Consider the following 144,179-nt stretch of genomic DNA (forward strand, 5'->3'; position numbering starts at 1 on the left):
TCTTAAGGGGTGAAGGGTTAAGTCTGGTTAATGAGGCTCTGGTATGGCTCTACAATGGTCCTCTTTATAATCTTTGTTTCTTCACCACGCTGACTGTTTCTCTCTCTTCCGAGACGCGCATTTTGCATTGAGCAATAGTAGCTTTGTCTAATGCCCTCTCTGAATAGGAAGAAAAGACAGGCATTTTTATTTGGCCTAACTTTGACGGGCCGATAGGTGCATTGCAGCTTAGCAACATACGTTAACGTTAACATTGAACAGAGGCACTCAGCCACATAACAGCTCCCCTAATTATTTTAATGGATAGTGCATAAATGAAAATAGACTACTCGAGAAAAAAAACACAAAAGATTTTACATAAATATGGCCCTCAACCCTGAACATTCTATTTTTTATCCTATGTGGTTGAATGGCTTTGTATGGCAGACATGCATTTATTTTGTGTGTACTTTTATTAATAATATTCTTACTGTATATTACACATTATGTGAAGATAAAGTATAGAATAAATCTTTACTGACATACAGAGTACGAATCAGAGCAAAGAAATGAAGACTCTGGGGCATAACCTGAATTTCGAATAACTCTCACAATGCATCGTAATTAGGATTGAGCGTACCGAACTTTAGGATTTTTGGACCCCGGACAAGAACCCAAACATTTCCGTAAAAGTTCGGGTTCGTGTTCTGTGTTCTGCGCTTTCTTGGCGCTTTTTGAAAGGCTGCACAGCAGCCAATCAACAAGCGTCATACTACTTGCCCCAAGAGGCCATCACAGCCATGCCTATTAATGGCATGGCTGTGATTGGCCAGAGCAGCATGTGACTCAGGCTCTATATAAGCTTGAGTCACGTAGCGCTGCATGTCACTCTGCTGTTACAAGTGTAGGGAGAGGATGCTGCTGGACTTGTGATTTCAGGGAGAGAATAGGAGAGAATCTAACTCAGAGATCTACACACAAATAGTTGTGTGGGTGCAGGGCACTATCGTTTTACCCTGCCCTGAGCTCATTGACCAAAAAATACTAACTTTTAGAATTCTGTTAGTTAGGTGGGTGGCGGCGGCGGCCATTTTATGCATGCTCAGTGCACCAGCACTGCATCTGAGCTTTTGGGACATTGCAAATCACCATTTTTTTGGGGCAAACTACAACATCTGGATTAGTCAGTGTGCAATTTAAGGTAGAAATACACCCATCATTTTCTGGGGTTTTAAAAACACACAATTTTTTTCCAAAAACGGTATTTTCCAGATCTGGAAGTGTTAAATTCAAGTTTAATATATACAGCTTGCATATTCTGTTAGCAAAAAAAGACTTTTTTGGCAATCTACAACATCTGTATAAGGCCTCATGCACACGACAGTATTTTTTCACGGTCCGCAAAACGGGGTTCCGTTGTTCCGTGATCCGTTTTTTTTTCCGTGTGTCTTCCTTGATTTTTGGAGGATCACCAGACATGAAAAGTGAAAAAAAAATCTAAGTCAAGTTTGCCTTGAAAATGATAGGAAAAAAACGGACACGTATCACGGACGTGGATGACAATCTTGTGTGCCTCTGTGTTTTTTCACGGACCCATTGACTTGAATGGGTCCGCGAACCGTTGTCCGTGAAAAAAATAGGACAGGTCATATTTTTTTCACGGACTGGAAACACAGATCACAGACGCGGATGACAAACGGTGCATTTTCCGAGTTTTCAACGGACCCATTAAAAGTCAATGGGTCCACAGAAAATCACGTAAAACGGAACAACGGACACGGAACCCAACAACGGTCTTGTGCATGAGGCCTTAGGCCACTTTCACACTACCGTATGGCTATTTTTAGTGTTTTGCGATCCGTTTTTCACGGATCCGTTGTTCCGTTTTTTTTTTGTTTCCGTTGTGTTTCCGTTTCCATTCCGTTTTTCCGTTCCGTTTTTCCGTATGGCATATACAGTATACAGTAATTACATAGAAAAAATTGGGCTTGGCATAACATTTTCAATAGATGGTTCCGCAAAAACGGAACGGATACGGAAGACATACGGATGCATTTCCGTATGTGTTCCGTTTTTTTTGCGGACCCATTGACTTGAATGGAGCCACGGAATGTGATTTGCGGGCAATAATAGGACATGTTCTATCTTTCAACGGAACAGAAAAACGGAAATACGGAAACGGAATGCATACGGACTACATTTGGTTTGTTTTGGGGAACCATTGAAATGAATGGCTCCGTATACGGAACGCAAAAAACGGCCCGCAAAACGGAAATAAAAAACGGTAGTGTGAAAGAGGCCTTAGTCAGTGTGCAATTTAAGGTAAAAATACACCCATCATTTTCTGGGGATTTAAAAACACACAATTTTTTTTCAAAAAACAGTATTTTCCAGATCTGCAAGTGTTAAATTCAAGTTTAATATATACAGATTTCATATTCTGTTACCAAAAAAAGACTTTTTTGTCAATCTACAATACAACATCTGGATTAGTCAGTGTGCAATTTAAGGTAGAAATACACCCATCATTTTCTGGGGTTTGAAAAACACACTTTTTTTTCTTCAAAAAACAGTATTTTCCAGATCTGCAAGTGTTACATTCAAGTTTAATATATACAGCTTTCATATTCTGTTAGCAAAAAAATACTTTTTGGGCAATCTACAACATCTGTATCCGTCAGTGTGCAATTTAAGGTAGAAATACACCCATCATTTTCTGGGGTTTGAAAAACACACTCTTTTGACAAAAAACACTATTTTCAGGGCTTGCAGCATCAGCACGTGTGAAATTGCTGGCTTATATACTGCTGTAAAATTCAGTTTTTAAACGAACACTCATTTGGGCACAAAAAATTTAGTTGGCAGCCTTTGATGCAGATGTCATTGTGAGATACACCCTTAATACATTTGGGTTACATTCAGAGATTTTAAATACCGCCATTTGTTGCACCAATATTGAATTCAGGCCTACACTGGTTCAGGCCCTGTGAGATACCCCCTCTACATACAGGGGTTTGAATTAGGCATTTGAAATACAGCCAATTGAAATACAGACTTTTTGTGCAAAGATATATTTACTTCAGGCCTACAGAGGTTCAGGCCCTCTGAGATACCACCTCTACATACAGGGGTTTGAATTAGGCATTTGAAATACAGCCAATTGAAATACAGCCTTTTTGTGCAAAGATATATTTACTTCAGGCCTACACAGGTTCAGGCCCTCTGAGATACCACCTCTACAAGGGGTTTGAATTTGGCATTTGAAATACAGCCATTTGAAATGCAGCCATTTTGTGCAAAGATATATTTACTTCAGGCCTACACAGGTTCAGACCGTGTGAGATATCCCCCTATACATACAGGGGTTTGAATCAGGCATTTGAAATACAGCCATTTGGAATACAGCCTTTTTGTGCAAAGATATATTTACTTCAGGCCTACAGAGGTTCAGGCCCTCTGAGATACCACCTCTACATACAGGGGTTTGAATTTGGCATTTGAAATACAGCCATTTGAAATACAGCCATTTTGTGCAAAGATATATTTACTTAAGGCCTACACTGGTTCAGACCGTGTGAGATACCCTTCTACATACAGGGGTTTGAATCAGGCATTTGAAATACAGCCATTTGAAATACAGCCATTTTGTACAAAGATATATTTACTGCAGGCCTACACTGGTTCAGGCGATGTGAGATACTACCTTTACATATAGGAGTTTGAATTAGGCATTTGAAATACAGCCATTTCGTGCAAAGATATATTTACTTCAGGCCTACAGAGGTTCAGGTCCACTGAGATACCACCTCTACATACAGGGGTTTGAATTAGGCATTTGAAATACAGCCATTTGAAATACAGTCTTTTTGTGCAAAGATATATATTTACTTCAGGCCTACAGAGGTTCAGGCCCTCTGAGATACCACCTCTACATACAGGGGTTTGAATTAGGCATTTGAAATGCAGCCATTTTAAATACAGCCATTTTGTGCAAAGATATATTTACTTCAGGCTTATAGAGGTTCAGGCCCTCTGAGATACCACCTCTACATACAGGGGTTTGAATTAGGCATTTGAAATACAGCCATTTAAAATACAGCCATTTTGTGCAAAGATATATTTACTTCAGGCCTACAGAGGTTCAGACCGTGTGAGATACCCTTCTACATACAGGGGTTTGAAGCAGCCATTTGAAATACAGCCATTTTGGGGGGAAAAATCTTTTATTGAGGCCTAGTATGGTTCAGGCCGTGTGAGATACACCCTTTACATACTGTCGTTCTATTCTACTATTAATTAAACACCCATTTAGGGCAAGATCCTAAATTTAAAAAATATGAGGAGAGTGTCAAATAAGGGACGTGGCCCAGGTCGTGGTGCTGCTGGTGGAGCTCCTGTTGCAGGGAGAGGACGTGGTCGATCTGTGCCAGCTACACGCACAAGTGAAACCCCTCCCTCAGGTGCGAGTAGGCGACAAAACCTACAGCGGTATTTGGTCGGGCCTAATGCTGCTCTACGAATGGTGAGGCCTGAACAAGTGCAGGCGATAGTAGATTGGGTTGCTGATAGTGGATCCAGTTCCTTCACATTGTCTCCCACCCAGTCTCCTGCTGAAAAACCACAGTTGGCACCTGCAGCCGATGTCCATCAGTCTTTCACCTATCCCTGCCCCAGAAGTGGAAGAAATTGAGTGCACCGATGCCCAACCACTTATCTTTCAAGATGAGTACATGGGAGGACCATCACAGCACTTCTCGGATGATGACGAAACACAGGTGCCAACTGCTGGGGCTTTCAAAAGTGTGCAAACCGACAAGGAAGGCAGGGGTGAAGACTGGGTGGAAGATGATGTGGAGGACGATGAGGTCTTCGACCCCACATGGAATCAAGGTCATGCGAGTGACCTATGTAGTTTGGAGGAAGAGGCGGTGGTCGCACAGAGCCACCAGCACAGCAGAAGAGGGAGCAGGGTGCAAAAGCGGAGCGGCCGTCCTCTAGACAGTATGCCTCCTACTGCCCACCGCAGCAAGGGACCGAGCACACCAAAGCCAGCTCCAAGGAGTTCCCTGGCGTGGCAGTTCTTCAGACAATGTACTGACGACAAGACACGAGTGGTTTGCACGCTGTGCAATCAGAGCCTGAAGCGAGGCATAAACGTTCTCAACCTGCATGACCAGGCATTTAAGTGCAAAGCATGAGCTGCAGTGGAGTAGACACCTCAAAAACCAAGAAAGGTATCTGGCTCCTTCTGCCTCCTCTTCTGCTGCAGTCGCGGCCTCTTCTTCCACCTCTGGAGTGACAGTGCCACCTGGCACCCCGCAAACAGAGGATCTGCCAGCAACACCAACACCTGGGTCACCAAGCATCTCCACAATGTCCCACGGAAGCGTTCAGCTCACCATATCCCAAACGCTGGAGAGGAAGAGGAAGTACCCCCCTACCCACCCGCGATCCCTAGCCCTGAATGCCAGCATTTCTAAATTACTGGCATTTGAAATGCTGTCATTCCGTCTGGTGGAGACGGATAGTTTTAAATGCCTTATGGCAGTGGCTGTCCCGCAGTACGTCGTGCCCAGCCGCCACTACTTTTCAGGGCGAGCCATCCCTTCCCTGCACAACCAAGTAGGGGACAAAATCAGGTGTGCACTGCGCAACGCCATCTGTGGCAAGGTGCACCTCACTACGGATACGTGGACCAGTAAGTACGGTCAGGGCCATTATATCTCCATAACAGCACACTGGGTAAATGCAGTGGCGGCTGGGCCTGAGGCGGATAGCAGTTTGGCGCATGTCGTTCCACCACCGAGGATTGCAGGGCGCTTCAGTTTGCCTCCTGTTGCTTCCTTCTCGTACTCTGCTTCCTCATCCTCTACCAGCATCTCATCCGGTCAGCGTAACACCTTCACCACCAACTTCAGCACAACCAGGGGTAATCGACAGCAGGCAGTTTTAAAACGTATCTGTTTGTGGGACAAACCCCACACCGCGCAGAAGCTGTGGACGGGCCTTGAACAACAGAACGATGAGTGGTTTGTACCAGTCAGCCTCAAGCCCAGCCTGGTGGTGTGCGATAATGGGCAAAATCTTGTAGCAGCTCTGGGACTAGCCGGTTTGACGCACATCCCTTGCCTGGCGCATGTGCTGAATTTGGTGTTGCAGAGATTCCTTAAAAATTACCCCGACATGTCAGAGCTGCTGCATAAAGTGCGGGCTGTCTGTGCGCGCTTTAGGCATTCTCACCCTGCTGCTGCTCGCCTGTCAGCGCTGCAGCGTAACTTCGGCCTTCCCGCTCACCGCCTCATATGCGACGTGCCCACAAGGTGGAAATCCACCTTGCACATGCTGGCCAGACTGTGCGAGCAGCAGCAGGCGATAGTGGAGTTTCAGCTGCAGCACGCACGGGTGAGTCGCTCAGCGGAACAGCACCACTTCACCACCAATGACTGGACCTCCATGCGAGACCTGTGTTCCTTGTTGCGCTGTTTCGAGTACTCCACCAACATGGCCAGTGCCGATAACGCCGTTCTCAGCGTTACTATCCCACTTCTATGCCTCCTTGAAAAAACGCTCCTGGCGATGATGGAAGAGGATGTGTGGCACAGGAGGAGGAGGAGGAGGAGGAGGAGGAAGAGGGATCATTTCGTAGGGTTTCCGGCCAGTCATTCCCAAGTGGCTCCGAGGGTGGGTTCCTGCACCCACAAATCCAAAGTACACAATTGTCCAGCCAGACACAGTTCTGGAGGATGAGGAGGTGGAGGATGAGGAGGAGGAGATGGAGGAGGAACCATGTTCACAGCAGGGTGGCACCCAGACCAGCTCATGGACATCACTGGTGCGTGGATGGGGGAATACATAGGACACAGATGATACACCTCCCACAGAGGACAGCTTTTTGTTGCCTCTGGGCAGCCTGGCACACATGAGCGATTACATGCTGAAGTGTCTCCGCAACTACCGCCGATTTGCCCACATTCTAACTTGTGCTGATTACTGGGTGGCCACGCTGCTGGATCCCCGTTACAAGGACAACGTACCGTCCTTAATTCCCTTACTGGAGCGTGATTGTAAGATGCGCGAGTACAAGCGCACGCTGGTAGACGTGCTGCTGGTGGCATTCCCACTTGACAGCGGGGGCACAGTGGAAGCACAAGGCGAAGGCAGAGGACGAGGAAGAGGTCGCCAACGCAGCTGGGGCACTGCCAGCACCTCAGAATGCAGGATTAGCATGGCTGACATGTGGAAAAGCTTTGTCAGCACGCCACAACAACCAGCACCACCAGCTGATATGGAACGTCTTAGCAGGAGGCAGCATTTCACCAACATGGTGGAGCAGTATGTGTGCACACGCCTACACGTACTGAATGACGGGTCTGCCCCCTTCAACTTCTGGGTCTCCAAATTGGGCACATGGCATGAGCTTTCCCTTTACGCCTTGGAGATGCTGGCCTGCTTTGCAGCCAGTATATTATCTGAACGTGTGTTTAGCACGGCAGGGGGTGTCACCACAGACAAGTGCAGCCGCCTGTCCACAGCCAATGTGAACAAGCTCACGTTCATTAAAATGAACCAGGCATGGATACCTCAGGACTTGTCCGTACCTTGTGCAGAATAGACATGTATACCGGCACTAAGCAGCCATTGTTATACTGCAGCGCAATTGCTCATATTTGTATTTTGGATATTTCACTTTTCTTTTGGAGTGTACCTTAATTTTACAAAATTAAATTAAAACCAAAAACCTGTGTTGGCTATCTCGTCCTCCTCCACCGCCGCTTCCACCTACACCGCTACGTCCACCGCCTCCTCAAACTCCTACTCCATATGTAACTCCACCTCATAAATCCATAATTTTTTTTGTACGTGTTTTATTTTATATCATTTCACTACTTTGTCATTTACATTTTCTGGTGGAATTCACCAATTTTTGGGTGTATAGTACCACTGCTCTACCTAGTAGGCCGGTTAAAAAAATAAAATAAAATTATCATTAACATTTTCTGGTGAAATTAACCAATTTTTGGGTGTATAGTACCACTGCTATACCTAGTAGACCGGTTAACAAAAAATATATATTTGTCAGTTACATTTGCAGTTGAAATTCAACAATTTTTTGGTGTGAAGTACTACTGCTATACCTAGTAGACAGGTTAAACAATAAAAAAATTGGTCTCTTACATTTTATGGTGAAATTCACTAATTTTTGGGTGTGATGTACCACTGCTCTACCTAGTAGGCAGGTTAAAAAAATAAAATAAAATTATCATTAACATGTTCTGGTGAAATTAACCAATTTTTGGGTGTATAGTACCACTGCTATACCTAGTAGGCCGGTTAAAAAATAAAAATAAATTGTCATTAACATTTTCTGGTTACATTCACCAATTTTTGGGTGTATAGTACCACTGCTATACCTATTAGGCCGGTTAACAAAAAATATATATTTTTCAGTTACATTTTCAGTTGAAATTCAACAATTTTTGGGTGTACCACTGCTATTACCTAGTAGACATGTTAAACAATAAAAAAAAATTGTCTCTTACATTTTATGGTGAAATTCACTAATTTATGGGTGTGATGTACCACTGCTATACCTAGTAGACCAGTAAAAAAAAAAAAACATTTGTCAGTTACATTTTAGGGTCAAATTCACCAATTTTTGGGTGCAATATACCCCTCCTCTACCTAGTTGACAGCTTAATAAATTTCAATAATTTTTTACTTTTTCGGGTGACAATAAACAATTGTTTTCTGTCATAGACCCCTGCTCTACCAAGTAGACAGGTTAATTAATTTCTGTAATTTTTCTGTTACATTCTTGGGTTGACATTATACAATTTTAGACGTGAATAAACCCCTGCTCTGCATAGGTGACAGGGAATAAAATTTCTGAAGTGCTTCTTTAATTGATGCGTGCCACCTCCTTTGATTCGATGCTTAAACTTAAACAAGTTGTACCACATTTAAGCTTCAATACTTTGTCCCACATTTCCGCTATACTCTTTTGGCCAACATTTGCGCCTCAATAGCTTTTCCCACAATTCTGCTTGACTCTTTTGGCCCACATTTGGGCTTCTGTAATTTGTCTCACATTTGCGCCTCAATAACCTTTCCCACATTTCTTCTTGATCCCAAATTTTTTAAATAAATTTATCTCCCTTAAATTTGGGTTCTTTTTCTCATGCTCCCTCTCCGCCACCCGTAATCACCATGGTAGGCGCATAAAAGAACATCGAAAGTTGATAGAGCAGATATCAAATTGGATCGCGAACATCATGGGAACGTGCGACATGGTGGGGCAGTAAGTATGCACACGCCTACACGAACTAACTGACAGGGGTCAGCCCCTGCAACTTCTGGGTCTCCAAATTGGGCACATGGCCTGAGCTTGCCCTTTACACCTTGGAGGTGCTGGCCTGCCCTGCAGCCGGTGTATTGTCTGAACGTGTGTTTAGCATGACTGGAAGGTTATAGTTCCCAATGTTTTGGGGTGTACCCTAATTTAAAAAAATAAAAATAAATTTAAAACCAAAAAGCAGTGTAGGCTACCTCCTCCTCCTCCACCGCCACTTCCACCTACACCGCCACATCCACCGCCTCCTCAACCTCCTTCGCCATATGGACCTGGTCCTCCTAGATCAAGATTATCATTTTTTATTTTTACGTATTTTATGTTATTTTAAGTCATTTCCCTATCCACATTTGTTTGCAGAGCACTTGCCATGCTCTTAACCACATTTTGACGCCATTTGCAGCCCTCTAGCCCTTTCCATGACATTTTTACAGCCATTTTAGTGCTCAAAAGTTCGGGTCCCCATTGACTTCAATGGGATTCGGGTTCGGGGTCAAGTTCGGTTCAAGTTTCCGAAGTTCGGCCGAACCCGTCGAACCCGAACATCCAGGTGTCCGCTCAACTCTAATCGTAATCATTTCAGCAAAACCTAATGCAAATGTGTATAAAATTAAGGACTGTCAGGTGACCTCCTGCGACAAATATTGGTAGTCCTATGAGTTTGACTGATGAGCCCACAAGTCAATTTGTTAAATTTCTGATCTGCCCGATCTGCCTGTCAACTGTATGAAGTAATAGTGTCTAGGAATAACAGTGGCTCAGCCAGGAAGTACTGTAGCATGCCATACAATGTTACATAGTAGGCCTGGCAAGTGCTGAATTATGCGATGAATAAAAATCACCTTTCTACTGTTGCTTCACTCACTACAGAGTTTCAAACTGCCTCTGGAAGTGACATCAGTACAAGAATTGTGCGTCAGGAGATTCAAGAAATTCATTGCTGCAATGGTCAAGCAGTTGCACACAAGCTGAAGATCATCAAGCCTAATTCTAAGCATCAACCACACTAGTCTGAAGCACAATGCTAAACATCAACTAGGGTAGAGTAAAGCACAATGCCAAGCAACAACTAGAGTAGTGTAAAGCTCAATGCTAAGCATCAACAAGAGTAGTGAAAAGCACAATGCCAAGCGTTAACTTGAGTAGGGTAAAGCACATTACCAACCATAAACTAGAGTAGGGTAAATTACAATGCTAAGCATCAACTAGAGTAGTTTAAAGCACAATGCTAAGCATCAACGAGAGTAGTGTAAATCACAATGCCAAGCATCAACAAGAGTAGGGTAAAGCACAATGCTAAGCATCAACTAGAGTAGTGTAAAGCACAATGCCAAGCATCAACTAGAGTAGTGTAAAGCACAATGCCAAGCATCAACTAGAGTAGGGTATTACCAACCATCAACTAGAGTAGGGTAAAGCACAATGCCAAGCATCAACTAGAGTAGTGTAAAGCACAATGCCAAGCATCAACTAGAGTAGGGTATTACCAACCATCAACTAGAGTATGGTAAAGCACAATGCCAAGCATCAACTAGAGTAGTGTAAAGCACAATGCCAAGCATTAACTAAAGTAGGGTAAAGCATAATGCCAAGCATCAACTAAAGTAGGGTAAAGCACAATGCCAAGCATCAACTAGAGTAGGGTATTACCAACCATCAACTAGAGTATGGTAAAGCACAATGCCAAGCATCAACTAGAGTAGTGTAAAGCACAATGCCAAGCATTAACTAAAGTAGGGTAAAGCATAATGCCAAGCATCAACTAAAGTAGGGTAAAGCACAATGCCAAGCATCAACTAGAGTAGTGTAAAGCACAATGCCAATCATCAACTACAGTAGGGTAAAGCACAATGCCAAGCATTAACTAGAGTAGTGTAAAGCACAATGCCAAGCATCAACTAGAGTAGGGTATTACCAACCATCAACTACAGTAGGGTAAAGCACAATGCCAAACATCAACTAGAGTAGTGAAAAGGACAATGCCAAGCATCAACTAAAGTAGTGTAAAGCACAATTTCAAGCATCAACTAGAGTAGGGTAAAGCACAATGCCAAGCATTAACTAAAGTAGGGTAAAGCACAATGCCAAGCATTAACTAGAGTAGTGTAAAGCACAATGCCAAGCATCAACTAGAGTAGGGTAAAGCACAATGCCAAGCATTAACTAGAGTAGGGTAAAGCACAATGCCAAGCATCAACAAGACTAGTGTAAAGCACAATGCCAAGCATCAACTAGAGTAGGGTAAAGCACATTACCAACCATCAACTAGAGTAGGGTAAAGCACAATTCCAAGCATCAACTAGAGTAGTGTAAAGCACTGGACACTAGAGTAGCGAAAACTCTGAAGTGATAAATAATGTTCACTACATGGCAGTTTGATGGATGTTTTTAGGTTTTGCAGATGCCAGGAGAACAATACCTACTGGAATGCAAAGTGCCTAATGAAATATTTTACAAATAAGGTATATTGTTATGGGATTGTTATTCAGGTTATGGGCTAGGCCCTTTATTTCCAGTAAAGGGTAACGTTGATGCTACAGCTGGAAAACACATTTTAGACAATTATAGGATTCCAACAACATGGGCAAGGCTGTTTTCTGCTCCAGCATGGCTTTGCGTTTATGCACAAAGCAAGAACAATAAAAAGAAAGGTGTGATGAGTTTTGTGTGGAGGAACTCAAGTGGCCTGAACAAAGCCCTGACTAGAGATGAGCGAATTTTTTAAAAATTTTATTTGGCTGGTTCGCCAAATTTAAAAAAAAAATTTGGTTCAATCCGAATTTATTCGCGGCGAATCGTGTTAAAAAACGGCTATTTCCTGGCTGCAGAGAGCCTTTATCGTGGTGTAGAACACTGTGCCTTGCAGTAACACGCATAGAGAGTCTGCTGTGGTAGTGAAATAATACTGTGAGTCAGTATGACATGCAGATGACAGGCGTTGCTCTTAGAATCACTGCACACTTCACTTATTTTGGGCAGTCACGGGGTCAAAACTGACCAAATAACTCAAGTATGAACTCAGCCTTACAGGTCGATGTTAGCGCCAAGAAGGAGCGCACTACTTTTACACCGCTGAACGGCAAATAGGCCCTTATTTTTTTCCACTTATACATGCCAAAGAAGGCTTTAGAACATATAACTGCACCTCTGAACAGCAAATATATTTAACTTTTGCCACTAATACACAGCAAACGGGGCTTTAGAACATATAACTGCACCGCTGAACGGCAAATATATTTTTATTTTGCCACTAATACACAGCAAAAGGGACTTTAGAACATATACTGTAACTGCACCACTGAACGGCAAATATATTTTACTTTTGCCATTAATATACGCCAAAAAGGGCTTTAGAACATATAACTGCACCTCTGAACGACAAATATATTTAACTTTTGCCACTAATACACAGCAAACGGGGCTTTAGAACATATAACTGCACCGCTGAACGGCAAATATATTTTTATTTTGCCACTAATACACAGCAAAAGGGACTTTAGAACATATACTGTAACTGCACCACTGAACGGCAAATATATTTTACTTTTGCCACTAATATACGCCAAAAAGGGCTTTAGAACATATAACTGCACCTCTGAACGGCAAATATATTTAACTTTTGCCACTAATGCACAGCAAACGGGGCTTTAGAACATATAACTGCACCGCTGAACGGCAAATATATTTTTATTTTGCCACTAATACACAGCAAAAGGGACATTAGAACATATACTGTAACTGCACCGCTGAACGGCAAATATATTTGTAACGGATCTCCTGGCACCCCGACTGGGTACCTCCATTGATGGATGCTCTTAGTGCTTCCCGAGGACTCCAAGCACTCCACTTGACACTGTAAGCACTGCCGAGTGCTGACCCCACGAACCGCCGCAGCTTGGTTGGGATCTCGCCATATTCTACCCACCCTGGACCTACGACAAGGCTTCCAGGTTCCAGCGGGTGAACCTCTCTTCCTTCAGAGAGCGATGCAGGAACAAGCTCTTAAAATAGCTCAGGGATTATAGCCAGGGGAGTATACAGCGTATAGCATTCCCCAGTGTAGATGCAGCCTTTTCCCCACACACATGAGATGAGGCTCTATGTTGAGGGTAAAACAGGAACTCTTTAATGGGGCTACATCTCAGCCTTTTATGCAGGTCTTCCAGCAAGGGACACTCCCCCTGGGGACCTTGTGGAAGACTGACACAGTTTATACATCAGCCAATCACATGCATTTACAGTATGGAAACACTCACAGCAATTGTATACAAAGCCCTCCTCTGCCTGTGATACAATTACCAATCACAATGGGCTCTGCCTGTGATACAATTAACAAACACAATGGTCTAACCTAATCACTCACAGGCAGAAAACACACATTTTTCCCAAAACATAGAAAACACCTCAAAACCCCACATATCCCCATAAATTATACATCCCTGGATAGCTCTGATCTGGGCGAACAACATATCCAAAAATCACCCAGATCCAAGCAGGGGTTCCCGAATTCCATGGAAGTCACATTTGACCGACCGCAAGCATGGCTTTCCTGCCCAAAACAGTTACACAGATTTAGGCTGTGCGGCCAGTCTATCTTCTCCTTCCAGAATGTACAAATTGCACAAATGGATCAGTTTGTGCATACTTTCGTTGAAAGAGTCTTGTTCGGTAGATCCCATTTGCCGAAATAGTAAAAAGACACGAACAAGCATTTTTACTGAGGGGTAACAAAGTTTCAGTATATGGGCCATAATCCTAAGGCAAAAGGCTGGCAAACAGGCCCCTCCAAAACCCAGTGGCAAGGTTACTTTCGCCACAATATTTTTATTTTGCCACTAATGCACAACAAATAGGGCTTTAGAACATATAACTGCACCGCTGAACGTCAAATATATTTTTCTTTTGCCACTAATACACGCCAAAATTTTCATTTTCGCACTTCACCACACAACAGCTAATAAGCCCTTTTTTTCCCACTAATACAAGCCCAAAAATGCTTTAGAGCATATAACTGCACCACACAAGGGCAAATAAGACGTAGAAATATTTCCTTCTAATAAACCCTGTTAATGGCTGTATCAAACAGCACTTTCACCTCAATAACAAGAACAGTTTTCTGGAATTACAGAGCAGTATAATGGCAATTTGGATCCCCAGTCAGTCCAGCAAGGTATAATAGGATTGTTCCTATTACCCAGGCTGTAACCTCCCCTACTGAATCCTGTTCTACATAAATGCTGTGGAATGATTCCTCCCTATCCTTTCCCTACACCTTGAATAATCTTTCCCTACACTTGTAAATTGTTTTTTTAGCACAATGAAGTCTTTGCTAGCACTGTCCCTAGCGCCTGCTGGCATCTCTCCCTGCACTAAGTACACTTGAAAATGGCAGAATCCAAGATGGCTGAGGCTATTTATAGGGCTGTGACATCACAGGGCTGGCTGGCTGCTGATTGGCTGCATGCATGGCATTATGGGTGATCTCGCCTTCCCAGAGTTCCTTGCTCCATGTCCTCACACATGCAGCAGCCATTTTAGGAAAAAATGTGATTCGTTACCACGAAGCGCAAGGAAATTCGGAATAGCCAGATCCTCTTGTCTATTCTGATGTCTCAAATGTTCTTTTGGCTGAATAGACAGAAATTCCCACAGACACACTCCAAAATCCTGTGGAAGGTTTTCCCATTAGAGTGAATAGCCACAAAAGAGGTTGAACTCCATATTAATGCCCACAGTTTTAGAGTAGGATGTCCAGGCTTATATGGGCATGATGGCCAGGTATCATTTGATCATATAGTGCATATTTTAAAAAGAATTGTCAAATGACATTCCCGTCCTCTCACTGTGCAAGGATCCACAAGACAGGTTTTTTCATTTGAACGGAACTACTTTACAGCTACCTGAAAGACAGGAGCACTGCTGTGCAGAATAAAAGCCAGAAGGGCCTAAGTTCTTAAATATTATTTAAGAACTTAAATATAATTTGAAATATATGTTATATTAAATTGTTGTATTCAATTCAGTATTCTCTTCAAAGAAACCTAGAGAAAGACCAGCCATGCGTTCATGAGGACTGATTGTATTATCCAAGTCTTTAGTCACAGCTATTATATTCGCCATTATTGTGTCTACATCTTCCAATTTTATTCCTCCATTTTCAGAACATTTGTTTTTCTATACCTGGACTCGAATTTTACAGTGGGGCAAAAAAGTATTTAGTCAGCCACCAATTGTGCAAGTTTCCCCACTTAAAAAGATGAGAGAGGCCTGTAATTTTCATCATAGGTATACCTCAACTATGAGAGACATAATGAGAAAAAAAAATCCAGAAAATCACATTGTCTGATTTTTTAAGAATTTATTTGCAAATTATGGTGGAAAATAAGTATTTGGTCCATAACAAAAGTTCATCTCAATACTTTGTTATATACCCTTTGTTGGCAATGACAGAGGTCAAATGTTTTCTGTAAGGGCTCTTTCACACTTGCGTTGTCCGGATCCGTCGTGTACTCCATTTACACGCCGGATCCGGAAAAACGTGTAAGAACGCATTATTTTTTCTTTCCGGATGCGTCTTTCCGGCTTTTTTGGTAAGAGACTGATCCGGAAATCCTGAAGCCAACATCAACGTTTTTTTTCCGGATCCGTCGCAGGGATCCGGTATGGGGCCGGATCTGTGCGACGGATCCGGAAAAAAAACGTTGATGTTGGCTTCAGGATTTCCGGATCAGTCTCTTTTCGTGCCAGCCAAGTCCTTCCTACTTCCTGGCGTAGGCGCAAATGCAACTTCCGGATCCTTCGTTGCGTCGTAACAACTGAAGATGTTAGGACGGATCCGGAATAATACATTTCAATGGACTATTATTCCGGATCCGTCGATGCGGCAAGTGTCCTGGATTTTTGACCAGGGCAAATAGCGCAGCATGCTGCTGTATTTTTTCCGGCCAAAAAACGTTCCGGTCCTGAACTGAAGACATCCTGATGCATCCTGAACGGATTTCTCTCCATTCAGAATGCATGGGGATAATCCTGATCAGGATTTTTCCGGCATAGAGCCCCGGCGATGGAACTCTATGCCGGAAAACACAAGCGCAAGTGTGAAAGAGCCCTTAGTCTTCACAAGGTTTTCACACACTGTTGCTGGTATTTTGGCCCATTCCTCAATGCAGATCTCCTCTAGAGCAGTTTTGGGGCTGTCGTTGGGCAACACAGACTTTCAACTCCCTCCAACGGTTTTCTATGGGGTTGAGATCTGGAGACTGGCTAGGCCACTCCAGGACCTTAAAATGCTTCTTACGAAGCCACTCCTTCGTTGCCCGGGTGGTGTGTTTGGGATCATTGACATACTGAATAGTGTTGAGCGCGAATATTCGAATTGCGAATTTTTTTCTCGAATATCGCAATTTCGAGATTTCGCGAATATTTAGAATATCGTTCTATATATTCGCGAAATCGAATATTCTTTTTTTTTCTTTTTTTTTTATTATATTTTTTTCTTTCCCACTTCCCTAAAGTTGTTCTTACCTGTCCTTTGGATTCCTGGCTTCCTGGCTGCTCCAGTCAGTGGCGTTTTCAACTTACTGCTATATTCCATATTAGCTAAATTACAATCTAATCTATATGTGTATTTTATGAAATTTCGCAATAGTCGCAATTGCGATGCGAGTAATATAACACAAAATATTCGCATGAAGATTTCAACTTAGCACTGCTATACTCCATATTCTAGCCTAATATGGAATATAGCTGTGCTAAGTTAGCACTGCTATATTCCATATTAGGCTAGAATATGGAGTATAGCAGTGCTAAGTTGAAATCTTCATGCGAATATTTCGTGTTATATTAGTCGCATCGCAATTTCGACTTTTTCAAATGTTCTTAATATTGCTCTAACTTCGTCTTTTAGAAATTTCGTAATATTGCTCTAACTTCGTCTCTTAGAATATTACGAATATTCTAAAAGACGAAGTTAGAGCAATATTACGAAATTTCGTAAAATACACATATAGATTGTAATTTAGTGCTATAATCCCTTTTTTTTCCTGTAATTTTTTTTTGCCTCTTCTGAACTTAAGTTTTGTAAAATATGTACACTATTAAAAATTATTACTATAGCAGTATATTAGCTTAAATACAATCTATGTGTATTTTACGAAATTTCGTAATATTGCCCTAACTTCGTCTTTTAGAATATTACGAATATTCTAAAAGACGAAGTTAGAGGAATATTAAGAACATTTGCAAAAGTCGAAATTGCGATGCGAGTAATATAACACGAAATAGTCGCATGAAGATTTCAACTTAGCACAGCTATATTCCATATTCTAGCCTAATATGGAATATAGCAGTGCTAACTTAGCACAGCTATATTCCATATTAGGCTAGAATATGGAATATAGCAGTGCTAAGTTTAAATCTTCATGCGACTATTTCGTGTTATATTACTCGCATCGCAATTTCGACTTTTGCAAATGTTCTTAATATTGCTCTAACTTCGTCTTTTAGAATATTCGTAATATTCTAAGAGACGAAGTTAGAGCAATATTACGAAATTTCGTAAAATACACATATTAGCCTAGCCATAGTCATTAGCATAGGAACGTTGCCTTATACTATCAAGATAAATTTTCGCAATATGCGAAAAAATAATTTCGCGATAATTGGAATAATTGCGAATATTCGATTTCGACGAATATAACACGAATATTTATGCGAATATTCGCGAAATATCGCGAAATCGAATATGGCACCTCCCGCTCATTACTAATACTGAAAGACCCAGCCACGTTTCATCTTCAATGCCCTTGCTGATGGAAGGAGGTTTTCACTCAAAATCTCACGATACATGGCCCCATTCATTCTTTCCTTTATACGGATCAGTCGTCCTGGTCCCTTTGCAGAAAAACAGCCCCAAAGCATGATATTTCCACCGACATTATTCACAGTAGGTATGGTGTTCTTTGGATGCAACTCAGCATTTTTTCTCCTCCAAACATGACGAGTTGAGTTTTTACCAAAAAGTACTACTGTGGTTTCATCTGACTATATGACAAATTCCCAATCCTCTTCTGGATCATCCAAATGCTCTCTAGCAAACTTCAGACGGGCCCGGACATGTACTGGCTTAAGCAGGGGGACACGTCTGGCACTGCAGGATTTGAGTCCCTGGCGGGTAGTGTGTTACTGATGGTAGCCTTTGTTACTTTGGTCCCAGCTCTCTGCAGGTCATTTACTAGGTCCCCCCATGTGGTTCTGGGATTTTTGCTCACCGTTCTTGTGATCATTTTGACCCCACGGGGTGAGATCTTGCGTGGAACCCCAGATCGAGGGAGATTATCAGTGGTCCTGTATGTCTTCCATTTTCTAATAATTGCTCCCACAGTTGACTTCTTCATACCAAGCTGCTTGCCTATTGCAGATTCGGTCTTCCCAGCCTGGTGCAGGTCTACAATTTTGTTTCTGGTGTCCTTCGACAGCTCTTTGGTCTTGGCCATATTGGAGTTTGAAGTGTGACTGTTTGAGGTTGTGGACAGGTGTCTTTTATACTGATAACAAGTAGTGATGAGCGACAGGGGCAATATTCGAATTTGCGATATTTCGCAAATATTTGGGCGAATATTCGTCATATATTCACAAATTCGAGAATTCGTGATCTCCAGTCATTATTTTCTTGATTGCGAAAATCGGCAATCGGAAAATTTGCAATAAAAATGTGCGATACGAAAATTTGCGATCAACACTACTCCTAAAGTCAAAGATATTTCAGCTTTCTCATTGACCCACAAGCAAGAAGCAGTGAGGGATCATGGGTACTGATGAAAAAAAATGTAGAATATTCGCGATTACGAAGATATTGCACTATATTCTAGATATTCGCAAATTCTCGAAGTGCCAATATTCGCGATAGAAATTAGCGATTTGAATATTTGCTATCAACACCAATAACAAGTTCAATTGCCAATAACAAGTGCCATTAATACAGGTAACTAGTGGAGGACAGAGGAGCCTCTTAAAGAAGAAGTTACAGGTCTGTGAGAGCCAGAAATCTTGCTTGTTTGTAGGTGACCAAATACTTCTTTTACCAAGGAATTTACCAATTAATTCATTAGAATTGTATTCTATGTATTCTTTCCCCCCATTCTGTCTCTTATAGTTGAAGTGTACCTATGATGAAAATTACAGGCCTCTCTCATCTTTTTAAGTGGGAGAACTTGCACAATTGGTGGCTGACTAAATATTTTTTTGCCCCACTGTATATTCTGAGAGAGGCAACATTGTATTGTTCTTCTTGTTCTTCTTTTCTATTTTTGCTGCCTGTCAGTGTCTTTTCTTTTTCTCCTCAGCCTTTGGTGCTTTAAAGGGCAATCCAATTTTGAACAACTCTGGTTTTCATGTATAGTGGCTGCTGACCTCACACTAATCTTAATTACTAATACTGCAAAAAGAACCTCTGCCATTAGCTAACCCTGATCCTGAACCATGATAGTCAGGTTAGCTACTTTCATACTAGCATTTTTTGCAGATCCGTCATGGATCTGCAAAAACGCTTCCATTACAATAATACAACTGCATGCATCCGTCATGAACGGATCCGTCATGAACTCTATTGAAAGTCAAGGGGGGACGGATCCGTTTTCTATTGTGTCAGAGAAAACGGATCCGTCCCCATTGACTTACATTGTGTGTCAGGACGGATCCGTCTTGCTTCGCATCCCAGGACGGACAGAAAAACGCTGCAGGCAGAGTTTTGGTGTCCGCCTCCAGAGCAAAATGGTGACTGAACGGAGGCAAACTGATGCATTCTGAGCGGATCCTTTTCCATTCAGAATACATTGGGACAAAACTGATCCGTCTTGGACCGCTTGTGAGAACCCATGATGGATCTCAGAAACGGAAAGCCAAAACGCGAGTGTGAAATTAACCTCAACAGTCCACTCATGCTACAAGCTCTTCTGTTTACTATGGATGGCTTTGAAGTAAGGTTGGGTTTACAGGTAAATGTATGCCAATATCCAAGTGGATCTTCTACTGGTAAATGGATCTTACCATTGTTTTAGATGTCAAAATATCAAATTTGATTATGTCTACTATCCAACATTCTAGGTCAGTTCATAGTAAAAGTCACTTTATGTAAATGCATTCTAAAGCTAGCCACTGACATTAGCTTAACTCTGGTGGAACCCTACCATTTAGGTGGGATTGACAAATGGTATAAAGGAGTTGGTCACTTTCTGGTTACTGCTAGAGTTGAGCGAACCCGAACTGTAAAGTTAGTTCGGGTTCGTATCGAACTTTAGGTTTTTCGGCACCCGGACCCGAACATTTACGTAAAAGTTTGGGTTTGGTGTTCGGCGATTTTTATGGCGCTTATTGAAAGGCTACAAAGCAGCCCATCAACAAGCGTCATACTACTTGCCGCAAAAGGCCATCACAGCCATGCCTACTATTAGCATGGCTGTGATTGGCCAACTGCAGCATGTGACCCAGCCTCAATTTAAGCTGGAGTCACTTAGCGTCGCCCGTCACTCTGCTCGGATTAGTGTAGGGAGAGGCTGCAGCTGCTGTGAGGGAGAGATCAGGGAGCGATCTTATCAAGAACTGGTTTATGTACTCAGCGATCTACAGAAAAAGTGCACAATTTTTTTAAGCCTGCCCTGAGCCAACTACTGCTGAAAACAAACTTTTTTTTCTTTATTTCATCAATATCAATACCTGATTAGCAGCCATTTTATGCAACGATAGTGCACCAGCATAGGCTATCTGCAAGTCCAGAAATACAGCTTTGGCATACTGAGGTGAAAAAACCCTCTAATATACTGCACATCTGGGATTAGACAAGCATAAGTGACTGTCACATTTTAGGCCATAAATACGGCTTTTTGGTTACTGGGGTGAAAAAAGCATCTAATATACTGCACATCTAGGATTAGACATGCATAAGTGACTGTCACATTTAGGCCAGAAATACGGCTTTTTGGTTACTGGGGTGATAAAAGCCTCTGATATACTGCACATCTAGGATTAGACGTGCATAAGTGACTGTTACCTTTAGGCCATAAATACGGCTTTTTGGTTACTGGGGTGAAAAAAGCCTCTGATATACTGCACATCTAGGATTAGACGTGCATAAGTGACTGTCACATTTAGGCCAGAAATACGGCTTTTTGGTTACTGGGGTGAAAAAAACCCTCTGGTATACTGCACATCTGGGATAAGACGTGCATAAGTGAGTGTTACATTAGGCCACAAATACCGCTGTCATATAGAGTTTTAAAAAAAATAATAGAGTGCAATACCCTACATCAGGGTTTATATTGGCTGTTAATTATTTTTAACATACTTAACCACTTTTTACTTTGCTTTGTGAAAGCTAACTATGAGGCAAACATCTAATAAGGGACGCGGTCATGGTCGTGGTGGTGGTGGTGTTGGTGGAGCCTCTGGTGCAGGGAGAGGACGTGGCCGTTCTGCCACAGCTACACGTCCTACTGAACCTACAACCTCAGGTCCCAGTAGCCGCCAGAATCTACAGCGATATTTGGTCGGGCCTAATGCCGTTCTAAGGATGGTAAGGCCTGAGCAAGTACAGGCTCTAGTCAATTGGGTGGCCGACAGTGGATCCAGCACGTTCACATTATCTCCCACCCAGTCTTCTGCAGAAAGCGCACAGGTGGTGCCTTATACCCATGCCCATCAGTCTGTCACATCACCCCCGTGCATATCGGGGAACCTGGCTGAGCCTCAAGTCATGCAGCAGTCTCTTATGCTGTTTGAAAACTCTGCTGGCAGGGTTTCCCAAGGGCATCCACCTAGCCCTTCCCCAGGGGTGGAAGACATAGAATGCACTGACGCACAACCACTTATGTTTCCTGATGAGGACATGGGAATACCACCTCAGCACGTCTCTGATGACGAAACACAGGTGCCAACTGCTGCGTCTTTCTGCAGTGTGCAGACCGAAAAGGAGGCCAGGAAAGAAGACTGGGTGGAAGACGATGCAGGGGACGATGAGGTCCTAGACCCCACATGGAATGAAGGTCGTGCCACTGACTTTCAGAGTTCGGAGGAAGAGGCAGTGTTGAGACCGAGCCAACAGCGTAGCAAAAGCGGGAGCAGGGTGCAAAAGCAGAGCAGCCGTCGCCAAAACAACTACTGGCCACCGTCAACAGGGACCGAGCACACCAAAGGCAGCTTTAAGAAGTTCCCTGGCATCCACTTCTTCACACAATGTGCTGACGACAAGACCCGAGTGGTTGGCACGCTGTGTCATCAGAGCCTGAAGCGAGGCATTAACGTTCTGAACCTTAGCACAACCTGCATGACCAGGCATCTACATGCGAGACACGGGCTGCAGTGGAGTAAGCACCTTCAAAACCAAGAAAGTGCTCAGGCCCCCCCTGCTCCCTCTTCTGCTGCTGCCTCGGCCTCTTCCTTCGCCTTTGGAGGAACGTTGGCACCTGCCGCCCAGCAAACAGAGGATGTGCCACCAACAACACCACCTCCGTCACCAAGCATCTCCACCATGTCACACGGAAGCGTTCAGCTCTCCATCTCACAAACCTTTGAGAGAAAGCGTAAATTCCCACCTAGCCACCCTCGATCCCTGGCCCTGAATGCCAGCATTTCTAAACTGCTGGCCTTTGAAATGCTGTCATTCAGGCTGGTGGTGACGGACAGCTTCAAACAGCTCATGTCGCTTGTTGTCCCACAGTATGTCATTACCAGCCGCCACTACTTCTCCAGGAGAGCCGTGCCCTCCCTGCACAACCAAGTATCGGATAAAATCAAGTGTGCACTGCGCAACGCCATCTGTGGCAAGGTCCACCTAACCACAGATACATGGACCAGTAAGCACGGCCAGGGACGCTATATCTCCCTAACTGCACACTGGGTAAATGTAGTGGCGGCTGGGCCCCAGGCGGAGAGCTCTTTGGCGCATGTCCTTCCGCCGCCAAGGATCGCAGGGCATCATTCTTTGCCTCCTGTTGTTACCTTCTCTTCCTACTCGGCTTCCTCCTCTTCTTCTACCACCTCCTCATACGGTCAGCGACAGACCTTCACCACCAACTTCAGCACAGCCAGGGGTAAAGGTCAGCAGGCCATTCTGAAACTGATGTGTTTGGGTGACAGGCCCCACACCGCGCAGGAGTTGTGGCGGGGTATAGAACAACAGACCGACGAGTGGTTGCTGCCAGTGAGCCTCAAGCCCGGCCTGGTGGTGTGCGATAATGGGCGAAATCTCGTTGCAGCCTGGGACTAGCCGGTTTGACGCACATCCCTTGCCTGGCGCATGTGCTGAATTTGGTGGTGCAAAAATTCATTCACAATTACCCCGACATGTCTGAGCTGCTGCATAAAGTGCGGGCCATCTGTGCACGCTTTCAGCGTTCTCACCCTGCTGCTGCTCGCCTGTCAGCGCTGCAGCTTAACTTCGGCCTTGCCGCCCACCGCCTCATATGCGATGTGTCCACCAGGTGGAACTCCACCTTGCACATGCTGGAGAGACTGTGCGAGCAGCAGCAGGCCATAGTGGAGTTTCAGCTGCAGCACGCACGGGTGAGTCGCACTGCGGAACAGCACCACTTCACCACCAATGACTGGGCCTCCATGAGAGACCTGTGTGCCTGTTGCGCTGTTTCGAGTACTCCACCAACATGGCCAGTGGCGATGACGCCGTTATCAGCGTTACAATACCACTTCTATGTCTCCTTGAGAAAACACTTAGGGCGATGATGGAAGAGGATGTGGCCCAGGACGAGGAGGAGGAAGAGGGGTCATCTCTAACACTTTCAGGCCAGTCTTTTAGAAGTGGCTCAGAAAGAGGATTTTTGCAACAGCAGAGGCCAGGTACAAATTTGGCCAGCCAGGGCCCACTACTGGAGGACGAGGAGGATAAGGAGGAGGATGGGGATGAAGCATGTTCACAGCGGGGTGGCATCCAACGCAGCTCGGGCCCATCACTGGTACGTGGCTGGGGGGATACAGAGGACGCAGACGATACGCCTCCCACAGAGGACAGGTTGTCCTTACCTCTGGGCAGCCTGGCACACATGAGCGACTACATGTTGCAGTGCCTGCGCAACAACTGCAGAGTTGCCCACATTTTAACGTGTGCTGACTACTGGGTAGCCCCCCTGCTGGATCCCCGTTACAAAAACAATGTGCCATGCTTAATTCCCTCACTGGAGCGTGATCGGAAGATGCGCGACTACAGGCGCACGCTGGTAGACGCGCTCCTGAGAGCATTCCCGACTGATGCCGGGGGACAAGTGGAAGCACAAGGCGAAGGCAGGGGAGGAGGAAGAGGTCGCCAACGCAGCTGTGTCAGCGCCAGCACCTCAGAAGGCAGGGTTAGCATGGCCGACATGTGGAAAAGCTTTGTCACGTCGCCGCAACAACCAGCCCCAACTGCTGATATGGAGTGTGTTAGCAGGAGGCAGCATTTGAACAACATGGTGGAACAGTACCTGTGCACACGTCTACACATACTGACTGATGGTTCTGCCCCATTCAACTTCTGGGTCTCCAAATTGTCCACATGGCCAGAGCTTGCCCTGTATGCCTTGGAGGTGCTGGCCTGCCCTGCAGCCAGTGTACTCTCTGAATGTGTATTTAGCACGGCAGGAGGCGTCATTACAGACAGACGCAGCCGCCTGTCCACAGCCAACGTGGACAAGCTCACGTTCATTAAAATGAACCAGGCTTGGATCCCACAAGACTTGTCTGTACCTTGTGCAGAATAGACATTTATACCACCATCAAACATACATTCTTGTACTCAAGTCAAATGCATTGATTCTTTGTTTTATTTATTTTTTATTTGTCCCAATATTTTGGGGGCTACCTACCCAATAAAAAAAAATAAAAAAAAACACTGTTGGCTACCTGTTCCTCCTCCATTGCTGCCTCCACGTACAACACCACATTAACCTCCTCCTCAACCTCCGACTCCATATCCACCTCCGTCTCTGAGTTGCAGGTTAATAATTTGTAATTTTTAGTTAATTTATTTCATTTTAAGTTATTTCCCTATCCACATTTGTTTGCAGAGCAGTTGCCATGCTCTTAAGCACATTTTACTGCCTTTTACATCCCTGTAGCCTTTTCAAGGACTATTTTAGAGCCATTTTAATTTTTAAAAAAGTGGCAATTTTAGTGCCCTAAATTGAAAAAATTCATATTATTAATCTTACCATTTTTGGCGTATACAAACCCCTGCTGTGCCTGGGTGACAGGGGCCTAAATCTCTCAAAATCCTCTGTTCTATTGCTGGGTGACATGTACCCCCTTTTGCCGTGAATGAACCCCTGCTGTGCCTGGGTGACAGGGGCCTAAATCTCTCAAAATCCTCTGTTCTATTGCTGGGTGACATGTACCCCCTGTTGCCGTGAATGAACCCCTGCTGTGCCTGGGTGACAGGGGCCTAAATCTCTCAAAATCCTCTGTTGTATTGCTGGGTGACATGTACCCCCTTTTGCCGTGAATGAACCCCTGCTCTGCATTGCTGACAGGGGCCTTGTTTAATAGATACGCAATTCTATTACGCATTGATTCTCAAATTGGGGTGAATAAGTAGTGTAATTTAACTGTTATTGGGGTGTCTAACTTGTTTAATAGGTAAATAATTCCACTAAGTGTTGATTCTCAAATTGGGGTGAATATGCTGTCTATTTTTACTGATATTGGGGTGTCCACCTTGTTTAATAGATAAGCAGATCTATTAGGGCTTGATTCTCAAATTGGGGTGAATAAGTGGTGTATTTTAACTGTTATTGGGTTGTTCCCCATGTTTTATAGATAAGTAATTCCATTAGACTTTGATTCTCAAATTGGGATGAATAAGCTGTGTAATTTAACTGTTATTGGGGTGTCTCCCTTGTTATATAGAAAATATATTTCCATTAGGCCTTGATTTTCAAATTTATTTTTACTGTTATTGGGGTGCCAACCTTGTATAATAGATAAGCAGATCTATTATGTCTTGATTCTCAAATTGGGGTGATTATCACCATTCAGCAGAGGGATGACTACTGGCTCTCCGCGATGTTAGACCCTCGCTACCAGGCCATAATGGGGGCCTTTTTTACACTGCTGAGATGGATGATAAATTCAACTACTATAGAGACATCCTATATAGTCAGTTGGTTGCTGCCTATGTACGCCATCGCCCATCCTCACAAAGGTCTGACTGGGGGACCCTCCGTGCTCATGCTCCACTATCATGACTGCTGGAGGGGGGTGGGTAAGCAGTGACAGCACCAGGTCTGACAGCAGTAAGTTGAGTCTCCAACCTCTGATGAGCATGTTTCTTTATCCGACTACTGTAGAAACCAGCCAGCAGCAGAACCTGAATCAGAAGGTGGTGGCATACTTGGACTGCACCCCAAGATCCCCTGGACTGCTGGGCACCCAAACTTGAATTGTGGCTGTAATTGGCCGAGTTTGCCCTGGACAAGCTTTTCTGCCCAGCCAGTAGTGTGGAATCAGAGTGAGTGTTTAGTGCGGCGGGGGAAGGGGGGGGGGGGGGGGGGTTAGGAGGTTATAGTAGTTACCGCAAATGTTGAGAGATTAACCTTTATAAAGATGAATCAGGCGTGGATCAACCAGGATTTCTGTGCCGCTGTTATGACTCCTCATGCGGTTATCTCCTCCCCACTCTGTCAATGGGCCACTGTGTGGACTCCTCATGCTGTTGCCACCTCCCCACTCTGTGACTGGGCCACTTTGTTGACTCATCATGCTGTTGCCACCCTCCCCAATATGCCACCCTCCCCAATATTGACGTCAACAAAAACTTGCTGACAACCTCCCCACTCTGTCATGGCACTACTACAAGTTCTCTGTAAGGAGGGGGAAAGTGGAGCTCCGTGTCCCATAGCACGAACATCGAGCCAGGACCCCCTGAACAGTGCCAGGCCTTGATCGAATACCTGCGGGGAACTCACGGAAGACCCGTATGGAGAAATACCTGCTACAGAACGCGAAGCAGGCGCTGGGAGACGAGCGGGTGCCGCGAGGTAAGATGGCAGCAGTGGAGAAGGCGCAGAGACTAAAAAGTTCGGCGTAGCAACCCCCCCCCCCTTCCCCAGAGACAGCCGGTGGCAGAAGGCCAGGATGAGGGGGATGTGGAGACAACTCCATCTCTAAGCTAGGACCTTACCATATCTTGCAGGTCCATGGCTATTGAGGTAGCAAAACTTCTAGCGCCTGACATTAAATCCACACTAGAAGCCACAGTATCTGCAGGACTCCAGCAGATATAAAGAGAGGTCTCCCAACAAACCGTCCAAATCACAGAATTGGAACAGAGGACATGTCTAGTGGTGGAAGAGCTAGAAAGGGCCTAATCCCAGATAAGAGAAGTCCTCACCGTAAACCAGGCTCTTAAAGATAAACCAGGTGCTCCTCCTTCTGGTAAGTGAAAGGTCTGTGCGGTGCATTGCTTATAGCACAGACCTGTCACTTACCAGTAGGAGGAGTGCCCGGCCGGCCACAGACAGCGCACGTAAGTATAATGCTGCTAAAAGTGCAGTAGCGTCCTGGCTGCCATGGTAACCGATCAGTCCCAGCGATTAAACTGGGACTCTGATAGGAACTGCCGCTCCGCTGCCACCAATGATGGGGGGGAGGGGGGTTGTTAACCTGTGGCCACTGCCACCAATTATTTTAATTAGGGGTGGGGGGGAGAGGGGAGGCCGCACTGGACACCAATGATTTTAATAGAGGGGGCCGCACTAACCACCAATGATTTTAATAGGGGGGGTGGGGGTGGGGGTGGGGGGGCCGCACTGGCCACCAATGATTTTAATACTGGGGAGGGAGAGGGGGCCGCACTGGCCACCAATGATTTTAATACTGGGGAGGGAGGGGGTCTGGCCCCTGCTGCCTGGCAGCACCCGATCTCTTACAGGGGGCTGAGATCCTCACAATTAACCCCTCAGGTGCGGCACCTGAGGGGTTAATTGTGCAGATCTCAGCCCCCTGTAAGAGATCGAGTGCTGCCAGGCAGCAGGGGGAAGTTATGTACACAGTTCTTAGTATATTCTAACTTGAAGCGTCCCCATCACCATGGGAACGCCTCTGTGTTAGAATATACTGTCAGATCTGAGTTTTCACAATCGTGAAAACTCAGATCTGAAAAAGCTAATGCTATTATTTTCCGTTATAACCATGTTATAACGGAAAATAATAAAGTGAAGTTCGGGTCCCCATTGACTTCAATGGGGTTCGGGTTCGGGTCCAAGTTCGGATCAAACTTTTTTTTAAAGTTCGGCCGAACTCCCCGAACATCTAGGTGTTCGCTCAACTCTAGTCAACAGCCACTGATGATCCAAGATCACAAAGTGCTACTTTTCAGTGATTATTCAGCGAAAGTGGCCAAACGTCAGAGATCCTTTTCGCAAATCGGCTCTCTCCTAGTGCAAAAGAAGATAAAATTTGCACTCATATATCCAGCGACTTTCAGAGTGTTTCGGCCCGGATGGCTGCGTAGAGACATTTCTCTCCCCAAGAGATGCCATGGATGCGCTGGATACGGACGCCGATGTGTTACCGTACCAAGCCGAGCCAAGATTGAGAGGTGGAACATCAAGCAGAGGCAGACGGGTGAAAACTTTGCCTAGACAACTGTCCCCAAGATCACCAACCATCTTCGAGGTTAATGGTGACTCACAAGGTTGAAATTTGGGGAGGACAAGCTGGAAGATCATTTGCACAGATTGGTCACCCATCAAATGGACTGGTCGAGTTGTCACGTGAGCCCTCAGGGACATTGTCAAAATGTTATTTCTAATTGCTATATTACACGGTTGAACCCTAGAGGGAGTGGAGAATATATTGTCCAGTTCAGGGGATGTATGGTGATGTGTTGTGGTTATTGACATAGTTCAGAGAAACAGCATAGAAGGTTTAATTATGTTTCAAAAGGGCTATGGAGGGCGGAACAAATCTTTTTGGAGTAGATGGATAGTCTATCTAAAAAAGTAGGGAGTTGCAACACAGTGACATATCGAGGTGGATGGTAGGTGGGGTTTGCAGTTTGGGGTGGGGGGGGATACGTTTTTGATGGGTTAAGTTTAAACTCCTAGTCGATAAGGTCTTTCACCTAAGGATGATGCAAGAGGGGATTATCTCTTCCATAATTGTGTCTCCTGTAACATCTTTAATACCAGGGTTAACATGAGAGTTGTCATCTGGAACGTTAAAGGTCTACGATCTCCACATAAACGAACCATGATACTAAGACACCTCCAGAAACTGAGGGCCGACGTTGCTCTGTTACAGGAGACACATTTGGAGGAACAAGAATTCTGGAGATTGAGGAAAATGTGGGTGGGACAGGTGGTCAGTTCTTCATCGAAGGGAAGGAAGGTAGGGGTCTTAATTCTCTTACACAAGAATTTACAGTATGAGCTGAAAAAGGTTGACTCTGACACAGAAGGCAGAATTTTGAAGGTAGAATTGGACTCTCTAGGTGAGGCTGTACAACATTTATTCCCCTAACACCTCCCAAACGGGATTTTATCAAACTCTAGAATCCTCCATATTGCAAGAAGGATCCTCACATATTATAGTGGCGGGGGATTTTAATAGAGTGCAAAATGAATTTGAAGACCGGAAACAAAAAAAATCCATAAAATTGCTTCATCAAATCTGGAGGGCACTCAGACCTTGTCCCCTCTGCTCGCGGTGGCAAATCTAATTGATATATGGAGACATTACCATCCAGTGGACAGAGAGTACTCTCACTACTCTCACTCCCAACAATCTTGGTCGAGATTAGACTATCTATTTTTGTCACCGCATTTGAGTCAGAGAGTGCAAGGGGCAGGTATTGCAGATTTAGTAATTTCCGATCATGCGCCGGTATGGGTAGACATTGCTGATTCAACCCCTAGGGGCACAGATTATATTTGGAGGCTACCAAGACATTTGATGTCCAATGAAGCATTTATTGACCGGCTCAAGGGGTGGTGGTGGGAATATTCACAGGACAATGATGCCCACTCCCACAATCCGGAAGGTCGAATACTTTCTTATACTATAGGGGGGGGGAAGACACCAATACTAGATATGGACAAGAAATTCAGCAAGTCCGGGCAGCATATATGATTTACCTTGCTAATCCCACTGAGACACACAAGCTAAACTGGGTCACAGCTGTAACACCCCAGAGTTGGGTTACTAAACGCTTTTACCCTGCTACAATCTGCTAAGAGCATTAATATTGTCATCTGATGTGATTTCGCTCATGTCATTCACAACTGTGCAGATAAAACCATTTTAAATGTGATATTTTCCTTGTAATGTTTCAGCAGGTCTACCAGCAGGTGGCAGCATCGTTGGTAGGAAGAGTTTTAATGTTATGGCCGTTCAGAATGGAACGTTCCTGTTCTGTTCTGTCTCCCTGCTTAAGGGAAGAGTTTCCCACATCCTGCATCAAGGGAGGAGAAAACCAGTTAGATCCAGTTCTAGCTCTCCCTGCATGGGGAAGGCTGTGCGTGTAGGAGCTCCCAGATATAGGGATCCAAAGCCAGGATCTTGTCTCGGCTGAGACAATTGATCATCATCCCCAGCCTGAGCCTTACAGCCTCAGTTGGTACAAGAAAGCAAGCAGCCACTTCCAGTTACAGGAAGAAGCATACCCTGAGATAATAACTGTGAGTCAAAGTCCAGAGACCAGGAGAATACATATTCCTCCTCAGCTAGTCAGTCCCTAGACAGCAGAAGATAAATTCCTGCCACATTACAGAGCTATTAAGCAGACGTCCTTTCCTGCAAAAGCTCCAGGCACATGATAGAGCAGAAGATAATTCCCTGCCACACATTGCCAATACCTGCTGGCACCAAAGACTATTGCTGTACCTTGTTTGGATGAAAGCTGCAACTAGTAAAGACAAGTTTGAACTTTACCAAAAGTCTGGATCTCAATTACTGCTACCAAATCCCTCAATTACTCCTACTAGAACAACACTCATTTTATTGCAAGTGAGCCGGGATCTAGGAGTCCAGCCGTAGCCAGGTAGGAGACACAGTTGACACTATTGCCGTTACTATACAGAGACATTACACCACTCTGGCATTCCTAACCTGGTACGTGAGTTACAACACCTTAAAGGGCCCAGCGACAGTACCCTGCGCATGCTGCAATTGGCGTCACAAACAAATAATAGACTATTAAACCCATATCCTGACCCACTGCATAATTTGGCGTCCGTGTAACCGTACCACAGTCTGGCTCATTGCACATCCAAACATAATTTTGATTATTATCAGGAAGAAAAAGCTAAATGGTTTGCAGATTGTAAAAAGGCGGAATTGTTTTGGTATGGCAACAAGGCGGGGAGGATATTGGCCAATTTAACACACACATGCGCAGTCACAGTTATACCCCCTGAAGGACGCGAAGGGATCTCACCAAACACACCCAAAAGAAATTGTAGAGATAATGGGACAATATTTCTCGTCCCTATATAGCCAAGACCCATATGATAAAGCACGTGCCACTAATCTTCTCAACCAAATCAACCTCCCAAAATTGTCGGAAGAGGCCCTAGCTATTTTAAACGCTAAAATCACTAAAGAGAAATTAATGACCATCATAAAATCTCTTCATAATAATAAAGCCCCTGGCCCAGATGGATATCCCGCAGAATTTTATAAAGCATTGGGAGATGTGATGGCCCCCTCACTTATAACACTTTTCAATTCCATATTGAAAGGGGGGAGAATACCGCCATCAGGAAATTTAGCATACATTAAAATACTTCCAGACAAAGATTTGACTACCCCGGACTCCTTTCCACCAATATCTCTCATAAATCAAGACATAAAATTAATGTCGAAGTTACTGGCAAATAGATTGGCAATTTTTTTGCCAGAATTAATAGGTAGCCACCAGGTTGGTTTTGTCAAAGGTCATTCAGCTATTACTAACATTAGAACAGTACTAGCAGTTCAAGATGGACTTAAGAGGCTGGGAATAAATGAAAACCCGGCACTATTAGCAATCGATGCGGAAAAGGCCTTTGACAGGTTTAACTGGTGATGGCTAGGCGCAGTACTGGATGCAATGGGAGCATTTCACGCCTACTTAACGGCACTGTATACAGACCCACAGGCAAAAGTAAATATACCTGGTTATTTGTCCACTACTATAAATCTGGGAAAAGTCACCAGACAAGGATGCCCTTTATCTCCTCTACTTTTTGATATAGCCCTTGAACCATTAGCGCAATATTTCATACAACCTGACTTGTATGAGGGGATCACAGTAGGGAATCAAGTCATAAAATTGACAGGTTTTGCAGATGATCTCTTGCTTTATATGAAAGCCCCAGAGGTACACTTGAAAATAATCTTTGACACCTTCCTCTATTATGAATCAGTCACAGGCTATAAAGTAAACGTGAAAAAGAGTCAACTTTTATTTTTGCGAAACTCAAATGATACAGTGACGGACAATGTAGAAGTGGAAGTGAGGAAAGAATTCCTCACATATCTGGGAATTAAGATTGGCAAATCCCCAATCTCGCTGTATTCATTAAACTACCCCCCACTGATACAAAAAATTGTGAAGGAATGGGATAAATGGAGGGAGTTGCCATTATCAATGTGTGGGAGAGCACACTTGATCAAAATGGTAAGCTTCTCTAAGTTACTATATCCCTTACAAACAATTGCAATGTTAATGAAACACACAGATGTTATGCGATTACAATCAGCGTTCACTGCCTTTTTATGGAAGGGAAAGAGACCTCGTATAGCATATAAGAAACCTTGTATGCTGAAATGGGAAGGAGGGCTGCAAATGCCAAATATTAGACATTATAGCTTAGCAGCATTGTTTAGACATGTAAAAGATTGGGTATGGGGCACCACACACTTCTCGGCGTGACAAGTAGAACAGGAGCTAGCACATCCCTGGGATCTTTCAGCCTTACTGCATACCAGACTGAAAGACATCCCGGTCCACATCAAAACATAATGGCCTGGAAGGCAATAGGAAAGATTTATAAATTACCAATGTATTTATCATCCATGCTGCCATTGTGGTCCTTGCCAGCCTACCCTCAGGGACGTCTGAACAAAATGTATACGGAATGGAAAAATAAAGGTATTACTAAACAGAGAGACGTATTAGACGTGTCGGAACAAAACTTAATGGGCTAGGAAGCTTTTAGTTCCAAATATCATATGCCTACTTTCCATTACTTACCATATCACCAATTAAAATCCTACTGTAAACAACAATCTGCGACCTTGGGGGAGGCAGAAAGGATGACATGGTTTAGGGCCCTGTTGGGTAGAGATAAGTCAATAATCCCGCTCTCTGACCTATACCGCAACATTGAAAGACAGAAACATGCAATGCGACAATAAACTGCAATATAGAGTACAAAATTGCATAATAATAACAAGTGCTACACTATAAGTGCGAGATACTTGGCAAATCGTTTTGTACAAAATTATTTGAGCCCGTCTGCCGAGCATCAAGGCGATCTCTGTTAGACGGGTTCCTACACTAAATTCTACCTGTTAGGTGCCATGACGGCTACCATACACTTCAGGGAGTATAGGTTCCACATTCCTACGCTAAATTTTACCTGTTAGGTGCCATGACGGCTACCATATATTTCAGGCAGTGTAGGTTACACAGCAGGCCCACTCCACGACACCACCGGCGCCAAATGGCTACCAAGGACTGCAGTGAGAGTCCACAAACTATCTCACTCCTGGTGCCATGGCTTCAGTGAGTGAGGGGGAGCAGGCCTGAATATGTACTAACACTAATTAAAATCAGCCTATAGGGCAGACAGGGTGGTCAGGAGTGTATGACTGAGGAGGCAGCCACACCTCCAGTATAAACTGCAAAGAGAAACCAAAAAAGGGGGTCAGTCAGCACATACCAAACCGCAGAAGCACATTGCTATGGCAGGGAACAACATTGAAAGACAGAAACATGCAATGCGACAATAAACTGCAATATAGAGTACAAAATTGCATAATAATAACAAGTGCTACACTATAAGTGCGAGATACTTGGCAAATCGTTTTGTACAAAATTATTTGAGCCCGTCTGCCGAGCGTCAAGGCGATCTCTGTTAGACGGGTTCCTACACTAAATTCTACCTGTTAGGTGCCATGACGGCTACCATACACTTCAGGGAGTATAGGTTCCACATTCCTACGCTAAATTTTACCTGTTAGGTGCCATGACGGCTACCATATATTTTAGGCAGTGTAGGTTACACAGCAGGCCCACTCCACGACACCACCGGCGCCAAATGGCTACCAAGGACTGCAGTGAGAGTCCACAAACTATCTCACTCCTGGTGCCATGGCTTCAGTGAGTGAGGGGGAGCAGGCCTGACTATGTACTAACACTAATTAAAATCAGCCTATAGGGCAGACAGGGTGGTCAGGAGTGTATGACTGAGGAGGCAGCCACACCTCCAGTATAAACTGCAAAGTGAAACCAAAAAAGGGGGTCAGTCAGCACATACCAAACCGCAGAAGCACATTGCTATGGCAGGGAACAACATTGAAAGACAGAAACATGCAATGCGACAATAAACTGCAATATAGAGTACAAAATTGCATAATAATAACAAGTGCTACACTATAAGTGCGAGATACTTGGCAAATCGTTTTGTACAAAATTATTTGAGCCCGTCTGCCGAGCGTCAAGGCGATCTCTGTTAGACGGGTTCCTATACCGCAACATCCAAAACACAAAATCCATTGGTATAATCAAAGGGTCATTTAAAAATTGGGAGAAGGAACTTAAAGACTCAGACCTCGCCTGAAAAATGAGGGTTGGATTAGATTATATTAGATATGCAATTAAAAGCGAGCAAAGGCGAGAAACTCAGCTAAGAATTATGCATAAAGCCACCTATGCATTTGATCTTTCTTACAAAGATGCCCCAACACATTATCTTAGACAATGTCCTAAGTGCTCACAACCCAAAGCAGACCTCCTACATGTTTTTTGAAGTGTCAAAATCTGAAATCCCTCTGGGAAGAAGTTATTATACTCATTCATAAGATATGGAATGTGGAGGTGCTATTCAATCCTCAACAGTGCATATTCCAATATATTCCAAGGGATCAATCCGAAATATCGGGACAAGGGATGGGAGAACCAGTGATACACGTAATTCTTATGTCAACAAAGAAATGTATCCTGCAGCACTGGCTGGTTGGGACACTGCCAACCAAAGAGGAGGTTGTAGGTCAGGTGAAACAGCTGCTGTATATGGAAAGATTGGAGGTAGGCAAAAATAAAGAAAGTAGCCAAGTTTATAAAAAAAATTAGGAAATGTATTGAATTTTCTTTGTCCACAACAGAATTACGAGAATTAATCTCTCCATTCACACAAACTAAATGGTATTTAGAAGCTCAGGTACATGGTAGGCTAGGAAAGTTGGAGATCTGACGAGTCACAATATAGGGAACTGTACATACTCATGAAAATATTGTGTTAGATCCTTGGTGGGAGCTAGGTTCTGGGGTTTAGTTGGGTTAGGACGTTTTCTTTTCTTCTAAAGAAAAAAGAAAAAGGGGCATCTGTTGAAATATTGTATGCATTATACTGAATCAATGTAATTTGATCCTTTATGCCAATAATTGTGAATGTATAACATCTCATTCTCTCATGTTACTTTCTTTATGCACCAATAAAGAGAAAAAAATATATAAAAATACCTTATCTATCATTGAATGTGGACACCCCACAAACTGTGAAATGAGACCGCTCTTTTACAATTTTATAGAACTGAGCCTAATAGTGACGCACCCCAATGTGCACATCCATATACTGTATGTGACCTGCCTGTCATACTGATGCACAGTAACTGTTTAACTACTAGAAAGGTCTAGCTATGCATGTTGCTGCAATGCACAGTGATGTACACCAGATACACTATCTTTGCAGGCCGGGATATAGCTAATTTAACACGCTTTGTGATGAATTAATTCAAAACGAAGCACATTTTTGAGAAACATTCGATTAAGCGTCCACATCGAATTTATTAAAACTTTGTTCATCTCTAAATTTAGTTCCCAAAGGATCCAATACTTGACTTTTGTTTTTTATGTATTCTTCACATCTCAAACGTGTTTGGATTATCCCACTGTGAACATGCCCTAAAGGCAAGCTTGTCATGCCAAAGTGTGCTCTGTATGTGGTGTGCCTTCCCTGCTCAGATGAGATGCAGCCTGGACAGGCCTATGCTAGAGCAAAATCTAAAGGTTATGAGCAGACACTAGTCTATTCTCTGTAAACAGTATAATTTAACCCTGGTCTACTTGCATAACAAAGTTAAATATTGTTGCTACCCATATTGTATTTCCTAATTAACCTAGATTGGTCAGATCACAAAGATGCTCCCAAAAGTTTTGAGTCAAGTCATCAGTAGAGACTACTTTTCTCCTATTAAGAAAGAAGAGCTCTTCAGAATCAAGTTACAGTAATAACGCCATAGTTATACTTTAAAAGACTTTATTGAGCACTTTGACTAATGATCCAGAGCAGAACTGTTGTGTAGACAGGGCAAAAAAAATAAGATCATCATTGCAGAACGAGAATCACTCTTCAGTTTGCTTACAGTTTTCAGTATGACTTTGAAGCTGATAAATCTGTTTTTACTCCAATGTCATCTCTTTTTACTATGTGGACTTCTGATTCTGTGCTGTATGCACCAAAAACCAAAGGAACAAAGAGAAAACTAAGGTACAGTTTAATTATATTAGTTATTTTTCTGGTCTGTGCCATGATTTGTGCAAGGGCAACTCAATTTCCACCTAATCGGATAGGTTTACAGAGGTTCCTGGTCATTGCAACCAAGGTTTCAGTTGTATTTCCACTTGAAAGACTTAGGTTGCAGGGTTATATTATGTAATAGAATACTGGTACATTTTAGGACAATTCCTAAGGGACACGGTTATGTGTGCCCCATAAAAATTGTAAAAGTTTAGTTTTTGGAGTTTGGCTTCTATGCTAATGATAGAATGTTAGTTATACTCACTTTGCACTGTGACACTATTTCAGGTATTTTGTCTACATAGTTACATAGTTAATACGGTTGAAAAAAGAAAAACGTCCATCAAGTTCAACTAAGGGATAGATGGGGACGTGAATCCCAGAAGGAAGTGAGACTCAGATTTCTACACGTTTTCATAAGCATATGTTTTTTACTTTTAAGAATTAGTCTAAACCCTTTTTGAAACTGTCCACTGTTCCTGCTGTGACCACGTCCCGAGGAAGTCTATTCCACAGATTCGCAGTTCTTACAGTAAAGAAGCTTTGACGCTTCCGGATACTGAACTTTTTCTTCTTCAGTCGGAGGCAGTGCCCCTTGTCTTTTGAACACATTTTACATGGAACAGCTTTTCGCCGTATTTTTTGTATGGCTCATTTATATACTTGTACAGGTTAATCATGTCCCCCCTTAGACGTCTCTTCTCAAGACTAAATAAATTAAATTCTTTTAATCTTTCTTCATAACTAAGACCCTCCATGCCCCTTATCATTTTAGTCGCTCTTCTCTGTACTTTTTCCAGGTGCAGTGCATCTTTTCTATGTACTGGAGCCCGGAACTGGACTGCGTATTCCAGATGAGGTCGCACCAACGCTTTGTAAAGTGGTAATATTACATCCCTGCCCTGCGAGTCCATGCCTCGTTTAATGCATGACAATATCCTGGTAGCCTTAGAAGCAGCTGATTGACATTGTATACTATAATTTAATTTACCATCCACAAGGACACCCAAATACTTCTCTATAAGTGACTCTCCCAATGCTATATCACCTAGGACATATGAAGCACAGAGATTATTACTACCAAGATGCACAACTTTACATTTGTCCACACTGAACCTCATTTGCCAAGTTGATGCCCAATCACTCAGAGTGTTCAAGTCAGCTTGTAGTTTGTGGACATCTTCCATAGACCGTACAGTTCTACACAGTTTAGTGTTATCTGCAAAAATAGATATGGTGCTATTAATCCGGTCCTTAATATGATTAATAAATAAATTAAATAATAAAGGGCCTAGCAGGGGGCGTGGCTAACTGCCGTCATGAGCGCACGCACTTGAAGTCTGCTCCGTACCCCGTTCTGAATCCTGCAACATCCTGACATACTGGCCGATCAAAACAACGAGTGGCAGGTGCAGAGGAGGAAGAGAAGATCAGGGAGGGCGACAATGGGCCCCAGCAAAGTGCAGTCAGCGGCTGAAAAGCTCAAAGAATATGTGAGGCAAGAGGCCCAAAATGGCGCCACCGCCCCTGCTACACCGCGAGCGGTGGTAACGCGAGGTCAAGCTGCGCAGCAGACAGAAGCGGACGGATCGGGGGAGCCAGAGGTGACCCTAAAAACTGTTTCTCACCAGCTGCTGACAGCAATCTTTACCTGCCAGACATCACTTACCTTCAAAATGGAGGAAGTGAAGGTAGACTTGGGCCTGCTGAGGCATGATGTGCAGCAGCTCAGGGAGCGTGTGCGCCATACAGAGGACAGGGTCTCGGCACTAGAAGATCTCACTAGACCTCTTGCTAACAGAGTGCATGATGTTGAGAGGTCTGTGGGCTTGTGGCAGCAAAAGTGCGATGACCTCGAGAATAGAGCCAGACGCAACAACGTAAGGATCCTGGGGCTACCTGAGAGAGCGTAGGGCTCAGATCCGGCTACTTTCCTGAAACTTTGGTTCAAGGCACAGTTTCCAGAAGCGCCCATTTCAGGTGCCTACGCAGTTGAAAGAGCGCACCGGGTTCCCACTAGGTCTCCCCCCCCAGGGGCTCCCCCAAGACCTCTACTGGCGTAAGGATAGAGATCTTATTCTGAGTCAAGCAAGGAACAAACGCGACATCAAACATGAAAGTGTGAATATGTCGCTGTTTCCTGATTTCTCAGCTGAGCTGCAAAAGAAAAGAGCCACATTCATCTCTGTTAAACGCCGGCTCCGCGATCTGAATCTACAATACTCCATGGCCTACCCGGCACGTCTTCGGGTGATAGATGGAGACGAAACGGTCTTCTTTGTGGATCCTAAGGAGGCGGAAGAATGGATTTCCAAGAGGCCAAGTCGTCCAGGCCCCCACTTTATCATCACTGATGCCGCAAGTATCCGGTTTGCAATGCTATACTCACCTGACACATGTGTTCCGCTGACTTTAATATCATGGTCCGGGACTAGGGAGGAATTCCCTCACTTTATGCTGGTGATGTGATTGAGCCTAGAGTATTCATGGTGCTATGTTGGTGGAGACATCATGTCTCCTATCCCCTCTTGTCCCCCTCCACTTGTTGATTTATCCCTTCTCCCCCATCCTTTATCCTTCTTTTTCTCTCCATCATTGTTATATGTAAGCGATTTATCCAGTATTAACCCATTGCTACGGGGTTGAGCAGAAACCTGCATAGGTTTAACACTATATTGCACTATGCAGGCCTCCGGTAACTCAGCCATGTTATAGGATGGCAAAGATGCCATCATTTACAGGTTTATTCAAACATCTGTTACTCTACTACTAAGTTATGTATTGTTTACACTGTTAAAGGCATGGTACGCTAAGTACAATACTGCAACGCAGGGGGCATTCAAGGGAAGGTTTGAGGTAACGGGTCCTGGCCCTCCTGGAAGTGGGGAACAGACTTGTCAGGGGAATAGATTGCTGAGACAAAGATGGCAGACTTAAATGTTGTATCTTGGAATGTGAGTGGATTGGGCAGTCCTAGGAAAAGAATTGCTGTATTTTCTCATCTCCGGCAATATAGCCCCCACATCTTGGGATTGCAGGAGACCCACCTGACTCCAGAAACAGGGAATAGAATCAAGAAGCCATGGGTTCAATGGTCTTTAAATGCGTTTGGATCTACTCATTCCAGAGGGGTAGCTTTACTTGTTCACAAGAACATTAGATGGGAAGTCAAACAATCGGTGGTAGACCCTGAGGGGCAGTATTTTCTTGTGTATGCATTCATCAATTGTGCTCCATATGTTGTAGTTAATATATATAACCCCCCCCCCCCCCTTCCTGCCACTTTAGCCATATTCCAGGTGGTGATGAGTTTTGCTGCGCAGTATCCCAATGCTAAACTCCTGTGTATGGGGGATTTCAACTTAGTGATGCAGGAAGACATGGATAGATTTCACTCAGAGGTGAAAGAGGGTGAACACACTCAGCGCGCCACTAATCTATCTAGAATGATTACAGAACTTGGAAGGCTAGATATGTGGAGACTGCGGCATCCACTTCAGAGGGAGTACTCCTGCTTCACTCCAGCCAGGGGCGCACTGTCCAGAATTGATTATATTCTTGGCAGTGCCGCAGTATACACAGATCTGAAAGATATTGGATATGGATCACAGGGGCCCTCGGACCATGCACCGGTTTTTGCCCAACTTAGTCTCGGTGATAGTATCAAACAAAGTATTAAAATGCGTATTCACCCATTCTGGTTATCTCTTATGTCCACGAATGATAGAATTCCTGATCAGCTTCAGATGTTCCTGGAGGTACAGGATGAGATGACAGACGATTTACTACTATGGGAGACATTAAAAGCCTATTTGAGGGGATGCCTTAAATCATCCATATCCTATATTAAAAGAGATTCAGCACGCAAAGAACTGGAACTACACGCTAATTGCAAGGAAGCGGAGAACAACTTCAGGGCTGATCCCACTGAGGTGAATAGGCAGGATTGGATGCTTAAGGGAAGGCTTTACATGATGCATCTCAAGGAAAAGAGAGAGTGCAAGCTATTCTTTTTGAAGCAGCAATCCTTTGAATCAGGCAATCAGGCAGGCAAATTACTGGCTCATATTGTGCGTAGTAATAGTATGTCCCCTCCTGTCATCAGAATAAGGAACTCTGGGCGAGAGGCGGTAGAATCAGTTGGAGATATATTGGGAAGCTTCAAGGGGTTCTACCAAGATCTCTACAAGTCCGCGGCTCACTACACCGTCCAGGAGTTGAGGCTTTATTTAAAGCAGGTAACACATCCCCAGCTTAGTGACGAGGATAGGAACCTGCTAGAGGCTGATATTTCACTAGATGAAATCCAAATGGCAATAACGGAGCTGCCAGCGGGCAAAGCGCCAGGCCCCGACGGGATTCCGGTTGAAGTATATACTAAATATGCTGAGGTATTGGGGCCGGAACTTCTTAAGCTATACCTTGCTGCTCAGCAAAGAGATAGGCTGCCAGAATCTATGTATGATGCTACTATAGTGGTGATCCTGAAGCCAGATAAAGATCCTTTGGAGTGCGGGTCTTATAGGCCGATCTCGCTCCTGAACCTAGATTATAAAATACTCACAAGGCTACTGGCTACTAGACTAAACAAGGTAATCAGCACTATAGTACATAAGGATCAATCTGGGTTTATTCCGGGCAGGTCGACATCTGATAACATAAGGAGGGTGCAAGTCATAGCGCAGGTAAGCACTGGGCCTTGGCCTCGCTGGACACAGCCAAAACCTTTGACTCAGTGGAATGGGTGCACTTGATAGAAGTGTTACAGAGTTTTGGATTTGGCCCTAAATTCATCAAATGGGTGGAGATTTATTATATTATATTTTTTTCAAATTCTTTATTTATACTTGTTAAAGGGGATATTAATTATTGGTATTTATGCAAATCTCAATAATTAATATTCATAAATAGGCGTGAGTCGTCTTATGATAGCTCCGCCTATTTATGCCTTAACAACAAATCGCTACTGATTGCCCTATGCTACTCACTAAACTAGCTGCATGCGCCTTACTAACTCGCTACCGCTAACAAGTACACGCTACACAAAGGGAATAAATAGCACCGTATTTATTAATTCTTACAGAACATAACACATGTAATACACTGATAATACAGTACAACAATACACTACAACTATTGCTGAGGCAACTTACTAATACAAAGGAATATAAATGTTTATAACTATATATTTCTATATCAAGGGAATAGACTTACATAGTTACAGCGGCCCACAGCAATATGAATACACACACTATTACAACACACTAATACGGTTCTGTCTATACTAACGCAGCCCCAAGTCCTCCCCAAAATCTAACTACAATTGCACTAATACACATACATACACTTTACCAGCAGCCCACCCAATCCTGACAATATACTATCCCTACGGGGAATGACAAGAGGTTATTACGGACAATGAGGGATGTCCTAGGGGAGGGAACACAGGGGATAGAAAAGGGGGGACTCAGGGCAGGAGAAGGTAAGGGTAACCAAGGGATCAGGGGGTGAAGGTATATGTAGAGGGATTAGGGGTAACCAAAGGGATAAGGGGTGTATCAAGGGTCCAGGGGGGGTATGTTGCAAGGGTTAACAGGAATTGTATGGGGGGAAATGGGGTATAATAAGGGTTATAGTATGGGGGGAAATAGGGTAGAATATTATGGGGGGAAATAGGGTAGAATAAGGGTTATAGTATGGGGGAAATAGGGTAGACAAAATATGGTAGCGTATGGGGGGGAATAAGGGTTAATATTGTATGGGGGAGCGAGGGTTAAATAAATATTGATACTTAGGATTTTATGCTCGTTGTCCAGGGGGGCTCGTTTGTCCAGGGATGATCCTCTGCGGCTGGGGCTCCGTTCCAAAAGTGCCTCAGCGTAGCGCCGCCGGACTATTTAAGTTTGGCGGCGCTCGCTCCCGAGGCAGCACGTCCGGACGTGCACGTCACCGCGCCGGCCCGCGCATCCCGGAGCGCGCTTCCAGGCGGAGGGTTCCTTTGATCCTCCGCCTGTAGCGCATCTGCATACCATGCGGTGCGATAATTATCGTGCCGGAGGTGTGCAGATAACAGAGGGAGGGACGTTTGTTTCCCTCTCTCTGTTATGTTAACTATCCAACGGCTGGGGATAGTCAAATACCAAAAGGCATCAGATCTCTATTGATCCTATGCCTTTTGAGGTTACCATAGGCTGGACATAATTGGCTGGACATAACACGTGGGCCGGCGCGGTGATATGACGTCACCGCGCCGGCCCGCGCATCCCGGAGGGCGCTTCCAGGCGGAGGGTTCCTTTGATCCTCCGCCTGTAGCGCATCTGCATATATGTCAGGGCATATATACATATATATTTAAATATAACACTTCCTTCAACAATCCCCCTGTTGTCGGGAATACGACAATAAACATTTTGGGGGAAGGGTTGGGATGTATTTACCCCCTCTCAATCGCACTCTAGGTGACAATTCAGGAAGGACTGAAGTAGTATGACCCTTAGGTACCTAGACATCACCCATCATGACTAACATCTCCGACCTGCCCTTCACCAACGTCTCCGTCCACCGAATACACCGTCTTCTCTTTGGATAACTTCCTCTGCATCTTACATTATGTTCCTCAGGTGTCAGCCACTCCCTATGTAGTTTATTTCTGATTCCGGAATGGCTTCACCCTTGCCGTATTTAGGTCACTTCACTCAGTGACCGTGTTCTCTCTCTTTGCCAGTGTTGTTCTTCTGGCGTCCGTTACCCCCAATGTTAGTGCCGGTAATTCATGTAGCACCTCCTTATGGGGTACGGACGGCCGTACCTTTTAACACCAGTATGATTTTCATCTTAATTGAAGACTCAGTTGTTGGAGAGGTTCTCCCATGGACAGATACATAGGTTTTTACAAGGCAGGTCAGATTTTCTGGGGGGGAGGTGATGTCATAGTACCTAAATTCTACCTGCGGGAAGGAACCCCCGCACTACCATCATTCAGTCCAACCCTTACAAAAAGTCACCATTGTCGATATTGAAGCGGCAAATACCTTAGTAAATGAGGGGCCTGACCCTAGGGAATCTACTCTACCCCACTCACACAAACATGTCATATCCCTCTTAATACAGCCCAATTAAATTCAGTGTGTACCCATAGAGACTCATGCCACCTGGCCTTACTCTCCATACCTCCCAAGACACTGGTAGTTAACAGACCCTTGTGTCCTTAGGGAAATGACTATAGGATGCAAGTGTGCGTCCAGCCATATTGTAGTATGGCTGTCGCCCATTTGCACCTAGAGTGTCCATGGGTACATGAGGAACTCACATGCAAATAATCAATGTAAATCTATACACAATATGATGAGGTCACAGGGTGGCCTATGATTATACCCCGAACCTTCCTACGAAAATCTACTACAATACGTGATATACATACACACAATGCTATGAGGTCACAGGATGGCTTTGGATGTTCACCCTGAACCCTCATAGGAAAAACCTACTACAACACAATATTTATATACACCCACCCCCACACACAATACTATGAGGTCACAGGATGGCTTTTGGATTTTCATCCCGACCCTCATAGGAAATAGTATGTCCATGCGATCTCTGGCTCCAGGACTTTGTTGGAGCTAAGTCCTGAGCCTCCTACGATTAACTTCGTGAAGTTCTGTCTGGTTCTGGTTTAGTTGGTCCACAAGTCTCTTGACCCTCCTGTAGATTAGACACAGTCCCGTGTACATGACGATTACCAGAACCAGAAGAACTATCACCGGATGAATCAATAGGTTGAAGAAGGATGTTGCCTTTGGACTGTAGCCAAACAGACTTTCCCACCAGGAGACCTTGGAGTCTTTGTCCAAAGCGGTAGTGATTGCCGTTATTTTATTCTTGTCGTGCGTCAGTTGGATGGTGGCCTGTTCCTCTGTTTCTCGAAGATTCCTAAGTATTTCGTCTTCTTGGCTGAAGTCCAGCAGGAGATGTTTGAGTTCTAGCCCAAAGCCAAGAGGAATCTTCTGGAGTCTCACGGGTACGTCAGGGCGGATGTCGAGTCTTTTCTCCGGGGTGATTGGTGTCCTTCCTTGTAGCTCTGCGACATCTAAACCTAGGACGGGACTAAGGGTGCAATATGCTCCAGGGAGGAGTTCTCCTCTCTCAGTGCAGTTAGTTCCATAGATTGTATAAGACATGTTTTGCCTTTGGTACCAGCACCAATACCCCTGTCCCAAGTATTTAAGGGAGGAGGGTATTGGGCTGGCCTTCATCTCACAGGACCCCTCGGTGCTCCAACATTGGTGTCTTAACACCCGATCCTGACTACCTTGACAGAGGATAGCATCCTCTTTCTTCCAACATCCCTCTGTGTCTAACAGATAAGGATGGCCTCTCTCATAGGTTAGAACGCCCGGGGGGAGCTGTGGATGAAGCACCGTCTGGTTATTTATGACAATCCCTAAGTTAATTGCACTGTAACCCTGTCTAAGATGGCCAGATACAGGAGCCAATGACGAAGCAGTGCAAGTGAGATTCCTACAGCCGTGCCACTGGACTACCCACCAGTTGGTGTGATTGGCTGCAAAAGGAGATATAAGAGGACTTACCCGTTGGCGGAGGTTAAATGGGAAGTGGCCACCATACAATGATGATACAATATGTTTAAGGTTGCCTGAGAGTTCACTCTGGACTTGCGTACACGCCAGAGCGAGCTGAGCTCTATCCTGTTCTTCCAAGAGACCCACAACTAACCTTCTAAACTTCTCTCGTAAAGCAGAAGATAGAGAGGTAGTGGCATCTATGTGCGAATGCTGCAAACCCTCTAAGACGTGGTTTACATCAAGCTGGGTCTCGAATCCTTCTCCGGCGTGTCGCGCAACATCCCCAAGTTTACCTCTCAGGACTTCCATATCCATAGTGTTCAGGGCGCCCACTCCCAATGCACCTCCGCCTAGTCCCATGGCTATCAGATCTCTACTTCCCCTGTGATTTCTATGTATGAGATCGTCCTTTCTTACCTATTGCCCCGCCTCTATCCAACCTCTTATCATGTCAATTTGGTTCCTCACAAACTCCCCACATCTGTGATCCCACTGGTCGACTCGGAAGTCATCTACGGAAATTCTCCAAGTAAATAGGATGAATTTTGTCCCCGTGATGATCTTCCATGGGGATGACAGTTGAGGAGCTATAGGATCTGCCAATTGATGGATAGGGGCAGTGCAAGAGTCTAAATGCATTTTTACAGGTTGGAGACCTGTCGCTTCATAGGGGATCCTCACCACCGTTACACAAACTTGCCCTCTACCTCTGAACGGATACCATTGGTCACTTTCTCCAACCTGTAGCACTAGTTTTCCTACGGGTTTGGATTTAGACAGATAGACCCATTGTGTAAATGTCCAGCACCCTTCATCTACTGCCTCACAAAAAGGCCATCTAAACGAACCATCTATATTGATGTCAAAGGTAATATCCCTGCCACTGGGGTCTTTCCAATCGGAAGACACATACCTACCCCGGTATTCCTCATTCATAGGGGTACCGTCCATCCATACATCCACTGTAGGGGTATCCACCCCATTGCACACTAAATCCCAACTCCAGGGATTAGTGTCCAAGGTTACCATCTGGGTATCTTGTTCCCAGTGGGCATAGGTGAGGAAATAATATCCAGTCACCGCCTGAACACAATTGTCTCTCATGATGGTGATCATAAAAGACCGTATGGATGGAGATCCCTTTAACTAAGCATACCTGGGATCCTTGGCATCTGTCCGTACTTTTAAAACAATGGCTCGGTAAAAGCCTTCCAGTTTCACCGGACCACTCTGGTCATTCCATAGGGCCTGGCCAGAGTTACTACAGTTTAATTTTAGCATCACTATACTGGTTTCGTATGTAATCTGTGGACACATGTCCCTGAACATAACTGGATTCCCTGGTGATAATCATCTGGGAATCTCTTAACATACAATAAGCTTTTAGGGTGCCCTTTACCGGAATGGGTCTGTCAAAATATGTCCTTACCCTCCTTATGAAGGTAGCTTTAAGGATATACCAGCCACTATACTCTGAACCCGTGACATCTTCGGGACTCAGAACCCCCTCCTTGGTACACAACACTGTGGTAGTGTTGGCTTCCACTTGTTTGTAAGGATGTAAGTGAGGGTCCTTGGACACCCATCGTAAGGATCTCATAGGAGTAGGGTCAGAGTCCCGAAAATGTCTGAATTCTTTGAGGCAGAGGGCATGTAAATCATGTTGTATGGCAGACACATTCTCCACAGGGGTATAATGTTGAATTACACCTTGGGCAAAACTCTCCCTCTGGAAACCATACAGATACCACTGTCCTGGTGTAAATGAAAAGTTCTCGTATGGTTTCAGGATTTTGCCCTCCAAACATTCCACCATTAAAAGGCCGGGTTTATTCATAGATATGTCAGCCATATCTATATTAACTCCCAGGCCCTCCCCCGAAGAGGTTGAGCCTGCCATCATCATGCTTACCACCAGTGCCACAAGTTGGGGATATGCTATGTTCAGAGGATTTCTATATCTTTTCAGGCTAGTCGTAACCTTGGTGAGTCTCTCTCTCTCCCTCTCCCAGAGAACACGGGCAGTGGTTGTAGCCGAATCATTAACCGTGGGGATGGCTTCTACCCATTTAGAGAAGACATCCACTACCACCAGTGCGTAACGATAGTTACGACTTCCTGTTGGTAAAGGTCCTATAAAATCTATTTGTAGTGCGGACCATGGACCATCTGCAGGAGGAACTCGCTGCAAAACCGGCTTCAGGGCTGACGCCCTTGGGTTAACCTGAGCACATACCAGGCACTGTTGTGTTACTTCCTCTACTGTGTTGGACATTCCCGGCCAGTATAATTTGTCTCTCAGGAGAGACAAGAGTTTATCCCGGCCCAGGTGTCCAAACAGTTGGTGGTTCAATCTGGTTAGCTCTGCTTGCAGATGCTGTGGAACCACGGGAAGAGGAAGTTGCTGTGTACCGGTATCGTAACACAGGATCCCTTGCTGTATTGACCAGGGATGCTGTGGAGATGTGAGGTGTGTCATTAGAAGAGGATCTTTTGCTTGTTGCTCCTCAAATGACACCGGGCCTTTACTCAGGTTGGTACGAACTGCAATCTGGTAGGCCGGTAGCGGCTCAGTGTCTGTTTCCTGAAGGATCCCAGATACTGCTGCTAGTTTGGCCAATTCATCCGCCTTGTTGTTACCTAACGTCAAAGGCTCATCCCCTTTCTGATGCGCAGGGATTTTTATGATGGCTGCTTCCGCCGTGTGTGCCATGCCCCATTCCCAAAGTTCTTTCAGGACCGACAAATGAGCCAGAGGTTTGTTTTGGCTATCCACAAATCCTCGTCTTTTCCATGTGTCCAGGTGCAGGGTGAGAGAATGAACTACATATGAACTGTCGCTATATATAGTTAGTTTCCCTGGGGGTTGAAGAAGCAAGGCTTCCTTGACCGCCTCCAGTTCCGCCCGCTGTGCCGACATGTGACCTGGTAACTTGACAAGATTCTGGGTACCTGTGGTCTCATCCAGCACAGCAAAACCTGTGACATAGGTCCCATCCATGAAAAATCGAGAGCCATCAACAAAGATGACTCTGTCTTCTGGATGTTTATCGGTCCTGAAAATTTGTGGCCCGTTGATATGCGCTGGTTGGCCACAGTCATGTTCGGTTCCAGTTAGGTTCAATAACTGGGACAGAACATACTTGGCTTTGTGGTTCACCTGCAGACTCCGGCCACTGAGATCCATAATCCACCTCCCGAATCTCTGTTGGGAGACTCCAGGGAGTGTATCACGGAGCAAGAGGGCCAATGGAGAGTGTGGAGTCTGCAAAGTGAGGGGCCTGAAGCCTACAATATGCTCAGTGGTTTTGACGGCATAGTGTATGGCTGCCAGTTGTTTGGCACACTCATCGAACCCTCGTTCAACAGGCGAAAGTAACCTGGAGAAGTATCCCAGCGGTCTAGTGTCATACCCTATCTGCTGTAGGAGGACCGCTGAGATAGACTCCGTCCCTGCATGCGCCTGTATGGCTATTTCCCCTTCAGGATGGGGAGTGGCCAATACAGGGGCAGAGGAGAGGTCCCTTTTCAAAGTAGAAAAGGCCTCTTCCTGTGCATCAGACCAACCTTTGATTGAGGGGTCTTCTCCTCTGAGGAGTTCATAGAGGGGTTTTGTTTATAACTATATATTTCTATATCAAGGGAATAGACTTATATAGTTACAGCGGCCCACAGCAATATGAATACACACACTATTACAACACACTAATACGGTTCTGTCTATACTAACGCAGCCCCAAGTCCTCCCCAAAATCTAACTACAATTGCACTAATACACATACATACACTTTACCAGCAGCCCACCCAATCCTGACAATATACTATCCCTACGGGGAATGACAAGAGGTTATTACGGACAATGAGGGATGTCCTAGGGGAACACAGGGGATAGAAAAGGGGGGACTCAGGGCAGGAGAAGGTAAGGGTAACCAAGGGATCAGGGGGTGAAGGTATATGTAGAGGGATTAGGGGTAACCAAAGGGATAAGGGGTGTATCAAGGGTCCAGGGGGGAGTATGTTGCAAGGGTTAACAGGAATTGTATGGGGGGAAATAGGGTATAATAAGGGTTATAGTATGGGGGGAAATAGGGTAGAATAGTATGGGGGGAAATAGGGTAGAATAAGGGTTATAGTATGGGGGAAATAGGGTAGACAAAATATGGTAGCGTATGGGGGGGAATAAGGGTTAATATTGTATGGGGGAGCGAGGGTTAAATAAATATTGATACTTAGGATTTTATGCTCGTTGTCCAGGGGGGCTCGTTTGTCCAGGGATGATCCTCTGCGGCTGGGGCTCCGTTCCAAAAGTGCCTCAGCGTAGCGCCGCCGGACTATTTAAGTTTGGCGGCGCTCGCTCCCGAGGCAGCACGTCCGGACGTGCACGTCACCGCGCCGGCCCGCGCATCCCGGAGCGCGCTTCCAGGCGGAGGGTTCCTTTGATCCTCCGCCTGTAGCGCATCTGCATACCATGCGGTGCGATAATTATCGTGCCGGAGGTGTGCAGATAACAGAGGGAGGGACGTTTGTTTCCCTCTCTCTGTTATGTTAACTATCCAACGGCTGGGGATAGTTAAATACCAAAAGGCATCGGATCTCTATTGATCCTATGCCTTTTGAGGTTACCATAGGCTGGACATAATTGTCCAGCCATCTGGAGACCTTCTCATCCCCTGCAGGGATGCATGAGGAGGGGGGGGGGGGCATATCTTCTTCCTATATTATATGTGTATGGATGCTTGGGGCACATCCATACATATATATATATATATATATATATATACACATATAGTTATATTTATAAGTATATGCATATTCATGGATGTTTGGGGCACATCCATAAATATGCATACACAAACATACACAAGGGACAATAAGCCCATCCATATATATATACATAGAGATGTATGCCCGTCAAGGAGGCCTAAATACATCTCCATGTATATCCACTGGTCCCACCTGGACAGGCCCACAGCCAAGGGCTAATATACATGTATATATGTCAGAGCATATATACATATATATTTAACTATAACACTTCCTTCAACAATACTTTGCAAAAAAGTAACAAAATTACAGTATGTTGATTTACATACAGCAGTAAGGTATAGTCGGAACAGGGCTGACAAATAAACATGGAATACAATCTATCATCTATATATCAATATCTTATGCCTATGTATGACATGAATTCCACGATGGTACTTAAATATCACAATGTATATGGCATATAGCAAACAAGACCTAGAGGGCCAGACATAATACGGCCTCAGCATGGAAATAATCATAAGACTAACAGCAGCTATGGGGGAAGACAGGACAAAACCACAAAGGGAAAGTAAGGAGACAGAGGAATAAGGGTGTAGAGGGAGTGAGTTAAAAAGACTAGGGAGCTACAGACGACACTAGCAAGCCAGCAAGGATTGATACTCCGAAGAATCTTGAAAGACGAACCAAGGGGTCCAGGTAGCAATAAAAGCTCTGTTACTACATTTTAGAGAAGCTGTGAGTTCCTCCATTCTCCGTATCTCTTCAACTTTCTGAATCCACATCCCTGCGGATGGTGGAGAAGAGGATTTCCACCTCGCTGGGATACAGGACCTAGCTGCTACAACCAGGTAGCGTAGGCAGGAACGCCGAAATAGGCTCAATGGTAGATCCGAGAGAAAAAGTAAAAAGAATCCTGGTGTGTTAGGTATGGGAAAGGAGAAGATAGATGCTAGGGCCTTATGAATTGAATCCCAGAAAGGCTTGATTTTGTCACACTGGCAGAAAATATGTAGAAGTGAACCCTGGTGAGAGTCGCATCGCCAGCACAAAGGAGACGCTGTCGGGAACATTCTCTGGAGACGGGTTGGGACGTAATACCATCTCGATAGCAATTTGTAACTAGCCTCCTGATATTTACTGGCAATGGAGGATTTATGAGCTAGTTAGAGAATTTTAAGCCACTGGTCGGAGGAGATATCTTTTTGCAAATCCTGAGCCCACCTGACAGAGTAGGAAGGGCAGAAGTCTGATCCGGGCGTTACCAACGCCTTGTAGAGTTCTGAGAGGGAGTGGCGGTAAAGTCCTGAACCTATGCATGTCTTTTCAAAAGGAGTAGGAGCTCTATCAAAGCCCGGGGAAGAAGGGATAGAAGAAAGGAAGTGGTGTAATTGCCTAGTTCTCCATGGACATAGAATACAGGGTTCAGACTGTCCTAACAGTTCTGAGTGTGTGAACCACCTACCTGAGGTTCTGAAGAATGGTGCACGACACTTGCCACTCAATCTCCATTGTACAAACGGGCCCCCCGAGCTACCCGCCGGGAAGTCAGGATGCCCCAGGATAGGAAACAATGGGGAAGGCGTTGGGGAGATTGTAGAGATTTTTTGGTACTTACAGAATTGAGTTAGAGTAGGACCTATGATAGGATGAGAGGAAAGTGCACAAGGAATTTTCCTATCTGTCCACGGGAGAAGAGCCAGCGGGGTCCAGGATGAGAATTGTTCAATGGAGATCCATTGTTTGAACGGAGTGTGTCGGCACCAGTCCACAACCCGTTGATACATAGAGGCAGCATAATATTTCCTTAGGTCAGGAATCCCCAAACCCCCCCCCCCCCCCTTTCTTTTGGTACATGCAGTAAGGATCTAGAAAGTCTAGAACTCTTCCCTGCCCAGATAAATTTAAAGAGGTCACGGTAGTAAAGAAGCTAGCTGGTATGTGGATGGGGAGGGTCTGGAACAGGTATAATAGACGCGGAAGAACATTCATCTTAAATATGGCACACCTGCCAAACCAGGTATACAGGCCTTTGGACCATCTCTTAAGGTCTTCTCTAATCCGACTCAGAAGGGGGGTATAGTTCCTGTAGAACAGTTCCCTTAGATCCTTGGGAATCATCGTGCCCAGGTAGTTAATGGCACCTGTCGTCCATCGGAAAGGTAAGGAGCCCGCCAATTCAGCTTCAAGGGAAGGCGGAATGGAGACATTAAGCGCTTCAGATTTCTGCAAGTTAATTTTCAGGTTGGACAAGTTGGGAAACTCTTTGAATTCCTCAATTAGGTTAGGGAAGGTGATCCGGGGTTTGGTAATCATAAACATCAGATCATCTGCATAAGCTGCTATCTTAAATTCCTGTCCTCCCACCACTAAACCCCAGATGTCAGGATTTTTCCTGATAGTTCTCAGAAGGGGTTCTAAGGTGAGGATGAAAATTAAGGGGGATAGAGGGCAACCCTGACGCGTGCCATTTCTGATCTCAAAGGGGGGCGAGAGAACACCATTAACCTTTGTGGCTGCCGAGGGGGAGGAGTATAGAGAATGGAGCGTTGAATGCGTCCGTGGATAGGAGACATAGACAGGAGCGTTGAATCTTGGCATGATGGACCAAGTTCAAAACTTTTGTGGTATTGTCTCTCGCCTCCCTTGAGGGGATGAAGCCTACCTGATCTGTATGTATAAGGTCTGACAGGAAAGGGGTTAAGCGTGTGGCCAATACTTTTGCGAATAGCTTAATGTCAACATTAAGTAACGATATGGGGCGGTAACTAGCGCATGCGGTCGGGTCCTTACCTTCCTTTTGGATAACTGTAATGTGTGCATGTGACATATCCTTAGGGAGGGGGTCCCCGGAGCTTATTTTATTCAGAGCGTTTGTAAGAGGTGCCTGCAGAAGGGGGAGGAATCTCTTGTAATAAGAGGCTGGGAGGCCATCTGGACCTGGTGCTTTATTAGGCTGCATCGATTTCAGAGCCTCTTCAATCTCATCAGTTGTAAACGGGCTATTCAGACCTTCGAGAGCCCCACTTGGTAATTTGGGTAAACCTGACCTGGTTAGATACGCACTCATGGCTGAGTTCAGGGACGGGCTCACTTGAATAGACTGAGGAAGATTATACAGGTTCTGATAAAAGTCGGCAAAAGATTCTGTTATGGAATCTGCGTTGTTTAGCACCGGACCCCGTGGGGGAGCAATGCGAGGGACGTAGTTCCTAGCCCTTTGTTCAAGCAAAGATCTGGCTAAAAGTCTATCACACTTATTACCAAATTCAAAAAAGTGCCTTCTACCCCGTGAGAGGAGAAATTTCGTACGGGTATCCAGTTTGTCTTTAAGCTTACACCTTGCCAATAAAAGAGTTGCGCGAACCGATTGCGCATGAGAGCGTTTATGAACCTGTTCCAATTCGGAAATTTCCTTTAAAATCTGGGAAATTTCCAAAGCCCTCTCCTTCTTACGCCTAGCCCCATGTCTGATGAACTCCCCCCTAAACGCACACTTGTGTGCAGCCCACACCATGAGAGGGGAGGCATTATTAACCAGATTCTCCTCAAAATAGTGAGAAAGAGCCGAGTTAATGTCTTGCGATACTTCCAGATCCTGGAGCAGAGACTCATTAAGACGCCACCGCCAGGACTTGGGAGAAGGAAGAGGGGATTTCAAAGAGACATGCAGCATGGCGTGGTCCGAGAAAGTGATTGGGTCAATTGAGGAAGAGGCAATGAGTGGGACTGCTGAATGTCTAAGCAGGAAATAGTCCAATCTGGAGTAAACATCTCTAGGGTTGGAATAAAATGTGAAATCCCTAGCCTCGGGATTAATCACTCGCCACACATCCACCAGCTGATGAGTGTGAAGGAGGCTCTTAATGCGCCGAATGTAAGAGTAGGGTAGGTGAGAGGAGCCCTTAGAAACATCTACCAGTGGGTCCAAGGCAACATTAAGATCTCTACTGACCAGAAGCGTGCCTTCTGCAAAATTATCCAATTTTGACAGAATTCCACTTAGGGCTCTCAATTGTTTTGTATTGGGTAAGTACACGTTAGCCAAAGTGTATACCTGGCCCCCTAGTTTACCCTTAACAAACAGAAATCTGCCAGTATCATCTGAGCTGGAATCCAAAAACTCCCAAGGGGTAGATCTAGCAATGAGGATACTCACACCTCTCGATTTAGAATCACTATAGCAGCTGTGGTAGGTGTCAGGATACCGGGGAGAGCTAAATTTCGGCATAGTATCTCTGCGGTAGTGAGTCTCCTGAATGAAGGCAATCTGTACCTTTTTACTCCACAAGAGCCGGAGAATGGAGGGATGTTTCTCAGGAGTATTCAACCCATTGGCATTAATGGACGCAAAAGTGATCTCCGACATGGTCTGGACCTGTAGAAAACAAGAGATAAAGGAAGGGCAACAGAGGGGGAGGGGGAGGGTAAGAGGAACAGACACAAGGGTGGGTAGTCAAGACCAAAGATTAGAAAAACAAGTGCAAATACGCCTAAAGGGCAAAGTACCGAAACTGGCTAATCCAGTTTAGATAAAAACCAATTTAAACAAGCAAAACAGTGGAAAAATCAATCCACTATGCGACTCTTGGTAAACCCGAAACGAGCCAACCAAGACTCACGGACCTAGTGGGGGAGAAGAAGAGCCATCAATAAGGCTGCCCTTTCCCCTGGCCCAGGGATTTATGCAACAGCAATACAATTTAAGGGAGGAGGTACAGAGAACAGACCACCGCCCATAGAATCTGGAGCTTTTCATATTGAGGACAGTCCCCTATCCAGGAGAGTGTGGAACTGGAGGGTGGACTTGACGAAGACCACTATTCAGACGTGGGGGAGGTATCCCTGCTGGAGAAGTAAAAACTGGAACATCAAGCCAGTCCGGTAGGGAGATGAGTGGGCAGTCCAGGAACTGACTAAGCTCCCCCGCCTGATCCGGGGAGTGTAATGCAAACGTGGATCCATTCTTACAGATTATTAGGTGAAAAGGGTGGCCCCAGCGGTATGTGGCCTCAGCATTTGTGACAATTTGCAGGAGGGGTTTGAGAGTGCGCCTCATAAGCAAGGTTCTCCTGGACACGTCAGGGAGGATTTGGATCTGACATCCGCTGAATGAGATTGGGACCTTGTCTTCATGCTCTTTGCAAAAGTTTCTCTTTGTCTCTAAAGAAGTGAACCCTGCATAGGACATCACGAGGAGCAGAATTCTCTGAACGTCTAGGGCCTAGAACCCTATGTACTCTGTCCAGCTCTATTTCAGAATCTTCAGGTCTGTCAAGGAGAGAATTGAAGATGGCAGACACCGCCTTCCTTAGATCTGCGGACGGGACCTCTTCAGGGATCCCACGGATTTTAATGTTATTGCGCCTGCCCCTGTTCTCTTGGTCATCCATCTGTAATAACAGGTGTCTGTTTAAAACCTGCTGCGATATGATAATCTTTTCCACACTCGTCAGGCGGGCATGTAGCTCAGACGAAACTTGGGCTTGCGAGGTCACTTTGGTGGAAATGGCTGTTAAGTCCGCTTTGACTTCAGCTATAGCCTGAACGTTTTTGGTCTCGACCGTCTGTAAAATCACCTCCAGGTCCGCCTTAGTTGGGAGCATACTTAGTAGTGACCAAATGTCCTTCAACTTGGGACGTTTAGCTGGTCTGCCATGGGAGGAGGAGGTAGAGGACGAGTCCCCTGATGAATCAGAAGCGGCTGAGGGATGGAAGATAGCCGGCGTGGAGGGGAGATCTAGTGAGTGAATCTGGGAAGGCCGCTCATCTCTAATTACAATCTGCGTGCAGCTTTGGGCCTGTAAATTAGGTACATGTAGCAGGGACCCCTGTGGAGCATTGAGATCACCCGACTGTGGGACTAGCAGATCAGGGTGATAGGAATGATGCTTCTGGGCCGGCAAGGTGCCAGCAGTCGGCCTAGGAGGGGTTTCGCAGCGTGTCTCAATCACCGGGATTAGAACGGAGGTCCCGCTAGAGTCCATGGCCCCGGGAGAGGACGCAGAGGGTTGCGTGTGTAGATCTCCTTCGGTTGTCGCGAGAGGTATGTGGACCGGCTGCTGTGTGGCCTGCCTGTTAGAGTCTTGTGAGCCCTCCTGCAAGGTAGGAGCCTCCACCTCCTGCGATCCGTCCATCGCCATCTTGGGCCATGAGGCCACTTGAACATAGGACTTCTTGCCTGGCACGTATGTGTGGCCGACGGGTGTATGAGACACTACAGGCCAGTCCGAAGACAGTGAGAGCGGCGATGGTGAGACCGCTTGTGTCTGTACCAGGCCGCTAACCCCCAGATTCAAGGGAGCAGCCGGTGGCGCAGCTCCTTCCTCCATCGGCGCCATCTTGGTGGGATCCAGTGCGGGAGCCGGCATAGCCGTGAAATACCTCGCAATGTGAGGTTCTGAGGTCATGAATGTGGACCCGCGGCGACCCGAACGTCTGACCACGGTGTTCAGGCCAGTAGCATCCAAATCGTTGCTATTTATCTCATGTAAAAGGGCCAAAGGTCCGGGAGCTCTGAAATGTGCGTGCTCATGGCTGCATGCTCAGGCCACGTCTGGGTGGAGATTTTATACCAACTTCCCAAAGCTAACATACTGGTGAACGGATCGCTCTCGGAGTCCTTTAAACTTCATAGAGGCACTAGGCAAGGGTGCCCCCTGTCGCCGCTTTTGTTCGCCCTAGCGATAGAACATCTTACCCTAAGAATCAGACAAGATCAGATCTTTAAAGGGGTATGCATGGGAGAGAGGACAGATAAAGTTGGACTATATGCGGATGATCTCCTTCTCATTATGGATGAACCGGAAAGTACGCTCCCTAGAGCAATTGATATAATAGAAAAGTTTGGGGAATACTCGGGTTTGCACATAAATTGGACGAAATCAGCACTTATGCCCCTTTGGATACATACGTGGCCCCCGCAGTACTGCAATTTGCCGGTTGTAGACCACTTCAAGTACCTGGGAATTGTGATCACCAGGGACCCCCATTTGGCATATTCATTAAATATAGCACCCCTGGAACTCCTGTTTACTGAAAAATTCAAAATATGGTCTACCCTGCCGTCATCATCCATGGGAAGATTAAATTTGGTTAAAATGATCCTTTTACCCAAAGGGCTATATCTCCTAGCGCATGCATGCACACCGGTATCGCAGGGCTTCTTTGGTCGCATCCATTCACTGGTGGCTAACTTCATCTGGGGGGAGTCTAGACGGAAACTATCTCTTAATGTTCTGCAGAGATCCAAACTAGAGGGCGGTGCTGCCTTGCCTGACTTCTTCCTATACCATCTAGCTAGGCAGTTGAAATTCTTAATCCCCTGGATCCTAACGGCAGAATTGCCAAATGCAGAATACTACCTCAGGGAATATTTAAGCATGACCTCCCTGTGGCCAGTGCTGGAGGGACCACGTTTCGTGCCCATGCGCTTGCTCCCCATACACAGACTGGTCCACCAGGTGTGGAGTGCTGCCAAAATGCAATCGTTTAAGGATTTCCCGGATGATATACCGGTATTGGACAATCCTATGTTTGCCCATCTGAAATAACTGGAGGGGGTGAATTTGTGGAAAGCCCACGGAGTCCTCACCTTGAGAGATTTATATGTCGGGGGCAATCTATGCTCCTTTTTGCAAATACAGGAGAAATTTGAATTACCGAGAAACCTTTTCTTTAGGTATCTGCAACTAAGACACGCGTTAACAGCTCAATTTGGGGCAGGAGATCGGAAAATTTTGAAATATCCCTTGATAGGGGTTCTCAGATCACAGGGTCCCAGAGGCATTATTTCTGTGCTTTATACACATCTGCTCAACAACTGAATGCTGATGAACTCTCTTGCTGTTGAGGGGAAGTGGAGAAACTCAATACCTTCACTATCGGCTGATGACTGGAATGAAGCCCTGATGACTCCAACAAGGGGTTTCTCCATCAATTAACAACCGACTGATTCAGCTGTTTATTTTGCACAGAAGTTACCTCACGCCTATCAGACTACACAAAATGGGCAGAATAACACACAATAGATGCCATAGATGCCATCAGGGTGGTGCTGATTTCTGGCATCTCATGTGGGACTGCACATATTTAAAAAGCTTCTGGAAAGCAGTAATAGAAGTGGTGTCGACCATGGTTCCTACTGCAGTACAGTTATGCCCTAAAAGCTGTGTTCTTGGTATATTAGATGAGGAGGTTTGGGGGCATCACCATAGGATTTTCTTGAGTGAAACTCTATTCCTTGCCAGAAAAGCCATTGCTCTGAGATGTGCGGAACTCGAGTCTTGGACTAATGCCTCATCAATTCCACTGATTCCTGTTGCTGATCAAGATAAGATGTTTTTTCAGATCTGTTGCATGATTTTTGAGTTGCATTACGCTGTCTATGTATCCGCTGCGAGGGATGTATCCCTGATTTATCCTGTTGTAACATGCCTTACTTGTTAAACTTCAATAAAACGAGTCAAAAAATAAATAAAGGGCCTAGCACTGAACCTTGGGGTACACCACTTATAACCTGGGACAATTCTGAATAGGAATCATTGACCACAACTCTCTGGACATGGTCCTTCAGCCATTTTTTAATCCAATTACAAACTATATTTTCCAAGCCAATAGACCTTACTTTACTTATTAAGCGTCTATGAGGGACAGTATCAAAAGCCTTTGCAAAATCCAGAAACACTACATCCACAGCCGCCCCTCTGTCCAGGCTACTACTCACCTCCTCATAAAAACATATCAGCTTAGTCTGACAACTTCTGTCCTTGCTAAACCCATGCTGGTTATCACTTATAATATTATTTATAGTCACATACTCCTGTATATAGTCCCTTAAGATTCCTTCAAACATTTTTCCCACAACAGAAGTTAAACTAACTGGTCTATAATTACCTGTGGAGAACCTTGATCCTTATTTTAATATGGGCACCACGTTTGCCTTGCGCAAATCACTTGGCACTGTACCAGTCCCTAGAGAATCCTTAAAATTATAAACAGGGGCACAGCAATGACTGAACAGAGCTCTTTAAGCACTCTTGGGTCTAATCCATCTGGACCCAGAGTTTTGTTCACGTTTACCCTATTTAACTTCTCTTGGACCATATCTACAGTTAGCCAATTGAGTATATCACTGGAAGTACTAACAACCCCGGCGCCACAGATATCAGCTCCTTTCTCTTCTTTTGTATATACAGAGCTAAAAAAAACTATTTAGGAACTCTGCCTTTTCCTTATCTTCAGTGACTACCCCCTCCCCTTTACCATTATTTAGGGGAACTACCTGTTGAAACCTAGGATTTTTAGCATTTATACATTAAAAGAAACTTTTTGGGATTTGTTTTGCTTTCTTTTGCTACCTGCTGTTCATTTTTTGTATCTTTGCTAATTTTATCTCCTTTTTGCAGATTTTATTAAGCCCTTTGTAATCTTCAAACGCTCCAGGTGACCCCTCAATTAGTATTTTTTAAATGCCCTCTTTTTGTATTTTATTGCTCTTTTTACAGTAGCTGTAAGCCATGGGGGGGTTTAATTTTAGCCGTTTATACTTGTTACCTAAAGGGATACATTTTTTAGTGCAATTACTCAATGTGGATTTGAAGCTCTCCCATTTATCCTCTGTATTATTATGTGACAGTAGCTGCTCCCAGTCTATGCCCTGAAATGCTTCCCTCAACCCAGGGAAATTAGCCTTTTTGAAATTCAGTGTCTTTGCTCTGCCAGACAGAGTTTGCTTCTTATAGTTTAGGGGGAATATAAATATATTGTGGTCACTATTACCTAGTGTTTCTCGAACAGTAACATTACCAACAAGCTCTGCATCATTAAAAATTACCAGATCCAACAGAGCATCGCCCCTAGTGGGAGCGTCTACAAACTGGCTCATAAAGTGGTCCTGCAGCAAGTTGAGGAATTTTCTCCCCTTTGCAGATGAGGCAGAACCCTGACCCCAGTCAATGTCTGGGAAGTTAAAATCTCCCATTATGACTACTATACCAGCCTGTGCCGCCCGCTCTATTTGGTTATACAGTTGCGTTTCTATCTCTTCTGTGATGTTAGGGGGTCTATAGATGACACCAAATATAATTTTTTCAGTGTTTATATCCCTTTGAACTTCCACCCATAAGGTTTCCACATCCTCACCATCCTCACGCACAATTGCCTCTTTCACACTTGTCTTCAGGTCACTCCTCACATACAGGCACACGCCACCACCTTTTCTATTGACCCGATGTTTCCTAAATAGTGTGAAACCCTCAATATTAACAGCCCAGTCATGCGAAGAGTCCAACCATGTCTCAGCCACACCAACTACATCTATGTGTTCTTCTAGTATTCAAATTGTGGACAATATCCAGCTCACCTGCTGTCTCTATCCCTTGAGTCGACTTCCCTGATGCACGGAGACCTTGGTAAGACCATGAACTTGAAGGAATGAAAAGATTAATCCAGCCTCGAAGTTGAAAATATTGTGGGTTCCTTTATTCAATATAGTACAGATCCATACAGTGACAGCATCACCTCAGTGTTCCAAGTGATCGTTTACGCGTTTCGAACAAATGTGTTCTTAATCATGACTGATCAGAATTCCAAATGGCGATGGCTATAAAGGCTAGTCACAACCACTCCTCCCATCTCCAGGTGGTTCAATTGTTGATTCAAATTGTGGACAATATCCAGCTCACCTGCTGTCTCTATCCCTTGAATCGACTTCCCTGATGCACGGAGACCTTGGTAAGACCGTGAACTTGTAGAAATGAAAAGATTAAACCAGCATCGAAGTTGAAAATATTGTGGGTTCCTTTATTCAATATAGTACAGATCCATACAGTGACAGCATCACCTCAGTGTTCCAAGTGATCGTCTACGCGTTTCGAACAAATGTGTTCTTAATCATGACCAGATTTCCAAATGGAGATGGCTATAAAGGCTAGTCACAACCACTCCTCCCATCTCCAGGTGGTGATTAGAAGCAGTAGATTGCGACACACCCGAGCCAGAGCGAATAGGAAAATCTGCAGTTAACATTAGTGTAAGTTAAAATTGTGTAAAACCAAATACGTGCACTTAAAATGTGTACTATTCAGGCTCTTAGGTCCAAATCAGGAATAGCAAAATATATAAACCAGTCTCACATAAAAAGATTGTTCTTCTAGTACCATAGCCTCCAGCTCCCCCATTTTGCTAGCTAGACTTCTGGCATTTGTGAAAATACATTTTAAATTACTATTACCTGTAAAGTGATTATCCGGGATTTTTTGATTACCTTGGTTAATTTTTGTATGTAATAGGTTCTTGTTACCAGCAGTTCTATTTTTTTTATAAATGTATAGTTATGCCTAGTCTTCTCCCTATTTTCCTTGCTAACTCCAGCCCTCACTAAATCCCCACTGTCCCCTTCTATAACCTACTCTCTATCTACACTATCTACCCCCGTATTAGTATGACACCTCCCCCCCCCCCCCAAGATCCTAGTTTAAAAGCTCCTCCAGCCATCTAACCATTTTTTCCCCCAGGCCAGTTGCACCCTCCCCATTGAGGTGTAGCCCGTTCCTACTGTAGAGCCTGTAACCGACCGTGAAGTTGTCCCAGTTCTCCATGAACCCAAACGCTTCCTTCCTGCACCAGCTTCTGAGCCACTTATTTACTCCCTAAGCTCCCGTTGTCTCTCTAGTGACGCTCATGGCACTGGTAGTATTTCTGAAAACACTACCTTGGAGGTCCTGGACTTGAGCTTCTCACCTAGCTCCCTAAAATCATTTTTAAGAACCTCTCACTGACTTTGTCATTGGTGCCAATGTGTACCATGACCACCAGGTCTTCCCCCACCCAGCAATCTGTCAATCCGATCCGCAATATGCCGAGCCCGAACACACGGCAGACAACACACTGTTCGACATTCACGGTCTGTGCGACAGATGACCCTGTCTGTCCGCTTAATAATAGATTCCCCTACCACCAGCATCTGTCTGACCTTTGCTGCACTCCTTTTCCCATCCTTCCTGCAGCAGTCATCCTCCTGGTTGCTAGGAGAAACGGCCTGCTGCAGTGTTGCTGGCCCTGGTCTTTCATCCCTAATATCATCCAAACAGGCATATTTACTCAGAACTAGCCTCCCTGGCACTTTTCCCTCTAACCCTTCTTTCTACATTAACCCAACTGCTGATCTGATAGTCCTGATCTTGCCCTCCTCCACCCCCCTCCATTTCACTGACCCCACCCAGTGCCTGCACAGTGAGGTCTAAGCCTCTCTCCAGTTTTGCAATGCCCCTAAGTATTTCAAGCTGCTTATTTAGATCTGGGCTTCCAAATATGCAACATGATTGCATCTAGTGCAAATGTATTCACCCTCGAACGGCTCTTCAAGGCATGCATACATTGCACAGGACACACACTTAGTGGCATTGTCCATGGAGCATATGTTTAATGGGGATGAACAGTAAAAGTAAAACAGTAAATATGAGTTAGAATTAGACCCTGTCTGCTGTAGTTGAAGGACTAGCAAGAATCAAGCCAACAACACACAAGGAAATTCTATCCAACCTTAGTTTCTTGCTCCTTCCTTGACTTAAACTCCTCCACTCAATCAGAAGCCACTTGGTACAGCAAGCCTCAGGAAGAGCCCCCTATATAATGGCCCCCTACAGAGGGGTCATTATATATTATACAGAGGGGTCATTACATATAATAATAATAATAACAACTAATAATAAAACTCTGCAGCGACTAGATGCGGCTGAAAGATGGTATCATGGTGGTCTCATCTCGGATTGAATACGTTGAGGAATGTCTACATCACAGGTGATGTCACTGGATGGATAAGGTATGTAGTGCTGTATTCTACTGTATATTTTGTAGTGATGTACAGTACAGACCAAAAGTTTGGACACACCTTCTCATTCAAAGAGTTTTCTTTATTTTCATGACTATGAAAATTGTAGATTCACACTGAAGGCATCAAAACTATGAATTAACACATGTGGAATTATATACATAACAAACAAGTGTGAAACAACTGAAAATATGTCATATTCTAGGTTCTTCAAAGTAGCCACCTTTTGATTGGATTACTGCTTTGCACACTCTTGGCATTCTCTTGATGAGCTTCAAGAGGTAGTCCCCTGAAATGGTTTTCACTTCACAGGTGTGCCCTGTCAGGTTTATTAAGTGGGATTTCTTGCCTTATAAATGGGGTTGGGACCATCAGTGGCGTTGAGGAGAAGTCAGGTGGATACACAGCTGATAGTCCTACTGAATAGACTGTTAGAATTTGTATTATGGCAAGAAAAAAGCAGCTAAGTAAAGAAAAACGAGTGTCCATCATTACTTTAAGAAATTAAGGTCAGTCAGTCAGATGAAAAATTGGGAAAACTTTGAAAGTAAGGGCTATTTGACCATGAAGGAGAGTGATGGGGTGCTGCGCCAGATGACCTGGCCTCCACAGTCACTGGACCTGAACCCAATCGAGATGGTTTGGAGTGAGCTGGACCGCAGAGTGAAGGCAAAAGGGCCAACAAGTGCTAAGCATCTCTGGGAACTCCTTCAAGACTGTTGGAAGACCATTTCAGGTGACTACCTCTTGAAGCTCATCAAGAGAATGCCAAGAGTGTGCAAAGCAGTAATCAAAGCAAAAGGTGGCTACTTTGAAGAACCTAGAATATAACATATTTTCAGTTGTTTCACACTTGTTTGTTATGTATATAATTCCACATGTGTTAATTCATAGTTTTGATGCCTTCATAGTCATGAAAATAAAGAAAACTCTTTGAATGAGAAGGTGTGTCCAAACTTTTGGTCTGTACTGTATGTAATGTCTAAACACATTTGTTTCACGGTAGGGTTGGAGGGTGGATTGAGAATTTGGCCCACCCTGGAGCATCCTGGCCCCAGACTTCAGGTCACACTGTGCGTGTTCAGAATTCTGGTGCCTCACACCCATCTACTACATTATCTGTACTAAGAGAATTATCACTGTATTATCTGTGGTGTTACTTAGGACTACTACATTATCTGTAAAAAGGGGCGTGTGCATAGGTTGGGAGGGCGCAATACATGGCTCGCCCCCGATTGTCACGAGGGTGTCAAGAGCCACGCCTGACTCCGTTATACCCGGGGTCAGGAAGTCGCAGAGGGTGGCTGCGCGCTCTATGTCTAAAGACAGTGCTGTTTATTAATGGTAGCTTTCTGGGTTTGCCTTGCAATCCTTTTTGGCTCACTCAGGGATCCGTAGCTTCTCCTCCACAGCTGTTTCTTGTCCAGCACTCCCAACCTCCTTATATTCCCCTCTCTCACTTCTCTGGTTGCCAGATATAGAGCTTCCTGCCTGGACTTCTATACTGACCCACTGGAGCTGTGTAGCTGTGTTCCCTGGTTGTTGTTCCAGAACGTTACCCTCCGGATCCCTGTTGGGCCTTGGTGGTCTGCTGTTGTCGCCCACCTGGGATTATATGTTTGTCTGTATTGTCTGTCCTCTCCTTGGTGTTTTCCTCTTAGTGTCAGTGGTGCGGACTAGCGATCCCACCGGCCCGTTCACTATCTAGGGCTCATCTTAGGGAAAGCCAGGGTTTAGGCACGTGATCGGCGTACGGGTGAGGAACCCGTCTAGGGACGTCAGGGCAGTCAGGTGCCAGCCGCAAGGTGAATCAGGGGTCACCATCTTTCCCTCTCCCTTGGACAGGGCCTTCCCATTTCCCTCCCTTTGCGTGACACCGGTCATTACATTATATCTGGCCCTTATTTTGTGTAGGTAAAAAAAAAATATATTTTTTTTTCTTTCTACCTACTTAGAATCCAGTATGGATCCAATTGCTGCTTTGTCAAAGCAACTTCAAGGCCTGTCTTTGGAGGTGGCAGGATTGAAGGCGTCGGTCCTCCAGCAACAGCAGCAATTGCAGCAGACCCCAAGCCCAGCGGTTGCTATAGGTAACCAGGTTGTTGCGGAACCCAAGGTTGCTCTTCCTGACAGATTTTCTGGGGGAAGGGACAAATTTGTGACGTTCCGTGAGGCCTGTAAATATATATTTTAAACTGCGCCCTTACTCCTCTGGTAATGAAGAACGGGTGGGGGTTGTTATTTCCCTGCTTCAGGGGGACCCGCAATCCTGGGCGTTCTCTTTACCCACTGATTCCCAGGCTCTCTGGTCAGTGGATGAATTTTTTGGGGCCTTGGGTCTCATATATGATGACCCTGACCGAATCGCACTGGCTGAATCAAAGTTACGGAGACTCCTACAGGGAGAGCGGCCAGTAGAGGAGTATTGCTCAGAGTTCCGTAAGTGGGCTACGGATACCCAGTGGAACGACCCGGCTCTCAGGAGCCAGTTCTGCTCTGGGTTATCCGAAAGGATTAAGGATGTGCTTGCGCTGTATGAGACTCCCTTTTCCCTTGATGCGGTTATGTCCCTTTCTATCAGGATAGATAGACGTCTTAGGGACAGATTGAAAAATCCGGAGCAACTGGTAACCCCTCCCAAGCAGCAGTTAGTCTGTACGGACTTAGACGAGCCTATGCAGCTAGGAGGAACTACTCGTCAGGTCCGTCCTCCTGAGGCTCGCCGTAGGCATGGGGTTTGTTTTTTCTGTGGGGAGAGGGGTCATTTTATTAATGTCTGTCCTTTCTTTCTCAAAAACAAAAGACCGTCGGAAAACTACTAACCCCAGGCTGTGTGGAGGATGTCAGCCGGGGGGTATACGTTTCCTCCATACGAACATCGCAATTTGTGTTGCCAGCAGCTGTTGTTTCTGGTGTTAAGAAGGAGACTATTTCTTTCTTTCTAGACAGTGGAGCAGGAGTAAATTTGATAGATGCCCATTTTGCCCACACTATGGGTTTGTCTCTCTGTACGCTACAGAGACCTATTCCCATATTCGCTATTGATTCTGCTCCTCTGTCTCAGAGAAACCTCACTCACATTGTCCATAACTTACACCTTCGGGTAGGGGACCACCATAACGAGTGGCTTTCATGTTATGTTCTGGAGGGGCTTCCCACTCCTCTGGTGTTGGGTCTTCCCTGGTTGGTAGCGCACAATCCAGTGGTGGATTGGCAGGCCAGGGAGATATTGGAGTGGAGTGAGCATTGCAGAGAAAATTGCTTAAATAGCAATTGCTTAGTCGCCTCCATAGCTACCCTACCTACATTTGTTTCGGACTTTGAGGATGTTTTTTCTGAAAAGGGTTGCCAGAAGTTACCACCTCACCGTCCTTATGATTGCCCGGTTAACCTGATTCCCGGTGCAAAATTACCCAAGACCAGGTTATATAATCTTTCGGGTCCGGAGAGACAAGCCATGAAAGATTATATCTCCGAGAGCTTGGCTAAGGGACACCTCAGACCCTCTTCTTCACCTGTGGCTGCAGGGTTTTTCTTCGTTAAAAAGAAAGATGGGGGCCTGCGTCCTTGCCTAGATTTTCGCGAATTAAACCGGATAACCATCCGAGACCCATACCCTCTTCCTCTCATTCCTGACCTGTTTAATCAGATTGCGGGTGCTAGGTGGTTCTCCAAACTTGATCTTAGGGGCGCCTACAATCTGATTCGTATCAAGGAAGGGGATGAGTGGAAGACAGCTTTTAACACCCCTGAGGGGCATTATGAAAATCTAGTCATGCCTTTCGGTCTGACCAATGCTCCTGCTGTCTTCCAACATTTCGTTAATGACATTTTTAGTCATCTTATCGGCAGGTTTGTGGTGATATACCTAGATGATATTTTAATTTATTCGTCTGATCTGAAAACACATGAGGTGCATGTCAGACAGGTACTGCAGGTCCTACGGACGAATAAATTATATGCTAAAATTGAAAAGTGTGTCTTCGCCGTTCAGGAAATACAGTTCTTGGGATATCTATTATCTGCTTCAGGTTTCCGTATGGATCCTAGGAAGGTCCAGGCAATTTTAGGTTGGGATTTTCCTGAGAACCTCAAAGCACTGCAACGGTTCTTGGGCTTCGCAAATTTCTATAGAAAGTTCATAAAAAATTATTCGGTGATTGTAAAACCCCTTACTGACATGACTAGGAAGGGGACAGATTTTTCTAAATGGTCTGACGCCGCTAAAATTGCTTTTTCCTCTCTAAAAGAGAGGTTTACCTCGGCACCTGTACTAATCCAACCTGATGTCTCCCAGCCTTTTATTGTTGAGGTAGATGCGTCAGAGGTGGGAGTGGGGGCTGTGCTGTCTCAGGGTCCGTCTCCTGGCAAATGGCGTCCTTGTGCGTTCTTTTCTAAAAAACTATCTGCAGCAGAGAAGAACTATGATATTGGCAATAGGGAACTATTAGCTATTAAACTAGCGTTTGAAGAATGGCGTCACTTTTTAGAGGGGGCTATCCACCCCGTCACTGTGATTACGGACCACAAAAACCTTCTGTACCTCGAATCAGCTAAGCGTCTCACCCCTAGACAAGCTAGGTGGTTGTTATTTTTTACCAGGTTTAACTTTGTTATTACCTATCGTCCTGGGGCAAAAAATACCAAGGCAGATGCACTATCTCGTTGTTTCCCTGGAGGGGGTAATGTGAGTGATCCGGTACCCATTCTACAAAGAGGAGTGGTTGTCTCGGCTGTACACTCTGTTCTGGAGGGGAAGGTGTTAGAGGCCCAGGGGGACGCCCCGGTCTCTTGCCCCTCAGAGAAATTGTTTGTACCGTTAAACCTGCGTCTCGAATTATTAAAGGAACATCATAATTCGGCACTTGCTGGGCACCCGGGTACTAAAGCAATCTTGGAGCTATTGTCTCGTCGTTTTTGGTGGCCAAGGTTGCGTCAGGATGTAAGGGATTTTGTGTCTTCCTGTTCTACTTGTGCGCGCGCGAAAGTCTCTCATACACGTCCTGCAGGGTCTTTATTGCCACTTGTCATTCCCAATAGGCCATGGACACATCTGTCAATGTATTTTATCACTGACTTACCTTTGTCTGCGGGTAAAACAGTTATCTTGGTAGTAGTGGACAGGTTTAGCAAAATGGTACACTTCATTGCGTTACCCACACTACCTAATGCTAAGACTCTTGCTCAGGTATTCATCAGTGAAATCGTGAAGCTTCACGGGGTCCCTTCCGATGTTGTTTCGGATCGAGGAACCCAGTTTATTTCTAAATTTTGGAAAGCTTTTTGTTCCCGTTTGGGGGTACACTTGTCCTTTTCCTCAGCTTTCCATCCTCAGTCGAATGGACAGACTGAGCGTACCAACCAAAACCTTACGACATATCTAAGATGTTTTGTGTCTGAAAACCAAGAGGTGTGGTCATCATATTTACCGTTAGCCGAGTTTGCCATAAATAATCGCCGTCAGGAATCTACTGGCAAGTCACCATTTCTTGGTGCATATGGTTTTCATCCCCAATTCTGTACTTTCAAAGAGGGGGGGTCTTCTGGGGTTCCCGAAAAGGAACGGTTTTCGTCATCTCTTTCTTCTGTATGGCAGAAAGTGCAAGCTAATTTGAAAAGTATGGGAGGTAAATATAAATGCATGGCTGATAAGAGACGGTCGCCAGGTCCGGACCTAGGAGTGAATGACTATGTGTGGTTGTCTACTAGGAATATTAAATTAAAGGTTCCCTCTTGGAAACTGGGTCCTAGGTTCATTGGCCCTTACAAAATAGTAGCCATCATTAACCCCGTGGCTTTTCGCCTGGAGCTACCTCAGACTTTTAAAATCCATAACGTCTTCCATAAGTCGTTACTCAAGAAGTATGTTCCACCTCTAGAACCGTCACCGCTGCCACCTCCTCCTGTTGTTGTGGATAGTAATCTAGAGTTTCAAATATCCAAAATTGTTGATTCTCGTCGGGTCCGCCGCTCTCTTCAATATCTGGTGCATTGGAGGGGTTACGGTCCCGAGGAAAGAATGTGGGTTCCAGCGTCTGAGGTAAACGCCGACAGGTTAGTTCGGGCTTTTCATGCCTCTCATCCTGAGAGACCTAGTCCTGAGTGTCCGGAGGCCCCTCGTAGAGAGGGGGGTACTGTCACGAGGGTGTCAAGAGCCACGCCTGACTCCGTTATACCCGGGGTCAAGAAGTCGCAGAGGGTGGCTGCGCGCTCTATGTCTAAAGACAGTGCTGTTTATTAATGGTAGCTTTCTGGGTTTGCCTTGCAATCCTTTTTGGCTCACTCAGGGATCCGTAGCTTCTCCTCCTCAGCTGTTTCTTGTCCAGCAATCCCAACCTCCTTATATTCCCATCTCTCACTTCTCTGGTTGCCAGATATAGAGCTTCCTGCCTGGACTTCTATACTGACCCACTGGAGCTGTGTAGCTGTGTTCCCTGGTTGTTGTTCCAGAACGTTACCCTCCGGATCCCTGTTGGGCCTTGGTGGTCTGCTGTTGTCGCCCACCTGGGATTATATGTTTGTCTGTATTGTCTGTCCTCTCCTTGGTGTTTTCCTCTTAGTGTCAGTGGTGCGGACTAGTGATCCCACCGCCCCGTTCACTACATAGGGCTCATCTTAGGGAAAGCCAGCGTTTAGGCATGTGATCGGCGTACGGGTGAGGAACCCGTCTAGGGACGTCAGGGCAGTCAGGTGCCAGCCGCAAGGTGAGTCAGGGGTCACCATCTTTCCCTCTCCCTTGGACAGGGCCTTCCCATTTCCCTCCCTTTGCGTGACGCCGGTCATTACACCGATGCTGGCAACCCACGCTACGCCACTGGTATTCGGCCAAAAATTTGCGTAATATTGCAAATTCGAATATTTCTTATGCCGCTCATCACTAGTGTTGACCAGACTCTTGGCTACTGGGAATGGACTTGGTGGAAGACAGGGTGGTGCTTAACCAACTGGAATCATTATCTGCTGCAATCCAACCGACCACCTGGTCGCACTGGTCTGACTTCGAGAGCGTTGTCCTGCGCCGCCCTGCAAACTGGGACATGAAGCTAGGTATCGTGGATGATTGTTTTTTTTGCACTCTGGCAGCAGGCACAGTTTCAACGCGCCTAGGGCCACTGCCTCTGCGTGCACACTGCACCATCAACATCACGGCCACTTGCCTGTCCCTTACTGCTCACCTTCTTTATATTAAATGTTAAATATGCTTGAAAGTATGTGTCACGGATGGTGTACAGGAAACAAGACAATGCAATATATTCAATGACTCACTGGATCCACAACTAAGGAACAAAAGGGAGACCCCTGCATGAGACCTGCCACTCTCCCTGACTGCTCAGCCTATGCGAACACCCCAAAGGTGGATGGGCGCATATCCACGTACCTCGGCTATCTAATACCTGAAGACCCTACAATAGTGAGGGGACACGACCACCGGCTCCCTACACTAGACACGGAGGGAGTCAGGGTCTCCTGAAATCCAGCAGACAGAAAATCACAAATAAAGGAACAGCACTTATCTTGCAGAGGACTGGGAAATAGGAACAGCATGCACACACACTCCAGGAAGTTGTATAAGCCGCACACTACTGCATTATGGGGAGGAACTTAAAGGGAAGCAATCAGTCCAACTGCATGACAGCTGAGATAGACTAACGAGATGAGGAACTGAAACCAAAACAAAGAAACTCAAGGAGGAGGATCTGGAAGGCTCCTGTCAGAGCTTCTCAGCTGTCTGGTTGTGACAGTACCCCTCCCTCTACGAGTGGACTCCGGACACTCAGAGCCCACCTTCTCAGGATGGGACCTATGGAAAGCCCTGATGAGACGAGTGGCCTTAATGTCCGTCACTGGGACCCACATCCTCTCCTCAGGACCATAACCCTCCCAATGAACGAGGTACTGGAGGGAACCGCGGACAAGACGAGAATCTACAATCCTAGAGACCTGAAATTCAAGATTTCCATCAACCATAATCGGAGGAGGAGGCAAAGGCGAGGGTACAATAGGTTGAACATAAGGTTTCAATAAGGACTTATGAAAAACATTATGGATCTTCCAAGTCTGAGGAAGATCAAGACGGTAGGCAACAGGATTGATGACAGACAGGATCTTGTAAGGCCCAATAAACCTAGGACCCAACTTCCAGGAGGGAACCTTCAATTTGATATTTTTGGTAGACAACCACACCAGATCACCAACATTCAGGTCCGGACCAGGCACACGTCTCTTATCTGCCACACGCTTATATCTCTCACTCATGCTCTTTAGATTATCCTGAATCTTTTGCCAAATAGATGACAAAGACGAGGAGAATCTGTCCTCATCAGGTAAACCAGAAGACCCCTCTCCCGAGAAAGTCCCAAACTGCGGATGAAACCCATATGCACCAAAAAATGGTGACTTATCAGAGGACTCCTGACGACGGTTATTTAAAGCAAACTCAGCAAGGGACAAAAAAGAACACCAATCCTCCTGATTCTCCGCCACAAAACAGCGCAGATATGTCTCCAGATTCTGATTGACGCGCTCTGTCTGGCCATTCGACTGCGGGTGGAAAGCAGAAGAGAATGACAACCGAACCCCCAAGCGAGAACAGAAAGCCTTCCAGAATCTGGAAACAAACTGCGTGCCCCTATCAGAGACTATGTATGAAGGAATACCATGCAATTTGACAATGTGGTCAATAAATGCCTGTGCCAGCGTCTTAGCATTGGGCAAACCAGGAAAAGGGATGAAATGCACCATTTTGCTAAAACGGTCCACCACCACCAGAATCACAGTCTTCCCCGAGGAACGAGGCAAGTCCGTTATGAAGTCCATGGACAGATGTGTCCAAGGACGGGAAGGAATGGGTAAGGGAAGGAGAGGACCTGATGGCCGTGAATGAGGGACTTTGGCACGAGCGCAAGTCTCGCAAGCTGCCATAAAACCCTCAACCGACTTACGAAGCGCAGGCCACCAGAATCTCCGAGCGATGAGATCCAGTGTGGCTCTTGCCCCCGGGTGCCCAGCAAGGACCGTATCGTGGTGTTCCTTAAAAATCTTGTGTCTCAAAGAGAGAGGCACAAACAACCTCCCAGGAGGACAAAGATCAGGAGCCTCTGACTGGGCTGCCTGCACCTCTGCCTCCAATTCAGGAAAAAGAGCAGAGACCACCACACCTTCAGCCAAAATGGGACCCGGGTCTTCAAAATTCCCACCTCCCGGAAAACAACGTGACAGGGCATCTGCCTTCACATTCTTAACCCCAGGGCAGAACGTGACAACAAAATTAAACCTTGAAAAGAACAAAGACCATCTGGCCTGTCTCCGGTTCAGACGCTTGGCTGACTCCAAGTAGGCCAGATTTTTATGGTCAGTAAACACGGTAATAGGGTGTCTGGCTCCCTCTAGCCAATGGCACCATTCCTCAAAAGCCAACTTGATGGCCAACAATTCCCTATCTCCCACATCATAATTTCTCTCTGCGGAGGAGAGTTTCTTCGAGAAAAAGGCACACGATTGCCATTTGGCAGGAGAGGAACCCTGAGACAAGACCGCACCCACCCCTACCTCAGAAGCATCAACCTCAACTATGAAGGGTAATGAAATATCAGGTTGTACCAGGATGGGAGCGGAAGCAAAACTCTCCTTGATATTAGAAAAGGCCTTACGCGCCTCTACCGACCAGGAAGACAAATCTACCCCCTTTCTGGTCATATCAGTGAGTGGTTTAACAACAGAGGAATAATTCAAAATAAATTTCCTGTAATAATTGGCAAAGCCCAAAAAACGCATCAGCGCCTTCTGATTCTCAGGAAGCTCCTACTCAAGCACAGCGCGGACCTTCTCGGGGTCCATGCGAAAACCAGAAGCGGAGAGAAGAAACCCCAGAAATTGAATTTCTGGAACCGCAAACACACATTTTTCCAGTTTTGCGTATAATTTATTCTCCCGCAGGATGAGCAAGACCTGACGTAAGTGTTCCTTATGAGTCTTGAAATCAGGAGAAAAAATCAAAATGTCGTCCAAATACACTAATACAAATTTTCCCATTAAATGATAAAAAATGCTGTTCACGAAATGCTGAAAAACGGCTGGGGCATTCATCAAACCAAAAGGCATAACCAAACTCTCAAAATGGCCCTCAGGGGTATTGAAAGCCGTCTTCCATTCGTCTCCTTATCTGACCCTGACCAGGTTGTATGCCCCTCTTAGGTCTAATTTGGAAAAGACTTTAGCCCCAACAACCTGGTTAAACAGGTCCGGGATCAGAGGAAGCGGATAAGGGTCACGAATAGTGATATTGTTCAGCTCCCTGAAATCCAGACAAGGTCTTAAAGAACCATCTTTTTTCTTAACAAAGAAAAAAACAGAGGCAACAGGTGACTTCGAGGGTCGGATGCGTCCTTTTCTCAGACTCTCAGAGATATAAGCACGCATAGCGACCCTCTCAGGTTGGGAAAGATTGTATAAACGAGATTTAGGCAGCTTGGCGCCTGGGATGAGATTAATAGGGCAATCGTACTCCCTGTGCGGAGGCAAATCCTGAACTCCACTCTCAGAGAAGACATCCGAAAATTCAGAGAGGAAAGGTGGTACAGTCTTAGTAGAAACCTCAGAAACAGATGTCATGAGGCAATTCTCTCTGCAAAAGTCACTCCAACCATTTATTTGCCTCGCTTGCCAATCAATGGTAGGGTTATGTTTAGTGAGCCAGGGTAGCCCCAACACTAGAGGAGTAGGCAAACCACTAAGGACGAAACATGACACATCCTCAACATGAGCATCACTCACAATTAAACGGATATTGTGAACTATGCCCTTTAATGATTTCTGAGAAAGTGCAGCGGAATCAATAGCAAAAACAGGAATATCCTTTCTCAAAGTGCATACCTGGAAACCATGAGTTATTGCAAATTGATTATCAATGAGATTGACAGCTGCTCCACTATCCACAAAAATCTCACAAAAAATGTTCTTGCTCTCTAGCGCCACCCTAGCAGGCAGGACAAAACGGGAACTACAAGCAAACGGAAAACCTTCAATTTCCGCCTCAACCCTGCCAATAGTAACAGACGGAACATTTTTAAAAGATTTTTTCCTTTTTGTTTCTTTATTACTCCCAGAAGACTACCTGAATTTCCTAGAGGGACAAACATTTGCCAAATGATTTATACCTCCACAACAAAAACAAACCCTCCCATGCGGGCTGAATCTTCTATTGTCAGAGGCAATCAACCCCAGCTGCATGGGCTCCTGCTCAGAAGGGGCTGACAGCGACTGAGACCCCTGCGCACAGAATGAGACCGCTGCACTGTCCCGGGACTGAGTATGACAGGAAGGAGAGATCTCTCCTCTCTCTCTAAGACGCCTGTCAATACGAACGGCCTGAGACATAGCAGAATCCAAGGAGGTAGGTCTCTCATGAAAGGCAAATGCATCTTTCAATCCCTCTGAAAGACCATGGCAAAATTGACTTCGGAGTGCAGCATCATTCCAACCAGTATCAGCTGCCCATCTCCGAAATTCTGAGCAGTATATCTCTGCGGATTGTTTACCCTGGCATAACAGACGTAGTCTAGACTCAGCCAGAGCAATACGATCCGGATCATCATATATCTGACCCAGGGCTAAAAAGAATTCATCCACTGAACGGAGGGGTCGTGCCCCCTCCGGCAGCGAAAAGGCCCAGGACTGAGCGTTACCCCTGAGCAGCGATATAATGATCCCCACCCTCCGTTCCTCATCAACAGAGGAATGGGGAAGAAGGCGAAAATGGAGTTTGCAAGCCTCTCTAAAACGCACAAAATACTCACTACCCCTGGAGAACGTATCCGGGAGCGAGATCTTAGGCTCAGAACAAACTCCATGAACGCAAGCTGAACCGGTCACTTAAAACTGAGAAAAAGTCTTACGGAGATCAGCTACCTCCAATGAAAGACCCTGGAAGCGTTCAGCCAAAAGTGAAACCGGATCCATGCTTGAGACGGTTTTGGCGGCTTATAATGTCACGGATGGTGTACAGGAAACAAGACAATGCAATATATTCAATGACTCACTGGATCCACAACTAAGGAACAAAAGGGAGACCCCTGCATGAGACCTGCCACTCTCCCTGACTGCTCAGCCTATGCGAACACCCCAAAGGTGGATGGGCGCATATCCACGTACCTCGGCTATCTAATACCTGAAGACCCTACAATAGTGAGGGGACACGACCACCGGCTCCCTACACTAGACACGGAGGGAGTCAGGGTCTCCTGAAATCCAGCAGACAGAAAATCACAAATAAAGGAACAGCACTTATCTTGCAGAGGACTGGGAAATAGGAACAGCATGCACACACACTCCAGGAAGTTGTATAAGCCGCACACTACTGCATTATGGGGAGGAACTTAAAGGAAAGCAATCAGTCCAACTGCATGACAGCTGAGATAGACTAACGAGATGAGGAACTGAAACCAAAACAAAGAAACTCAAGGAGGAGGATCTGGAAGGCTCCTGTCAGAGCTTCTCAGCTGTCTGGTTGTGACAGTATGTCACATGTACAGTAGCGTAGGATTTTTATAAGTGTATGCGCAAAAAAATAAAAAAAGGTATTTGGGATGTGGAAACGTCACATAGGAGATATACCGCAGATAATGTCGCTGATGTCAGCAGCGGCTAATATAATATTACAGGGAATGTCACAGGTATTTGGGATGTGGAAACGTTACACAGGAGATGTACCCCAGGTTATGTCACTGTCCGCAGAGGACACCATCTACGGAAAAAGAACACTGGATGTCACAGATATTTTTGGCATGCACACACGTTACATAAGAGATGTAGCGCAGATAATGTCGCTGTCTGCAGCGGCCTAACTATTGCACGCTATTTAGCGCAGGATGCGCTAAAAATAGATATTGCTGCCATACACAATAGTCCTTAAAGAGGACCTTTCATCGGTCCAAACATTGTGAACTAAGTATCATGATATATACAGCGGCGCCCAGGGATCTCACTGCACTTACTATTATCCCTGGGCGCCGCTCCATTCGGGGACTTGGTTATAGTAGGAGGAGACTGCCCTTGTTCTCCTGGGTGTGGGCTTCTCCTAGGCTGTAGCGCTGGCCAATCGCAGCGCAGAGCTCACAGCCTGGGAAGTTTTTTTCTCCCAGGCTGTGAGCTCTGCGCTGCGATTGGCCAGCACTACAACCTGGGAGAAGGACATCCCCAGGAGAACAAGGGTAGTCTCCTCCAACTATAAACAAGTCACCTAAGTCTCCGCCTACTATAACTAAGTGATCGAAGATACCGGAGGGCATAGCAGGAGAACGATAATAGTAAGTGCAGTGAGATCCCTGGGCGCCGCTGTATATATCATGATACTTAGTTCACAATGTTTGGACCCATGAAAGGTCCTCTTTAAAAGGACGTTTGGATCTGTAAAGTTTTAGCAATTTAGCGCAGGTTGCGCTAAAAATATATATTGCTGCTGCCACACACAACAATAGTGCTTAAAAGGACTTTTGGGTCTCTGACAAGTTTTTCAACTTACCCAAATTTTTTTTTTAACTTCCTACACTATCTATCCCTTTTTCAGCACAGCTCTCCCTGACTAACACTGAGCCAAAAACGTGTCATCAGGTGCTATATAGCACCCGATGACGGTTTCCGGCCAGCCAATCACTGTAATGCCAGTGACCAACAGGTCTACAGCATTACAGTGAAGGGCAGTACTTACCTGCACGTTTATTGGCTGACCTCTACAACAATAAAAGTGAATCTATTGGTTTAAAACAATCTGATTTAAAGGCTATGGGTGTAACACCCCAGAGTTGTGTTACTACTCGCCCCTACCAGCTACTATCTTCTAAGAGCCTGTATATTGTCATCTGATGTCATTTATATTATGTCTTCATAAATGTGCATCTAAAACCATGTTAACCACCTGCCATCTGGGCCATTTGCCCCCTTCCTGACCAGGCCAAATTTTGCAAAACTGACATATCTCACTTTATGTTGTAATAACTTTGGAACGCCTTTATTTATCCAAGTCATTCAGAGATAGTTTTCTCGTGACACATTGTACTTCATGATAGTCATAAATTTGAGTCAAAATATTTCACCTTTATTTATGAAAAAATCCCAAATTTACCCAAAAATTGTAAAAATTCGCAATTTTCTAAATTTCAATTTCTCTGCTTTTAAAACAGAAAGTGATACCTCATAAAATATTTATTATTTAACATTCCCCATATGTCTACTTTATGTTGGCATCATTTTGGAAATGTCATTTTATTTTTTTAGGACGTTAGAAGGCTTAGAAGTTTAGAAGCAATTCTTCAAATTTTTAAGAAAATTGCCAAAACCCACTTTTTAAGGACCAGTTCAGGTCTGAAGTCACTTTGTGGGGCCTACATAGTGGATACCCCCATAAATGACCCCATTGTAGAAACTACACCCCTCAAGGTATTCAAAACCGATTTTACAAACTTTGTTAACCCTTTAGGCGTTCCACAAGAATTAAAGGAAAATGGAGATCAAATTTTTAAATTTCACTTTTTTGGCAGATTTTCCATTTTAATCAATTTTTTTCTTTAACACATCGATGGTTAACAGCCAAACAAAACTCAATATTTATTACCCAGATTCTGCGGTTTACAGAAACACCCCACATGTGGTCATAAACTGCTGTACGGGCACACGGCAGGGCGCAGAAGAAAAGGAACTCCACCTGGTTTTTAGATGCCATGTCCCATTTGAAGCCCCCTGATGCACCCTTACAGTAGAAACTCCTAAGAAGTGACCCCATTTTGGAAACTAGGGGATAAGGTGCCAGTTTTATTAGTACTATTTTTGGGTACATATGATTTTTTGATCATTCATTATAACACTTTATGGGGCAAGGTGACTAAAAAATTGGTTGTTTTAGCACAGTTTCTATTTATTTATTTTTACAGCGTTCACCTGAGGGGTTCAGTCAAGTGATATTTTTATAGAGCAGATTGTTACGGATGTGACAATACCTAATATGTATACTTTTTCTCATTTATTAAAGTTTTACACAATAATAGCATTTTTGAAACAAAAAAATTATGTTTTAATGTGTCCATGTTCTGAGAGCTATAGTTTTTTTTATTTTTTGAGAGATTTTCTTATGTAGGGGCCCATTTTTTGCGGGATGAGGTGACGGTTTTATTGGTACCATTTTGTGGTACATACGCGTTTTTGATCACTTGGTGTTGCACCTTTTGTGATGCAAGGTGACAAAAATTGCTTGTTTTGACACAGTTTTTTTTTTTTTTTTTTTACGGTGTAACCCGAGGGGTTAGGTCATGTGATATTTTTATAGAGCTGGTTTTTACGGACGCGGCAATACCAAATATGTCTATTTTATTTTATTTTTTCTATTCTTAACATTTTTTTTTCATTCCTTACTTGGGGACTTTTTTTTTTTACATGTGAAACTTTTTTTTATTCTTTTATTTTCAACCTTTTATTTTTATTTTTTTTATTTTACACTTTTCGTCCCCCATAAGGTCATACAAGACCTCTGGGGGACATTTACTTCACTTTTTCCTTTTTTTTTCACTGTTGATTTCTCCTGTAACTGGGGCTGACATAGTAGCCCCAGTTACAGAAGAAATGCACCCCTAGAGAGACTGTACAGCAGCAATCCAGCGCTGTACAGCCTCAGAGCAGGGCTGATCGAGGTCTCTGAGAGACCTCACATAGCTCCTGCACTCTCCGGTCCCGGCGGTCACATGACCGCCGGGCCGGAACAGGAAGCGCATAGCGCTTCCTGCTCTGCATACACGGCGCTCGGAGAGCGCTGTGTCTGCAGCGATCCAGAAGGCAGGGACACCTGGGAACTGTCCCTGCCTTCTCTAAGGGTTGCCCTGCTGTCACTGACAGCGGGCAACCCGATCAGCAGCTGCACGATTAGCATGCAGCTGCTATTTCTGAAAGGACGTTTTAAAACGTGCTTTCAGAAATAGAGGTCCACCCATAGGACGTTTATATCCTATGGGCGGACGGAAAGCGGTTAAATGCAATTGTTCAAGTCATTTTCCTGGTATACCAGCAGGTGGCAGCATAATTGGTAGAGATCGTTTTAATGTTATGGCTGTTCAGAGTGGAATGATCCTGTTCTATTCTGCCCTCCTGCTGAAGAGAAGTGGAGGATTCCGTCTTCCTGCAGCAAGGGAGGAAAAAAACAGTTAGAACCAATTTGAGTTTCCCCCTGCATAGGGAAGACAGCAAGGATCTTGTCTCGGCTGAGACTTGATCATATACCCAGTCTGAGCACTTTCAGCCTCAGCTGGATGAAGAAGCAGAAACTGCTGACAACCTCCAGAGTTCCAGGAAGAAAGCATCCCCTGAGAAACCATCTGAGAGATAAGTCCAGAGACCTAGGAGAAGCCATGCCTCCTCAGCTAGTCTGTCCCCACAAAGCAGAAGTTATAGAAAAGTGCAGAAGATTAGTTCCTGCCACAATTACAGAACTACCAAGCAGACGACTTATCCTGCACGCTCATATTTAAAGCAGAAGTATTTATTCCTGCCAATGATTGCTAAAACCTGCTGGGACCAGAGACCAAAGCTGTATACTGCTTGGATACAAGTTATCTTCAGTAAAGAAACGTTTGAACTTCATCTAAAGGTCTGAACATCATTTCTGCTGCAAAATTCCTCTATTACTCCTACTATCACTACACTCAAATTTATTGTAAGTGAGCCAGGAGTCCAGCCGTACCCAGGTAGGAGACAACGTTGACACAATTATCACCACCCTATAGAGACATTATAGGCCATTACACTACTCTGGCATTCCTAATCTAGGACATGCGTTATAACCCCTTGGAAGGGCCCTGGGATTGTACCCTGCGCATGCTGCAATTAGCATCACGACAAATACAGAACATTAAAAACCCGTATCCTGGCCCATTGCATGGGCACCTTTGAATCTTTTTATTATTGCATTGTATTAATTTTGAGCCAAAACACATTTTTTTAATTGGTGTTTATTAAACATTTTTAACAGTTTGTCATTTTTAGCCTTCAGGTTTTTCTTGAGTCTGCAAAATGTTTTCATTGAGATGCATCAGGGAGCTCCTCAGATAGCTTGCTATGTAGCCCACCTTTCTTCCCTCACTCATTTAAAGTGGTTGTCCCAAGACAACAACTTATCCTATGGATAGGGGATGTGTTTGTTAGTCAGGGGTCCAACCACTGGGGCCCCTGCCTATCACTAGAATGGGGGCTAGAATGTGCTCCTGTTTCAACTCTAGTGGGGTTGCCGGAGATAGCTTAGTAAAAACACCCAGCTAGCTCTACCAGTTCCATAGAGTTGAATGGAGTGGCAGATAACCCCATTAAGCTGAATTTTTATCTAATTGATAAGAATTCAGCTTAAATCAGTGTTTGTGAGTTCTCATAAATGAACAGATAAGGGCATAGAACATTGAGAAGGTAACAGAATAGTATGCAGTCAGTAGAAACCTGCAATCTGTAGATGGCAAATTATATATATTTTTTTAATAAAGTCAAATAAAAAAAAAATTGCACAAAATAAGTTCAATGCAATGCTAAAACATGCATTTCAAAAGTAGTGTTAAGCGAATCGAAGTTAACGAAGTGGCCTTCGATCTGAATTTCAGGAAAAATTTGAGTCATAATAAAGCCGAATTTCCTCACACTTCATGGTAACGAATCAATTTTTCCTGAAATGCTGGTCGTGGCTATCTTGATTAAAGAAAACGCGCCAAATCACTTGCGTGCTGACATGTAACATCACCACATCATCACGCTGGCAACATCGGTGACGTCATCATTGATTATGTCAGCACGCCCGGCCAGCATGATGGCGTGGTGACTAGAGTTGAGCGAACACCTGGATGTTCGGGTTCGACGAGTTCGGCCGAACTTTCGAAAAATGTTCGGGTTCGGGATCCGAACTCGACCCGAACTTCATCCCGAACCCGAACCCCATAGAAGTCAATGGGGACCCGAACTTTTGGGCACTAAAAAGGCTGTAAAACACACCCGGAAAGGGCTAGAGGGCTGCAAAAGGCAGCAAAATGTAGTTAAATCCCCTGCAAACAAATGTAGATAGGGAAATGATGAGTTAACATAAAATAAATAAAAATTAAACAATATTAATTGGAGTGAGGTCCCATAGCACAGAATCAGGCTTCAAGTCACCCACCAATGGAGAAGGTCACTTACTATTATTTTGACCACAGCACCCAGACAAAGGAGAGAGGTCCCACAGCAGAGAACCAGGCATCATATCACCCACCACAGGAGTAGGCCACCATTTAGTTACTTTGACCCCTACACCCAGACGGAGGAGAGAGGTTACACAGCAGAGAATCAGGCATTTAGATCACCCACCACAGGAGTAGGCCACCATTGAATCAGACCCCGGCAACCATGTCAGATGGCACAAGCATAAGCTTTATATCAATCAGCACAGGAGAAGGCGACTTTGACAGACTTTGACCCCTACACCCGGACGGAGGAGAGAGGTTTCAAAGCAGAGAATCAGGCATTTAGATCACCCACCACAGGAGTAGGCCCCAATTTAATGGGACCCCGGCAACCATGTCAGATGGCACAACCATCAGCTTCATATCAATCAGCACAGGAGAAGGCGACTTTGAAAGACTTTGACCCCTACACCCAGACGGAGGAGAGAGGTTTCACAGCAGAGAATCAGGCATTTAGATCACCCACCACAGGAGTAGGCCCCCATTGAATCAGACCCTGGCAACCATGTCAGATGGCACAACCATCAGCTTTATATCAATCAGCACAGGAGAAGCCACCATTGAGTTACTTTGACCCCTGCACCCAGGAAGAGGAGAGAGGCCCCACAGCACATATTCTGGCATCATATCAGCCACCACAGGAGAAGCCACCATTGAGTTACTTTGACCCCCGCACCCAGGAAGAGGAGAGAGGCACCACAGCACATATTCTGGCATCATATCAGCCACCACAGGAGAAGCCACCATTTAGTTACTTTGACCCCTGCACCCAGGAAGAGGAGAGAGGCACCACAGCACATATTCTGGCATCATATCAGCCACCACAGGAGAAGCCACCATTTAGTTACTTTGACCCCTGCACCCAGGAAGAGGAGAGAGGCACCACAGCACATATTCTGGCATCATATCAGCCACCACAGGAGAAGCCACGATTGAGTTACTTTGACCCCTGCACCCAGGAAGAGGAGAGAGGCCCCACAGCACATATTCTGGCATCATACTAACCACCACAGGAGAAGCCACCATTGAGTTACTTTGACCCCTGCACCCAGGAAGAGGAGAGAGGCCCCACAGCACATATTCTGGCATCATATCAGCCACCACAGGAGAAGCCACCATTTAGTTACTTTGACCCCTGCACCCAGGAAGAGGAGAGAGGCCCCACAGCACATATTCTGGCATCATATCAGCCACCACAGGAGAAGCCACCATTTAGTTACTTTGACCCCTGCACCCAGGAAGAGGAGAGAGGCACCACAGCACATATTCTGGCATCATATCAGCCACCACAGGAGAAGCCACCATTGAGTTACTTTGACCCCTGCACCCAGGAAGAGGAGAGAGGCCCCACAGCACATATTCTGGCATCATATCAGCCACCACAGGAGAAGCCACCATTGAGTTACTTTGACCCCCGCACCCAGGAAGAGGAGAGAGGCACCACAGCACATATTCAGGCATCATATCACCCACCACAGGAGAAGGCCTCTTTCAGTGATTTAGGCCTTTGGACCCAGACAGAGGAGAGAGGCACCACAGCACATATTCTGGCATCATATCAGCCACCACAGGAGAAGCCACCATTGAGTTACTTTGACCCCTGCACCCAGGAAGAGGAGAGAGGCCCCACAGCACATATTCTGGCATCATATCAGCCACCACAGGAGAAGCCACCATTTAGTTACTTTGACCCCTGCACCCAGGAAGAGGAGAGAGGCACCACAGCACATATTCTGGCATCATATCAGCCACCACAGGAGTAGGCCACAATTTAGTTTATTTGACCCCTGCACCCAGGAAGAGGAGAGAGGCCCCACAGCACATATTCTGGCATCATATCACACACCACAGGAGAAGGCCTCTTTCAGTGATTTAGGCCTTTGGACCCAGACAGAGGAGAGAGGTCAGAGATTAGCTTCATATCCCCCAGCACAGCAGAAGACCGCTTTATTTGACTTAGGCCTCAGCACCCAGACAGAAGACAGAGGTAGCATGGCAGAGGTTATGGCTTCATGTCACCCGTTAGTTTAACCGGCCACTTTCATCTGGTTAGGCCCCGGCGCCCAGACAGAGAAGAGTTTCATTCAACTGTGGGTTTCATAAAATTTGTATCAAATAAAGAAGTGGCCCGTAGCACAACAAGACATGTTTTAGGCAGTTAATAAGGACTACTCTGCACAAGGGAGGGACAGGTCCTGTGGGATCCATGCCTGGTTCATCTTTATGAAGGTCAGCTTGTCCACGTTGGCTGTGGACAGGCGGCTGCGCTTGTCAGTAATGACGCCCCCTGCCGTGCTGAATACGCGTTCAGATAAAACGCTGGCCGCCGGGCAGGAAAGCACCTCCAAGGCATAACATGCTAACTCTGGCCACGTGGACAATTTCGAAACCCAGTAGTTGAATGGGGCCGAACCATCCGTCAGGATGTGGAGGGGTGTGCAGACATACTGTTCAACCATGTTAGTGAAATGCTGCCTCCTGCTAACACGTTCCGTATCAGGTGTCGGTGCAGATAGCTGTGGCGTGGAGACAAAACTTTTCCACATTTCTGCCATGCTAACCTTGCCCTCAGATGAGCTGGCCGTGACACAGCTGCGTTGGCGACCTCTTGCCACTCCTCTGCCTTCACCTTCCACCTGTTCCCCTGTGACATGTGGGAATGCTCTCAAGAGCGCCTCTATCAGCGTGCGCTTGTACTCGCGCATCTTACGGTCGCGCTCCAGTTCAGGAATTAAAGTGGGCACATTGTCTTTATACCGGGGATCCAGCAGGGTGGCCACCCAGTAGTCTGCACACGTTAAAACGTGGGCAACTCTGCTGTCGTTGCGCAGGCATTGGAGCATATATTCGCTCATGTGGGCCAGGCTACCCATGGGTAAGGACAAGCTGTCCTCTGTGGGAGGCGTATCGTCATCGTCCACCGTATCCCCCCAGCCACGCACCAGTGATGGGCCTGGGCTGCCACCCCGCTGTGAACTTGCGTCATCCTCGTCCCCCTCCACCTCCTCCTCCTCATCCTCCTCGTCCTCCAGTACAGTGCCTTGGCTGGCGACTTGTGAACCTGTCCTCTGCTGCTTAAACAAACCTCCCTCTGAGCCACTTCGAACAGACTGGCCCGAAAGTGTTAGAAACGAGCCCTCATCCTCCTCCACCTGGGCCACCTCCTCTAACATCATTGCCCTAAGTGTTTTCTCAAGGAGACATAGAAGTGGTATTGTAACGCTGATAACAGTGTCATCGCCACTGGCCATGTTGGTGGAGTACTCGAAACAGCGCAGCAGGGCACACAGGTCTCGCATGGAGGCCCAATCATTGGTGGTGAAGTGGTGCTGTTCGGCAGTACGACTGACGCGAGCGTGCTGCAGCTGAAACTCCACTATGGCCTGCTGCTGCTCGCACAGTCTCTCCAGCATGTGCAAGGTGGAGTTCCACCGGGTGGGCACGTCGCATATGAGGCGGTGAGCGGGAAGGCCGAAGTTCCGCTGTAGCGCAGACAGGCGAGCAGCGGCAGGATGTGAACGGCGGAAGCGCGCACAGACGGCCCGCACTTTATGCAGCAGCTCTGACATGTTGGGGTAGTGGTGAATGAACCTCTGCACCACCAAGTTCAGCACATGCGCCAGGCAAGGGATGTGCGTCAAACCGGCTAGTCCCAGAGCTGCCACGAGATTTCGCCCATTATCGCATACCACCAGGCCTGGCTTGAGGCCCACCGGCAGAAACCACTCGTCGGTCTGTTGTTCAATACCCCGCCACAACTCCTGTGCGGTGTGGGGCCTGTCCCCCAAACATATGAGTTTCAGAATGGCCTGCTGACGTTTACCCCGGGCTGTGCTGAAGTTGGTGGTGAAGGTGTGTGGCTGACCGGATGAGCTGGTGGAAGCAGTGGAGGAGGAAGCCGAGTAGGAGGAGGAGGCTACAGGAGGCAGAGAATGATGCCCTGCGATCCTAGGGGGCGGAAGGACGTGCGCCAAGGAACTGTCCGCCGGGGGCCCAGCCGCCACTACATTCATCCAGTGTGCAGTTAGTGAGATATAGCGTCCCTGGCCGTGCTTACTGGTCCACGTATCTGTGGTTAGGTGGACCTTGCCACAAATGGCGTTGCGCAGTGCACACTTGATTTTATCGGACACTTGCATGTGCAGGGAAGGCACGGCTGTCTTGGAGAAGTAGTGGCGGCTGGGAACCACATACTGCGGGACAGCCATGGCCATCAGCTTTTTGAAGCTGTCTGTGTCCACCAGCCGGAATGACAGCATTTCAAAGGCCAGCAGTTTAGAAATGCTGGCGTTCAGGCCAAGGGCTCGAGGGTGACTCGGGGGGAATTTGCGCTTCCTCTCTAAGGTTTGAGATATTGAGAGCTGAACGCTGCTGTGTGATATAGTGGAGACGCTAGTTGACGGTGGCGGTGGTGGTGGTGTCGGTGGCACATCCTCTGTTTGCTGCTCGGCAGGTGGCAACATTCCTCTCGAGGCGGAAGCCGAGGCAGCAGCGGTAGAGGGAGCAGGGGGAGCCTCAGCGAGTGCCTGGTTTTTAAGGTGTGTACCCCACTGCAGTTCATGCTTTGCATGTAGATGCCTGGTCATGCAGGTTGTGCTGAGGTTCAGAACGTTAATGCCTCGCCTCAGGCTCTGATGGCAGAGCGTGCAAGTCACTCGGGTCTTGTCGGTAGGACATTGTTTAAAGAAGTGCCATGCCAGGGAACTCTTTGAAGCTGCCTTTGTGGGGCTGGGTCCCTGTTGGCGATGTCCAGTAGCAGGCGAACTCTGGGGGCGGCGGCTCGTCTGCTTTGGCCCCCTGCTCCCTCTTTGGCTTCGCTGTTGTCTCGGTCTCACCACTACCTCTTCCTCTGAACTGTGAAAGTCATCGCCACGACCTTCAGTCCATGTGGGGTCTAAGACCTCATCGTCCTCTGCATCGTCTTCCACCCAGTCTCCCTCCCTGACCTCCTCCTGTTCAGTCTGCACACTGCAAAAAGACGCGGCAGTGGGCACCTGTGTTTCGTCATCATCAGAGAGTCGGTGACTCTGCTGTGGTGGTATTCCCATGTCCTCTTCATCTGGAGACATAAGTGGTTGTGCGTCAGTGCATGGTATGTCTTCCTCCACTGGGGAAGGGCTAGGTGGACGCCCCTGGGAAACCCTGGAAGCAGAGTCTTCAAACAGAAGAAGAGACTGCTGCATAACTTGTGGCTCAGACCGTTTCCCTGATATGCTTGGGGGTGATGTGACAGACTGATGGGCTTGGTTTTCAGGTGCCACCTGTGCGCTTTCCGCAGAAGACTGGGTGGAAGACCATGTGGTGAACGTGCTGGAAGCACTGTCGGCCACCCAATCGATTAATGCCTGTACCTGCTCAGGCCTTACCATCCTAAGAGCGGCATTGTGCCCCACGAGATATTGCGGTACATTCTGCCGGCTAGTTGAGGGAGTTCGTTCCCTACTGTGTGCGCCTAGGGCCGAACGGCCACGTCCTCCACCAGCAACAGAGGCTCCACGGACACCACCACCACCGCGTCTTCGTCCCTTAATAGTATTTTTCTTCATTGTTGCGATTCAACTCGCACCACAATGAAATATATTATTTTTTATAAGCAAAATCCCCTCACTGGAATACTTTCAGTCTTTTGACTGTATGGATTACAGATGGAATGACTGTTATATGTGAGTACCGCTTTCTTTGACAGATTCTAGTATGGGTACATATATGTTTTCCCAACCCAGCACATTAGTTTGCTAATTCCAGATGTATGAAACGCAGGCCTAACTGTATCTAGTATATTGAACGCCAGATAAACTAACTTGGCCTTTTTTAAATAAAAAAAATTCCCTCACTGGAATACTTTCAGTCTTTTGACTGTATGGATAACAGATGGAATGACTGTTATATGTGAGTACCGCTTTCTTTGACAGATTCTAGTATGGGTACATATATGTTTTCCCAACCCCAGCAAATTAGTTTGCTAATTCCAGATGTATGAAACGCAGGCCTAACTGTATCTAGTATATTGAACGCCAGATAAACTAACTTGGCCTTTTTTAAATAAAAAAAATTCCCTCACTGGAATACTTTCAGTCTTTTGACTGTATGGATTACAGATGGAATGACTGTTATATGTGAGTACCGCTTTCTTTGACAGATTCTAGTATGGGTACATATATGTTTTCCCAACCCCAGCAAATTAGTTTGCTAATTCCAGATGTATGAAACGCAGGCCTAACTGTATCTAGTATATTGAACGCCAGATAAACTAACTTGGCCTTTTTTAAATAAAAAAAAATTCCCTCACTGGAATACTTTCAGTCTTTTGGACTGTATGGATTACAGATGGAATGACTGTTATATGTGAGTACCGCTTTTTTTTTGACAGATTCTAGTATGGGTACATATATGTTTTCCCAACCCCAGCACATTAGTTTGCTAATTCCAGATGTATGAAACGCAGGCCTAACTGTATCTAGTATATTGAACGCCAGATAAACTAACTTGGCCTTTTTTAAATAAAAAAAAATTCCCTCACTGGAATACTTTCAGTCTTTTGACTGTATGGATTACAGATGGAATGACTGTTATATGTGAGTACCGCTTTCTTTGACAGATTCTAGTATGGGTACATATATGTTTTCCCAACCCCAGCAAATTAGTTTGCTAATTCCAGATGTATGAAACGCAGGCCTAACTGTATCTAGTATATTGAACGCCAGATAAACTAACTTGGCCTTTTTTAAATAAAAAAAATTCCCTCACTGGAATACTTTTCAGTCTTTTGACTGTATGGATTACAGATGGAATGACTGTTATATGTGAGTACCGCTTTCTTTGACAGATTCTAGTATGGGTACATATATGTTTTCCCAACCCCAGCACATTAGTTTGCTAATTCCAGATGTATGAAACGCAGGCCTAACTGTATCTAGTATATTGAACGCCAGATAAACTAACTTGGCCTTTTTTAAATAAAAAAAATTCCCTCACTGGAATACTTTCAGTCTTTTGACTGTATGGATTACAGATGGAATGACTGTTATATGTGAGTACCGCTTTCTTTGACAGATTCTAGTATGGGTACATATATGTTTTCCCAACCCCAGCACATTAGTTTGCTAATTCCAGATGTATGAAACGCAGGCCTAACTGTATCTAGTATATTGAACGCCAGATAAACTAACTTTGCCTTTTTTAAATAAAAAAAAATTCCCTCACTGGAATACTTTCAGTCTTTTGACTGTATGGATTACAGATGGAATGACTGTTATATGTGAGTACCGCTTTCTTTGACAGATTCTAGTATGGGTACATATATGTTTTCCCAACCCCAGCACATTAGTTTGCTAATTCCAGATGTATGAAACGCAGGCCTAACTGTATCTAGTATATTGAACGCCAGATAAACTAACTTGGCCTTTTTTAAATAAAAAAAATTCCCTCACTGGAATACTTTCAGTCTTTTGACTGTATGGATTACAGATGGAATGACTGTTATATGTGAGTACCGCTTTCTTTGACAGATTCTAGTATGGGTACATATATGTTTTCCCAACCCCAGCACATTAGTTTGCTAATTCCAGATGTATGAAACGCAGGCCTAACTGTATCTAGTATATTGAACGCCAGATAAACTAACTTGGCCTTTTTTAAATAAAAAAAAAAATTCCCTCACTGGAATACTTTATGGCTTTTCACTGTATGGATTACAGGTGGACTGGTATTAGTAGGGGTGACACAAGCACACCCAAATCCCTGATGTAGGATTTCTATGGCACAGACCACTATTACAAGTGATTAATGGACGTTGGGGAGAGATTGTGCTGCAGCACTAGTCCCAAGATAGCCGCCGCCTATCAGCCCAGTAACATGTGCCACAAAATGGTCTGCACAACCTTTAAAAAAAATAGCCTTGGACTGTGCTGCTAAATCGCTATTGGTCTGAATCCCAGGTGTAGATGTCTGACTTGTTTGGAGCTTTGGAATGCACACTGTGGCAGCTTCTGCTGCAGCACTACAAGTCGCAAAATGGCGGGCCGGCGGTCAGCCCGGGTACATGTGGATGGAAAAATCACTCTGGCCACTCTAAAAATAGCCAATCCCTATCAAAAAAAGCAGCTCAGCTGCAGTTGTTCAGATGAATCACAGGTGGAGGAGAGAAATTTGCTTCCAGTTATTCAATTATCCCTGCCTATTCTCGCCCTAGCATCAGCTGCGTCTAACCCTGTTCTATTCACATCGGGAGTGAGCACGTCCCGACGTGCGCACAAGCTTATAAGAGGCTGAGTCACATGCTGCACTTGGCCAATCACAGCCTTGCCAATAGTAGGCATGGCTGCGATGGCATCTTAGGGCAAGTAGTATGATGCATGTTGATTGGCTGCTTTGCAGCCTTTCAAAATGCGCCAAAATACATGCCGAACGACGAACCCGAACCCGAACTTTTTCGTAAAAGTTCGGGTTCGGGTCCGTGTCACGAACACCCCAAAATTCGGTACGGACCCGAACTATGCTCGAACTGTTCGCTCAACACTAGTGGTGACGTCATTACGTCATCTCGCGCGAGATTTGGTTCATTTCTTCAATCAAGATGTCCACAACAGCCTCTCCACGAGCAAATGGATGATGTGAGTATTAGTTTTTTTTAACGCCTGATCAAACCCCTGAAAGGTCTCAATGAGACTGTCAGATAGCGCAATTAGCGTTGAAGGGAACATTAGAGGGGTTCAATGACAAGGGGGCGGTGCGATCGCCATTCCCTGTCATTGCTCCCACTGCATACAATGGAATGCGATTCGTGACAAAGTAATTCGGAACAAATTGAATTTCTTTGTGAACTTCGGCGAAGAAGACAAATCAAATTTTTGCTAACGTTGCTCATCATTATCACATATTCATTCGGCTGCATGTAATACTACACTAAAATAAATGCAAGCTGGACCTGTAGTTTTCAGATGATCACTGTGGTGGCTTCTAATGGGTTATTACCTTGAAAAATATTTATGGACCATCTACAGAGCATTAGTAAAGATTAATTTGAAAATGTGTTCTAAAAAGTTGCTTAAAAAGTATAATCGTCTCTGATTCCACTAGGATTCATGATGATTTTTTGGCCTTCAAGGAAAAAATTGGCCCTTACGTATAAGGTTTTATCAGCATCTTCTGAATTTTTTCAATTAAACTATGTAAGAAAAAAACACAAGCAATCAGAAACTGTCAGAAAAAATAATGCTCCTTTACTTTATGAATATAAACATCTGGCATGACATTCTCATTAACAATTCATGTGCGCTCATAATAAAGTGTCAAGCGTAGTCTGTCGCACTGTATAGCAGGACTGATTTGCAGGAACACAGTGAGACAAGGTTTTGTAGGCAGGAGTTTAAAAGAGCTTGGGACTCGGGGAGTTTAATTAATTTGCACAGGAGAAAACCATCCTTAGCAGTGTTGATTGAGCAATGCTCGGCCGAACACCAGTTCGGCTCGAGCATCTCGATGCTTGGCACATGGCGGTATTCGGCTGAATAACCGCATGTGCTTGAGCCGCAATGCTCGAGTCTCCTCCCTCACGTTTGTTGCTGCTACGGAGCCAATAAACGTACAAGGTAAGTACTGCCTTCACTGTAATGCCATAGCCATGTTGGTACTGGCATACAGTGATGGCTGGCCGGACGCGACATCGGGTGCTATATAGCACCCGATGACACGTGCTTGGCTCAGTGTTAGTCAGGGAGAGCTGTGCTGGAGAAGGGAAAGATAGTGTAGGGAGTGAATAATTTTTTTTTTAAGTTGAAAAACTTGTCAGAGACCCAAAAGTCCTTTTAAGGACTATTGTTGTGTGTGGCAGCAGCAATATATATTTTTATTGCAACATGCGCTAAATTGCTAGAACTTTACAGACCCAAAAGTCCTTTTTAAGTACTATTTTGTGTGGCAGCAATATCTATTTTTAGCGCATCCTGCCCTAAACAGCGTGCAATAGTTAGGTCGCTGCAGACAGCGACATTATCTGCGCTACATCTCCTATGCAACGTTGTACGCATGCCAAAAATATCTGTGACATACAGTGTACTTTTTCCGTAGACGGTGTCCGCTGCGGACAGTGACATTACCTGTGGTATTTCTCCTGTGTAACGTTTCCACATCCCAAATACCTGTGACATTCCTTGTAATTTTTATTAGCCGCTGGTCACATCAGCGACATTACCTGGGGTATTTTTCCTGTGTAATGTTTCCACATCCCAAATACCTGTGACATTCCCTGTAATTTTATATTAGCCGCTGCAGACATCAGGGACATTATCTGCGGTATTTCTCCTGTGTAATGTTTCCACATCCCAAATACCTGTGAAATTCCCTGTAATTTTTTATTAAGCCGCTGCTGACATCTGCGACATTATCTGCGGTATATTTCCTTGTGTGACGTTTCGACATCCCAAATACGTTTTTTTATTTTTTTTTGCGCATACACTTACAAATCCTATGCTCCTGTACGTGTGACATATTTTCAAGCATATATAACATTTAATATAAAGAAGGCGAGCAGTAGGGACAGGGAAGTGGCCTGGATGCTGATAGTACACGCAGAGGACGTGGCCCTGGGCGTGTTGAAACTGTGCCTGCTGCCAGAGCACAAGAAAAACAATCATCCACGATACCTAGCTTTATGTCCCAGTTTGCAGGGCGGCGCAGGACAACGCTCTCAAATCAGTCCAACCAGGTTAAATTGCAGCAGATAATGCTTCCAGTCGGAAGCGAGGGCCGCACCCTGCCTTCTGCCAAGTCCAGTTTCAGTAGCCAAGAGTCTGGTCAACACAATCCTTACCCTGATCCTCCTTCCTCCCATCATGGAGAGTCTTGCCAAACAAGTGATCCCACACTCGGATATTCCGAGGAGCTCTTTTCAGCGCCATTCCTTCATTTGGGCCTCTTGACAAGCCCGGTTGAAGAGGGACATGAGATCTTGTGCCCTGATTCCCAAACTCTTGAGCATCCACAGTCACAAGAAGATGACGGTGGGGAACGGCAATTAGTGTTTCACGAGGTGGATGATGATGATGACACAGTTGCCAATAGGTCAACGGCAATAATGTCTCAAGAGATTGAGGATGAGAGACAGTTGTCAATAACTGAGGTTGTTGTTAGGTCAAGTCAAGAGGATGAGCAGAGTGAGGAAGTGGAAAAGGAGGTGGTGGACGATGAAGTCACTGACCCAACCTGGGAAGGTGGCAAGCCGAGCGAGGAAAGCAGTACAGAGGGGGAGGGATCCACAGCACCTCAAGAGGCTGGAAGAGGCAGTGGGTGGCAAAAGGGAGAAGGCAGGCCACACCAAACAGGCCCGCAACTGTTCCCCGGAGCACACCCTTGGGGAAATCTCCCTTGCCAAGGGGTAGGTGTTCCGCAGTCTGGCACTTTTTTTAGGTAAGTGCGGACGACAAAAGAATTGCAATTTGCAACCTGTGCCATACAAAACTGAGCAGGGGCGTGAACACTAGCAACCTAACCACCACTAGCATGATCCGCCACATGGCATCAAAGCAATATAATAGGTGGCCGAACACCTGGGTCCACAATCTGTGTCTGTGGGTCACACCACTGTCTCCTCTTACCCTGTGTTATGTGCTGGCCAATCCCCTGTCGAAGGCGCAGGCCCGGATGCCTCCCGCCCTTTGCCTGGACCTTCACAAGCACCATCAGCGACCACATCCACTACTGTGTCCAAGTGCAGCGTACAAATGTCCTTACCCCAGGCATTTGAATGCAAGCGCAAATACCCAGCCACTCACCCACAGGACATAGCACTAAATGCGCAACTTTCCAAATTAATAGCCCTGGAAATGTTGCCATTTAGGCTTGTGGACAATGAGGGCTTCCGTAGCCTGATGTCGGCGGCCGTCCCTCGTTACGCAGTCCCCAGCCACCACTATTTTTCACGTTGTTGTGTGCCCGCTTTACACAGCATGTGTTCCCGTAACATAACCAGTGCCCTGACCAACGCAGTTACTTGGAAGGTCCACTTAACCACTGACACCACTGACACAAGGACAAGTGCTTTCGGCTAGGGACGCTACAATTTTCCTGACAGCACACTGAATGAATGTTGTGGAGGCCAGGAGCGAGTCGTACCTTGGGATGGCACAGGTGCTACCGACGCCAAGGATTGCGGGCCCTAATTCCATCAGGGTTTCCGCCACCACCTACGTTAGTGGCTCCAACCCCAATTCTCCCCCTCCGCCTCCTCCTCCACTCCCCCTCAGAATTATCCTCTTGCAGCACCAGTCAGCCATCAGTCTGTAGCTGGAAGCAGTGTAGCACTGCAGTGGGGAAGCGTCAACAGGCTGTGCTTAAGCTGATCTGCTTAGGTGACAAACAGCACACCGCCACAGAGCTATTATATTATTTATTATTAAAGCGCCATTCATTCCATAGCGCTGTACATATGAGAAGAGGTATACATACATAATACAGACAATTGCACTAATCATAAACAAGACGAGTTACAAACAGGTACAGAAGGAGAGAGGGCCCTGCCCCGAGAGGGCTTACAATCTACATGGTATGGGAGAAGGACACAGTAGGTGTGGGTGAAGTTGGCCATGGCGGTATGGAGGCAGCAGGGTCACTGGTTTGTAGGCTTGTCTGAAGATGTGGGTTTTTCAGGTTTCTTTTGAAGGATTCCACTGTAGGTGAGAGTCTGATATGTTGGGGGTAGCGAGTTCCAGAGTATGGGGGATGCACGGGAGAAATCTTGAGGCGATTGAGGGGAAGAGGCGATAAGAGGAGAGAGAGAAGGAGGTCTTTGTGAGGATCGGAGAATGAGTGTGGGGGAAAGTAGCTCAGAGATGTAGGGAGGGGACAGGTTAAGGACGGCCTTGTATGTATTTGTTAGTACTTTGAAGTGAATTCGCTGGGCAATGGGGAGCCAGTGAAGGGATTGGCTGAGGAGAGAGGCAGAGGAGTAATAGGGTGAGAGGATGGATTAGTCGGGCAGCAGAGTTGAGGATAGATTGGAGGGGTGCGAGTGTGTTAGATGAAGGCCACAGAGGAGAGTGTATGCAGTAGTCTAGTGGGGAGATGATGAGGGCATGTACAAGCATATCGCAGATTCAAAAGTTAAGGGAAAGCACGAGGCGGGAGATGTTTTTGGCAGGGGATAAGACCAGACTGAGCTGTGGCTCTTGCCACTCAACCTAGAACCAGGCATGGTTGTGTCTGATAATGGACGTAACTTGGTGGCTGCTTTGCAGCTTCCTTTTCATCCTATGCCTAGCCCACGTCTTCAACTTAGTGGTTCCAGTGGTTTCTCAAACCTATCTCAATTTGCCTGAGCTACTGGTGAAGGTGCGCCGCTCACAGACTGTATGTGCGACGTGAGTACACGCTGGAACTCAAACGTTCCAAATGTTGACTAGGCTTTGTGAGCAGCAGAGGGCAGTAGTAGAATACCAGCTGCAACATGGACATCGCCTTTCCAGTCAGCTTCCGCTTCTTCACAAAGCGAGGAGTGGGCATGAATGTCTGACCTCTGTGACGTTTTAAAGAAACTTTGAGGAATCAACACAGATGGTTAGTGGCGATAATGCTATTATCAGCGTCACCATCCAACTTCAGTGTCTACACAAAGCTCGCTGTTCACAATTAAGGGCGACGGCTTTGCATGTGGAAGAGGTGGAAATGGGGGAAGACATTACACAGTGTGATAGCCAGACCACCCCTCAGTTTGTCTTCATCAGAGCAAATTGGATGATTATAAGGAGGAGGAGGAGGAGGAGCAGGAGACGGTTGTCTCCGCTAACAGAAGGTAGTACCCATAGAAGTTTAATTCCATCTGTTCAGCGTGGATGGGCAGAAGAGAAGGAAGAAGATGAGGAGATTGAGAGTCATCTTCCTGATGCTACAGCAAAGTCTTGCCTGTTGGGACTCTGGCACACATGGCTGACTTTATGTTAGGCTGCCTTTCCCGTGACACTGAGTGTCCAAGGCTGGACACGTGGCACGAACTAGGCACTCTACGCCTTGGAGGTGCTGGCTTGCCTTTAAAACAAAACATGCAATGCAACAGCTCACTGCAGAAACAAATAAAGTACAAATTGCATCATAATTGCAAATGCTATACTAATAAGTTAGAGATGCATGGCAAATCGTTTTGTACAAAAATTATTTGAGCCCGTCTGCCGCACGTCAAGGCGATCTCTAGTTAGACAGGGTCCTAATACTAAATTTTACTGTTATGTGCCATGACGGCTACCATATAATTCAGAAAGTGCACGTTCCACATGCATGCTAGATCTGCCTGAATTTCTGTCATTTTTGGTGCCAAAATGGCCTCCATTATATCCACGGAACGCAGTTACCAGCATGCATGCCGGGGCCCACTCCACACCACCCCTGGCGCCAAAAGGTCACCAAAGACTGCAATGAGAGTCCACACACTATCTCTCTCCTGGTGCCAGATGGCTTCAGTGAGTGAGGGGGAGCAGGCCCATTTTGTACAAAACGATTTGCCAAGCATCTCTAACTTATTAGTATAGCATTTGCAATTATGATGCAATTTTGTACTTTATTTGGTTTTGCAGTGAAGCTGTTGCATTGCATGTTTTGTTTAACAGTCTTGTTTCTCAGCCATAGCTACGTGCCCCTGCGCTTTGGATGTGCTGACTGACCCCCTTTTTCTTTGAAGCTTGTGCTGGAGGTGTGGCTGCCTCCTTAGTCGTGCACTCCTGACCAGCTCGTCCTGCCCATTGGCTGATTTTAATTAGTGTTAGTATATAGCTTGGCAATGCTCCCCCTCACTCACTGAAGCCTTCTGGCACCAGGAGAAGAGATAGTGTGTGGACTCTCATTGCAGTCTTTGTGTACCTTTTGGCGCCAGGGATGGTGTGGAGTGGGCCCGGCATGCATGCTGGTAACTGCGTTCCGTGGATATAATGGAGGCCATTTTGGCACCAAAAATGAACAGAAATTCAGGCAGATCCAGGCATGCATGTGGAACCTGCACTTTCTGAATTATATGGTAGCCGTCATGGCACATAACAGGTAAAATTTAGTGTTAGGAACCCGTCAAACTAGAGATCGCCATGACGTGCGGCAGACGGGCTCAAATAAGTTTGTACAAAACGATTTGCCAAACATCTCTAACTTAATAGTAAAGCATGCTGCCCTCAGAGCCAAGATTTGCGGCCCCCGTCCTCCTGGACAGAAACACAGCTGATCGTAAAAATCAGCTGTGTTCGGCCCACAGCGCCGCGCAATGGATCATTACCGCTCTCTGCCCCTGCACTGTAGCAGGAGGCAGGACGGGTCGTCGGCTGTCAGTGACAGCGGGGGAGCCAAGGAGAAGGCAGAAGCAGTATCAGCACTTCTGCCTTCTCCTCACACAGGTGAGCGCTATGTAGGGTGGACCCCGGCTTGGGGGCAGAGGAACGCAGAGCTGCAGGGTTAGAAGACCTGATCAGCTCTGCCTGTGTACAATGCGCCCACACAGGCTGGTTCCCCCTGTAACTGGGGCTCCTTTGGAAGCAAAATAAAAAGTGCAAAATAGTAGAGTGATGCATTGTCCCCCAACTTTTTATGACCTCTTGGGGGAGAAATTATGTGGCAAAAATATATTTGAATAATAAGTAATAAACCAATTATTAAAAAAAAAAGAATACAATAAAATACAAATAAAAGTAATAAATAAAATGGAAGAAGTGAAAATATCAGTATCCCCCAAAGGTCTTTTTATGACCTCTTGGGGGATATTATTTGTAGCAGAAATATATAAAAAATTAAGTTAAAAAAGATTTTTAAAAAAAAGAAATATATAAAAGAAAAAACACCCACACCAACCAAAACCGTTGCCATTATAGCCCCATTGATGTGAAACTAACTATACATATAAATATAACAAAACGACCGACACAAAATAGGGAACTAATCATAATAATTTATTATGGTGTCAGTTTGCATATTTAAAGAATAACGAGCTATAGTTTGAAAAAAAATACTTTTTAAAAATGTTTTGCGCAGTTTTACCGAAATAAAACGTAAAAATTTATTATAGGGCCCTATTTGTCAACTGAAAAATAGTTGCAAAAATTTTTGGGGTAGTTACAACCGTTCGAACCGCCAGGTGCACAAAAACACAAAAAATTTGTCATTTCAGGCCTGGTTATTAAAGTGTTAACCAATAAGCGCTTTCCCTACTAGTAAGAGAAAGTGCTTACTGGTTATTGCAGGGCGCCTGTAACTGGCAGGAGGTGGTAACCAGGGAGCACGGCCTCTGCAGTGAGGGAAATCACTGATTTATGAACAAGTTCCTGCAGCGTGACCCGTGAACCAGAAGATGCATACTTACCTGCTCCATGCCGCCCTGCCCCCGCTGCCTCCCTGCTCCATGCCGCCGTGCCCCTGCTGCCTCCATCTTCCGGCTCCTGCACTTTTACAGCTGTCCGTGCATGACCATGGTCACATACACCGCTGTAGTCAACGACTGGCTGCAGCTGCTTGTGGCCACATCACCACTGAAGCCAGTGATTGGCTGAAGAGGTATATGTGACCATGGCTATGCACTGACAGGTGTAATCAGCGCCGGGAGCAGGTAAGTATAACTCTTCGGTTTCAGGGGCCATGCTGCAAGAACTTGTTAAAAATTCATTTTTACTGGGAAATCCCTTTAAGGCAGGGTGGATTAGCCATAGATCTCACAGGGAAATTTCCCAGGGGGCCGCCTAGGCCCTTCTCACGGCCAGCCAGTGAGAGTTTTTGGGGATGTATTTTGTGCTCATGGGGGCAGTATTGTGTGATGATCTGTGGGGCGGTATAATGTGCCACAATATGGTATTGCTGGCCAGGACTTCATCAATTTGTACCCGACTACAAAACGGGGCCACTGTTAGTATTTTTCCAGGGCCAGCAGCGAAATATTCAGGTCAATTACTGGAAACACGTCTTCATAGGGACACTCACTCATGATACCTGGCGGTATAATCATGCCGCACATCTCTCTGTGTGATCAGGGATGTGCTACTGATAGTCAATGTAACTAAATGAAGGAAGAATGACTGTGATAGCGATCATTCCTCCCCAGTCACTTTACATCGGCCTGTGTACATTGCGGCCCCTTGAAATAGAGCGATGTGACAATGCGGCCCTTAGACCAAAAAAGGTTGTGCACCCCTGCTTTAGAGGGTCAGCTAACCAGCAGGCCCTCACCTACAATCTTTTACAGGGTCAGTTCACCTGAAGGCCCTTGCATATAATGTTTTAGAGGGTCAGCTCACCAGCAGGTCCTCACCTACAATCTTTTACAGGGTCAATTCACCTGCAGACCCTCGCATATACTGTTTTTGAGGGTCAGCTCATCAATGGTTAACTAAGCAGCAGGCACTCGCCCATAATTTTTTCAATGGTCAGCTCAGCAGCAGACCCCCGTCCATAATTTTTTAGATGCTCAGACTAGCAGCAGGCACTCCCCCCTAATGTTTTAGACAGTGAGCTCTGCAGCAGACCCTCACCACTAATGTTTTAGATGGTCAGCTCAGCAGCAGGCCCTCACCCATAATGTTTTAGAGGGTCACCAGCAGGCCCTTTCTCCTGATGTTTTTGAGGGTCACCAGCTGGCCATCAATCATAATTTTTCAAGGGTGTATGATGCCCTCCTTTATGTCTAATAAAGAGTGTATTGGACTGCCGGTTCCTTGTAATTTTTGGAAGCCCTTTCACTTATTGCATAGGCTTTATGAGTGTAGGAGTCCCACTACCTGAACAATTGTACCACAATGTGAATGAGGCCCTCCTTTATGTGATATACAGGTTGAATCAGAGTGCCTCTTCCTTGTAATTTTTGGCAGCACTTACACTTTATATACAAGTTAATATACAGGAAAGAATGTTTCCTAACAATTTTTCCTCTAAAATCTATTTTATCTTCGGATTTGTGCGTAATAGTGTCAGTCTGTAAAAGTGGCTACTCGGACAACATAGTTCCTAGGAGCGACCTGGGAGTCCAAGATGCATTCAGACATCCTCCCCATACTTGTCCTGAACCATTTAGGTGGTGTTTCCATTAATTTATGACCTTTTCCTATAAACCAGACACCCTCCCCTCTTCAGAGCAGGGGGTGCCTGGTTTAACCGCCTCCGGACCGCCTAACACAGGATCGCGTTCCGGAGGCGGCAGCCCTGCGCAGAGTCACGCATATATGCGTCATCTCGCGAGACGCGAAATTTCCTGTGAACGCGCGCACACAGGCGCGCGCGTTCACAGGATCGGAAGGTAAGCGAGTGGATCTCCAGCCTGCCAGCGGCGATCGTTCGCTGGCAGGCTGGAGATGCGATTTTTTTAACCCCTAACAGGCATATTAGACGCTGTTTTGATAACAGCGTCTAATATACCTCCTACCTGGTCCTCGGGTGGTCCCTTTTGCTTGGATCGACCACCAGAGGACACAGGTAGCTCAGTAAAGTAGCACCAAACACCACTACACTACACCCCCCCGTCACTTATTAACCCCTTATGAACCCCTGATCACCCCTGATCACCCCATATAGACTCCCTGATCACCCCCCTGTCATTGATCACCCCCCTGTCATTGATCACCCCCCTGTAAGGCTCCATTCAGATGTCCGTATGATTTTTACGGATCCACTGATACATGGATCGGATCCTCAAAACGCATACAGACGTCTGAATGGAGCCTTACAGGGGGGTGATCAATGACGGGGGTGATCACCCCATATAGACTCCCTGATCACCCCCCTGTCATTGATCACCCCCCTGTAAGGCTGCATTCAGATGTCCGTATGTTTTTTACGGATCCACGGATACATGGATCAGATCCTCAAAACACATACAGGCGTCTAAATGGAGCCTTACAGGGGGGTGATCACCCCATATAGACTCCCTGATCACCCCCCTGTCATTGATCACCCCCCTGTCATTGATCACCACCCTGTAAGGCTGCATTCAGATGTCCGTATGGTTTTTACGGATCCACTGATACATGGATCGGATCCGCAAAACACATACGGACATCTGAATGGAGCCTTATAGGGGGGTGATCAATGACAGGGGGGTGATCACCCCATATAGACTCCCTGATCACCCCCCTGTGATTGATCACCCCCCCTGTCATTGATCACCCCCCCTGTAAGGCTGCATTAAGATGTCCGTATGATTTTTACGGATCCACTGATACATGGATCGGATCCGCAAAACACATACGGACATCTGAATGAAGCATTATAGGGGGGTGATCAATGACAGAGGGGTGATCACCCCATATAGACTCCCTGATCACCCCCATGTCATTGATCACCCCCCTGTCATTGATCACCCCCCTTGTAAGGCTGCATTCAGATGTCCGTATGATTTTTACGGATCCACTGATACATGGATCGGATCCGCAAAACACATACGGACATCTGAATGGAGCCTTATAGGGGGGTGATCAATGACAGAGGGGTGATCACCCCATATAGACTCCCTGATCACCCCCCTGTCATTGATCACCCCCCTGTCATTGATTACCCCCCTGTTTTTTCTTACAAAGTCTCATATTCCACTAACTTGTGTCAAAAAATAAAATCTCACATGAACTCACCATACCCCTCACGGAATCCAAATGCGTAAAAATTTTTAGACATTTATATTCCAGACTTCTTCTCATGCTTTAGGGCCCCTAGAATGCCAGGGCAGTATAAATACCCCACATGTGTTTTGGGGGTGTCATTTTACATATACCCATGCTGGGTGAGAGAAATATGTATAAAAAAATGGGAAAAGTTGTCTTTTGCCAAGATATTTCTCTCACCCAGCATGGGTATATGTAAAATGACACCCCAAAACACATTCCCCAACTTCTCCTGAATACGGAGATACCAGATGTGTGACACTTTTTTGCAGCTTAGGTGGGCAAAGGGGCCCACATTCCAAAGAGCACCTTTCGGATTTCACTGATCATTTTTTACAGAATTTGATTTCAAACTCCTTACCACACATTTGGGCCCCTAGAATGCCAGGGCAGTATAACTACCCCACAAGTGACCCCATTTTGGAAAGAAGACACCCCAAGGTATTCCGTGAGGGGCATGGCGAGTTCCTAGAATTTTTTATTTTTTGTCACAAGTTAGTGGAAAATGATGATTCTTTTTAATTTATTTTTTTCTTACAAAGTCTCATATTCCACTAACTTGTGACAAAAAATAAAAACTTCCATGAACTCACTATGCCCATCAGCGAATACCTTGGGGTGTCTTCTTTCCAAAATGGGGTCACTTGTGGGGTAGTTATACTGCCCTGGCATTCTAGGGGCCCAAATGTGTGGTAAGAAGTTTGAAATCAAAATGTGTAAAAAATGACCAGTGAAATCCGAAAGGTGCTCTTTGGAATATGGGCCCCTTTGCCCACCTAGGCTGCAAAAAAGTGTCACACATGTGGTATCTCCGTACTCAGGAGAAGTTGGGGAATGTGTTTTGGGGTGTCATTTTACATATACCCATGCTGGATGAGATAAATATCTTGGTCAAATGCCAACTTTGTATAAAAAAATGGGAAAAGTTGTCTTTTGCCAAGATATTTCTCTCACCCAGCATGGGTATATGTAAAATGACACCCCAAAACACATTCCCCAACTTCTCCTGAGTACGGAGATACCACATGTGTGACACTTTTTTGCAGCCTAGGTGGGCAAAGGGGCCCATATTCCAAAGAGCACCTTTCGGATTTCACTGGTCATTTTTTACACATTTTAATTTCAAACTTCTTACCACACATTTGGGCCCCTAGAATGCCAGGGCAGTATAACTACCCCACAAGTGACCCCATTTTGGAAAGAAGACACCCCCAGGTATTTTGTGATGGGCATAGTGAGTTCATGGAAGTTTTTATTTTTTGTCACAAGTTAGTGGAATATGAGACTTTGTAAGGAAAAAAAAAATAAAAATCATCATTTTCCGCTAACTTGTGACAAAAAATATACAATTCTAGGAACTCGCCATGCCCCTCACGGAATACCTTGGGATGTCTTCTTTCCAAAATGGGGTCACTTCTGGGGTAGTTATACTGCCCTGGCATTTTCCAGGGGCCCTAATGTGTGGTAAGTAGGTAAATGACCTGTGAAATCCAAAAGGTGCTCTTTGGAATGTGGGCCCCTTTGCCCACCTAGGCTGCAAAAAAGTGTCACACATGTGGTATCACCGTATTCAGGAGAAGTTGGGCAATGTGTTTTGGGGTGTCTTTTTACATATACTCATGCTGGGTGAGAGAAATATCTTGGCAAAAGACAACTTTTCCCATTTTTTTATACAAAGTTGGCATATGACCAAGATATTTATCTCACCCAGCATGGGTATATGTAAAATGACACCCCAAAACACATTCCCCAACTTCTCCTGAGTACGGCGATACCAGATGTGTGACACTTTTTTGCAGCCTAGATGCGCAAAGGGGCCCACATTCCTTTTATGAGGGCATTTTTAGACATTTGGATCCCAGACTTCTTCTCACGCTTTGGGGCCCCTAAAATGCCAGGGCAGTATAAATACCCCACATGTGACCCCATTTTGGAAAGAAGACACCCCAAGGTATTCAATGAGGGGCATGGCGAGTTCATAGAAATTTTTTTTTTTGGCACAAGTTAGCGGAAATTGATTTTATTTATTTTTTTCTCACAAAGTCTCCCTTTCCGCTAACTTGGGACAAAAATTTCAATCTTTCATGGACTCAATATGCCCCTCACGGAATACCTTGGGGTGTCTTCTTTCCGAAATGGGGTCACATGTGGGGTATTTATACTTCCCTGGCATTCTAGGGGCCCTAAAGCGTGAGAAGAAGTCTGGAATATAAATCTCTAAAAAATTTTACGCATTTGGATTCCGTGAGGGGTATGGTGAGTTCATGTGAGATTTTATTTTTTGACACAAGTTAGTGGAATATGAGACTTTGTAAGAAAAAAATAATAATTTCCGCTAACTTGGGCCAAAAAAATGTCTGAACGGAGCCTTACAGGGGGGTGATCAATGACAGGGGGGTGATCAATGACAAGGGGGTGATCAATGACAGGGGGGTAATCAGGGAGTCTATATGGGGTGATCACCCCCCTGTCATTGATCACCCCCCTATAAGGCTCCATTCAGATGTCCGTATGTGTTTTGCGGATCTGATCCATGTATCCGTGGATCCGTAAAAATCATACGGACATCTGAATGCAGCCTGACAGGGGGGGGCTATCAATGACAGGGGGGGGTGATCAATGACAGGGGGATGATCAGGGAGTCTATATGGGGTGATCACCCCCCCTGGAAGGCTCCAGGGAGACGCCTGTATGTGTTTTGCGGATCCGATCCATCTATCAGCGGTTCCGTAAAAATCATGCGGACGTCTGAATGGAGCTTTACAGGGGGGTGATCAATGACAGGGGGGTAATCAATGACAGGGGGGGTGATCAGGGAGTCTATATGGGGTGATCACCACAGTCATTGATCACGCCCCTGTAAGGCTCCATTTAGACGTCCGTATGCGTTTTGCGGATCCGATCCATCTATCAGTGGATCCGTAAAAATCATGCGGACGTCTGAATGGAGCTTTACAGGGGGGTAATCAATGACAGGGGGGGTAATCAATGACAGGGGGGTGATCAGGGAGTCTATATGGGGTGATCACCACAGTCATTGATCACGCCCCTGTAAGGCTCCATTCAGACGTCCGTATGCGTTTTGCGGATCCGATCCATCTATCAGTGGATCCGTAAAAATCATGCGGACATCTGAATGGAGCTTTACAGGGGGGTAATCAATGACAGGGGGGTGATCAGGGAGTCTATATGGGGTGATCACCACAGTCATTGATCACGCCCCTGTAAGGCTCCATTCAGACGTCCGTATGCATTTTGCGGATCCGATCCATCTATCAGTGGATCCGTAAAAATCATGCGGACGTCTGAATAGAGCTTTACAGGGGGTAATCAATGACAGGGGGGTAATCAATGACAGGGGGGTGATCAGGGAGTCTATATGGGGTGATCAGGGGTGATCAAGGGTGAATAAGGGGTTAATAAGTGACAGGGGCGGGGGTGTAGTGTAGTGGTGCTTGGTGCAACATATTACTGAGCTACCTGTGTCCTCTGGTGGTCGATCCAAACAAAGGGGACCACCAGAGGACCAGGTAGCAGGTATATTAGACGCTGTTATCAAAACAGCGTCTAATATACCTGTTAGGGGTTAAAAAAATATCACATCTCCAGCCTGCCAGCGAACGATCGCCGCTGGCAGGCTGGAGATCCACTCGCTTACCTTCCGATCCTGTGAGCGCGCGCGCCTGTGTGCGCGCGTTCACAGGAAATCTCGCGTCTCGCGAGATGACGCGTATATGCGTGACTGTGCGCAGCGCTGCCACCTCCGGAACGCGAATCTGCGTTAGGCGGTCCGGAGGTGGTTAAAAAAAAAATATTGCAAAGTTGATCAAATGTACCTGAAGTATTTTTTTGTATCACAGTTACCGTGTTGGTGGAGAATATATATATATATATATATATATATATATATACACACACACACACACACACACACACACACACACACAGGGGTGCACCTAGTCTTTCTGCTGCCTGAGGCAAAAACTGAAACGGCTCCCAACTCTCCCCCATTGCCAATTTCTTAACCTAACCCCTTTGCCACAATGAAAGCGCTCATTGTCCATGGCCCTTCCGCTGCCCCCCTCTTGCTCCTACCTGGTGCTGCGATTGCCTCACCTGGCCTCATTGGTGGTGCACCCCTGTATATTGTAGGGACTCGCTCTGGTAGACAGGATTAGCGGACGCAGTATAGAGGCAACAACAAGTTCTTTGGATCAAACACTCAGTGTTTTATTCCCACTTTAGGCAAGTGACAAAACAAGCTGTCATATTCAAACAAAAAGTCACCTTGCAATGTTGGTGGCAATTCTGCCTCAAAGAGTCCTTGCTGATTGCAGCACCAACCTGTTTTCACGCCAAACAGGTAGCAAGCCTTCATCCAGACACAAGGCTCCCAGATCCCAACTCAGAGACATGGCTTCTGAGCCCAGCTGCCTATTTAAGGACAGCCTGGTGCTGCCAAAACCAGGACCGGCATTTAAAGTCTGGTCCAGTATTTGACCTCACCTGGCACATGCTGGGAGGAAAATATCAGTTTTGCCAGACCAAACCTCTCACTGTGTCACAATAATACATAGTATATAATACTGTTTTTGTTTTCTTTAATATAACACCAAACTTGTACCTACTCCGCAAGAAGAGATAATCTTTGAAGTGTTTTTTTTATTTTTTTTTATTTTAAAAATCTTCAAAAATTAGAGTACAAAAAGTGCAGCAAACTTAAATAGGCTGTTTGTTACCACAAGCTACCATTCGTTTGCCCATACGAATGTGTGGTGATGTCACTTTGACATTCCTAGTACATCAAGACAGGAAAACTGCCCTTGTTTCCCATAGCAACCAACCAGAGCTTAGCATTCATCACTTAGCTGTGTAAAATAAAAGTTGAGTTGTGATTGGTTGCTATTTGGAATAAGAATTGTTTTTTTGGTTACTTTTCATAAATGAGGTCCCTTGTTGTAATAGAAAGTGTCCTACAGCAACCAATCAGATGTCATCTGTCATTTTTCTAGAACAAGTTGAAAAAAGATAAATCTAATAATTGGTAGTTATTACAAATAGTGAAATGTATACTTTTAACTTACAGGGTACATAAACGCTTTTAATTAAAGCTAACTTTTTAAAGGGGCTTTTTCAGATAAGCATGACAACTCCCACTCTATTTGTTGTCTTCTTCTACCCAGTAATCTATTTAATGCAGTCTTTTCTTAGTAATATGGAATACTAAGAAAGCTGGGTGACAACTAACATGGCAGCCATTTATGCTAAATGGGTAATGAATACATTCAAACAACTATATAGAAAAGGATACCTAAATATTTATACACTTTTTTTGAGAGTTTGGTTATTCTTGTGTCCCAACAGTTTTTTACAGAGATTTCTGGGATATACAAATTAGGTTATTGGAGCTTAAAATTTAAAAAAATGTAATCCAAACAACTTACCAAATTGACCAAAGGCTTGACCAAATCCACAATATGAACTACATTTCCCAAAGCAGGGTGTAGATCCTCCAATGGGTAACTAATCCATTGTAAAAGTGTGGTGGGTATCAAAGGCAACTGACCCTTTCCATAAGCAATAAAGCCCATTGCCATGAAATGTTAGATTTACTATCACATACAGTCCTTTGTGGTCCTATACAGGCTATAGATTCTTTGCTTCCTTCTCTCAGAGGTCTGGCACTTGTCCTCAGCTTGTAGAGATGGAGAACCTTTTGTAGTAGGCCTCAGACTGCATAGACCCATGCAGCTACTCACACTTTGGCTGCCAAGGCTAGACTCACTGGCTCAGAGGGGGTAGGTCAAACCAGCCATCATCTAAGTAGAGCACAACAATCTAAACTGTTTTCTCATTTTCATTTCACATTTCAGCTCTCGGAATCACACTTCACAGCAGTGAAAATACATTAACCCTTTTAGAAGTAAATTAATTTATAGCAGTTATCTACTGGGTCACTGCATTTCCCCAGGTCCACTGCATTTACAGTGAACACAATGACATGATGTCTGTGTGGCAGGTGGAGACTGGCCATCACAATGAAATTTTGTTCATAGTGACATCTTTTGAACTAGAACATTAATTAATCTTGATCTGTGTGAGAAAGATGGTGGGTGTCATGGAGATATACATATCCTTGCTGTTTTCTGTGGGTAACAGAGGAAATATACTGTATTTTATTATGCTACTAGAATGTAACTAATTAGCTTATGAGTGCACTTTGATATATCCCTTGGGAGTTTATTAAATCGATCTCCTGGGATTTCCACAAGTTAACCACAGTATCCCAGTAAATAAGAATAGAACTGCTTACCTTGGCACAGCACCACATATAAAGCTTAATTTCTTCACATCCCACAGAGGGAACCATGTCCAAATGGTGGCGCTCTTTAGCAGCAAATATCATAAAATAAAAAAAATACTCATATATCACCTTAAATTCCCCGCTTCCCTAGTTTACTGTGCTGCATAGGTTATGTGTCATACATCATTGTGACCGCTGCAGCCAGCAGTGATGCTTGCATGTATGGCACAAGAACACTGAGGTCATCACTGTGGGACAAGTAATCAAAGACAAGCCAATAGGAACCAACAGAGTGATGGTGCTGGAGCTGAAGGGAATTTAAAAGGCGAGTTATATTACTTTGTTATTTCATCACATTTGCTGCTTTTAAAGGGCTTGTCCAAGGTGTATATATTTATTTATTTAAAGCATTGTAAATCTGATAGTTTGCAATATTTACATAAGCTAAGCAAGTTTTAGGCTAAAAACTTTCCTAATTTCCCTAGTTCTGTTCTGGCCCTTTGTTGACATGCAGTTGCAGAGCTGTGGGAGCATGTAACAACAATCTCTGAGGTTTGCCTCACAAATATCTGTGGGTGTCAACAAAGCCTGCCTTTCCCCTCCTCCTGCTCTGCAAAGGAAGTGAATACAATTGCTGTCCTGTCTGCAGTCTGACTGCTTGGATACTCATGTTGCATGTGTGGGACTTGAAGTCCCAGCTATACAGTACAATGACATTGCTGACAGACACAGGATCTTCCCCTACCTCTTCTTGTGCAATGCTCTGCATACACTTCCTTATAGCCAGCAGAATAGTACAGAGTAGAGGACCCCTCCAGTCTTTGCCAGATCTGGGTTTGTAGAGGAAAGGAGGGAAGAAAGATCCTGCACATAGCATTTGTCTCTTCAGTGCCTGGAGAAGAGGAAACCTTGCAGCTGCTCAGTACCTGAGAGCCTCCAACCCTTAGTCTGTGCTGCTAATAGTAGAAGGGGTTAAACTCTGCTGAGTTTAGGGGGAGACACAGGGCAGACCGCTTAGCCAGCAGAGGGGCGTGGCTTGTCACAGAGTGACGTTCCATGCACAGAGGCAGACCTGTTCCTCCTGCTTCTCAGATTTGTGCACGAAACGTTATCAGAGCAGGGAAAGAAGCCAACATCACAGGTCATGTAATGCTCAGCTAACTAGGAGAACTGGGTCACTGTAGATGAAGTGAATTGAAAACCTCTTACATTTGCTTAGTTAGAAACATACAAAGAACAAAAAAAATACTTGGACTACCCCTTTAAGGTATGTTTCTAAAACCCTGGATAGCCGTTTTAACTTTCAAAGGGTTTTGTTGGGTGAAATTATCACTGTGTGCTCAGCTATAATTTGCCAATAATGTATATCTAAGGAGATGCCAAAGTCCCTTTAGCCGTTAATCATGTATAGCAGTTTAAGCATAGCAGCTGGCAACTGTTGGTATATTCTAGCCATTATGACTTTGCCCCCAGTGGCTTGTATACTTAATTTTTCAAAGAATGTGTTTGTATTAATACCTGGAGCAGTATTATAGAGAATCTGTAGAAAGTGAGAGATCTGATTAAGCAAAATTTTTATTTAATCCACCAATGAAAGTTTTGAGTTTCCATGCCTGGCAGGAGAAAAATAATTAATTAAAAATGGTGCTCCATTTGTAAGCCAAATTTATTAAAAAGTGATTCTTGTAAATCGAGCTAAATGGAAATCAGTAAAGGTCAGAGATTACAGATTTTTTGTTCTCATAGGTACCTATGATATATCAAGGGATCATAGTTAGATTTCCCATTTAGGCTAGCTTTCAACATCAAGAGTTTTTTAGTGTAGTGTAGCTGGCCAGCTAAGACCTGTCCTAGGTTGCTAATATAGCTTGTGTGTTTATACAGCTAGACCTGCCAATCACCTTAATACAGTTCCTGTGTTTGTTTGTTAAAGACAAAAGCAGAGTTATTTACTGTGACTTCATCTATGAATGTCATATAACTGTATATTTATTTTGTGTTCACAGAAGCAGAAAAGATAGTATGCCTTTAAGATTCATTATATAATGTAAGGTAAGCTCAATGACACAGCATAAACAACAAAAAGTATAGAGTTAAACTGTTGTTGCTGGGCAGGAGTCTTGACCAATCACAGCCAGCCTCATACACAGCAAGAGTTTTGACCAATCACAGCCAGCCTCACACACAGCCTGTGTGGGAAATTCCCCTAGCAGGAGCTGCTAGAATCATTACACCAGAGGAGAGAAGCTGAACAGACATTCACTCCACTAAGAGCTGTGTTTTATGGAAGCAGAGAGGCCTCTTATGGAACTGTATACTGAACCAGTTATATGTGTGTTTACTTACAGTTCCACCAATTGCAAACTACAAAGTTCAATTGCAAATTCAAATTCCATGTTGCAATCCAAATTGCATACAACCATACCAGATCATACTCAAACAATCTGCAAATAGTTACTGCTAACTGCATACTGCAAATTGTGACCAAATTCAGCAAGTAGAACTATTAGTTGGACCTCAGATATACTGCTCAGAGAGATCATAAAGTGCTTAAATAACAAAGTGAGAGTACAGATACTGAAGATAGAAATATATCCACCATTTTATGTTGAATGGCAAGATTGAACAGTTGAACCACCGTCTTATGTATACCGCCATTTTGTGATATATTTTCAACACGTGTTATGTACAGGGACTATCTGCTGCGGAGGCGGCAGTGTTAAATATGAAGAAAAGTTGAAGTTAATAAAGAAGTTATTTCAAGCATTTGGTGTGCTCTTTAAACCTACTGTTTTCATAGAACGGCACTAGAGGAATTACAGAGTAACAGACAGTCTGGTTAGACTAAAAGTCAGAAATATCAGCATTCTTCTAATTCCACAGCACAAAAGGCACTTCATAGTGCTGCGCCTGCCACATGTAGTTCTTGAAGCCAAATCCAGGAATGGATCATAAAGAGAGAACATATATAAAGGATAACCTGGGCCTTTTCTTTTTGCATCCACTTCTGGTTTTGGGTATAAAAACTGCACCAAAAATGAGCATGTGGAAACCCAGCCATGACGTCTAAATTATAGGGGTTTTCCCACTAAAGACACTGCATTAGCACTAAGATATGTCTGACCCGTTGTACTGCTTGAAACCCCACCAATATCTAAAACAAAGGAGATAATTTTTTTACTATCACCAACTATCTGCTTTGTCTGATATGACTTAACGACCATAAATGATTAACCACCATTTATGGTGAAGTAGAAAAATGTCCCCTTGAAATGTGCGTTAGTACTTGAATTGAGCGAATCGACATTCAGATCATAGATCCAAAGTCGATATGTTCAAATAATTTGTTTTTATTGCCGTTTCCGTACAGCATTAAAATGTATTTTCTCGCTGGAATCAAAGTTTGTTTCGCCCAAAGTCGCGTGAGACTTAGGTGAATTCCTACGTTGTGCATATTAATTCAGCATATTGAAAAACAATTTAAAATTGCAATCCAGACCAGGCTTTGGTACTGGCTGGTACTTCGGTACCAAAGCCCAGTTCAGATTGCTATTTTGCTTCTTTTTTTTTTAATACACAGATATGCACACAGTAGGAATCAACCGATGTCTCGTGCGCCTTCTGGCGAGAAGAACTTTGACCTGAAGGTTGATTCGCTTAAGCCTAGTTAGTAAAAAAAAATACCCTCTTGTAATGTGAGCCAGTACGAAAAAAAAATGCTTCCTAATAATGTGTACTAGTACAAAAAATGCCCCCTTATAATGTGCGCCAGTACAAAGAATGCCCCTTATGTTTGCCAGTGTAAGAATTTCCCCCATAAATGCATGCCAGTACAAAAAATGCCCCCATAATGTGTGCCAGTACAAAAAATACGCCCTCTTAGTGACCCCAGTAGATCCAATGTCCCCATAGTGCCCCCATAATGTGTGCCAGTTTCAAATACCCCTATATAGTGCTGCCAATAGATGCCCCATAGTGCTCCTCTCAGCCCCCTCCCCCTAGTGCTCCCCCCATAATGTGTGCAGGTATAAAATGCCAATTTATGGTGCCCCAGTAGAAGATCCCAAAGTGCTTCTCTCCCCTTCACCATACTGTCCCCCATAATGTGTGCAAGTATATGATGGTCCCATAGTGCTCCTCTCCCCCTTTCCCCATATTGGCCAACACATATACTTAACTCCATGCAGCTGTCAGCGATGCAGTCCCACGCTCATTTCCCTCGGCCCCACTGCCACCCCCCACCCATCTCTAGATAATGATAATTTAGGAAGTTCAATGTCCCTGCTACCAGTCCATTTGTCTGTTTTGATTATTGCTTTATCCAACACTGCTACTTTGGCCCTGTCACTGCATCTAACTCTGCTACATCAGACCTGCCACTACACCACATCTGTTGCATCCAACTTTGCTTCATTGCCAATGCCATTACATCAGCTTTGCTGCACTAAGTGCTCTTCATCTCTGCTTCATCACAGCATGCCAACTGCTCAGCACTACCAAAGCGCTGCACCCTTGCCTCTGCGTTTACTTGGAATGATGAGACTCTGCTAGAAGTGTTCTATGCAGAGCTGTCTAGCCACATTTAAGGGGTTATCCAAGACTATAAAAAGCTCCCCCATATGCCAGGCCCCTCACATTGAATATACTTACCTGGCTCCCCACTCTCTGTGCTGCTCCTGGTCCCCACACTGCCGCGTCACCCGGGGAGCTGGGAGCCAGGTAAGTACAGGGAGTGCAGAATTATTAGGCAAGTTGTATTTTTGAGGATTAATTTTATTATTGAACAACAACCATGTTCTCAATGAACCCAAAAAACTCATTAATATCAAAGCTGAATATTTTTGGAAGTAGTTTTTAGTTTGTTTTTAGTTTTAGCTATTTTAGGGGGATATCTGTGTGTGCAGGTGACTATTACTGTGCATAATTATTAGGCAACTTAACAAAAAACAAATATATACCCATTTCAATTATTTATTTTTACCAGTGAAACCAATATAACATCTCAACATTCACAAATATACATTTCTGACATTCAAAAACAAAACAAAAACAAATCAGTGACCAATATAGCCACCTTTCTTTGCAAGGACACTCAAAAGCCTGCCATCCATGGATTCTGTCAGTGTTTTGATCTGTTCACCATCAACATTGCGTGCAGCAGCAACCACAGCCTCCCAGACACTGTTCAGAGAGGTGTACAGTTTTCCCTCCTTGTAAATCTCACATTTGATGATGGACCACAGGTTCTCAATGGGGTTCAGATCAGGTGAACAAGGAGGCCATGTCATTAGATTTCATTTTTTTATACCCTTTCTTGCCAGCCACGCTGTGGAGTACTTGGACGCGTGTGATGGAGCATTGTCCTACATGAAAATCATGTTTTTCTTGAAGGATGCAGACTTCTTCCTGTACCACTGCTTGAAGAAGGTGTCTTCCAGAAACTGGCAGTAGGACTGGGAGTTGAGCTTGACTCCATCCTCAACCCGAAAAGGCCCCACAAGCTCATCTTTGATGATACCAGCCCAAACCAGTACTCCACCTCCACCTTGCTGGCGTCTGAGTCGGACTGGAGCTCTCTGCCCTTTACCAATCCAGCCACGGGCCCATCCATCTGGCCCATCAAGACTCACTCTCATTTCATCAGTCCATAAAACCTTAGAAAAATCAGTCTTGAGATATTTCTTGGCCCAGTCTTGACGTTTCAGCTTGTGTGTCTTGTTCAGTGGTGGTCGTCTTTCAGCCTTTCTTACCTTGGCCATGTCTCTGAGTATTGCACACCTTGTGCTTTTGGGCACTCCAGTGATGTTGCAGCTCTGAAATATGGCCAAACTGGTGGCAAGTGGCATATTGGCAGCTGCACGCTTGACTTTTCTCAGTTCATGGGCAGTTATTTTGCGCCTTGGTTTTTCCACACGCTTCTTGCGACCCTGTTGACTATTTTGAATGAAACGCTTGATTGTTCGATGATCACGCTTCAGAAGCTTTGCAATTTTAAGAGTGCTGCATCCCTCTGCAAGATATCTCACTATTTTTGACTTTTCTGAGCCTGTCAAGTCCTTCTTTTGACCCATTTTGCCAAAGGAAATGAAGTTGCCTAATAATTATGCACACCTAATATAGGGTGTTGATGTCATTAGACCACACCCCTTCTCATTACAGAGATGCACATCACCTAATATGCTTAATTGGTAGTAGGCTTTCGAGCCTATACAGCTTGGAGTAAGACAACATGCATAAAGAGGATGATGTGGTCAAAATACTCATTTGCCTAATAATTCTGCACGCAGTGTATATTCAATGTGAGGGGGCCTGGCATATGAGGGAGCTTTTTATACTGTTGGATAACCCCTTTAAGGATGAGTTGGTCTACATCCTTTCTGAGATCTGCCTACATCCTTTGACAAATTGGTCTGTCTTGTAATCTGAGTGGACTTGCGTTTCAGAGAGAGATCTAAAGAGAAAAATCTAAATTGCAGGATACCATGAGTTAGCACTTAAAGGGAACCTGTCACCAGTTTTATGGTGTCCTAACTAAGGGCAACATAAATAAGTGACTGATTCTCTTAGCACAATGCTGGGTCATTTGCTTTAATTGACCCAGTCAATCTGCCAACATCTTGTATTGAAAAGCTCCAGCTGATAATGATGAGTCCTGAATATTTATGAGCTCCTGACTCTCCCCGCCCACCGGCTGCTGAATGACAGTTTTTTTCCATATGTATCAGCAGCAGGTGGGCAGGGGAGTGGCTATAGCTCTGAATTAAATATACGCTGGACTCAATGACATCACGCTGGACTCAAATCAGCTCATTAGCATGCGGCATGCGGCATCTTTGTGTGTATATTATGAGGTAACCATCTGTCACACCAGTAAGTGAATACATCTAAGGCACTTTTTAGTAGTTAATGATTGTATATAATTTGTTAGATTATAATCAAATATCCACATGACAGGTTCCCTTTAACCCATGTCACCACCTAAAGAAAGATCTTTGGAACCCATGCATCTTGGTCACCATACCCTGCCTTCCTCTGAAAGAGCTCAATATCTGATTAAAAGTCTCTGCCTATATTGTTAAGAATGTCATTCTTGAATGGACTGCTCCAGTCTATTTAGAGGAGCATACTTCTTTACCACATTGGACCTTTGTGCACTCAGTAATCTGGACGGCGACTACAAGTATCTTGTTATGGCCCTCAGTTTGTGTATTGCATCTGAAGTGTACCAGCATTTTGTGAATGAAATCTTCCATGATGCAATAAATCAGTACATTCTGGTGTACCTGGATTATATCCTAATTTTGTTCTCAAGATTTGGACTTACCGTCTTCATGTTTGACCAGTTCAGCACTGACTGTGGCTTTATGTTAAAATGAAGAAATGCCTGATTTCACGCCATGAGTTGCCATTTTTTATCAATTACATTCTCTGGAGGTCTTCAGATGGATCATATGAGCGCTGCCGTCTCTTCAAACAGCTGATCGTCAGATAGGTCATCAATATGAAAAAAGCAGACAACTCCTTTAATAAATTGAACAGATCTTAAAGGGGTTCTCTGGGCTTAATCTTTTTTTGGCTAATACATGCTAACCTGTGGAGGAAAGATTATTGGTCCCATACTTACCTTCCAGAGTGCTTGAGATCTGCCTCTTGGCCACGTGGTCCCTCCAGATGGCTTTTCAGTGCTTCCGGTCGAAGTCCGTCTTCGACACTTCCTGTCTTCTCTTCCTTTCTCCAGCAGGAGACGGATCATCACGAGTGACGTCACCGCCTCCTGCTGAAAAAAGCTCCGGCCGGCAGTCTTCACAGTGCACAGGCTGAATGCTAGTGCGCATGTGCAGGACCGCCGGCCGCTCCCTGTATTGTAGAGGCTTATGTGAAGCCTGTACTGACTCCTGCACAGCGCGATGTAAGCACTGGATGGCCCAAGGGGGTAATGGGGTAAAGAAGTTATTTCAAGCATTTGGTGTGCTCTTTAAACCTACTGTTTTCATAGAACGGCACTAGAGGAATTACAGAGTAACAGACAGTCTGGTTAGACTAAAAGTCAGAAATATCAGCATTCTTCTAATGCCACAGCACAAAAGGCACTTCATAGTGCTGCGCCTGCCACATGTAGTTCTTGAAGCCAAATCCAGGAATGGATCATAAAGAAAGAACATATATAAAGGATAACCTGGGCCTTTTCTTTTTGCATCCACTTCTGGTTTTGGCACTGGATGGCACAAGGGTGCAATGGTTGGCACAATGGTGGAACTGGATGGCACAAGGGGGTCAATTTATGGCACAAGTGGGGCACTGGATTGCACAAGGGGGTACTGGATGGCAAACAGGAGGCACTGGGTGGCCCAAGGGGGTAATGAATGGCACAATCGGGGCAGATGGCACATGGGGGCAATGGATGGCACTAGGAGCACTGGATGGCACAGTTATGGGGCACTGTGGATGTCAGTGTTATGGGGGCACTGTGGATGTCACTGTTATGGGGCACTGGTGACGTCACTGTTATGGGGGCACTGGGGACGTCACTGTTATGGGGGCACTGGGGACGTCACTGTTATGGGGGCACTGTGGATGTCACTGTTATGGGGGCACTGTGGATGTCACTGTTATGGGGGCACAGTGGATGTCACTGTTATGGGGGCACTGTGGATGTCACTGTTATGGGGGCACTGTGGATGTCACTGTTATGGGGGCACTGTGGATGTCACTGTTATGGGGGCACTGTGCATGTCACTGTTATGGGGGCACTGGGGACGTCACTGTTATGGGGTCACTGGGGACGTCACTATTATGGGGGCACTGTGGATGTCATTGTTATGGATGCACTGTGGATGTCACTGTTACGGGTGCACTGTAGATGTCATTGTTATGGGCGCTGAGTATAAGTGATAGGGCTCATGCACAGAACAGTCTCTGTTTTGTGGTCTGCAAGTCGACGATTCAATAAATAAGGTTACTGTCCGTGTGGAATTCACTTTTTTTTTTGCAGTCCCATTAAGTTCTACGAGTTTTAGATCTGCATTATGAGGACCAGAATAGGACATGTTCTATTTTTCACAGAACTGACAGACGGATGTGGGAAGCACATGGACGTCATCAGTGTGTTTTTTACATCCGTATGTCAGTTCCAGTAAATACAGAACATGTCCTATTCTGGTCTTCAAAATGAGGACCCCAAATCCATAGAACTCAATGGGACTGCAAAAAATGCAGATCGCAAAATGGATACGGTCGTGTGCATAAGGGTTTAGATACACAGCTCAGCAGACAGGATCATACAAGATATGCTTAGATACACCACTCAGCAGGCTGTGTCATACAAAATGGGATTAGATACACCGCTCAGCAGGCAGCATCATACAAAATGGGATTAGATACACATTTTAGCACACTGTATCATAGAAGATGGGATTAGATATACACTTCAGCAGGCAGTATCGCACACAACAGGATGTGTATCAGGCATACAGGATAGGATTAGATACAGATGTGTTTGGATACGCTTGCTGATTCCAGCTGTTTATCACACTCTGGAGATAGTGAGGGAAGAGCCTGTGGACAGTCAGTGATGGGATTAGATACACAGCTTAGCAGGCTGTATCACACAGGATAGGATTAGATACACATGTGAGGGCAGAGCCTGTGGACAGTAAGGCTGCGTTCACACGGGCGAGATTTCCGCGCGGGTGCAATGCGGTAGGTGAACGTATTGCACCTGCACTGAATCCCGACCAATTCATTTCAATGGGGCTGTTCAGATGAGCAGTGATTTTCACGCATCACTTGTGCGTTGCGTGAAAATCGCAGCATGCTCTATATTCTGTGTTTTTCACGCAATGCAGGCCCCATAGAAGTGAATGGGGTTGCGTGAAAATCGCAAGCATCCGCAAGCAAGTGCGGATGCGGTGCGATTTTCACGCACAGTTGCTAGGAGACGATCGGGATGGAGACCCGATCATTATTATTTTTCCTTATAACATGGTTATAAGGGAAAATAATAGCATTCTGAATACAGAATGCATAGTAAACTAACGCTGGAGGGGTTAAAAAAATAATAATAATAATTTAACTCACCTTAGTCCACTTGATCGCGTAGCCGGCATCTCCTTCTTTCTCCTTTGCTGAACAGGACCTGTGGTGAGCATTAATTACAGGTAAAGGACCTTTGGTGACATCACTCCGGTCATCACATGATCCATTACATGATCTTTTACCATGGTGATGGATCTATTGATGACCGGAGTGACGTCACCAAAGGTCCTTTACCTGTAATTAATGCTCACCACAGGTTCTGTTCAGCAAAGGAGACAGAAGGAGATGCCGGGCTACGCGATCAAGTGGACTAAGGTGAGTTCAATTATATATTATTATTTTTTAACCCCTCCAGCGCTAGTTTACTATGCATTCTGTATTCAGAATGCTATTATAACTATGTTATAAGGGGAAATAATACAATTTACAGAACACCGATCCCAAGCCCGAACTTCTGTGAATAAGTTCGGGTTTGGGTACCAAACATGCGCGTTTTTTTTTTTGAGTGCAAAACGTATTCCAATGTTTTGCACTCGCGCTGAAAAATCGCGGGTGTTCCCGCAACGCACCCGCACATTTTCCCGCAACGCCCGTGTAAATCCAGCCTAATGGGATTTAGACCCTGGGTAAGAAGTAGATTCCTGTCTGGGTGTATAAAGATGGACACAGGAGTTGTAGTGGGCGTAGCTGCTGCAGACAGAGCGTTGTGGGGGCGTGGCCAGCCTGTGACTTATCACTGTGCAGTGCAGCCAGGCTTGTGTATCAATAAAGTTATGTATTCAACAAAACAAGAAGGGGAGAAAGTAAACAGATCTGCCAGGATAATGTGATGTCTTCCAGGGGGAAGGAAAGCTCAGACATGAAAAACAGGTGTTGGGGGCATATGTATGCCTGGTTAGGGGTGTTAGGCTATTTTCACACTAGCGTTAGTGTGATCCGGCAGGAAGTTCCGTCGTCGGAGCCGATCCGCCGATCAGTGTGACAACTGACAGCATTTGTAGACGATCCGGGTGCGGATCCATCTACAAATGCATTGCAAGAACGGATCCCTCTCTCCGCTTGTCATGCGGATGGACGGATCCGTCTTGCAATCTTTTTCACAATTTTTCCATCCTTCAGTTGTTTTGCAATGCCAGATCCCGCACTAATGCAAGTCAATGGGAATTAATGCCGGATCCGGCATTCCGGCGACTGATCAGGCATTTTGGACGGACATAATACTGCAGCATGCTGCGGTATTATGTCCGACCAAAACGCCTGACAGTGACTGAACTGAAGGCATACTGATGCAAACTGAACGGATTTCTATCCATTCAGAATGTATTCGGATATGCCTGATCAGTAACGGAAAAGAGTAACGCTAGTGTGAAAGTACCCATAGGAGCACATACATTATTTTTGATTTTGGGACCGGACAACCTCTTTAATCTGGCGTTTTTTTTTTTTACTAAGACTGACATGTAAAATGCCAGTCTTAGTGAGTGTTCCCCATTAGCATCTGTCACAAAATTCTGAGCATTAATTAATCCATGGGCAGAGTTTGATCATAAAAATTCAGTGTCTGGATCCATGAGAAGACCTTCTATAGGTACAGTCTATGATAGTGAGCATTGCCATCCTTTGCCTATTCATTCTCAGTGTGAACAACCAGCCATAAATAAAGTTTGCTCAGACATCTGTGAATAATGGGGTGAGGTTCAAGAAAATCTCTCTGTAGCAGCAACTGAGGCTAAAACAAGTGAGGACAAACATAGATGTTCTACTCCTAATATCCAGGTGATAAAGTTTGGCTCTCTACTAAAAACATCCTCCTCAAAACCATGTGCAGTAAACTAGCTCCAAGATTTATCGGCCCCGTCAAAGCTCTTGAACAAATTAATACTGTTACCTTCTGTTTGAAATTACCACCTACTTTCAGGATCCATAACAGCTTTCATGTCCTTCTTCTTCCTCTGGCTCCCAATAAATCCTCCACCAAGGTCCCCTGTCTCGGTCAAGGACTCCAACACAGATTAGGGAATCTACCAAGTCCTGGACTACAGAAAGGTTTATGGGAGATTACTTGATCGACTGAAAGGAAAGTAGTCCTCAAGAGTGATGTTAGCTTCCAATATAGGACATCAATGCGCCAATTATTAAGAAAGTTTCATGTCAAGCATCCTCTCTTATTTGTTGGACTCTGCTGAGAGGGGCCCTAAGAGAAGGTTGGTAATGTAACTCATCTGTCCTATATCCAGCACTGAATACTACCCCGCTTCCTTCCTTCCTCTGGGTTCTCTGATTCCTCTGTGTTATGGGACTCTGTGGCAACCCAGTGTGCAGCAGTGGCAGTGCCATCATGTGGATGCTCCTGATAATAGGACGTCATCTAATTATTCAGTTCCCCTTCTGCCAGTCCATTCATCTGTTTTCTTCAAACCTCTACATCAGCTATGTTGCATCCACCTCTGCTACATTGGTCTTGTCACTACATCAACTCTGCTGCATTAAACTAGGCTGCATCCATCTATGCTACATTGGCCCTGCCACCAGGTCAGCATTACCACACCAAGGGTGCTTCAACTCTGCACCGTCACTGCATGACCACAGGTCAGCATACGTTCAGCACTACTACAGCGCTGCTGTCTCAAGTGTTCTTTAATTGTATTTCATCACTGCACATGCACAGCTTAGCATAAGTACCACCAGTCCACCTCTGCTTCATCTGTACTTCCACTCTGCTGCAACAATTCAACCTGTCCATGCCACTCGAGACATCTGGACCAGTGATTTGGTGGATCCACCTTACCAGATGAGACATACCAATCACTGACCACTCTTTCAGCTGTATTTGCATACAGAAATGAAGAAATAATCACTGCTGTATGGGGATGAATGATCCTTTCTACAACCATTCATCCCCATACAGTTGCATTGTCTGTCAGCAGCATCCCTGTTTACACAGGACCATGTGTTGCAGAAAACCAAATAATGTGTGTTGTATAAATGATCAAATCACCCTACAAACAAGTGTTTGTGTAGTGTACGGGAACTGTAATACCCGTCACTACCAAAGTGTCACTTGGTGTGCTGTCATCCCTCCTTAATTATGGAGAAGTTGGTATATGTCAGTTTTATAAAATGTCATGTAATGTAATGTTATGTATTTCCCTGTTACTGTGAAACTTGCATGTACAGGCCTGCAGGGGTGTCATTCCAGCTTCTAGTCAATAGAGGGAGCTAGGGAGCCCTAGTTTATATAAGGCCCAGACAGGGAAGTGCAAGGCAGACGGAGTCTAGTGTCTGTAATCTACAGTTGGAGATTAGACACTGTCTGAGACAAGTCCAGGCCTGAAGCCTGCTGTCCAGGAGAAGATTCCCTCCTGAATTCCCATATGCAGAAACAGGAATATGTTAGATCAAGAACCTGAGGAAGTTTCCAGAAGCTGAGAGAGACAGAGGCAAAGATCAGGAAAGCCAGAGGTACTCAGAAAGACAGAGGAGGTACTTATAGAAGCCATAGCCAAGGATATAAAGCCAGAATTAGGTTAATGAGCCTTGGTGCAGAATTGCTGTATTCCAGGATCAGACAGAATTAGAGTGCAAGCTCCTGTGCTGCAAGTCCTGTGTTCAACACTCTGTAATTACCCTGCTATAACTGAATTGCCTGCATCGACCGAATTGCAAAATCGACTGTATGCTTAGGAACTGCATTTCCTATATTGTCTCTGCTTGCAAAACTACTAAAGTTGGAGTTCTGTTTTAAGACCACGTTTCCTCAATTTATTCCTGCATCCGCAAACGGCGTGCCACCGTTTACTTGGCACTGGCGTCACGAACTATCTTTACCTATACCTGCCCTTGCAGAGAGTCAGCTGTACCAGGTTAGTGTATATGGTCCTCCCTGATGGCGGAGATCCGAGAGGCCGCTATCAAGCGGAATACAAAGACCAAAATCATCTATGAGGAACTAACCAAGACCATACATGAGAAACATACGCACACCCAACCCCGCCTGGAAAGGAGAAAGGGAGTGGTGCTGTCATTTGACAAATCCCGTGGCTACGGGTTTATTCAGGACTATCTAACTGGCAGAGACCTCTATGTTAATCGAAGGTCTGTCAAAAGAGACTACCTCCCTTCGTACCAGCACAGCCTCCGCGAGGGAGAGGAAGTGGAGTACACCCCTGCCGAGAGCCTACGAGGCCCTTATGCAACTGCCGTGACCCGTCCCAAGCGAGCTCCTGAGGACTGAGAGGCAGAAGAAGGAGAAGACTACTCTGGCTGCGAGCGGGAACCGGAACGCTCTCCAGAGCCGGCCCATCACGCCTTTCAGGAGCGGAGCTCCTTCATTGGGCCTAATGTCTTCTGGCAGCCAACCGTGTTGGAGAAATGGGTGAGCCCCTATCCTTCCCCCGAGCTGCCTCGTCGGGAGAAGACAATATCGGAGCTGGAGCAGTTAAAAGGACTTAGTGCTACCTTTCAGAACATCCGGATGGGACGGAGACCAGACGCATCGCCAGAACCTGCAGAGGCCGAGTCCGTGTCATCGGTGACTGTACCTGCGCCGGCGGCGCCAGCAGAGGACAGCGACTCTGACACAGAGAGCATCGGTGAGCAGATCGTCCGGCTGGAGGAGAAGTTGCGGGAGTTGCGCAAGAGGTACACCGCCAGGATCCAGACACCGCCGAGGAAGGATGAGGTAAGGGTGCCTGTCACCACCCGTAGACCGCCTTCTGTTGCTACCGCTCCGTCAGTGCCCCAGACCGGACCCGCGATTGCCGTAAACTGCTGCACCCAGAGCACCGGACCGCTTGCTGCGGCGGTGCCAAACCCGTCACACCCTGCAGTGATCATGCCAGGGCCGGCACGGTCCATCAGAGGGTTCACCCCTAGGCCTATGGGGCCAATACCTATTAGGGGCCCCTTTACCTTACAGCTGCCCCCTGATACAGTTATGTGGGCACATCCTCCTGTAGAGGACTACTACAGACGGTACTTGCCAGCGGAGCCAAGTGATTACAATATTTCACTGTGAATCAGCCTGCTAGGCCCTTGATTTATTTCAGCGCAGAAATATGATGTTAACCCTTCCAGGACAGGAGTCCTACGTTTCTGGTCCTTTGTTGCGGCTGCCAGTTTGTCCACGGCTCAGTGGTAGGTGTTGACCACTGAAATCACAAAGTCAGCAAGGCCACGTTTGTTTCCAGGATCTCCTGCCTGCTTTTGTTACCCCACGCCAAGTTGTGCCTGTTCCTTTAGTTGCACCTTTTACCCTTCACCCCCTTTTCAGGTTGATCAGGGGTATTACAGCACTTGTCTTTGCTGTCCTTTTATTGTGCAACTTCATACTAAGGAACCGTGCCCGGAGACAGACTCAAAAGTACCTGAGCCTCTGAGATTCTTATTCTTTTAAAAGTAATGTGCCCAGAGATGGACTCCACCGTATGAGAGCCTCTGTGATTGAATATGAAAATAACCTGGGTACGGACTCATGTTTGTTCTTTGAGCCTCCAAGAACTTTTATACTGTTTTATCCATTTTGCTGTTCTATTATGGACTTATTCATTGTCATGGACTATCCTGGTTATAATGTTACGCTGTGCCAGGTCAGCGCCCCCGTTCCATTCACTATCCTGAGAGAAGAGAACGACGCCCCTTGTCACTACCCTTCACTTTTGCCAATTGGACCTGATGTAAATGTAAATGCAGATGAATTACATGTATGTATGCCTGCATGTCTCTGTTTTCTATTTCAGGTAGAGATTCCAGTTGGGCGACCCATGATGGAGTACGAGGTCGTACTCAGCTTAAAGCAGTGGGGTATGTAGTGTACGGGAACTGTAATACCCGTCACTACCAAAGTGTCACTTGGTGTGCTGTCATCCCTCCTTAATTATGGAGAAGTTGGTATATGTCAGTTTTATAAAATGTCATGTAATGTAATGTTATGTATTTCCCTGTTACTGTGAAACTTGCATGTACAGGCCTGCAGGGGTGTCATTCCAGCTTCTAGTCAATAGAGGGAGCTAGGGAGCCCTAGTTTATATAAGGCCCAGACAGGGAAGTGCAAGGCAGACGGAGTCTAGTGTCTGTAATCTACAGTTGGAGATTAGACAATGTCTGAGACAAGTCCAGGCCTGAAGCCTGCTGTCCAGGAGAAGATTCCCTCCTGAATTCCCATATGCAGAAACAGGAATATGTTAGATCAAGAACCTGAGGAAGTTTCCAGAAGCTGAGAGAGACAGAGGCAAAGATCAGGAAAGCCAGAGGTACTCAGAAAGGACAGAGGAGGTACTTATAGAAGCCATAGCCAAGGATATAAAGCCAGAATTAGGTTAATGGGCCTTGGTGCAGAATTGCTGTATTCCAGGATCAGACAGAATTAGAGTGCAAGCTCCTGTGCTGCAAGTCCTGTGTTCAACACTCTGTAATTACCCTGCTATAACTGAATTGCCTGCATCGACCGAATTGCAAAATCGACTGTATGCTTAGGAACTGCATTTCCTATATTGTCTCTGCTTGCAAAACTACTAAAGTTGGAGTTCTGTTTTAAGACCACGTTTCCTCAATTTATTCCTGCATCCGCAAACGGCGTGCCACCGTTTACTTGGCACTGGCGTCACGAACTATCTTTACCTATACCTGCCCTTGCAGAGAGTCAGCTGTACCAGGTTAGTGTATATTGCACTACATCACCCAGAAACACCTATTGCACACAACTTGAGTACGCTGCATTTGCTAGTTTGTTGGGTGATACATAAGAGAGCATTATACTGTGTGGGGAGAACATAAGAGGTCTCCATATTAGTGGTGTGAAGGGGAAAGGCTTACCAGTGCTACAGGGTGGAGCGTAGCAGTGCAACAGGTAACATCAGACATAACTTTGCCAAATCTGCCCCTGCTTATAGCAGTAAGCCCATAAGCTCCTTAGTGGAGGCCAGCAACATTGTAAAATTAAACACTAGGAGTATGCAGGGAGCTGTGTATTAGAAAATGTGAAACTTAAATATGAGAGGATGCATAATATTACAGCATGCCCTGCATCTGTTAGAACATTGTAAAGTATGCTCCAACAGACATTTTCAAAGGAGGCTCCTGGGATCCCTTTAAACGAACTAGGCTGCTTTTATAAAAAATAAAAAATAGGTTAACCCCATTATTCGATATTCTATCTATGGCACAACAGTGTCTCCCAGTGACATTGACAAGAGTCGAAGTAGCATGGACCTGCAGACCTGTTTAGGGATGAGCGGGTTCGCTCATCCCTAGTCCTGTTATTTCAGTAATTTATATGGGTTTTAAATGGCTGGACCCAACTGATGACAATGAACATTTTTGTTTCCAAAGTTGAAGAGATTTAGGAAAAATACAGTATTATTTAGAAAGAACAGCTGATTTGTTTGCTTATTCTTATAGTTGCTCTGGACACAAGGAAATGTGATTCCTGGTTTTATACCCTGAAAAAACTGACTAAGGCTCCCTTCATACGGGCGAGTTTTCCCGCGCGGGTGCAATGCGTGAGGTGAATGCATTGTACCTGCACTGAATCCGGACCCATTCATTTCTATGGGGCTGTGCATATCAGCGGTGATTTTCACACATCACTTGTGCGTTGCGTGAAAATCGCAGCATGCTCCTCTTTGTGCGTTTTTCACGCAACGCAGGCCCCATAGAAGTGAATGGGGCTGCGTGAAAATCGCAAGCATCCGCAAGCAAGTGCGGATGCGGTGCAATTTTCACGCGCGGTTGCTAGGAGACGATCGGGATGGGTACTCGATCTTTATTATTTTCCCTTATAAGATGGTTATAAGGGAAAATAATAGCATTCTGAATACAGAATGCATAGTACAATAGGGCTGGAGGGGTTAAAAAAATAAATATTTAACTCACCTTAATCCACTTGTTCACGCAGCCGGCATCTCTTCTGTCTTGTTCTGTGAGGAATAGGACCTTTGATGACGTCACTACGTTCATCACATGGTCCGTCACATGATCCATCACCATGGTAATGGGTCATGTGACGGACCATGTGATGAGCGTAGTGACGTCATCAGAGGTCCTATTCCTCACAGAACAAGACAGAAGAGATGCCGGCTGCGCGAACAAGTGGATTAAGGTGAGTTAAATTTTTTTATTTTTTTTAACCCCTCCAGCCCTATTGTACTATGCATTCTGTATTCAGAATGCTATTATTTTCCCTTATAACCATGTTATAAGAGAAAATAATACAATCTACACAACCTTGAACCCAAACTTGAACTTCTGTGAAGAAGTTCGGGTCTGGGTACCACATTCAGTTTTTTATCACGCGCGTGCAAAACGCATTGCACCCGCGCGATAAAAACTGAACAACGGAACGCAATCGCAGTCAAAACTGACTGCAATTGGGTACCTACTCGCGTGGGTTTGCCGCAACGCATCCGGACCTTATCCGGACACGCTCGTGTGAAAGAAGCCTAAGGCCCCTTTCACACGAGCGAGTTTTCCGCGCGGGTGCAATGCGTGACGTGAACGCATAGCACCCGCACTGAATCCTGACCCATTCATTTCAATGGGTCTGTGTACATGAGCGTTGTTTTTCACGCATCAGTTCTGCGTTGCGTGAAAATCGCAGCATGTTCTATATTCTGCGATTTTCACGCAGCCCTGGCCCCATAGAAGTGAATGAGGCTGCGTGAAAAACGCATTGCATCCGCAAGCAAGTGCGGGTGCGATGCGTTTTTCACTGATGGTTGCTAAGAGATGTTGTTTGTAAACCTTCAGTTTTTTATCACGCGCGTTAAAAAACGCATCAAAACGCATTGCACCCGCGCGGAAACAACTGAACAACTGAACACAATAGCAGACAAAACTGACTAAACTTGCTTGCAAAATAGTGCAAGTTTCACTGAACGCACCCTGAACGCATCCGGACCTAATCCGTCACGCTCGTGTGAAAGGGGCCTAAAAACCTTGCTAGACAAGGGAAGGTGAACCGCATGCAGGAGATTAAGATTGCTGCGTAAAAGGCATGCAGTTTTCTCCAATGTTGCACGTTCCAGTGAATGAGAGATTTCCGTTCACAAGTCCTGGCTTGTTCAATCAATGTGCTGCCCTTGAACTGACAAGTAAATATCTGCCTCCGAAGCAAAAAATGAATCAAATGTAAGTGATAGAGAAGAGAAAATGAAATGAGAGGAAATGTGCAAGCTGGAATGTAGAATCTCAGTTTCATATACTTACATAGCTAAAGCCTAAAGGAAATCACAGGCCCACTTACATTATTACAAGTACTATACAACCATGGCATATTTATTGCCCACATAGTCACAACTCATACACAAAAGTGGAGGGTGGACATACAGCATGCTCAGACTTTGCAGCTGCACAGGGGCCCAGTGAAGGGATGGGTACAATTAGGTCTTCAAAGTAAAAATCCATTGCACAGGAAAAAAAAAATCAAATGGTATACACTTTCCTTCAAAGTCAGGCCTCATGCACACAGACGTTTTTTTTGCGGTCCGCAAAACAGATTTCCGTTGTTCAGTGATCTGTGACCGTTTTTTCTTCCGTGGGTCTTCCTTGATTTTTGGAGGATCCACGGACATGAAAAAAAAGTCATTTTGGTGTCCGCCTGGCCGGATCCGTTTGCACAATATGGTGCAATTGCAAACGGATCCGTCCCCCATTGACTTTTAATGTAAAGTCAGGAGTTAATATACCATAGGATCAGAGTTTTCTCCAATCCGATGGTATATTTTAACTTGAAGCGTCCCCATCACCATGGGAACGCCTCTATGTTAGAATATACCATCGGATTTGAGTTAGATCGTGAAAACTCATATCCGACAGTATATTCTAACACAGAGGCGTTCCTATAGTGATGGGGACGCTGCAAGTTAGAATATACTAAGAACTTTGTACATGACTGCCCCCTGCTGCCTGGCAGCCTCCCGATCTCTTACAGGGGGCTGTGATCCGCACAATTAACCCCTCAGGTGCCGCACCTGAGGGGTTAATTGTGCGTATCATAGCCCCCTGTAAGAGATCGGGTGCTGCCAGGCAGGAGGGGGCAGACCCCCCTCCCCTGTATTTAACTCATTGGTGGCCAGTGCAGCCTCCCCTCTCCCCCCCTAATTAAAATCACCTTCCCCCATCATTGGTGGCCAGTGCGGCCTCCCCTCACCTCCCCCCCTGTATTTTTCCCCCTCATTGGTGAAAGTCAATGGGTCCGCAGAAAATCACGGAAAACGGAACAACGGCCACGGATGCACACAACGGTCGTGTGCATGAGGCCTCAAGCGTAGTACATGCTCTACTCTTAATTTTTTTTTCTCTAGAGCCTTAAACTCTGTAGGTAAGATGGTTCTTAAAGGGTTCTTGGAGAAATGGCCTAAGTTCTCTGTTTTATACAGGCTGTACGGTAGGGATGTGCTGCACCATAATAGGGAGGATAAAACTGTATTGGGGGACAAGATGGCAAGAAGGTTGGAGGAGTGTTTAAACTAGGAACTGGAGGAGGCAATTACATTATATCTGGAGCACTCTCTGCTCCAGAAGCCAGGCAAAGAGGTAGCAAAGGGCGTAGCCTGGCAAGCTCACTTGTTCTGGAGAAATATGTATAGATAGAAAAGAGAAAATAGAAATAAAAGAAGACGTCATCTGAAGAGAGCACCTTAGTGTGCGCCAAAGGGTTGGACTAAAAGCGATATCAGGTGTATACATAGTATAAAGGGGGGAAAAAAGCCAAGCTAGGGTTGGTGAGGGGGTTAATTTATATGAAAATATAAGAAATATACAGTATATGACAATGTTAAAATACTCTCCAAATTAATATGCATGCTAAAACTAGACCCACCAATATAAGGGCTTCAATTAAGCAATAAAGTTCACACATTTCTCAAAAAGCCAAACAAAATGGTTGACCACCGACAGCCAGCTGTAAACTTGTTTACTCTGTAAACAACACCGGTATCGGTAGACATATACCGGACCATCATACAATGCACAAGATTTGTATAAATAGAGGGGGTGGAGGAATGCATATTGTCTGATCCCAGTGTCTCTGATCTAAGTGGGTCACCGGGACTATTTCAAGAAGTAGCAGCCTAGTGGCTCCCCTGCGGTTAAGGACAGAGCACTGTATAGTCGTTATAGGGTGAAAATGGTGGACTGCTAGGATAGTGCTTTCAGGATTAGCCCAAAGTCAAACCAGTTGGTTGGCACAGTCGGACCACGATCACTGCCCATAACAGACATGATGGGAGTCATTTCCTTTCATTCCTCCTTTTGAAACCCACCATTAATTCACACAGAACAAAACTTTGCCCTTTGCTAAAATGTGTATTTAGTTTGTAGTAATGCCTAAGCACAACCCTCCATATTTTTGCATAACTTTCATGCTTTGTGCGTCCTCAAGGATATAGCAGCAGCATAATAGTCACACTATGCACCCCAGGGGGCTGGATACACGAATTTAGAGAGCATGGTGCATGCACGGCTCTGGAGTTTGGCAACTATGACTTATTGGTAGAGATAAGCGAATCGAATCTGACAAAGTAAAATTCGATCCGAATTTCAGGAAAAATTTGATTCGCACCAAAGCCTAATTTCCTCACGCTTCGTGGTAACGAATCACATTTTTTCCTAAAATGGCTGCTGTATGTGTGAGGACATAGAAACATAGAATGTGTCGGCAGATAAGAACCATTTGGCCCATCTAGTCTGCCCAATATATCTGAATCCTATGAATAGTCCCTGGCCCTATCTTATATGAAGGATAGCCTTATGCCTATCCCATGCATGCTTAAACTCCTTCACTGTATTTGCAGCTACCACTTCTGCAGGAAGGCTATTCCATGCATCCACTACTCTCTCAGTAAAGTAATACTTCCTTATATTACTTTTAAACCTTTGCCCCTCTAATTTAAAACTGTGTCCTCTTGTGGTAGTTTTTCTTCTTTTAAATATGCTCTCCTCCTTTACCGAGTTGATTCCCTTTATGTATTTAAAAGTTTCTATCATATCCCCTCTGTCTCTTCTTTCTTCCAAGCTATACATATTAAGGTCCTTTAACCTTTCCTGGTAAGTTTTATCCTCCAATCCATGTACTAGTTTAGTAGCTCTTCTCTGAACTCTCTCTAGAGTATCTATATCCTTCTGGAGATATGGCCTCCAGTACTGCGCACAATACTCTAAGTGAGGTCTCACCATGACATGGAGAAAGGAACTGTAAGGTAAGGTGGGATCACCCATAATGCCATGCACGAATGCAGTCAATCAACAGACAGCCAGCCCTGTGATGTCACAGCCCTATAAATAGAGGCAGCCATCTTAGATTCTGCCATTTACCAGTGTACTTAGTGCAGGGAGAGATGTCTGCAGGCGCTAGGGACAGTGTTAGAAAAAACAACTTCATTGTGCTGAAAAAGCGATTTACCAGTGCAGGGAAAGATGATTCAAGGTGAAGGGAAAGGATAGGAAGGAATCATTCCACAGCTTTTATGTAGAACAGGGTTCAGTAGGAGAGGTTACAGCCTGGGTAATAGGAACATTCCGATTACACCTTGCTGCACTGACTGGGGATCCAAATTGCCATTATACAGCTCTGTAATTCCAACAAACCTTTGTTATTAGGGTACAAGTGCTGCTTGATACAGCCATTAACAGGGTTTATTACAAGGAAATATTTCTACATCTTATTTTCCCTTGTGCGGTGCAGTTATATGTTCTAAATCTTTTTTTGGCTTGTATTAGTGGAAAAAAAGGGCTTATTTGAAGTGCGAAAATGACAGCCCTTTTTGGCGTGTATTAGTGGCAAAAGTAAAACAGTTATCTGTTTTAAAGCCATTTTGCAGTGTATTAGTGGCAAAACCAAAATATATTTGCCGTTCAGGGGTTCAGTTATCTGTTTTAAAGCCTTTTGTGGCGTGTATTACCGTAAAAAGAAAAAATATATTTGCCAGTTAGCGGTGCAGTTATCTGTTTTAACCACCTCAGCCCCCAGTGCTTAAACACCCTGAAAGACCAGGCCACTTTTTACACTTCTGACCTACACTACTTTCAACGTTTATTGCTCGGTCATGCAACTTACCACCCAAATGAATTTTACCTCCTTTTCTTCTCACTAATAGAGCTTTCATTTGGTGGTATTTCATTGCTGCTGACATTTTTACTTTTTTTGTTTTGGGGTGTCATTTTACATATACCCATGCTGGGTGAGATAAATATCTTAGTCAAATGCCAACTTTGTATAAAAAAATGGGAAAAGTTGTCTTTTGCCAAGATATTTCTCTCACCCAGCATGGGTATATGTAAAATGACACCCCAAAACACATTCCCCAACTTCTCCTGAATACGGAGCTACCAGATGTGTGACACTTTTTTGCAGCCTAGGTGGGCAAAGGGGCCCATATTCCAAAGAGCACCTTTCGGATTTCACTGGTCATTTTTTACAGAATTTGATTTCAAACTCCTTACCACACATTTGGGCCCCTAGAATGCCAGGGCAGTATAACTACCCCACAAGTGACCCCATTTTAGAAAGAAGACACCCGAAGGTATTCGCTGATGGGCATAGTGAGTTCATGGAAGTTTTTATTTTTTGTCACAAGTTAGTGGAATATGAGACTTTGTAAGGAAAAAAAAAAAAATCATCATTTTCCACTAACTTGTGACAAAAAATAAAAATTTTTAGGAACTCGCCATGCCCCTCATGGAATACCTTGGGGTGTCTTCTTTCCAAAATGGGGTCACTTGTGGGGTAGTTATACTGCCCTGGCATTCTAGGGGCCCAAATGTGTGGTAAGGAGTTTGAAATCAAATTCTGTAAAAAATGACCAGTGAAATCCGAAAGGTGCTCTTTGGAATGTGGGCCCCTTTGCCCACCTAGGCTGCAAAAAAGTGTCACACATGTGGTATCTCCGTATTCAGGAGAAGTTGGGGAATGTGTTTTGGGGTGTCATTTTACATATACCCATGCTGGGTGAGATAAATATCTTGGTAAAATTCCAACTTTGTATAAAAAAATGGGAAAAGTTGTCTTTTGCCAAGATATTTCTCTCACCCAGCATGGGTATATGTAAAATGACACCCCAAAACACATTCCCCAACTTCTCCTGAATACGGAGATACCACATGTGTGGCACTTTTTTGCAGCCTAGGTGGGCAAAGGGGCCCACATTCCAAAGAGCACCTTTCGGATTTCACTGGTCATTTTTTACAGAATTTGATTTCAAACTCCTTACCACACATTTGGGCCCCTAGAATGCCAGGGCAGTATAACTACCCCACAAGTGACCCCATTTTGGAAAGAAGACACCCCAAGGTATTCGCTGTTGGGCATAGTGAGTTCATGGAAGTTTTTATTTTTTGTCACAAGTTAGTGGAATATGAGACTTTGTAAGAAAAAAAAAAATCATCATTTTCCACTAACCTGTGACAAAAATTAAAAAATTCTATAAACTCGCTATGCCCAACAGCGAATACCTAGGGGTGTCTTCTTTCCAAAATGGGGTCACTTGTGGGGTAGTTATACTGCCCTGGCATTCTAGGGGCCCAAATGTGTGGTAAGTAGGTAAATGACCTGTGAAATCCGAAAGGTGCTCTTTGGAATGTGGGCCCCTTTGCCCACCTAGGCTGCAAAAAAGTGTCACACATGTGGTATCTCCGTATTCAGGAGAAGTTGGGGAATGTGTTTTGGGGTGTCATTTTACATATACCCATGCTGGGTGAGAGAAATATCTTGGCAAAAGACAACTTTTCCCATTTTTTTATACAAAGTTGGCATTTGACCAAGATATTTATCTCACCCAGCATGGGTATATGTAAAATGACACCCCAAAACACATTCCCCAACTTCTCCTGAATACGGAGATACCACATGTGTGACACTTTTTTGCAGCCTAGGTGGGCAAAGGTGCCCAAATTCCTTTTAGGAGGGCATTTTTAGACATTTGGATACCAGACTTCTTCTCACGCTTTGGGGCCCCTAAAATGCCAGGGCAGTATAAATACCCCACATGTGACCCCATTTTGGAGAGAAGACACCCCAAGGTATTCAATGAGGGGCATGGCGAGTTCATAGAAAAAAAAATTTTGGGCACAAGTTAGCGGAAATTGATTTTTTAGATTTTTTTTCTCACAAAGTCTCCCTTTCCGCTAACTTGGGACAAAAATTTCAATCTTTCATGGACTCAATATGCCCTTCAGCAAATACCTTGGGGTGTCTTCTTTCCAAAATGGTGTTATTTGTGGGGTGTTTGTACTGCCCTGGCATTTGAGGGTCTCCGCAATCATTACATGTATGCCCAGCATTAGGAGTTTCTGGGCTGAAAGAAAAAAATGAACGGCACAGATTTCTTCATTTGCATCGATCAATGTGGATGAAAAAATCTCTGCCAAAAAAAGAAAAAGGAGGGGAAAGGCGTCTGCCAGGACATAGGAGCTCCGCCCAACATCCATACCCACTTAGCTCGTATGCCCTGGCAAACCAGATTTCTCCATTCACATCAATCGATGTGGATGAATAAATCATTGCCGGGATTTTTTTTTTTATATATATACAAAGTGTTTGCCAAAGTATATGAACACCGCCACCTCCTCAGCTCATATGCCTCGGCAAACGTATCTTTTACTGCAGAGGAGAAATCTCGTCTTGCAGCGCCGCATACACCGACTTGCGTGTAATCTGACAGCAGCGCAATGCTTCTGTCAGAATGCACATCAGTGCTGCAGCTAGTCGATCGGTTGGTCCACCTGGAAGGTAAAAAAAACAAAACAAAAAAGAAAAAACCAGGCCGCAACGCAATAAATTTATTAACTTTTGAACAGAACATATAAACTTTTTTTAACTTTTTTAACTGAACGTTAACTTTTTTACTTACCGGTATTTTTTTTTTGTTTAGTTTTTTTTACCTTTATAGAACAAACCTCTCCTTCCCCATGGGACAATGTGCAAAGCGCAAATCGCCCAAAGATGTGGCGAAGTACGTTATGCACTTTATCCCAGGTGAAAGGAGAGGTTTGCAGCAGCTGTGAGTAAAAGGGCCCTAATAGCCCTGTGTGCCTGTCCTGGTGAGATGCGATCCCTATGCTAGGTGTACCTGTGTGTGGTACTTCCGGAAACACTCTCCATAGCATAGGGCAGCGTGGTCAGGACAGTCAGGACAGAAATAGCGGGTGTCACGCCTTATTCCACTCCTGCTACAGACACGACATCTTTTTCGGGGTGACGGTTGGGTTGAGGTACCAGGAACGACACTGGGGAAATGTCGCTCGTGTAGACGGCTAACTACACTGGTGGATGGGGCCACGGAACCTCCTGGATAAAGGAGGTTCTCGATGATCTCTTCCTGGAATTTGAGGAAGGATCGTGTTCTCCCAGCCTTACTGTAGAGAACAAAACTATTATACAGCGCCAATTGAATTAAATATACAGACACCTTCTTATACCAGCGTCTGGTTCTGCAGGAAACTAAATACGGAGACAACATCTGGTCATTGAAGTCCACCCCTCCCATGAGCGCATTATAGTCGTGGACACAGAGGGGCTTTTCAATGACACGGGTTGCTCGCTCAATTTGTATTGTCGTGTCTGCGTGAATGGAGGAGAGCATGTAAACGTCACGCTTGTCTCTCCATTTCACCGCGAGCAGTTCTTCGTTACACAAGGCAGCCCTCTCCCCCCTTGCAAGACGGGTGGTTACAAGCCTAGTTCGCGCGGTGCCACAGGCGCAAATCCGTTCTAGAAACAAATGCCTAAAGAGGGCCACACTTGTGTAGAAATTGTCCACATAAAGATGGTACCCCTTGCCGAATAAGGGTGACACCAAGTCCCAGACTGTCTTCCCACTGCTCCCCAGGTAGTCAGGGCAACCGACCGGCTCCAGGGTCTGATCTTTTCCCTCATAGATCCGAAATTTGTGGGTATAGCCTGTGGCCCTTTCACAGAGCTTATACAATTTGACCCCATACCGGGCATGCTTGCTTGGGATGTATTGTTTGAAGCCAAGGCGCCCGGTAAAATGTATTAGGGACTCGTCTACGCAGATGTTTTGCTCGGGGGTATACAAATCTGCAAATTTCTGGTTGAAGTGGTCTATGAGGGGCCGAATTTTGTGGAGCCGGTCAAAAGCTGGGTGGCCTCTGGGACGGGAGGTGGTGTTGTCGCTAAAATGCAGGAAACGGAGGATGGCCTCAAATCGTGCCCTGGACATAGCAGCAGAGAACATGGGCATGTGATGAATCGGGTTTGTGGACCAATATGACCGCAATTCATGCTTTTTTGTCAGGCCCATGTTGAGGAGAAGGCCCAAAAAAATTTTAATTTCGGAAACTTGGACTGGTTTCCACCGGAAAGGCTGGGCATAAAAGCTTCCCGGGTTGGCGGATATAAATTGTGTGGCATACCGGTTTGTCTCTGCCACGACTAAGTCCAAGAGCTCCGCAGTCAAGAACAGCTCAAAAAATCCCAGGGCCGAACCGATTTGAGCCGTCTTAACCCGAACTCCAGACTGGGCGGTGAAAAGGGGAACTAATGGTGCGGCTGAAGTTGGTGACTGCCAATCAGGGTTTGCCAGCACCTCAGGGATTCTAGGGGGTCTATGGGCCTGTCTGTGCGGTGGCTGCGACGGGGTAACTACTGCACGTGCCACCGTACCAGCTTCAACTGCCCTTCTGGTGCTCGCCACGTCACCATGTTGTACGGCAGTGCTGGTACTAGGTCCAGGGAGGGCTGCGCTTCTGGTGTATGCCTCACCACGTGATCCGGCAGCGACAGCCCCACTCTGCTGCTCTTGAAGCGGATCCTGCACAACCTGTGGTCTAGCGACACGGGGCCGGGTACGCCTGGTGCTGTCAGGGACCTCCACCTCCTCGTCCGAACTTTGGGTCAGAGAGCCACTGCTTTCTACAGGTTCATATTCTGACCCGCTAGATTCGTCAGATGAGGGTTCCCATTCCTCATCCGACTGGGTCAGAATCCTGTAGGCCTCTTCAGAAGAATACTCCCTGTTTGACATTTTTGACTACTAAATTTAGGGGTATTCCCTGAGACTACCCAAGAAAAAAAGCAAGCCTGTCTTACAAAGGGGAGGCTAGCAAAGTACCGGAGGCCGCTGCGGTTGATAAAAAATATCAAAACTGATTTTTTGATCGCCGCAGTGCGTGTAAAATGAATGTGCAGTGATCAAAAAAATATATATTTTTTGTCACTGCGGTGGGGCGGGCGTGGGTGAACGCACGTGTGGGCGACCGATCAGGCCTGATCGGGCAAACACTGCGTTTTGGGTGGAGGGCGAGCTAAGGTGACACTATCACAATTATAGATCTGACCGTGATCAGTTTTGATCACTTACAGATACTCTAAAAGTACAAATGCTGATTAGCGATACGCTAAACAGCGAATAAGTGACTGCAGTGCGGTGGGCTGGGCGCTAACTCACGCTAAACTACCTAACCAAGGGGCCTAAACTATCCCTAAAACCTAACAGTCAATACCAGTGAAAAAAAAAAAGTGACAGTTTACACTGATCACTTTTTTTCCTTTCACTAGTGATTGACAGGGGCGATCAAAGGGGTGATCAAAGGGTTAATTGGGGTGCAGGGGGGGATCTGGGGCTACAGTGAAGTGTTTGGTGTACTCACAGTTCAGTCTGCTCCTCTGCTGGATCCAACCGACGAAAAGGACCAGCAGAGGAGCAGAGAAGCCATATAACAGATCATATTTACTAATATGATCTGTTATATGACTTGTGATTGGATTTTTTGAAAATCGCCAGCCTGCCAGCCAATGATCGTTGCTGGCAGGCTGGTGACGAACTTGTTCTTTAACTTTTGCCGGCCCGCGATGCGCATGCGCGGGCCGGCTTTGAGCAAAATCTCGAGTCTCGCGAGATGACGCGTATATGCGTGACTGTGCGCAGCGCTGCAACCTCCGGAACGCGAATCTGCGTTAGGCGGTCCGGAGGTGGTTAAAGCCATCCTCATGTTGCTGCCACCTCCACACTATTTCACCTTGCCATTCTGTGGTCTCCTCCTGCTGCTGCCACCTCCATACTATGTCACCTTGTCACTTTGTGGCCTCCTCATGCTGCTGCCACGTCCATACTATGTCACCTTGTCACCATAACATTTTTTGGCTTCCTGATGCTGCCGCCACCTCCACACTGTCATTGTGCCACTCAGTGGCCTCCTCTTGATGCTGCCGCCACCACCTCCACACACTGTCATTGTGCCACTCTGTGGCCTCCTCATGCAGCTTCTACCTCACCACTATGTCATAGGGGCACTCTGTGGACTTCTCATTCTGTTCCTACCCTCCCCACCTCAGACTTGGCCACTATTTTGCCTTTAGGCCTGGCTGACATCATCATTTATTTGACCCTTCTTCTGATCTGTCAGAAGGAAGGAAAAATGAGACGCACAATGGATCCTGTCTGTGTAGCAGCTGTAAGGCCTGTATGGTCCCATCAGAATTGGCTTGTGATTTGGTAGCCAAAATCAGGAGTGGGTACAAAACACAAGACCATTCACAAGTCATCTCTGTTTTGGATCCAATCCTACTAAACAAATGATGACCGAGTGAAGGCGGATGCTCCACAGACAGGATCCATTTTTTGGGGGTTATTGTTCTGATGGATAAGAAGAAGGGCAAAACAATCAGTGACATCAACACAAACTTACTGCTGACACCCTCTCCACTCTGTCTGGCGGGCTCTAAGTGTATAAGCGTTTAATAGAACAGGTTCTGTAGACATCTATGTGGAATCAGCTGCCGACGGTGTAAAAGGACTGCGCTTGTTCTTGGCACGAACATTGACCTGTAAGAGTTCATACTTGAGTTATTTGGTCAGTTTTGGTCCAGTGACTGCCCAAATAAGTGAAGTGTGCAGTGATTCTAAGAGCGACGCCTGTGATCTGCATGTCATAAGGACTCACAGTATTGTGTAACTACCAAGGCACACTCCCTATGCTTGTTACTGTAAGGCACAGTGTTCTATACCACTTGTGGGGAGTTCGCTTTGGTAGGCAGGTGGTAGCGGTGGCAGTATAGAGGTTCAGGAGACAGGCTTTGTGTCCAAACCGTGTTCTATTATTCACTCCAGTGCATCACATCAAAACTGTGCAATTCACACAACAGCAATGTTCATAAACCCCACCTCCCACAACGGAGCCCCAAACGCTGCAGGCGTCTTGGTGCCTGTTCACACAGTCTCTCACATCCGTGATCAGTACTACACCTTGTTGTGGGGCGGGTTTGTCCAAGTTCGTGCAAGTTAGACAGGCCACGTGTCGGCCTGGACAAGGGATTGGCTCCGGCCACAGGATCCCTTCTTTTGGTCCTTCGATGAGCCTGCAGCAATTAGGCAGTCTTTGTTAGACGAGCGGGCTACAGAGCTCAGCCCGACTGTGCGATCAGCCTCCCGTACAGCTCCCTGCAGTGAGACAAGAGACCACACTTCATCAGCCCCACAGTCAGTGAGCATCAAACCTATATTCACAGCCCTGGGTGTAGCAGGCAGACCACACCCACCGAGCATAGTGAAGGATTAACTCCTTCCCTACCCAACTAAGGCCAGAGATAACCAACCTGCCAGGATCAGTGTAGACTGACACCAACAACCGAAACCCGTCCCCCCCGTGGTGGTCTGTGGGGAACAGACACCCACCCTGCTCTTTGCCTGTCCCCAGTAAGAGCCGGCCCGGACCTCTGTGTGACAGCACTCACTGCTGACAAAACACAAAAGACCCGGCTCTTACTCCCCTGGGGCCACGACCCCCGGTGGCACGTATCTTCCATCCACTACCACTCCAGACACTCTCTTACATATCCCCCCCCTTTGTTCACCCCTGAAGGCTTGACGACCCTGTTCAATCCTACCGGGGTGAACACACATATAGCAGTGTACCCGGGACAGAGCATCAGCGTTCCCTTGCAGACGACCTGCCCTGTGCTCAACCCTGAACTTAAAATTCTGGAGGGATAAGAACCATCTGGTGACCCGAGCGCTCCCCTCCTTAGCCTGGCTCATCCACCGGAGAGGGGAGTGGTCAGTCACCAGACGGAACCTTCTCCCCAACAGGTAATACCTGAGAGATTCATGTGCCCACTTGATGGCGAGGCATTCTCTTTCTACCACGCTGTACCGGGTTTCCGCTGGGGTGAGCTTGCGGCTCAGGAAATCACCTTTGATTTCCCGGGAGAGTACCGCCCCGAGGCCTACTCCAGAGGAGTCCGTCTGAACTATAAACTCCCGTCCGAAGTCGGGCGTCACCAGAACTGGGGACCCGCATAGGGCCGACTTCAAACGGGAGAACGCCTCTTCCAACTGCTCATCCCAGCGAACCATTACTGACCAATGACATAACCCAAATACCCCGCTTCCTCCAGGCCCACTGAGCACTTTTTTGGGTTGGTGGTCAACCCTGCCTTCCTGAGCGAGTCTATCACTGCTTGAACCTTCGACAAGTGACTTTCCCAGTCCTGGCTAAATATGATTATATCATCCAAATATGCTGAGGCATACCGGAGATGTGGTCTGAGGATGATATCCATCAGCCGTTGAAACGTGGCTGGAGCACCGGGCAACCCGAAGGGCAACACTCTATAATGGAACAGGCCCTCCGGCGTGACAAATGCGGTCTTCTCTTTTGCGGTCTCTGTTAAAGGTACCTGCCAGTACCCTTTTGTGAGATCTATCACCGAGAAATACCTGGCTTTACCCATTCGCTCTACTAACTCGTCTACTCGCGGCATGGGATAGGTGTCAAACTTTGAAATCTCGTTTAGTTTCCGGAAATCATTACAAAAACGTAATGATCCGTCGGGCTTTGGGATAAGAACGATCGGGCTAGCCCACTCGCTTCTAGACTCCTCAATGACCCCTAACTTCAGCATAAACTTTACTTCCTCTGAAATGGCTTGTCGCCGAGCCTCCGGTACCCGGTACGGTCGTAAACGGACCTTTTCCTGGGGCTCGGTGACAATGTCATGTTGGACTAGATTGGTACGTCCCGGAAGGTCAGAGAACACGTCTTTATTCCTGCTAATGAACTCCTTCACTTCTTGAGTCTGCTTAGTCGACAAACCGCTACCTATCTTTACCGCAGGGGTGTCCTCCGGTACCACCGTAGAGCCGGGGACGTTCTCTGCAGCCAAGACAAAGCACGGGTCATCCTCAAGGAGACTTTCTCTATCTTTCCAGGCATTCAGTAAATTAACGTGGTACACCTGCTCGGGCTTCCGCCTTCCTGGCTGGTATACTCTGTAATTCACGGGGTCTAACTTCTCTCTTATCTCATAGGGTCCTTGCCACCGGGCCAGGAACTTGATGTCTATGGTGGGCACTAGTACTAACACTCGGTCGCCCGGGTTAAACGTCCTTACCTGGGTGGCCCGGTTGTACACGCGGCTCTGGGCCAGCTGTGCCGCTTCCATATGTTCACGGACTATGGGCAGAACTGTCCCTATCCGGTCCTGTATCTTCTCGATGTGCTCGACTATGCTTTTGTGAGGGGTAGGCTGTTGTTCCCATGCCTCTTTAGCGATATCCAACAGCCCTCTGGGATGCCTACCATATAACAGCTCAAACGGCGAGAACCCCGTGGACGCCTGGGGCACTTCTCGCACCGCAAATAACACATAGGGCAGCAAGAGGTCCCAGTCCTTTCCATCTTTTGCCACCGCTCTCTTGAGCATGGACTTTAGGGTCTTATTAAAGTGTTCCACCAGCCCGTCAGTTTGGGGGTGATAGACGGACGTACGCAAGTGCTTAATATTTAATATTTTGCAGAACTTCCTCATCACTTTGTACATGAAAGGGGTCCCTTGGTCCGTCAATATCTCCTTCGGGATCCCCACCCGGGAGAACATCCCCATCAGCTCCTTGGCTATTAGCTTGGCTGACGTGTGGCGCAGGGGTATCGCCTCAGGGTAGCGAGTAGCGTAGTCTACTATGACCAGGATATGTTGGTGGCCTCTGGCTGACTTGTTAATGGGGCCTACCAGGTCCATAGCGACCCTTTCGAAAGGTACTTCAATAATGGGCATGGGCACCAGGGGACTACGATAGTGAGGCTGGGGGCTGGTCCTCTGACACTCTGGACAGGACTGGCAAAACCTCCTGACTTCCTCATATATCCCCGACCAATAGAAATGCTGCAGTATACGTTCCTGAGTTTTCTGGACCCCCAGATGTCCTCCTAACACATGAGTAGGCACTAGGTCTAATACCATGCGGCGGTACGGCTGGGGTAGCACCAACTGTTCTATTACCTCTTGCCGGACTTTGTCGACCCGGTACAGTAGGTCCTGGTTACAGGCCAGGTGGGGAAATTCTGAGTCGGCTCCCGGGTGCTGAGCCACTCCATTGATGACAGTCACCCCTTCTCTGGCCCGTGACAATGTAGGATCCTGGAGCTGGGCGGTCCCGAATGTGTCTCGGGATACTTCTAGCTCTGGGACAGATGGGGCTGCCACCGGCTCACCAGCCAACCCTTCTAGGGACAAGCTATCGGGGTGACACTCTTCCTCCTTAATGGTGACCCCTACAGCTGGTAGCCCCTCTTCAGGATCAACGGGCATCGGCTCTGCACCCCGTCCCCCCCAGAGAGACCAAAACAGGGGACAATCCCTACCTAGGATGGCAGCGTAAGGGATTTGTCGCCCCCCCCCCCCAACCACCTGCTGTATCTCCCTTCCGAGGGTAGACAGGGTCACACAGGTTGTAGGATATTCTCGCCGGTCCCCATGAATACACACAATACTGATGGTTTGCTTGCCTGGGGCGCGACTGGCCACCAGGGACTCGTGCACGAGGGTCACTAAACTCCCTGAGTCCAGCAATGCCTTAACTGGGTGTCCATTAATAGAGATGGCACACAACGGAGGTGTATCAGCGGATAGCAGCGAAGCAGCAACATACACCGGCTGACCAAAAAAGGAGGATCGGCGTGCGAACCCGCAGTCCATGGGCTCTGCCGATCCTCGGGCAGTTGGCAGCAATGTGTCCCAGGCCCTGACAGTGCCAACATCTAATCCCCGGGGCCTCTCGTCTCCCCAGGTTTGGCCTCCCAGGAGTGGAAATCACCTTCCCCCCCTTAAGCGGTTGAGCCCCCTTCTCAGGTCCCCTTTGTGGCAGGGAGAGTGAACGCGGCTTTTGCAGGAAGGCGGAGTCTCGGACCAAGTCCTGGGTTGCCATGTATCTCTCGACTAGGCCAACCACTTGCTCCAGGGTGTCTGGATCACCTTGTCCCACCCAGCGCTGTATTGCTCTTGGGAGGGTACGCACCAAACAATCGACCACCACCCGTTCCACCATCTGCAAGGGGCTCAATGTCTCAGGCTGCAACCATTTTTTTACCAGGTGTAACAGGTCATAGGCCTGGGACCGAGCAGGCCGGGACTCGGAGAAGGCCCACTGGTAGATTCGATGTGCACGCACATAGGTATTAACCCCAAGACGAGCCAACACCTCCACCTTCAGCCTCTCATAGCTCTTGGCTTCCTCCTGACTGAGGTCGAAGTAGGCCTTTTGTGCGTCTCCCACTAAAAATGGCGCCACTACTTTGGCCCACTGTTCTGCCGGTAACCTTTCCTGTTCCGCAGTGCGTTCGAAGACCATCAGGAACGCCTCGATATCATCCTCGGGGCCCATCTTTCTTAACGCTGAGCGCACCTTATCCCGGGCAGTAGGTAGGATTGGGGTCCCCCCGGGACGGCTTGTTGTTGTAACACACGCATGGACTCCTGCATAGTCGCCAGTTGCTGGGCCAGTAGACTATTCAACTGCCGCTGGTCTCTCAGGGCTTCCTCATGTCTCCGAGTAGCCTCCTCATTACTTTGTACCAAGTGTCTAATGGCCTCCTCCATCTTATCTGGAGCCACAAAACTTGCCGGCTTAATATATGACATACAGTCCAAACAACCCAATTTTCGGCTTCACTGCCGTTTGCCCGCATCCTCCACCAATTGTGGGGGGTTTTCTCTGGTAGGCAGGTGGTAGCGGTGGCAGTATAGAGGCTCAGGAGACAGGCTTTGTGTCCAAACCGTGCTCTTTTATTCACTCCAGTGCATCACATCAAAACTGTGCAATTCACACAACAGCAATGTTCATAAACCCCACCTCCCACAACGGAGCCCCAAACGCTGCAGGCGTCTTGGTGCCTGTTCACACAGTCTCTCACATCCGTGATCAGTACTACACCTTGTTGTGGGGCGGGTTTGTCCAAGTTCGTGCAAGTTAGACAGGCCACGTGTCGGCCTGGACAAGGGATTGGCTCCGGCCACAGGATCCCTTCTTTTGGTCCTTCGCTGAGCCTGCAGCAATTAGGCAGTCTTTGTTAGACGAGCGGGCTACAGAGCTCAGCCTGACCGTGCGATCAGCCTCCAGGACAGCTCCCTGCAGTGAGACAGGAGACCACACTTCATCAGCCCCACAGTCAGTGAGCATCAAACCTATATTCACAGCCCTGGGTGTAGCAGGCAGACCACACCCACCGAGCATAGTGAAGGATTAACTCCTTCCCTACCCAACTAAGGCCAGAGATAACCAACCTGCCAGGATCAGTGTAGACTGACACCAACAACCGAAACCCGTCCCCCCCGTGGTGGTCCATGGGGAACAGACACCCACCCTGCTCTTTGCCTGTCCCCAGTAAGAGCCGGCCCGGACCGCTGTGTGACAGCACCCACTGCTGACAAAACACAAAAGACCCAGCTCTTACTCCACCGGGGCCACGACCCCCGGTGGCACGTATATTCCATCCACTACCACTCCAGACACTCTCTTACACACTATAAAGGCTCTCTGCAGCCAGGAAAAAGCAGTTTTTTAACGAGATTCGTTGCAAATAAATTCAGATCGAACCAAATTTTTCTAAAAAGTTCGGCGAACCGGCCGAATCGAATTTTGGAAAAATTTGCTCATCTCTATTTATTGGACATAAAATATACTACTCAGGCAAATAGATACATAACCAAAAAAAGAGAAAAACATGGATCGCACATCCACTTGCATTGATCTATAACTGCTTCTCAGCACAATTAACATAGCTTCTCAGCGTAATAAATAGTATACAACCCCCTGATATACGTACTGTACATGAGGCAAAAGCCACACTCACCACACCAAGGTTGCCTCCTCGAGTGGGACCTACTCTAATTTCATACCTCCCAACTTTTGAAAAGAAAGAAGAGGGACATTATGTGCAGCACGTGAAGCACAAATTTCAGCACTAGGCAACGCCTCTAACTCTGCCCAAAACATAACTGACCCTGTTCACACACCACGGGCAGGTTAGTGGTAGGACCCCATGTGTGCTGAGACACCGTGACGTGGTGCATGAGGGGCTCCGATATGTTCCTGACTGTCCTAACCTCAGTATCTGAGGAAAGGGATTTAGGGGTCATTATTTCAGAAGACTTAAAGGTAGGCAGACAATGTCATAGAGCAGCAGGAAATGCTAGCAGAATGTTTGGGTGTATAGGGAGAGGCATTACCAGTAGAAAGAGGGAGGTGCTCATGCCGCTCTGCAGAGCACTAGTGAGACCTCATTTGAAGTATTGTGCTCAGTACTGGAGACCATATATCCAGAAGGATATTGATACTTTGGAGAGAGTTCAGAGAAGAGCTACTAAACTGGTATATGGATTGCAGGATAAAACTTACCAGGAAAGATTAAAGGACCTTAACATGTATAGCTTGGAAGAAAGACGAGACAGAGGGGATATGATAGAAACTTTTAAATACATAAAGGGAATCAACA

This window comes from Bufo bufo, chromosome 3 (genome assembly GCF_905171765.1).
Source record: "Bufo bufo chromosome 3, aBufBuf1.1, whole genome shotgun sequence".
In the NCBI taxonomy this organism is placed as follows: domain Eukaryota; kingdom Metazoa; phylum Chordata; class Amphibia; order Anura; family Bufonidae; genus Bufo; species Bufo bufo.